This window comes from Harpia harpyja, chromosome 6, assembly GCF_026419915.1.
Source record: "Harpia harpyja isolate bHarHar1 chromosome 6, bHarHar1 primary haplotype, whole genome shotgun sequence".
NCBI lineage: Eukaryota > Metazoa > Chordata > Aves > Accipitriformes > Accipitridae > Harpia > Harpia harpyja.
The window spans coordinates 23,740,249-23,845,007 of NC_068945.1; the positions used below are offsets into that span (position 1 = coordinate 23,740,249).

The 104,759-nt window shown below is 42.3% G+C and overlaps 2 protein-coding genes and 1 long non-coding RNA gene across 8 annotated transcripts; 2 read left to right on the top strand and 1 right to left on the bottom strand.

The window, feature by feature from the left end:
- Positions 1-1,555: 1,555 nt before the first annotated feature.
- NFYB (nuclear transcription factor Y subunit beta) lies at positions 1,556-21,270 on the bottom strand. 4 transcript variants are annotated; one of them, XM_052790932.1, is made up of 7 exons: positions 21,118-21,270; positions 11,445-11,538; positions 10,812-10,942; positions 8,769-8,966; positions 6,618-6,699; positions 3,456-3,535; positions 1,556-3,246 (listed from the first exon to the last, which is right to left on the bottom strand). In XM_052790932.1, exons 2-7 carry the CDS (start codon positions 11,536-11,538, stop codon positions 3,214-3,216), a joined length of 618 nt encoding a protein of 205 aa, XP_052646892.1. In that variant the 5' UTR covers positions 21,118-21,270; the 3' UTR covers positions 1,556-3,213. The 4 variants fall into 4 exon arrangements, with proteins under 4 accessions (XP_052646892.1, XP_052646889.1, XP_052646891.1 ...); XM_052790929.1 differs by having other exon boundaries at positions 21,090-21,244; XM_052790931.1 differs by lacking the exon at positions 21,118-21,270 and adding an exon at positions 19,707-19,730.
- A 1-nt stretch (position 21,271) lies between these two features.
- LOC128143573 (uncharacterized) lies at positions 21,272-24,329 on the top strand. The gene is made up of 3 exons (XR_008235800.1): positions 21,272-21,422; positions 21,756-22,275; positions 24,213-24,329. It is a non-coding gene; the product is annotated as an uncharacterized LOC128143573 (long non-coding RNA).
- Positions 24,330-31,450: 7,121 nt separating this feature from the next.
- On the top strand, positions 31,451-74,214 carry TXNRD1 (thioredoxin reductase 1). Of its 3 annotated transcripts, XM_052790925.1 has the most exons (15): positions 31,451-31,543; positions 44,251-44,360; positions 46,558-46,680; positions 50,045-50,117; positions 50,227-50,346; positions 51,140-51,282; positions 52,555-52,670; positions 55,205-55,430; positions 58,204-58,296; positions 60,038-60,114; positions 61,772-61,928; positions 64,865-64,972; positions 66,830-66,925; positions 69,142-69,276; positions 72,540-74,214. In XM_052790925.1, the coding sequence occupies exons 1-15, from the start codon at positions 31,471-31,473 to the stop codon at positions 72,600-72,602; spliced, it is 1,713 nt and encodes a 570-aa protein (XP_052646885.1). In that variant the 5' UTR covers positions 31,451-31,470; the 3' UTR covers positions 72,603-74,214. The 3 variants fall into 3 exon arrangements, with proteins under 3 accessions (XP_052646885.1, XP_052646886.1, XP_052646887.1); XM_052790926.1 differs by lacking the exons at positions 31,451-31,543; positions 44,251-44,360 and adding an exon at positions 49,449-49,586 and having other exon boundaries at positions 46,597-46,680; positions 50,044-50,117; XM_052790927.1 differs by lacking the exons at positions 31,451-31,543; positions 44,251-44,360 and adding an exon at positions 49,496-49,586 and having other exon boundaries at positions 46,624-46,680; positions 50,044-50,117.
- The last annotated feature ends 30,545 nt before the right edge of the window (positions 74,215-104,759 follow it).

The window sequence follows — 104,759 nt, forward strand, 5'->3', positions numbered from 1 at the left end:
GTGACTTAGCTAGAACATTAATCACATTCAAAGCTCTGCAAAATGAAGAATTGTGTAGCTATAAGCAAGGCTGCTGTCAGCTCTTACCGTGACAGCAATGTGCTGGGAAAAATACTAGCCCTTGGCTTTCCCCTTTGCTCTCCATGTTGCTTTGCATTGAGGAATCTCCTGTATGCATGCAGTTGCCCATATGCTTCCTCTCCTGCCAAAGGCAAGAGAGAAATCACCTATCTATCATTACAACACATTAATGAGCATCATCTTGAAACTCTGTGATAGGGACCATCTACTAATCTGACATGATGCACAGTGTATCCAGGGAGCAGTTCAAGGAAGACTGCTATTTAAGTATAGCCCACATAATTCAGACTGATTTTCAGCTACAGGCAGATAAGCATGGGTCAGTAGATATTTAGGATGTACCGCCTCATGCCAAGACTCCGTCTGTGTTCTGGCTACACCATCCAGCCATGTATTTTAGTGTTCAGTAGAGATCAGAACAGAGGAATAAATAAAATAGTAAAGATGCATACATACATCAACAAGACTGGTAAAGGCAGACCCTCAGCTCCCATTAAGCCTGTAATGAAAATGAGATGTAAAAGAATGCCATCTACATTAGCTTTTCTCAGAACTGCATTTTGACTAGAGATAACAGTGTTTCTGTGCTTTTAAAGACACCATGAGCACTCTATAAAGAAAGATCAGAAGGATCAAGTCACATAGAAATTCATTAAAAAAATTAATGCAATAAAATTTGCTTGTGTCATGGAAAGACACCTAAAAAAAGTCACCGTTCTTGGAAAAAGATCTTTGAACATCACCGCTATTTCCAAGTTTTTGCACAGGCTGCCACAGCTGTCTCAAGCTCAATCTGGGGCTTTGTTAGTTCAAACAAAACATTCAGAGAACCAAAGACGGCAGTTTTGTAGAAGCAGATGGGTTACAGCAGGAATGGTCACTCTTGGTTTGGGTCTAAGCTACTTTTAAACTTTGAGTACTTACAAACAGAAACGTGAAAACACATATCAGTTGTTAAACAAAAATGAAGACTCCACAGTGGTTGTGCTACTGCTAATATAAATTAGGCAAGTATTTTCTCAGACCACATTTGCTTCACCAGCACTAGATTACCCTGCAAACTTTATTAGGTGAATGGTTTCAGAGATCAAACAAAGTGTTGTACTATTACTTCTACATGTGTATTTTCAGGAAGTGAATGAGCAAGTTGGTTGCAGTTCTATTCCTGGAGTGAGGGCAAGGAGAAGGAAAAAGAAAAACAAAGCAGTATCAGCTCCTTTGCTCACATGACAGCGTGTAAACCACAAACTCCAAACACTTGAACCTAAACTCACAGAAGAGATGGCAGCCTGAAAAACGTAGCTAGTTTCAAGCAAATGTGACGGATGACCTCAGCCCCCTTTCTGCACATCCAACTGCCAAATCTCTCTTAGCTTCTCCTTAGCTGAGGCTACAGCTTTTTCCATTGCGAATCTGGGAACATCAAGAACAGGGTATGATGGTCTGAAATAAATGGAATACAAACAGAAGGGGCTCGTGTAGGGATTGTGTTATTCATTTTTACATTTAATGAAAAACTCCATTTGTTCAGTCATAACTGCTGAAGAATGACAGACTGCCACAAAACCCAGAACATCCATCCAGATACACTGGATCACCTCCAGAGGCTCTGCCAGCATGATGTTGATTTGTAAGAAACACTGTTCAAATCTGCACATACATAAAATTTTTGTTTAGCAAAGAACTGGCTATTTCAGGTTTCCGGGATATCTTAGTTTAAGGTATTTTCCCACTATTAAATTGTTACTTTTTTTTTTTTTTTAAAGACAAAACTAGCAAGAAATTATATGGCAACAGATTCAAGGTGTGGTTTGCTTAAATTAATGACAGGTATGTGGAAAGATAATTATTATATTACATTTCAGTCCACTGCAAACAGTAAAAATATCAAAGGTCCCAAAATTCAGTCTGAATAAGATATATTACTAAAACCACCACCCCCATCCTAACAGGCTAAGACATTGCATCTAACAAAATTACCCACCCGATTATTAAAGAAACAGCAATGTTACTAAGAACAGCTCACTAAATATACAGAACTACATTACCTAGGTAGAATTTATTGCAAAACCAGGAAAGAGACAGCAAACTAGAAGTCTGTCTTCCATTTCAGATTTGTATCACTTGTTCAAGTTTCACTCGCTCGCGCACACACACATACACACACACACAGAGCCTGTACACAGAAAGTTGCTAACACATTTGAGTTCCCACAGTCTCACAAGAAACCTCAAAACATTTCAGTAAAAAGTTAAAATGAGATCTTTTACCACAAGGACTATAAAATCCCCCCCACCCTCACTACCCTTGAATTTCTAAGTTTTGGATTCTAAAAACCATACATAAAAAGGAAGAGTTATTTCAGTAGCACAAAGACTACCTTAAATATATATCAAAGGAAGTCTAAGGAGAGTTAATGCAACCAAAAAAAAAAATTAAGACCTGCATCGCACACAGTCAGTGTTTTCAACACTGTTGATAAGCTGTAAATCTCTAAATGTAGTAGAGCACTGGTTGTTTTTGATTAAGTTTTAATTCTGAAGTTACATAAAAAAAAAACAGTTGTAGCAGTTCTTTTGAGCTGCTAGTTTCATGAGGAAAAAGTCCCTTTCAAAACTTCAATAAATATGCTGACATGTAAAGTTAGTTGAGGTTGTCATGCAAGACAAGTTACATAACCAAGACCAACTCAATCTTTATAATAAAGGCAACTTGCATTCAAAAATGAACTTTACCCTTACAATTTTATTCAAAGGGTAAACATGAATTAACCCAGCTGTTTACCTGAATTACAAAAGTAACATGATTCAATATGAAAATAAGAAACTGTCTACAAATCTCTGACAGTAATAAATTGCAATATACAATGCATACAGGAGTTATACAGAGCAACAAACTCTTGTACAAAACAAAAATACTTTAATACCTTTAAAATCCAATTTTTTTTTTAAATCATCATGAAAAAGATTTGAGTCAGAACTCACACCTCAATTAGTCAAGCGTCTGGTAGCTACATTACAGCTATTTAATATACAAAGAGATAAATCTCTTCACCAGTCATTAAAACTGCCTCTTCATTAGAGTTGCACAGCTTTTCCGTCTTGTGTTCCCAGATACAAAGTTTTCTTCAAATCATGAGAACTGGATTTGTTGAACACCAGAGATCTAGAGAAAGAAAATGCAAGGTTACATTCAAATGCACCTTTTCTGAAACTGCACTGCAGCTAGCAGCCTTGAATTGTCAGTGTTGGAATGTCACGACAGCCACCGCCAAAGGACTACATAAAATTCATTCTCATCTTTCACAACAGGGCAGCTGAATTAGCGTTTGAATTTTAGCAGCAGAAGGGAGAGTAAGGGACGGGATACAGTACCTGTTGATACGATGTTGTGTAGACCATAACATTCTGCTGTTGGCCATCTGTAGTTATTAAGCCTGCTGGCAACTGGTTAGCTGAAAGAAAGAGCATTTTAAGAAAGTTAGACAGGAACTGCAGGATACAAAGAGCCTCGTTTGACAGGTCTGTCACCATTAAATAACCTTTAATTGTGGTCCACTCCAGGACTCCAGAGCCATTCCTCTCCTGACAGCTACCATCCTACACTGCGTACAGACACACTTGTTACTGAGTGTTACAAGTAAGCAATTTTATTCCCATTAAGAAGAAACACTTAAGAAACAAAATTCAACTTAATTTTGCATCAGATAATCTAAAAGAAAGGGCACCTTGTTCTTCCCCTGTACATATCTGAAGCAGAACATACACAGCTGTACGTGGCAAATGGAGCAGAGTTTGCCAACCTGACCATTGAAAAAGCCATCTCCAGCATTCAATATCCCAAGAAACCTGGAGAATTCTGGTTGTTTAGACATAAGGTTAGCACTTGAGCGTACACATGTGTGAGGAACTCAATGAAATCGTTGTGCTGCTTTATAAAACAGGATCCATCAGGGACTCCATAATGTGGAAGCCTCGTGGAAGGCAGCAGAGATGAACAGAGACAGTCAATGACAAAAAAAAGGCACTGCCAGAGCCTGACATTACACTGATTGACTTCAGCACGCCGTTCAGGGTACGCACAAGAGCTCTGAATTTCATGGAGGACAGAGGAGGCCAATGAGTGGAGTAAAAAGTACTTCTGAGATTTAGAGAGAAAACAGAGGGAGTGATGCTCTAAGATAAACCTTTACAATAATGTACGTTGAGCTCTGTGACATTCAGAGTAGCTATGTTACAACTGCTACTTGGAAGCAAAGCAGCCAAACTCTTAAGTTGTAAGTTAAGTCACTGTAGCATAACAGTCTCTGCTAGGAGACAAACAATGGGGCTTTTTTGTTTCTGAAGTATGGCTGTTACTATGTATAAATAAAATGTATAACCCATTAAAAAAAATTCTGAAAACACAGTATAATCCTAACAGCTGTCATTTGAAAGCTGACACGTGGGGGTTTTTAAATTGGGTTTTTGGTTGGGTTGGTTTCCCCCCCCCCTACCTTCATGTTACTAATTTTCAAATACTTAAGTTGCAAGTTAAGAGATGCATTAAGATCATAGTGAGAAGTGGCTCTGGCAGGTCCAAAATTTTATTGCCCTTTCATCGCATGTTCCACATCCAACACATTTTAATGCCAAGCCTCTGACCCAGCCCTGGCATTAGGCTAAGACAAAGAGCTAAGGGTTATGCCACAGCAGCACAGCTATTAACTGCTACTCCTGCAGAAAGACCATCATTCTGATTAGATCTATAGCTGCCCCTATGGAAAGAAATACCTGCAGCACTTGACACAATCAGTTATTTTACAGAAAAAATCTTTTCGTCCTTCTTCTACTACTGCAACATCTCCTTTGCATCCTGCCAAGACTTAATATTCACTTCCAAAGTTGCTCTTTTCAAATCGCAGCAAATTAAGGCTTATTTCATCGAGCAGCCTGAGGCTCCCAAGCCTGAGATACTTGAACAAGTGACTAGGAGCAGATATTCAGCCTTCTGCTGTTTAACAGAGACAGTATCAAATTTGGGAAGGGGACAGAGAATCCACAGAGATAAAGGGATTTGTTTTTTCTGGTTTCCATTTTCTGGCAGGCATTGTACTCAGGCTAAGCAGAGCATGAGCATCCAGAGGAGAAACCCTTTGTGAATTTGACTCTTTGCCCATACAAAACAAGGTGTTGGATGCAGACACAATCAGGAGTTTCCAACTATATATTCTCCCTCAACTCCTGAGCTACAGTTTACAGGCTTGAAATGCAAATCAGAATATACACAAAATAAAGCTTTTGGAACAATTTCTATATATTGATTTGACAAGCTTCCAAGCTGGACAGACTCCCAACAGCTGCAATCTAGAAACCATCAGCAACATACCCCAGGTAAGTAAGTTGGGCCTATAGTTGTGCTAGTGTCTTGCTACTTCTGAACCAACAGAGCTATTACATTTGAGTGAGTATGGATAAAAGTTTACTATTTGCATTGCCTGATCTTTAACTATAAAATTAAAATAGTCATATAAAAAAAAAGCTTTCTATAAGTCCCCTGCAATATTGAGGTTTAGATGCTTAATTTCCAGCCAGTTTTATGAGCTTATCTTCCAAGCTAGGAGAGACCCAAAGAGTCTCTGTACTGTTCTATATAGCCAAAGTCATCATACTGGGAGCAAAGCGTGTTTCAGACCCTGAATAGGTCATTTCAGTCCTCAGGCTTTGAATTTTTGCTAGTTCAGTAGTTTACCAGTGATTTTAAACAGAAGACTCGGATACTTGAAAAACTAAATCTCGTCAGTAGATATGACTAGAGCTGCGCCTCCTAATTCTTTTTTTATCAGCTTCAAGATTACCAGCCCATAATATTTAAAAGCTGAGGTGAAGACTACATGCAAGAATCCAGCATTAACAAAACCAACACGAAGGCCCAACAACTGTCAGCCTTTAATTCACAGTATAAGGAAGAAAAACTACAGTGAATGCATACACTGCTGCTTGCCCTACACCTTTTAGTTGCCAATCTGTGCATTTTTTTGAATGTAAGAAATATTAAGCGCTTCAGAATTATATGAAGATGATGTTCTTCTCTGGCTCATTTCTCAAAGACGAGCTCCTCAAGTCATCAAGTCGAGTTTATTTTACTTTTTCCCCAACAGTCTTGCAAGTAGAACGAATGTGGCCTAATACATAGCTACTGGGGGGGTAAGGAAAAAAGTTTGCACCTTTCATTACAATCTATGTTTAAGTGTAGAGAAAAATACTAGCACTAATGTATGCATTTAAAAATCTTCCACAGTTGACATTAGCTATTACTAGAGTGTTATCATTTACCATTATATTACTTCATTCTGACCATAAATTCTGACTGGGAGGAGTTTATCTGAGCAGAGGTTATCCTCCAGACATTTCAAATGAGAATCTCTAAGGATCACAGGTATAACACATGGCCAGTCCAAGATGTATTCCTCAAGTTAAGAATTCTGATGTCTAAAGGAAGTGCTATTTTTAGAAAAGCCATAGTAATAATATAATAAATTAAAAAGTATTACTTACTAAATGCTTCCTCTGTGAGCTCCTCACTTAGACCATCTCCAGTTGTAACTGTTCCCCCAATTCCCTTTTCTCCTTTCATTGCCTGGAGAGGAAAAGAAAAAAAAAAAGAAAAGGAAGAATTTCTGTTAGAGTACAGTTGGTATGAGATTGTTTCAAGACCCATGAGCTCTAGCCAAGGTTTAGAACTTGCAGAAGAGTCACCGTGCAGCATCTGAAGTTTGAAATCCAAGACCTGTAAAACTCTATGGGATTTAAGAACATGCAAAGTACAAGAATATGTGAAGGATGGTTTTCATCTTAGCTGTACTCCTTAGAAACAGAAAGTCTGCAAACTAGGATTGTGTAATTCTAAGAAAGGCTTTCACCTTCTGCAAAAAGTCAAAGATCTGCAGTAATCCAGAAGCAGCAGTTAAGAGTATTTACAAGAAATCACAGAATCTCAGAACTACCGAGAATGTGCAACATTTGCTTACCAACTACACACAAGTGCCATCATCATACAGCTAAGAGTTGACATTTAAAACCAAGATATTGGATTTCTTTTCCCGCATCAAGGACTACAGCCAGAAAGGATATCAGCACAGAAAGCCAAGGCTCTCAGTCATCTGCATGCAGTTTTACAAATATGAAGTTTGATGCTCTACACTATTACATAAGAACATGTAAGAAAATAAAATAGGTGTAAAAAGTATTCTCTGCAACTGTTTGATGTAGACTAAATACTAAGCTACAAAACAGAAATATTTCACTATATACAGTACCCTGAGGACAGAACTAGCTGGAATGGAGGTTTAAAACTGATGAGCAAAACCATCCAATCCCTCCAGTTAAAACCCAATCCCACTACTCTGCTACCACAGCATATGTATCTGCAAAAATGGTCACTTCAGAATGAAAGTAGCATAGACACACTTCAGACTTCTCCGGAAGTACTAAAACTAGTTAGGCACTACTTGCATTTTTAATTAAAGCACATACAGCAGTTTGATGGCATGTGCAACTGCTACACAGAACTCGAAAACAATAGCATACAGCAGTACTTCAACTTTTAGATTACACCTTCTGTTACTCATCACAGCAAATGACTTTCTGGGAAGGCAAAGCTTCAACTGCTATCAGCAAATTAACTATCATTAGCGAGTCTGACCCCATTAATTAAAATCTTAGGTTTACAGAACAAAAAGTCTGAAGAGCATCTCTATCTACAGCACTGCCAATTTAGACATACCCACTTCACTCATGCCAGTAAAACCCAGTAGCCATACCAACAGAGGGAAAACAAACAAACAAAACAACAACAACAAAAAAAATTGTTTTGAGTTTTTTTCCCAGGATTGCTTTAATCCTGAACAACTTCTTCATTCAGGACTATGAGGAAGAGAAGTCACTGGATAAAAATACCTTTGATTTGTTTGGTTAAATCTGGTATTCTGAGGTAAAAGAACACCAAACTAAAGAAGCAAGCAAGCATAAGTCTCTTTGGTCTTCAGACAGAGAGGTGGGGGGCAGACCAGAACAAAAAACCCAAGCAGAAGCAACTTGTTTTTCAAAAAGTTTAAACTACTGAACAGAAAAAAAAGTTACTTTCTGCTACAGAAGGGATAAATTAAAATGCTTGGATCACATACCTAGCATGTACTGTGCATCAAAAGCAAATTGAGAGACAGGGTAAAAAAACAGATTAAAAAAAAAAAAACATTGAAGCAGATAGGCTTCCATGTGAATCATTATTCTGACATGATAAAAACAACTTTTTCTTTTGCAGTTCTGAAGCCCAGACAAACAACAAGCATTAGGCTAGTTCCTCAGAGGATGCAGTCTAGTACAGTTTTATTGATTGAACCCAAAGATTGAATTAAGTATTCTTAATAGGCACCTTTAAAGAACAGAGTTATTTACTACCAGCAATATATTGGAGAATTTATTCAGTTGAAAGCTTTAACTACTTTGAATCAGCAAGTCTAATCAAAATGCTTACTTACTCTTTTTTCCTCTTTATATCCTCTGGAATGCTTTTAAACATTACATTAGTCCCTGACAATAGCTGTGAGATACTGTGCAAGTTATCCATTATACAATTACAATGACGGGGAGCTAAGGATAAACACAACCAGGTTAAATAAATGAGGAAATACTGAAGTAGATACCAACCTCTCTGAATTTTTGGAGGTATAACTTCAAAGGTTCAACATAGCTATCAAACCCTAAGGTAGACATGGCAAAGAGAATATCTTCTCCATTGATGGTCTTTCTTTTCTCTTGGTGACACCTCTCACTTGCTTCTGACGTTATAAAGCTGATGAATTCACTTACACACTCTTGCACACATTCCTTTGCATCCTTAGCAATCTAGTAAGGAAAAAGTATCATAAAATGATTAATCAAGACACAGGATGAAAAAAAAAACAAACCACCAAAGAATACACTAGATAATAAAGGAAACATCCCAAAACCTGATGATAATAGCCATTTAGGCAACACCCATATGTGAAGGAACCACTGGATGTCATCACTGCTCTATGTAAGCACAGCTGCAACACGATTTTAATCTAAGTTTTACTATTTCAAGCAGCACAGCAAACTGCCAGGATCTTCTGCAGTCATAACTATGTTCTGTACAAGCTTTTACATACAGATGCATCTCAATATTGCTTACTTTGCTTACCTACACCTTCTCTTTAAACCTGTTCATTACAATGTCACAGCCCACTTCCATCTTCCTTTTAATAGACCCAGCAGTTCCAACCCCACTGTAGTACATTCCCACAAATTTGGCAACAAGTATTTTTATCCTGACCAGTTCACAGACTAAAATATACACCTAGCAGCAAGCCTCTCTCATTCTGGTGTAAATTTTCCAAATGAGAATTCAAACAAAGAAACCTATGCCCCTGGCAAGAATGAAATAGGTAAATTTCATTATGGTTTTCAGCTGGACAAAAGTAAGTTACCTGACTTAAAATAACAGCAAGCATTACTCATTATTATTTGGGAAGCTGACAGGAGCCAACTGAAAGATTATAATAATTAAGATTCTTATTCTTCACATGAGAAGAACCTGTTTGTATTTAAAAAAAAAAAAGAAGCAGTAACCCTATGTAGAATCTTCACTAGTTCCTCTGGTATTTTCAGATACATAGGGTGAGATTTTCAGAAGTACTCATCAGCCAGCAGCTTCCCTTGCAGTTTTTCACAAACATGTCCCTGATATTTCAAGATAGCTCAACATCCCATATGCTAAATTCTTGAGAAAAATCTCATCTTGATCACTAAAAATTTATGACAATATGGACTAGTGAAGAAATTTTCACAGCAAAGATATAAATGTAACACCCAGATCTTCAGAAAGCCCTGAACACTATGAAAGTACAAGCAGATGCAAGTAAATTATGTCTTGGTTCTATTTAGAGTGATCTCAAAAAAAGAAAAAAAAAAGAAAAAAAGAAATCAGCTTTAGCTAGAGGAAATGTTACTGGGGCAGGAATTGTATTGGAATACAATAGAGGAACAACAAGTAATAGGAGCCCTGCAAAGGTTTTAGATAAACAGGTAGAACAGTCAGACACTTATACAATCACCAGCTCAGCAGAATGGATTAAAAAGTCTATTCTTAGAAGTAAGAAATAAAATAAATCTTTCAATATCGGGCCTTATCTGCTACATGGTATAAGGCAGACTTCTTGGGTCATTTTGGCATTTGGATATGTAAAGATTCCGGTGATGGAAGACTAACCATTCTCTTTCCTTCAGGATAAGGACTGGATTTTTATTTCATCCAAAATGGTTCACTTATTCCAAATTTTATGCACCTCAGTAAAAGCAGATTAAATTTTGTAAGAGAATTGCATAGAAAATAATTCTTACTGATATGGGACTGTCACCAAGTCTGACCCATTACAACAATTTCGGAGAACACATCTTGGAAGAAGAAAGCCCTGAAAGCCCTATGAAGAGCACTGTTCTGGATACTCTAATTACAGCAGTTGCTAAAAGCTTTCAGAAACCTAAGAAAAATGGACTTGGTCTCAATCGCCTCCTGCTCAGATTTTTTTTTTTTCCTTTTTTATTTTCTTTTCTAAGGCTTTTCTCCAATAAACCAGGATCATTTGGAAAAACATATTGTTCTACCAGCTCAAGTTCACTCAGAGGAAGGAATAAAACTCATTAACACACTTTACCAGACAAGGGTATTACCTTTCCTGTTTGGGGTATGGCATTTTTCATTATCCTTGCCACATTTGCAATTGGAAGATATATATCTTGTTCTCTAAAACTCTCTTTTGAGCCATTTGTATCTTCGTGATCGTTCATGCTGTCCTCTGTGTCTAATGAAATAAAGAAAAATTAACAGAAATTGTATTTGATAGACAGCAGGCAATAATTAAGTCAGTTTAAAATCTTACACTGAAGGATGAAGACCTTTGAAAGCACAGTGTACTAACACTGTAGAAATAATTAAAAAAATAGATGCGACACCAGGGTACTTTTATGGTTGTTCGATACCATCTTTATCACATTATGCGCAGAAATGTACGTGGCTGCTGAACACCAAGCATTCTTAATGTCATGTCAAAATACAAATTGTTTCCTAGAACATCAATTTTTTTTTATCATCACCTCAAAGGTCTCTGTGTCAACATTGAAAAAGCCAAGCCCCACCTTCAGACTGCAGAAAAAATGCTTTATACAGATGAGGCATTATGAATACAAATAATTGCAAATTCTTAGCTTGAGAGAAGATAGCAGAGAACTATACAAGAACTGGAAGGAAATATATATATATACACACACACACACAGAAGTAGTATTTACTGTAACGTTTCTTACCATCGTGAGGCTGTATCACATAGTGACTGCCACCAATGTAATCTCCAGCAATTCCTAACTGAGAAGCATCCGTTGTGGAGCTATCACCATCCATCTACAACCAGAAGAAGGAAACCTTTCAGGTATGTTTGTTACACCATTAAGTGCAGCTATGGCTGACAAACAGCACTTTAATCAACTTAGAACTATGAGACCAATTTATACAAAGCATAAATATTTTGTCATTTGAGAACAGTATTCCTTCTCTCGTTACTGAGCTTTACTGACAGTGGAAACAGTGAAACTGTTTTGTGAAGCTTCCCCAAAAATTCAGCTGGAGGCACAGGCCGTGCACAGCAACATTTGGTTCATGCAGCACATATAAAGCAACCTTGTGCTGTTCCCATGAAAGTCTGACCAGAACAGGTCAAGGCATCTATTTCTCTGAACAACCCTCGAAACCTACGCTCACTGAAGACTTTACCTACAGTTGTTACACAGAGTGCATCCTTCACTCATCATTAGCCCCCGCCCAAACAGCTTTTGTCAAGCGCACCAACAAACTTCTCTCAGCCAGACCTCAGGACCAGCTCTGTATCCGCATCCTCATCCTCCCTGAGGCACCAGTCACTCCCAGCTGCCTTCCGAGTCCCGTTTTCCTTCGCTTTCCCTGGTCCTGCCCTGCCTCGCTCCTCTGGGCATCCTCCAGTGCTCCCTTCACAGTGTTCTGACGTGGTGGCCAACAAGAAGTCTTCTCCTTGAGGCTTTAGAGACGAGGTCACAGTTTAATAGGCAATTTGAATGCCAGGAGAAAGAAGGAAGCCAGAAGAGCCAGCATTTCCCTCCCCGGCTGGGGACCCTTGTCCCGGGAAGCAACAACCACGTTTCAGCTGGAAGAGTCTGGGAGATGCCTGCCTTCCCCCTTCCAAACGGGGCAAAACTACTGAGATCATCAGCAGCCATTTGCTGCTAATTCTCAACGTTTGCTAGGAAATCAACTTTGTGAACAAGCCAAGGGGTCTCGCAGTGCTGCTCCGAACAGAGGCTGTGCCCCAGAGGCTCCTCAGCAGCCTGCCGTCTCACCGCTCGGAGACATCGCACATATCATGCTTCCTCGTTCTGCGGAGGTGAAAGAGGCGAAGATGCCTCCTACATCCCTTGGAGGTTCACATCTCTTTAGTGAGGACTTGCCACAACAGCAACAGAACACATCGCTGCCTTCTGCACCCACGTTTTGCCACCATACACAACACACAGACATATGTGCATTCTTGCAACAGCAAATGCTTTGGCCCATGTAACCTGTTACCATATTACATTTTGCCTTTTTACAGGAATAACTAATTTCCTTAAACAGTCAGCAGGTGCTCAGTAGAAAGCGTAGACCTACAAAAAAAAAAAATCATAGCAGACAACAGTTCCACTTTCAAAGGGGCTATTTTAGCAGTGCCAAATATAAGTCTGAATTCAAGTTTCCAGCTTTTAAAAACTTTTGGACAATCTTGACTTTTTTCCAGCTGCAGGTGTCTTGAAAATTGCATTTAAAAAGTGTATTAAAAATAAGCTTTTTGCAGAACATTGAGCTGCCATGCTTTTTCTCGTGTAGGGTGGTATTTTTGCAGTCATGTGCTTTAATAATGCTTCTTTTGGAGAGAGGAAACAATGCAAAAATTAGGGAGGGAGCAGGGGTTCCCAGCACATGCAAACTCTTTCAACATAGGCACACAAATCCAAAGATATTTTTTAACACATTTAGATGCACAGCACCAGATTCACCTTTGCCCTGAATTTTCTTGGCTGTGTTTAACATCAAACAACTCTGTTAACATTTGCTTATCTACCCGTTTGCTAGAAAATCAGCTCTTCCATTCCCATTCTACACTTCAAACTGTTCCTTCTCTGGATCAGCACTTCCCATCCTACCCTCTCCCCAGCCCAGCTGTTTCTGATGAGAGCAGCCAGCCTTACTGACAAGCTACACAGACAGCCCCATGGGAGGCAGAACCTGGCTCCATTCAGTCACCGACCTACACCAGCTGTGCAGGTACCCTGGTGTCCTTGGAAAACAAGTCCTGTCCCAAAGGGTTGCGTGGTCATTGCCGGTGAGACCATGCAGCTCGCTTCTTTACAGACCATTAGCCTGAAGAGGGAGGGAGAAGCAGTCTTGTGCTATTTTTATACCTACCCAGAAATATGAGCAACTTAACCTCTCTCTAATCTGCACTTTGCCTGTGGCCACAGGGCTGGGGTTTGCTTTCAAACCTTTAGGCAACGTCCGGTGCTACGCTTGGCCACAGATGCGCAAGTAACCCGAGCGTTGCTCACATTCAAGGCAATACTACAACAGCTGGATGTAGCCTTAGGAGCTGCTTAAGAGAAAAAAAAACACTCTTCCGCCTCTTCCTCATTGTACAGAATACTACACACACACACTGCTTTTTTTAAAGCACTTCTGGTCCCTTTTGATGGGCTTTTGTAAAACAGTTTCACTTCTTACACAGCAGCTCTGCCCAAAGGAAGGGTAGCATTTTAGGCATTAGCTTTCCATGTGCCAACTTTCATGTAAATTCACTTTGTCTGCATTTTGCAGACTCTTTGTTGGGAGATTTAACTTTGCTTTTCAACTTTCCAAAGGGTCTCCAGTTTGCTTACTCAGCTCACTGTAATGACAATGCAAGGATATCACAATCCTGCACATCAAGACCACCAAAATCGACATCACCCATCGTTAAGAGAGTTGTCTCTCTTTTCCTTCTGCAATTTGAAGCAATTGACATTCTGCAGTCTGGTAAATCCCAAAAGCTACCTCCAAAATTAAGTTAGGATTTCCTGGCAGTCTTGTCCTCAGTTTAGGCGCTCTGATCCCTACTAGAATTTAACTCAGAATTAGGGTCTCCACGAACTTTAAACATTAAGTTTATTCAGCCCCAGTACTATTTTAAATGCCTTGATGTTTCTTCCCCTCTCCTTTTTCAGTCTTCTCTGAAACATATCTTCTAAAACTTTCCTTTTTCCAGGATTGCAATATTCTTCACATTTCTGCAGTGATGTGATAATTCACTGGTTTCTGCTCACCTGTCCTGCAGCCTACCCCATCTGAATCTTTATTGCCAAGACCCAGCAATATTATTTAAGAAATCATCTTGCTTTCATTAGGTCAGCTCACCTTCAAAAGACAACTCCTGCTTGAATCTCTTTTAAACCTCTGCTGCATCTGTAGACAGTTTTGGCCATATTAGACTAATGCATCCACAAGGTACTATCTTTGCTTTTATTCTTTTCTGTGTGCATATTTCCATATCTACTTACAGTATGTATTACTTCACCATTAGTGAGAATTTGAGTGGAAGCTTATCAACATGATGAATCTAAAATAGCAATTAGCAAAATTGACAGGAAAAGGCTTGCAAAAGAAAAAGGCAGATCAGTCTCAGATAAAGAAAACAGGCACTGACAGCTTAGCATCAACTGAAATTACTTCTGTGGGTATTACTTTAAGAAAGATTTTTAGCTGCCAGGACAACCTCGGGACAGGGGATTACAGACAGCGTAACAACCTTCTGCATAACACTTAGCATAACCAGGTCCTAATCCAGGATCACAGGGTAATTCAGGTTGGAAGGGGCCTCAGGAGGTCTCTAGTCCAACCCCTGCTCAAAGCAGGGTCAGCTCCAAGCTCAGAGCAGGTCGCCCGGGGGCTTTATCCAGCCACAACTTGAAGACCTTCATGGACAGAGCCTGCCCAGCCACCCTGCGAGCCTCTCCCACAGCTTGGCTGGCCTCACCGTGAGAAAAGGAGCAGCATCTCTACACACTACTTCAATCCAAGTAAGTCTGATGAAGAATTTCAGTCAGATTTGTCATTTAACTCAAATCTAGATCTAGGCATCTGAATATAGCAACTGTAATTAATATACCATCTAGTCACCCTACTAGTATTTCTTTGAGCCTGATGGATGACACAAACATGACCCTGCTGAAAAACGTGGCCACTGCTATTCTAGTCATCTCATAATGAACACGGTTAGACATTGAAGTATTATGGTTTTAATTTCAGATGTTCAAAACTTAAGTCAATCACCACATATCTGATTGTGAGCTCAGCACAAGCTCTGTAATACATACAACACAATGCTCAGAAAACGAGAAAGGACTGCTCTCAATACACTGTTGATAATTAATCCCCCCCTTTAAACAAAAAAAACCCCAACAAAACAACAAATACACAAAACAAACTAAACTTTCAGTGTCCCCAAAGTTACTCTAAAAAGGCAGCAGTCCAATGCAGCATAGAAACAACACCCTGCCTACAGTAAATACAGTAACTGGAGTCACTGGGAGACTAAAAGGACAAGAGTTCTTACGCCGGTACGTTTCATAGGAAGAGCTACTTCTTTGGATGGAAGTAGATGCCAAATTTCATGAACAGGCAGAATCCTGGGAGAACTAATCCTAAAACGTTCAGATGGGTGAGAACCCTCCTCTCATATTTTGCTCTAGCCCCTGGAACTGTTACAACTTTCTTTAAAGTACCTATTTGGAGATTACGTATCCCATCTGCATGGCAGTTTCAGCATGCAGACACTACAATGTCTTTTAATACATTACAGTGTCCTCTATACCTGTGTGGCTAGGGAGGAGGGCTTCCAACACACTGGTCTAGTAGCACATACTGCACACATCTTCAAGAAGCACTTACTGCATGTTGTACATTATCCTTAGCCATTAGTGCTAGGAAAACACTGAAGCTCCTCCATGCATGCATACACATATTGACTGAATCAAGACTTGAGAGCTAAGCATATCAGAAGTGACATGTCAGCCTCTGAAGTGACCGTGCCACCATCTGATTTTTAACAACAACGAGGGAGAGAAACCCAAGTCAGTACAGGACACTCAACCCAAACATTCAGTGATACACTGCAAAAAGCATCTAAATACAGAGCAGCAGCACGAAGTTTTCTGGTGGTGGTTTTCTGTTTGTTTTTTTTTCTTTAATGAAAAAGAATATTACTAGGAATATACAAATCAACAGATCCAGGGAAATTAACCCGAGAAATACATTAAAAGAGAACCATTTCAGATCAAGGGCATCAAAGAAAATTCAGTAATAAGATGGAAGTGAATGAACATACAGGTTTACACTGACATCTGGCAGAAAGTTTTCTGGAGGATGCTTAAAAATATATGCTCCTGTCAGCTGCCCACAACTCAGGCTGTTCCTAGAATACATCTATACTGAATTAATAAAACCTCAGTGTCTCAAAGTAAATCTTGCATCCTGTTTAATCTTAAGAGCTCTCTTAAGAGAGCAGTATCAGTGGCTCAGCTAAACGATAACTAAAGAAGAATGCAAGCCCTGACCTGTTAGCACCTAGGAGAGGGTCTAAAACTTAGATCAGTATAAAAGGCAAAAATAGAATCAAAGAAACAAGATTTTGTCTTCAGAATGGGGAATTTATCTGGCAATGATTTGCAAAACTGGTCTCTTGAGGGGAAACCAAAGGCCTCTTGCGATTTAAGTACTACACATGGTATTTATCCACTCTGTCTCCCAAAACTGCTACCCTACAAGAGGGACAGCAGAAAATGATACGCAATGAACTGAAGCACTTGGTACACTTTCCACACAGAGTTGTCCCTGCCATAGAAGCAGGATAGAAATGACAACTAAAACTGTAGGTAGGAACCACATCAGTCATTGTAGATTGATTTTGCCACCACACCTTATCACAAGAGATGTAAAGCTGTAAAGCAGTAACAGCAGCTGCTGCTCCTAAACAGAAATACAGAAAGAATTTTTAATTGAAAATACATTTTTAATTTCCTTTTATTTTTCAATGACTTCTGGAGAACCTAATTTCCCACTGAATTTTCACGTGGCAGCAAAGCAGTGTCTCCTGCATCAAGAAACACCGACTGGTAAATGCACTCACGGGCCATCATTCCAGCAGATCCACAAAAATGTAAAGCTAAAACCCCTTAGCATGTGCCTAGAACACAAACAGATGCTGCACTGTGTCTCTCCATCTTGGGCTCCTCTGATCTCTCACATTTAGTGTTTTCCCCCACAACAGAATAACATTAGGAAAAGCAGACTGATGCTGAGAGGACCTGACAGCGTCACTAAGGCTCGTTAGCATCTAGGCTGTACCAGGCTCCTTCCCTTGGACCACCGGGAAGAAACCTTTCCCTTATGAAATCCAAATAGGGCCTTTTCACCTTCCCCCTCCACATACCATATTATCAACGTTATGGCTCATCTTAGGAGCCCTGATGTCACTGGCCACAAGTCCCCTCCACAGGGATCCAGCTGTGCTAGAGTATGCAGTGGCTCCTTACTAGGCTGCCTAACTGTTCACAAGCATGGTTAGCTGCAATATATATGGGTGGACTAACAATGCATATATTTTTACATCAAGCAGGAGTGGATCAGTGATATGGAGCAAGCAGGAGAAATTCAGTTTCCATGCCTTCTCTTTTTTGGCAGTAAAAGAGAGAAGCTGGAGGAGAAAAAAACCGAGATGAACGGAGGCAGTTTTGTTGCTTTTGCAGATGCTGGAAGAGGGCAGCGGTGCTGAACAGACTGCACCCGCACCTCCTTCCTCCTGCAACACGGACTGAAAGCCCCATATTGCCTTTCCACATTAAGTTTTTTATGCTTTTCTAGCATTTTTTGTTGTGAAAAACTAAGCTTATCTGTTTATTAAAGCTGCAGTCCACAAATCCTGCCTTTTTCAAGTTTGATAACATCTGTAAGTTGGTTATGCTTTTCCTTCATTGCAGTAGTACCTCAAGTGTGCCAAGAAGCTTATTCCTCTCAAGCAATAAGGCAAATAAGTTTTACAAAGCTAGTTCAGACCAGGCCAGTATTTTCAGTCAAAATTATCAAATTTGCTGACACTTCGTTTTAGTCTACCGATATTGTTTACACATTGTTTAGTATGCATATATATAGAGTCATGTTTTGCACTTTTTACAAGCATCCTGCCAGTAAAACATCAATTTCCAAACACCGTGTTTCTCTAAAGTACTATTGCAAAACTCAGTACTGAAAAGTCAAGTTTCTTCCTAAGCAAAATTTTAAAGGTGAAGCGACATTAGAGATTTGCATTTGAAAGCACTAAAGGAAGAGCCTTGCAAGCCCTTTTTAAATGTTGACAAACAAGATATCTGACTTGAAAAGTTTCATAGTATTTGTTTCGTATCTTCACAGTATCTTGAACAATCTTTTTCATTCTATTTCTGTACACTGCCTCCCTCCATGTAATTATTACCACAAACAAGAGGCTATCTATTAACCTTTGAACTGCTGTAATTGTCAAATATTAAAGTCTAAAGAGTAACATCCAGTATTCTTGACTTCTTTCAAATATAATTTCATAGCTGTAAATGCTAGCAGCGAAGACCATATATAATCACCCGCTCAATGCAGAGTACAAGCAACTCATGCAGACCTCATAAATAATGATTCAGATTAAACCATCTTGGGTCTCCCAGAGAATTACAGATGGATCCTCCTTTAACATTATAACTATCACGCCATAGGCCACGCCACACAAGTAAATTAAAAAAAAAAATGTAATCACCAAGCGTATTGTTTAGGAACACTATGCTAATGATTATGCATACGCACCGTTTCTCCATTTCTGCAAGCCAATTAAAGCCAAGACTGTGAATAATGCCCAAAGCGGCTCCTTCCATTTTGCTTTTCACTACTTCGCCTGAGCTTCTTTTGAGAAAGCTGCAATTTTATTTTTTTTAAATTGACAATAACTTCCATCTGTCAGTGAGACAGGCAAAGCTTACTACATGTAAGAGAGCCCATTCAAGGGCTGAAATCCAGATTTCTACATGCTTCACTGCCTAGAAATGTTTGGGTCATCAATTATTTTGCCCTCCCAAAAGCAATCCAAGAACACCAGGTAGCTTTTACATGACAACTCTTTGCAGAACAAAATATTTTTGGTTAAGCCTTGAAGAAATTGGTAAAAGCTAGAAGTTGACTGTTTTTCTATTGCTGCAGGATTGCAGCAGGACCTAGGAATGTTTCTTTAACTGGTGTTCTTAAAGAGCTGCAGAAACATTACTAGAACACATGGATTTTTTTTATTTTCCAGCATGATTGCCTGCGACTAACCTCCACGATATTCTTCAGGATTGCCAACTACATAATTTCTGGATGGAGCAGTGGCTGGCACACACAGGTATGCCCAAGAACACTCGCCGAACACACAACAGCGTGTGCAGACACTGAGGACGGCAGTCCCGTCTCTCTCCTACCTGCCATGTGTGTTAGGGACAAGCCACCGATGCTGCTCGGCTGTGCCAGCCGATCGATCTCACTTCCTCACTTCGTGCCCTTCAATGATGCAACAGCAGCCAGCGCAGGGGCACGAGGGGGAGAACCTTCCTATTGACACAAACAGCCTCAAAGTCTTCCCTGCACCCGGCTTGCACCTGTCCCATAGACACCTTGTCTATCGCGTCCCCTCGTTTTCACACTGAGCAACACAGCGCACCCCCAGTTATTCAGCAACTTTATTGTTAACCACCTCGGCTGTGACTTCTGGCAGAAGGCAGCAGCCTCCCGTGCCCGTGGAGGGGGGGAAGGCCCTCCTGCAGACCACTGCCCGTTATTCTCTCCCCGAAATGCCGTACCCGCACCAGGCTGCCCGCGCCGTCACCCGGCTCCTCTCACCGCATCCCGGGGCCTCGCCCTACACTCCTTATCCCTGCAAAAGGCGGGCCGAGAGACCTTCAAGGAAATTTCGGTCTCGACAACAACGGCGGCGGCAGCGGGGAGGCCGGGCCGCTCTCGCCCCGCTGCCCGGCTCCCGGCCCGGTGAGGGGCCGTGGGCGTGGTGGGGGCCCGCCAGAAGCGCGGCGGGGCCCCGGCCCCTCGCTCCCGCGGCGAGGGAAGGGGGCTCGGCGGGCTGAGGCGCTGGCCGGGCAAAAACAAAAGGGAGCGAAGCCCCCTCCGCCCACGAACGACGACGCGCGGCCGCCACAAAGCCGCCCCCCCCCCCCCCACCTCCCCGCCCGCCATGCCGCCGCCGGGAAGAGGGGGCCCTGGGGCAGACCGAGCGCGCCCGCCGGGCCGGGAGGGAAGTCGCCGCCGAGGGGTCGCGGCAGCCGCCAGGCCGGCCCGGGTCAGGGGAGGTCGTACGCCCCGCCGCGACCTCAGCGGGCGGCGAGGGGAGCCGGCGGCCCCGCCTGCCCGCGCACCGGCGGCCGCGGCCCGGCCCGCGGCGGACACGGCTGCGGGGCAACGGCGCTCCCGTCCCCGCCTCCTACCCCCCCCACACCCCCCGCCGCCGCCGCCGCCTAGGCCACAAAATGGAGCCGGAGCCCGGGGCGGGGGGGGGGAAAGCACCTCCTTGCGCCTGGCCCCGCAAAGAGAGGGGGACACCGGCGGGGGCAGCCGCCCCAGCACCCCTGCCAAGACCCCCCGCCGCCGCCTCCCCGCCCGCTCTCTCGCTCCGCTCCCCCCCGGCCGCGCGGCCCCCGCGTCTCCGGTCGCACAAAGAGACGAGCGGCCGGTAAGCGGGGCCCGGGGGCTGCCGCCCCCCACTTCCTGGTCCCCGCGGCGGCGGCGCGGCGGCAGCGCCGGGGCCCGGGGAGGGAGACGGACATTTCATTCGAGCCTGCAGTGGAACCGGTTACCAATCATTGGCCGGAGCCAGGCACAAACCTCCAGTGCGGCCCTGGTTGGCTCCCTCCGCAAATCGGCTGTTTGGTTGGACAGAAAATGGCTGCGAAGGAACCAGTCCCAGCGCGGAGCCCCGCTTCCCGCAGCCGGGCTGCCCTCCCTCCGCGCCGCCTCCCCGCCACGCGCGCCGGCTCTTCCCCTCAGCGCACTCCCTCCCGCCGCCGCCGCCGCCCCGGCCCTGCCCGCCTCCTTTATACGGACGGAGGCGCCCGAGGTTGGGGGGCTGCCGGGCCCGCCTTTCCCTCCCCTGCGCCGTGGGGCGAAGGGGGTCCCGCGGCTGGGCTGAGGTAAAACCGCCTAGTTGGGGCGCGCCTGCAGGTTCTTTTGGCTGTGCCCGGCAAAAGGGCTCTCTCCCGTGGGGTGCAGGGCTGGTGGCGGTCTTGTGGTGGGGTCGCTGACCAGGCGCGGCTCTCCCCCGGGGCTGTGGAAAAGGAAGCCCTGGGCGGTGGGGAACGGGGGAGAGGGTGGCCTTCCCGGCTGTGTCCCGCTGGCCTTGTCCCCGGCCTCCCCCCCGATCGCTTCGGCGGCAGGGGTCTACTGTCAGGAGGGCAGGCAGCGTTTTTATAGAGGGTCGAGGGGTTCCTCAGCTCTCTTCAACGCTGCCCTTCGCCTGCGTCTAGGCTCATCGGTTGAGGAGAAGGCGTTGCATCTCCCAGTGACTTCCTAGGTCTCACATAGACTGAGAAAGAAGAGGCTGATGAAGAAGAGAACATCAACGAAGGAGGAGAATGGCCCACGGGACCTAGGTCCCAACCAGCCTTTTAGTGGAACAAAACCTTGGGCGAGAGGATCTGCAGTTCTGTGTTGCCCCTTCTCTCTAGAGAAATAAAATCTGGCTGCAAACCTGAAAGGATCGTTTCCCCCTGGTGATACAGGGCCTGAAGAGCACATTTTCCTTCCACTTTCAGGCTTTGTTCTGAAGAAATACGAGCTGCTAGGTGAAGATGATAGTTGGACTGACTTCTCCACTGAGATTTATAAACCTCTCTTATGAAGCATTTATATGAAACACTTCATAATCCACCAATCCTGCCATTCACTAGAATCGGAGAGAGGGATTTTTCCTCTAGGTGAAGGCAGCCAAAGACATTCCACGCATCTGCCATCGACACGTGTGTATGTGCAATCTCCACAATGGAGGTAACAAGAATAATTTTTTTTCGTGCAGTTCTTAATAACCTATAGTCATTCTTCATTACTTGAGGGTCTTAAGTATTTTACCTCAACTGGTATGAAACTCATGTTTCACAATGGCCTCTGCTAGCATTCCTCTTCTGGTTAATACCTGATAAACACAGCACATTCCTCTCCTAGCTTTCTGCTGGCATTTGGATTTAAACAAAGCAAAACTCAATAAACCTTACACATTTCCACTCGCTTTCACACAACATTAGTTTCATATGTTTCAATACATGATAAAGATTCAGATTCACTCAAAATGTCCATGTATTTGGATTGGTTTGAGTTTAAACTGAAACATCAAATGAGACAAATTTTGCATGGCCTCAGGTTTTTACTGCAAATGCTATAGGCAGCTTGATTCTGCCTGCTGGTTACCGTGAGCAGTAATTAGTTATTTTTTTTTAAATGCCTGGAAGATGTAATGCAAGAACATTCACTAACTTTGGGACCTTAGGGAATGCATTTTCCCTTTTATCAATTTCATAGCTTGTGTTCACTAACTATAATACCATGACAATACACTATTCATCTTGCTGTGCAGTTTTAAGATCTTTGGGTGGATTATGTCATCTCAGCCCAGAATTTCACAAGTGAGTAGAAGGATGAATGCTGACCAGTGTGCAGGTTCTTCAGGACACAGAGCAGACAATGCCTTTTTTTTTGAGTAGCTAGTTGATATTTTGAATCTTTCCTTGAAACTGTGGCCCTCAAACCTTTATACTCCATATTTTTCAAACTTGGAACAAAAATGTGAATTGTTTCTCCTGGGGTGCTTTTGCTGAGATTTATCAGTGTTGTATTGATGGAAAAATTACTTATCCACTTACTTTGCTCAACGCTTTTGTTTCGAATAGCATAGTGGGAACAGTGTTCACTGTTACTGATGGCAGAACAGCACTCTCATTAAACTTGTCAGCCAACTGAAACCAGGGAATCCAAGCCAGCATCCCCTTTACATACATTTTATCTTGTGTTCCTCCATTAGTAACAATTTCTGTCACATGTTTATCATGCAGTCTTTAATTGGTTTATTATTTTATCCACATGCTAAGTACATTCTCAAGCTCCATGTATTTGCAGCACTGTGTTTTGTTCATACCGTAGATCCTGAAAATATTGTGTATTTCAACATGTCTGATCTGCATCTCCCCTCTGTACAGTATCAGGGGTGTCTTGGTGAACCTTGATAAATCATCTAGTATAATGCTTGTTGCTTTGTTATGTAGCTGCTTATCAGTTACAGTCTCAAATTCCCCGTCATGTCATTTGGATTTTATATTCTCCAGGTTCGCATATAATTTCTCCAGTCTGCAATGTGTTCCTCATAATCTGCACCCAATCTCTGTACTCTCTTTTTATATCAGCTCAAACTCCGTCTATACAAAAAGAGGGGAAGAATGTTCAAGAGCAGGTGGAGTTAACTGTAGTAAGATGTAAGAGAGAGTTTTGTGAGGTTGTGATCTATTTGGTGAGGTTGTCATTTTGTGTCTGAAATTTTCAGTAAGGAAATCAAAATCTTCAGTTATCTTCTGTTCTACTTAGTAGAACTTTACTTAGTTAGCTAAGAAAGCTGTCAAAGGTGAGCAAGTATGCTTCTTCAATCCAGAACAGATATATCAGCCTGCTCCAAAATGTGCCTTACTTGTGGTCTAGAGTCTGTCATTTGGAAAAGTATGTGTTTGAAATAAGAAATTACAATTTTTGTAGAAATAGCACTGGATGGATGTTGTGGAGGATTCATCTGACATTCTCCAGAGTTCTCATTACTGTGAAATTCTGAGTATAACAGACTGGAAATAGGTCTGTTGTCAAACTATGAACTCCGTGGTGTTTCAGGAATTTATTTTCATTCTTAACAGTGATCTTTCTAATGTTCGTTATCTCTTTTTTTGTAGATTAGAGCATTCTTACTTGTATTAGACAATCCTAATTAAAAGATACTTGGAAGGTGCTACAGAGCCAGGCAATGCTATGTGAAAAAAGATTGAATGTGGAAATCCAGAAGAAATTATCTACAGGTAATTAACCAAGTCACAGTAGGATGAGATCAGATGGAATTAATTGAAGTTCAGGACATTTTTATTTTTCCAAGGATCAGCAGCTCTCGGTTGTTTTGAAAAATTCTTTAGCTACCCAGGTGTACCTTGCTTTTAGATAGTATTGCCCCTTCAACAGTAGAATTTCTGCTACACTTGGAAGGATCTAGGTGCTCAGGTGGCCTTCATGCTGTGTGGTCCCACAGCTCTGAAAAGGAGTCATGTATAGGGTCTGTACTGTGACAGCATGCCTGAGAGGCAGAGCTATAATAGTAGCCAGCTTTGACATCCACACCATGAGTACCAAAGGATGTGTTTATTCACAGCAGACTGGTATCCAGCCAAAGAGGGGGCTGGGCAGAGTGCGATTCTGAAATTACTACATCTCTTTGGGGAAGTATGGTCCAAAGAGCCAGGTGCAAGCTTGGATTCAATTCCCAGGTCTACTGCCCGCTTCTTGTATGACCTTGGGCAATTTACTGTAAATGCAGGCCATCAGATTTCAATTGAGAGGTGCATTAATACCTTTGAAAGTCTGAATTTTAATCATATTGTGCCTCAATTCCCCATCAGCTGAATCGGTAGCAATATTACTTTCCTACTTTGAGCTGAACTGTGAATGGCTTAGATACTAGAACTGGAGAGGTAAGAGTACCACAGGTAACAAATGACAAGAGAAGCCATTTCCTGAAGGCTTCTTGAGACTGAGTTCCTGTGTGCAATCTCTAATAAGAGTTGAACTCATTTTTGAGCCTTTTCCTCGCCACTGCTCAATTGCCTTTCTTTCACAAGACGTACAGAAATGTAGTATGTTGAGACATATTACACTAAGTAAATTTGATTAAACTTGGCCAACATTTCAAAGGTTATTGGGGGACCTAAGACAGATAGGCAGTGCATGAATGCCTAAGTCTTGTTCCCTTAGACAAAAGAAAAATCAACTTACTGTTTTCACCAGTGGAACAGGTAGTCAAGCAAGTAGATCCAAAGATACCATTTGAAGTTTAGATGTGCTAGTTCATCTCAGCCAGGTGGGGTTAAATGTGGCTAGCAGCAATCCCTTTGAAATGTACCTGGAGCAGAACTGACTTGTAATCAGGTAATGCATATGTTAAAACATGTCTAAAACATCAAGTATAAACATTCCACAAGAGCAACAAAGAACTTCAAAGTACACGTGCAAGATGATGGTCCAGACAGAACCATTTGAAGGATTAGAAGAGATCTTGGCAGAAGCCTCTAACTTGTCCGTGAATAATACAGCAACAGTTGGAGGTGAAACTATAACAATATCTTTTCTGCTTTGTTTTCAACAAAGCAATGCCACAGTTTTGAGATGCAATCTGACAGGAGCCTTGCTTTGCAATTGTGCCATTACAGCCTCCTGGATAAAAACATTTGCATTGGTTTTGGCTCTTTTCAAAACACGGGAAAAAAATCAATGCTCATTTTAAATAGAAAAGGATTAAATAATTTAGCTTTTTCAAACCTTATGACAAGTAATACAAAGCATAAAATGAAAAACCTAAGTAGCATCATTTAGCTTTTTCAAACCTTATGACAAGTAATACAAAGTATAAAATGAAAAACCTAAGTAGCTCTAGTAAAATTTTAACTTAATTTTTTGTAGCTGAATTTATGACACATTTGCAAGTGTCGTTCACACGGGTTTATTTGTTATCATCTGCATTCAGCTGCATTCTGTGGTTATGTGTTTTGGGTTTTCTCCTATTATCAGCTACATGTGGGATTGAAATTTCTCAGCAGCATAAGTATGGTGAAAGATGTTGTCGTGGTTTAACCCCAGCCGGCAACTAAGCACCACGCAGTCGCTCACTCACCCCCCCCCCCTCCCCCCAGTGGGATGGGGGAGGGAATCGGGGAAAAAAAGTAAAACTCGTGGGTTGAGATAAGAACAGTTTAGTAGAACAGAAAAGAAGAAACTAATAAGGATAATAATAACAATATTTAAATGACAATAATAATAATAAAAGGATTGGAATGTACAAGTGATGCACAATGCAATTGCTCACCACCCACCGACCGATGCCCAGTTAGTCGCCCAGTTAGTCCCAGTGCAGCAATCCCCCCAGGCCAACTCTTCCCAGTTTATATACTGGGCATGACATCACATGGTGTGGAATACCCCTTTGGCCAGTTTGGGTCAGCTGCCCTGGCTGTGTCCCCTCTTAACTCCTTGTGCCCCTCCAGCCTTCTTGCTGGCTGGGCATGAGAAGCTGAAAAATCCGTGACTTTAGACTAAACAGTACTTGGCAACAACTGAAAACATCAGTGTGTTATCGACATTCTTCTCCTACTGAACCCAAAACATAGCACTATACCAGCTACTAGGAAGACAACTCTATCCCAGCCGATACCAGGACAGATGTCTTATTTAATTCTAGTGTGCAAGAGGACAAGCAGCTGCTTAATGGCGATGCAGTGAAACCCTACATCTCCCATGGGTGGGGAAGCTGGGTTCCATTACAGCTCTGGTTTGGGTACTGCAGAGGGAGCACACAAAGCAGGTCAGATGAAGATGGGAAGCAAGGAAATGTGGACTATTGCCCAGTTCAATTCTGATTACAGTTACAGTTACGAAAGGCTTGAGACTGTCAGTGCTGATAGGCTGGAGTTGCAGTGTAGGGGCTCTGGAGGACTACAGAACTAAGTTTTGCTCTGCATCATGAAAATTTCTTTTCATAAGGCCTGTGTTCTCACATTTTGCCCATATGGTTGAATTGCACAATGGTGATAGATTTGATCACTTAGTTTTGCTTGGTGTGACTGGAGGAATTCAGGACTTTCTTGGAAGTATCAGAGGCTGTGGCACTTGCCAGTATTTGTAGTTTCCTTCCTGTAGAGGTGATTATATGGGATTCCAAACTGCACTGATTCAAAGGCCTGCATACATTACCACTGTGTCAGTGGCATCACCAAAACAAAATTGTTCTCTTAGAATCTGGAGCACTGGCTGGATCTTCATTGTGCCCCCTGACTGTCACTAAGATACTGAGAGATGCTGTCACATTTGCAGTGTAGGCAGAGACATAGATTTCTTCTGTCAACTTAAACGTGAAAGCTGGAATTCTTCTCAGTTGAATTTGTTCAAACGAAGGGCTAGGGATAGGCTTGCTCTTTAGAAGTGCCTGTCTTTGGAAGGATGAGTTACCATCTGGACATGCTTGTCTTTCTCTTGGCTACAGAAGGAGCTTAGATCAAGGGCTTATACGAGAGGCCAAACTTTTAGGTGGCTGATGAAAGGTAAGGTGAATCTAAGCTTGCAAAAATGACTGGTGGTATTTCAATGACATCGATATTCTGAAAATGCAAGGACTGTGTCAGCTTTAATAATGCTAATATTTAGGTGATTTTGCATTCAGCACCAAGAGTTCTGTACTTTATAAGAAGGTGGCACTGTGGGCTCTTCATTTACTGAGACAGCCTTCCTCCCAGTTTATATATAGAAGGAATATATAGAAATCTTTGTGGGAACAGAAATTCTGATACTATTTTAATGATCACTCTTATAATAGCCACAGGGAGCTGGGAATCAATTATCTCAGAAACAGCTGAGGGACTGGTCCCATTGATGTACCATTTAGATTATCGCAGCTCTGTTACAGGATCCTGCAGCAGCAATCATGCACCAAATACGTTTGCTATAAAATATCTTTATTGAGATTTCAAGACAGAGTAAAATACCTTACATTTCATCTTTATAAAGAACATTATAAGTTAATATCTTAATGTAATTACTATTTTTATTAGTCGTTCAAGTATTTTACAGACTTTTTACACATTAATTGATCACAGCTGATCTCGTAATCCCAACACTGGTAGCTTACGCATTCTATGCCTTATAATAGTCCAATATTGGAAACAGGACGCAATGTGACAGATTTTCAAGACTTTCCTTTGTTCTACAGATTATTTCTAATGAGGCAGTCTTTGTTGTTCTGCTTAACACAGTTCTGAAGATGTGCACTAAATTTTCCTGTAGATGAAACTAACAGACAATCCCAAAGCATATTTAAATCAGTGCTTTGGTATCGGACTGAAATAGGCATTCAGTCTCCCTGTGACTTCAGTACGCAGACTTATCTCTGACTCCAACAGGGCTTTAAGTTGGTGTCTGTATCAAGGAGGTATTACAGGATCCAGGATGTCCTTCAACTGTATGATCCTGAAGACTGCTCTCCTGTGTGTGTCCTTGCTACTGGAAAAGGACAGCATGAAGATTATCAGGAGGACAGCAGTAGAAATTGAAATGTCAAGTGTTTTCTAAACACGGAGGAAGATAAAGTCCATCTCCCAAAGAGTGTAAACAGAGAGAGAAAGGCAAAGACTGACAAAAAAGTATGTAACATACAGACAAGGCATTAGGAGATCACATTATTAATAACTAACTGGAATATACTGCATTTTTCTTCTTCCCTCTTCCTTCCGCTTTCTATTCTTCTGGTCATTGTATTCTGCTTACATTTCAGTGGTCCAACACTAGACTTCATGTATGCGTGCAGTTCAGTCAACTAAGAATAAATTATAAGATAAATTGATGTACTTGGCTATTCATAAGCCTCATAAAAAGTGTAATTTCCAGGCAAAACTTAAATAAAAAGAGGGCAGATGATACTTTTTGGATCTACCCAGAAAAAGGATAGAACATGGGGAACGCTGTAAGAGCAAACTCAAGACCTCTATGGAGAAGCACACAAAGTAAAGAAGTAGGTAGAACTGAAGAGAGGATGATCTGGCAAGATAATAAATCAGCCAAAAGGAAAGAGTTTTATAGGACCTTGGAGTTGATCACAACCTGTGGTTCAGGAGAAGGCATGAAGCCTGTGGAAAAATGGGAAAGGAGTTGAGGCCCAGATCAGGAGTGGTCTGATTAAAATAAGAGTTGAGGAACCTAAGTTCTGGGGCTGTACGTTGAATGGCCTCAAGGTAGTGTTTGTGAGGAGGTTGTAATAACTAACGTAAGAGGTGATGTGGGCCAGTAAAACTGTAGGAAGAAGCAACAGATTTGGAGGAGTGGGGTAAAGAAGGTGAAAATGAATGCCAGTCTCCGGGTGCAGCATCAAGATTCTGTTCTGCAGTGACCGACTCTTTGCTTGTAAGTGATCTTGGATAATTCTGATGTTTGGATGCACTGGTTTTCAAACTTACAAAATGTCTCAAAGGTAGAACTTCATTTTTTCCATTGCTTCAGTGGATCTTTACCGCAGCAGCATAAGATCTTTTCTTAATGAAAGGAAATGTGATGAGAACATAATTGCAAAACAATAAGCAAAATGGAACATTGTGAACAATTTAAAGGACAGTAACAGCACTCCAGGGTGTTTTTTTTAAACTTGATTTTTCTCAAATTGACTGGATTGCCAGCTGGTAGTCCCCTTTTAATGAAAATATTGAGATGGGGTTTGGTGGAATAGAGTTCCTTCCCTAAGCTTGTTCAGCAAATTATTTTAATAACTCTTTCTGAAGCTATAATAATCCCTGAATGCCCGTAACAATTATTATCCTCATTATCGTAATAATTTTTGCTATTATAGAGATCTATATTGAAGACATAATTTCTAAAATCACAGTGATCATTCCCCCAGTGGGTTCAGAGACTTTTTTCCACTTACAGTCTTAAGTTTAGTTGGGGGCGGGGGTGTGGTATTAGAAACTCTAGCTGACACTGGAGATACCACTGCGGAGTGGAAGAGTAATACAGCAACAGAAATAGGAATTGCTGATGTCCTCTGTGCAAAAAAGCTGAGGACGGGGAGGCAATGCCTCTTAAACCTCAAGACTCAAAGTTATTATCCCATTCTCTTTCTTCACTTTCTTTTGGTCCTTTGCTGTCGCTCAGTATTACTTTTGTGGCAGAGTACTGAGAGCCGACGTGGTTGGTGTCCTGTACTAAAAGCGTAAGGAAGATAATCACAACTCTGAAGGGGTTATAGGGTAAACAGGTGTCGCATTTACATTTTACACTGGGGGACACTTGGCATGAGTGACTTACTTAGGCAGGACCACAGAGCAACCTGAAGGTCGTGTTAGGGATAGGACTAGGAGCTCCTGAGTCCATAGTGTGCATTTCATTGCCATGCGTTCGCATTACAGCAGCCTTCACGCTCGCTCAGCGAACAGCCCAGCAGTTGATCTGTGCAGCTGAAAGGAAGATCCATGCCCCAAAAACATTAACGGTTGGTTTAGCATTGTGTCTTTTTAAAACCTTTCAAACAAATGTCAGTCTTTGCCATAAGCGAGAATACGGGTCAGATAAATTACCGTCTTTGGTATAAGAAGTCACACGTTTCCACGTGAAAAGTGAAGAAAGCTCAAATTGGAGCCGACTAGTAGTAACAGCAGACATTTGTGTGCAGGTTTGCTGGTGGTTTACATCTTGCCTCGTCTGTCTTCTCAGTTTGTTGCAGAAATCCTTCTTGGCAGGCACTCCTCTTGCCACGTACTGGTGTGAAAGCCACCACGATGGGGCCACGACCTGGGCAGCGCCCTAAGATAACGAGGCCAGATCACGTCCAGAGCCCGGCAGGGAGGGAGCAGGGTGAGAAGCCTCATCCGACTTTCTGCCTCACGCAGTTCCTCTTGCAGTTAGAGCGTCTTCTTCCCGTATACGGATTTCTTAGTACGAACCATTAGTTGTGAGAACACGTATTTCGAAAACACCTCCCGAGGGCTTCTCCAACGCCAGCATCCCCGAGACGGCAGCCGGCAGCCCCGCTCGGCGCTGGGAGCCGGCAGCCACCTTTCCCCCGGCCTCTCTCGCGGCGGCTCAGCCCCTTCGCCGCCGCCGCCGCCGCCGCCTCCGCCCGCCGGGCCTGGCGCCAGCGGCCGCCCCGCCGCGCCTGAGCCCGTCGGGAGCCGTGAGGGGTCGCGCCAGCCCCGAGGCTGGGTCCGCGCCCGCGTCCGTCGCCCTGGCGACGGAGAGGAAGGGGCGGCCGCGGCCGCCAGGGGGCGCCGCCGGGGAGGGGGCGGCTGCGCGCTGCGCGGGGGCTGCGCGCTGCGCGGGGGCTGCGCGCTGCGCGGGGGCTGCGCGCTGCGCGGGGGCTGCGCGCTGCGCGGGGGCTGCGCGCTGCGCGGGGGCTGCGCGCTGCGCCGCGCTATGGGCAGCGCCCTGCGCAAGAGCAAAGCCGTGCGGCAGGCGCCCGGCGGCGGCCCGGAGCGGCGGGCAGCAGGTAGGCACCGGGGCGGGAGGCTTTGGTTTCCCGCTGAAACAGCCGGGAGGTGGGAGGTGGGAGCGGGGCGCGGCCGGGCCGGCCCCCCCCCCCCCCGCCCTGCTGCCGGCCGGGCGTCTTCGGGTGCGGGAGTACCGCGCTGCAGAACAACTTTAACGTGCCTTCAGCCGGCGTGAGCGTAGGCTGGCTGCTTTGTACCTCTTTGGAGTCAGAACTCCGGTCTCTGATCCTCCTTGGACATGGTATTAACCGTGCTCTCGCTGTGTCTGTAAAATCCGGCGAAAAAAAAAAAAGAGAAATAATGAGCTCGAAGTAACGAATGCCTGAAAATTAACCTAGGCTTATATCTGGCACTGTACAGCAGTTCTGCGTAAGTGAAACAGCACTCTTAAGATGTAGTGTTTCATTGAGCATCTGCTGTTGAAGGAGTGTTTTTGGGCCTGCCTAATTCTTGGGAAAGGGGTCTGGTTTTAAAGATGTTTCTATATATGCAGTAATTTGAGAACACTGAAGCTAAAGCACCTTGGTAGCTTTAAGGTATTGCATAATATTTTAGGTCTTACTATGCAGAATGGAAATTGTCAGAGACTTGGCAAACAAAGAAGAAAGATGCCTGTGCAGTAAGAATTTGCGTAAGGCGGGAGCACAGCAGGAGTTGGCAAATACAAAGATGAGGTTTATAACATGAGTTAAAACTCATGAAATAGGCTTATCATTATGGCTCTATATTGCTTAGTATCTTTCAATTATACCAACGTAAAATCCTCCAGTCTGAGTAAAAACTTGGCATTGGAAGCACTGGATGTTCCTTGACCCTAACAGGAAGGACTGGAAAAAAAGAAAACTCAAACCACTGTCAAGAGAGTCCAGTTGTCCTTGTATTTTCAGGGCACCCTGAGGCCAGTGAGGGTTAACCCACAGCAGTTCCTTTACCTAATGCTGCCACCACCATGTTATGATTTAGAAATATGCGGTTTAGCTTTAAATCAGATACTAAAAGCTAGGCAGGTGTGGTAGCACAGAGTCTGGGGCAGACTAAACTGCTATGGAGTTATACCCAAACCTAGTTCCTCTGGACGACAATGTATCTGCTGACACAAACTCAGAAGTTAAGCCTGCATCGAGCTTTTTCAGCCTTATGAAGCTGACTCATTTAGGCTAAATGACTTAAAAGAACATATTGTTTGGGCTTTGGTTTATATGCTCTGCTGTATCTTTGGTTTTTCAATTTTAAGACATTACTACTCCCTGCTGCCTGTTCTACAACTCTGGCAACATCTTAAAGTAATTCTTCAGGCAAGTTGGTTTAAACTGTGACGTCAAGGTCTATATTTCAGCAACTACGCAGCTTTGCTTCTGGGATGGCCACGTACCAGTGGATAATTATCTGAAACCCAACATCCATTTCCTGAAGGAACAAGTCAAAGTTTTTAGTATCAAGGACAAGAGATGAAGGGAGTTGCAAGTGCTGTTGAAGAGGTGAAATAGAAGATTAAAACCAAATAGTTAAAGCAATGCAAATAGAGATACGTAATTTACTTTAAAACTGAGACATAATTCAAATAAGCTAATTACTCATTGTTTAACTGACTCTTAAAACATGAACAATCTTAAATTAACCCCTTTCTATAGTTAGTCATACCAGGCAGTAGTTTGGGTTTTTTTATATCTACATACATTTTTTGGACAAGGCGAACTTAAACTTATGTATGTAGTAAGAGGAAGAAATTGGGCTGTTCTTAGCTGTAAGAGTTTCTTAATTACTGTCTGGATCTGTTCCCACCCTTCCATCATTCTGTCAATGGGAGTAATACATTCAGAGTTATTAATTCACTGTAATATCTAAGGATGTTTAAAAAAAGCAAACAGTAGCAAGCTGGCAATGAGCAAAACTGGCAAGGAAAATGGTGGCTAGCACAGGAAAAAGCAAAAATGTTAAGATAAAGTGCTTATATATATATATTGCATAACATAGCTATTAAATACATTCTCTTGTCCTTAGCTTGTGCTTTCAAAAAGGTTATCCTACAATCTTCAAATAGCATTCAGTTTACTTCAACATTGCGTTTTGCGTATGTAGTATTTATGACATTTTGCAGGCATAAAGGTATGAAAATTGGAAATAACTCAGAAGATAATGCTTTTCCTGATTTTTTTCTTTTTGTTAATTTCTCCCTGTACTACTTTTCTGTATTATAAGCATGCATTTTACTGCAGAAAGGATTAATGAGAAAAAGCTATACAATAAGGGGTAAACATACATATCGCAGAATTAAGACAGCCTGGGTTGCAGCTTTTCCTTTATAAAACATATTGTTTGTTTCTGTGGGACTCTACCTTGGTATCACCTCAAGTGCTGCTTTTTTTCCCCCAGATCCTCATGCTAGTTGAATTTTATGAGCGGCTGTGTTTTCAGTTCAGTTTGACTTTTCATGTAAGTTGAAGTTGCTCGGCTCCTTTCAGGACTGGGCACTCAGGACACAGCACATGCTCACTGGTGGGCCTGGAAAGTTATTGTAGACTTGGAATGAAATTTGGGTTGGATTCTACAAAGTGAATTAACAAAGTATTTTTAAAATCATTGCTCCTCATTTTTAGTGCTAATATGAGAGCCTCTGAATACAGCATAACTGTGAGACAGAATAACAGGGGCTCCACTTTGATGGTCCTAGTTCTGTGCTGGAGTACAAACACCGATGATGATTAAGCTGCATTGACATTTGTGTGTGGTTAGTGTGTGAGTAATGAGGCCCCAAATATTTTTATTTTTGCAGTATTTCCTGCAAATGTTTTGACTGTATAATTTACATGTGAACTGCTCAGGTGTAACAATAACAGATGTGTCACAGCAGTCTTTGTGGAGAGGAGTAGAGTGTGGGCTTTACTCCTGGAGGTGGTGTCGTGGTTGCCCATGTTCTTCCTCTACCCTTGTTAACAGTTATGCCATCCTCTTGATTTCTGCTGTGAATGGGAACAGTGCTTGGCCCTCACAGTGTATGGTACTGGTCCCCTTTTTTCCAGTCCATTGTTACGGTTTCTCTATTTTCAAGACTTCCTTGGAGATAAAACTTCACCGCTTGTTACCGTCTGAATGTTGTTCCTCCATTAAGCCCATCTTGGACATCCTTTGGTAGGGTGTCTTCCTATCGTTTTGATTGTGCTTGTAGAAAACAAACCAAATAACAGATAAAATTGTGCACTGTGGCTTATTCAGTATGCTGAATTGGTAACTTGCTCTCCTTTTCCCACTGATTTAAAGTGGGAGCACTTTACCACTGCTGCCTCCTGAGAAAGTTTTCTCTTTGATGCTTCCCCTGTTTTTGATACCTGCCTGTTGTAATGCAGCTACCTTCCAGTCTGCAGCATCTTGACTCGTGTATTTCCTGTAAAATTCTTTTCCAGTGCTTGTTCATGTTTTCCTCATTCATACTTTTCAGTAACTTCCTGTTTTGAATGTGGTGTCACATTGTAGGTCTTCCTCCCAGAGCCATCCTCTAACTTGCCAAGCTATATCTGATGCCATCTCTTTTTTCCTCATCTTCAGTTTGGTTTTACTTTCTATTTTTCTTCCAAAAAGCTCACAGCTGTTGCTTTCCTTAGCATATTGCCTTTCCTATATGTACTGTTTGTGCCTTGTACAGCTGATTATGTGGTTGGACTCATTTATGGTAAACCCTGTGGAACTGTGAGACCTCCTGTAATTTTTGGCTGTTACAACATTCTCTGACCCAGCACTGGTATTTGCATAAAAGAGATACAAATGCAAAGGGAGGAGGTAAGTAAAGCATGCAAATACTTCTATTTCCATAGAAAATAATAGTAGCTTAGTCTAGTGTAGCCTTAGCTTTTCTTAAGAATCTGCTAATGAACTGGTTTTACATAGTGAACTGAGATGTCATCTCATTTCATCTTCTATTCTAGCAAACTTGCCTGTTTCACTTGTTGAGTCAGCTGCTTGGAGAAGAAAGTGTTGTTTGGCACGGTCACCTCACCTGTGTCCTGGTGTGGCATCCCCAGTATGGTGGGAAGGAAGCTCTTAACTTCCTTAACTCCTCCGCTGTTTGCACAGCCTGACATAAAGCAAGCACATCGCTGTAATTCTAGCTCACAAGAGTGTAACTTACTGTTTTCCACCCATCTTTCAGAACTGTTTCCAGCTAGACCTTTGTCAGAAGCTGCGTGCATCAGATTGGTTTGTTGTATCGCTTAGGTAGCAAGACAGTTTGGAGGGCAATGACCTGTGTAGGTTATCTTGCTTCGCTCATCTCGTAAAAATGCTATGTCATTGTTTGCTGGGCTGCTACAAGCAGGATTAAATAATTCCACCCAAGTCCTTTTGTTTTTCAAAGACAAGAAACTTTGATCACTCTGGGCTAAAATAAGTGTTGTGTCCCCCACTGCCACCACCACCCCTTAAAAAAGCCCTGCTTGGGGGCGGTGGGAAAATCACAGGCTTCTGAGCTAAGTACTTTTTTCGGTGCAGTGCCTGCCTTAAACTTCATGCCCATTCTGGGAGATCGCCTGCAAAAAGCTTGTTTTCCTTTAACCATGTTCACTTTTAATATTGGCTTGTGTCCTGGTTTCAGCTGGGATAGAGTTAACTGTCTTCCTAGTAGCTGGTACAGTGCTATGTTTTGAGTTCAGTATGCGAAGAATGTTGATAACACTGATGTTTTCAGTTGTTGCTCAGTAGTGTTTAGACTAATGTCAAGGATTTTTCAGCTTCTCATGCCCAGCCAGTGAGAAAGCTGGAGGGGCACAAGAAGTTGGCACAGGACACAGCCAGGGCACCTGACCCAAACTGGCCAACGGTGTATTCCATACCATGTGACGTCCCATCTAGTATAGGAACGGGGAAGTGGGGGGCAGGGATTCGCCGCTCGGGGACTGGCGGGGTGTCGGTTGGCAGGTGGTGAGCAATTGCACTGCGCATCATTTGTACATTCCAATCCTTTCATTATTGCTGTTGTCATTTTATTAGTGTTATCATTATTAGTTTCTTCTTTTTTCTGTTCTATTAAACCGTTCTTATCTCAACCCATGGGTTTTGCTTCTTTTCCTGATTTTCTCCCCCATCCCACTGGGTGGGGGGGAGTGAGTGAGTGGCTGCGTGGTGTTTAGTTGCTGGCTGGGGTTAAACCACGACAGCTTGTTTGACAGAAAAACTGATTGTGTGTGAGCTGTTTTGCACCGTTTTTTTATGTTCTCTGTGACTCAGATGCGACCCTGATTACAAAGAGATGTGTGGGAATGAATAAATGGCTTTAGTTGTGGTAGAGACAATAAAGGCATGTCTGATGGCGGCAGGGACTAATGAATGGCACCAGCACCTGGAGATCCTGTTCCAGCCCTGCTGAGTACTGTTTCACCTCTCTGTGCCTCAGGTGCCACACTTGTTCAGGTGTGCCACACTTGTTCAAGTGTGACTGGTGATACTTCCTCCTCTTGTCAAAGAGCTGTTTATTTACTGACCAGGAAAAAAAAAAAAAGGTAGCATGAGAGTATTAATCACAGTTTGTGGGAGCCACAGGTTTGTGTTGGCTGCAGGAATGTCAAGAAAAAAATCAGGAAGCTCAGCTTTTTCAGGTCATCCCAAATGAAGGGTGAGCCAGTATGGATGGCACTGTGAGCATGATACACCTACAGGTAGTCATACCAGAAATCAGCTTCCTTTGTTTTGATTTGGATTAGACAAAGCATTACACTAATATGGGTAAATCCAAAAGCAGTGGTGACTTTGGAAGGGAATAGGCAAAAATCCACGTTAAAATTACTGGTATTGTAAGATGATGTTTTCCATAACGATTGCATATAAATCTTTATATGAGATGTTACAGCTTTTACTACAGTTCCAGAGGCAGAGAAGCTTTACATTAAGTTTTTCATAACCTAGTTAATTTAGTTCACAGTGAAATAACATGGAAGATGGAAGTGGTCAAAGACACCTAATTAATTTAGCATTACCTGCCTCTTTACTGAGGAGGAGATAATCTGAAGTTTACCTTTGTTTAATTTATACAGTTTGTTCTGTTTAAGCCAATAGAGTTTGTATTGTAGATGTTCTAGAAATATTTGAGGTCAGCCTGTGATGTTATGCTCACAGAAAACATCCCTGTTAGTGCTAATTAGGGCAACCTGGCTAATTCCTATATGGTTTACTGTAAACAAGTAAATAAGAAAAGAGTAAAGGCCGAAGACTTTCTAGGGCAAGTACCAATTGTCTGATACTGCTAAGTGCTTTGGTGAGAGCACTACTAGGAAAGTCTACGAGAAAGCCCAGTTCTTGCTGGAGTGGGGTTTCAAGTTCCCTAATTATTATGGCAGAAACATATCTTGTAGGACTTTTCATAACAAGCCAAGGAGTACAATGATGTCCCTGTTGAAATCAGTAAAGTAAAATACTTTTTTGTATTACGGTTGAACTTCTGTGGTAGCTGCATGGATATTTAGAAAAGCAAAAGGAAAATAAATGTCTGGAAGTAGGAATTACTTTTTTTGCTAGGAACTGATGCCAATTTCAGAACCCCTGTTGTAGGCTACCAAGATGTGACAGGTTATGAGCTTGAGTGCCTGGTTGTGTAGAAACTGAGAAGGAGGTATTTTGGTGTTGAGCTTGCCCTATGTTGGCAAGTCTTCTCATTCTTCTTGGATGCAAAGGTGGTGGATTGCAGCCCTCAAAACACAGTGCTGACCCATCTTGAGTGAAAAGCAGATTGGAGGATGTTGCTGAGTCAGTCCCCAGATGTTCATTAGAAAATGGAGCTGAAAGGAGTGAATTCTTGTCACTTAGGGCCTTCATTTGGGTGGGAGCTTTTCCATTGAGTTTAGAGAGCTTTGAATCAGGTCCTCAGATAGATGTCACTTGAAAGTTTGTCTTTCATTTGATCTGGCATTCATCATTCCTCCATCAGTATTTCTTCTTTGGCTTGTCTTTGTTTTGTAATCCTGCCCTGCTATGTAGAGCTTAGATTGAAAGTTCTCAGTAGATTTTTATTGGCCTTTGAGAAAACAGCACTGTGAAGCTTTCAGTCACTTTCTGCCTTTTTCATATGTTAACTGTATTTGGTTTGCTGAGAATGATGAGGTTTTCCTCCTCTGGCTTAGAGAACTTAACACTCAGGTTGAAAAGTTCCTAGAAGAAAATTTGTACCTATGTGTTTTGCCACTTATGAAAAGGCTTTTAAATGCCTTTTATACTGAAATAGCTGTGGTAAAAAAGAATTTATGTTTTCATGAAGGAGATGGGTGTTTTGGAGTAACACTACAGACTGTAGTCCAGGACTGTTAACAGAAACCTGTGCCAAAGTAGAGCTCTCCAGTTTCTGTTTGTTCCCTGTTTCAACTAAGTGCAAAGTGAAGTTATCCCACATTATGTCTTGATGTTGATCCCATTCAAGCTACATTTTATTTAAATGGAAGAAATCTTAAGCTCTTGGATATGAAAAGCGGATTAACAAGAATACAATGAAAACTAAAGCACTTTGCAGCAACGCACTGAATAAGCAATAACATAGTTCGGAAAACTTCTGATTTCTTACGAAAATGCACGTTACTTGTCAGTTTTGAAGCTTGGTGGTTTTTGAATTTGAGAGCGAGTCAGAATCAAACGTATGAAACACCCTGTTCACATTTGTTCATTAATTCAGTAGGCTTAGGGAAATGAGCGTAGAAAAGGGTATCAGTGAGCCAGATTACACAACCAGTCTCTTAGTGAAGTTAGGGCTGGTTTGGATCTGCTCTCATTTATATCATTAGTCAGGGATTGCTAAGAAAAATGCAGTAACTTAATGAATTAACTCTCACCAATGGTTTTAAGGGCTTCTTGGTCAGACATGGAGAGAGCATAAAGCCAAGAAGACCTGTGCATTTACTTTCTGACGGGATGCTTCTTATCATAATAATTTCAAACACTTAAACACCTTTTGGACATTTCAGCAATATGTCAGGCAAGTCACTGGCAGAACCAGAGGAGCATCAAGGCTATTTTCTGGGTTTAGGCATATGATGCTTTCTTTATGCTACATGAAGACTGCATGTGTGGGAAGCCAGCAGGTAACAAAACAGACCTGTGGTCCAGGGAGAAAAGGATGAAAGTGATTTCACTGTTCACGCTCATCTGTTAATGTTTGTGCACTCTGCAGGTGAAGGAGCTATTCAAATGCTCAGAAATTCTTGGTTTTTCACTTGAACTGCACCAGACAAGTAAGCAAGCAGTCTTAAGGACTGAGTGCATAGCTCAGTCTTTCTCAACTTCTCCTTCCTCAATGCTTGCCTATGCAGACAGTGAGATTCTTTAGGAAAAAACAGCCTTTAGCCCTGGGAAAGACACATGTTTTTGTGGTATTGGTAAAGTGTTTTTGTTTGTTTCACTCACCATGGAACTTCTTCCTTGCAGGCTAAAATTATGAACCATACGGAGTATATACAACTGTTGCAAGCTTCTGCTTATATAAGTAGGTGCAAACGGTGCTCTGAGGTAGGGTTTTTCACCTTCTGTTTTTTGTTTTATTAATATTGGACACACAGGAGGGAAAGTAAAATTTTTACTCTAGCTGTGTAATTTCTGTGCAGTGATAGCATGTGGTGCTTTACACATAGTTAAGGACAAGTAGCTAATTTTAGAGAGAAGGCTAGAGAGGTACTTGTAATTGGGTGTAACATATATCTTGGTCCTGTGTGTAGACGGCAGGATTCAAGGCTCACATATACCAGCCTTCAGAAGTAGCATTCATGCGACACCAGTGGTTCACTCTTGATTAACAGCGCTTGTCAGTGAGCATTGAATTCTGTGGGTGTAAATTATCTTGAGTTGGCCTGTCTTAACATTACTGACTTTTTGTGGGTTCAGACTTTGGCTGAGTTCAGGTGAGGAGGCAAATGTACCTCCAAGCTATCTTTATACTTCCTCTGACAGGGCAGCCAAGCACTGAATCAGCACTTGGAAAGAAAGAGAATAGCCACAGGGCTGTGCTAGTTTATCCTGTCAAAGGTACCAGTGGTTCTTGCCTAGAATTGCTAGAGCACAGCACATGCAGCCCTTATCTAAGCAAGCCCTGACACATCTTCTACAATAGCCAACTCCGTTGCTTCTCTTGATTAGCTGTAAGGCTGCACTGTGTCTCTTGTCACAGTAAAAAATAAAGCGTAGGCTGAAGGTCTAACTTACACCAAAGTTTCTAAGTATTATTTTTAAATTTCGACCCACTGATCCTGGCCCTCAGGGGAGTGTGGGTGTGTTGCGATTCCTGGAGGGGCAAAGGCAGTTTAGGAGGTTCTCGTCCTTCCTTGCATCCTGGCCCAGGTTTCCGTTCCTTCTCAGTTTTGTCAGTTCAGCTGATTGTAAAGCAGCGTCTCAGCACGGATCTGTGATATGATCTGGGCTGGAGGCGTGTATTTTAAAGGCTTGGGTTTTTCCCTTGTCGTAATCTGGATGACGGCTCTGTTACCATCATTTCCAAATGTTTGAGTTTACGCAACAGAGGAGGTAGTGACTTGTGCTGAAAGGGCAGAAACGAGCAAATCTAGGAGAAGGAAAAACTGAAAGCTTCTCCACCTAAAAAGCTCACCTGTGTGAGGTAAACATTCATCATCATATGAAATAGCCTGTACTTCTCAGATGCGTGAAGATAAGGCTGTAAAGCAAGTTACGTTCTTGTTCATAAGCATTACAAAATTAGAGGCATCTTCTGAACTACTGGAGTAGACAGCTATTTAACTGCATTGTTTGTCAAAAAAGTGAAGTTCGTTCTTGTTTATAATGTCCTTCTACATGATACAGAAAATCTAGGTAAATCAGCGAAGACCTTTGCCTTGAAGCGCCACTTACAGACCTTCATGGCAAGTAGTTGAAGGGCAGGTGCTTTCCATGGATCCCCACGTCCTGCCTCGGCAGCACGTTGGATCCCTGGGTGGACGCTTTTGCAGAGTAAGGTGATTCTTATCCTGGAGCAGTTCTGCTCACGAAGCTGCTCCGGGCTGTTGTGTTGGGCTGGTCACATTCCCACCTGGTAAAGGCCTTCTGAAAACCAATTGTGCCTTTTTTTCACCCCCACCAGAAGTTACACAACCGACAGTCAAAAGTCCAGAGGCTTTGGTACCAGGGAGGACTTTAGTTTGTGAGGAAGCTCACTCCAATAAGGAAGCCTATAGATTAAAAATACCATAGTTGTTTCACTGTTTTTTTGTTTTTTTTTTTTCTCTCTGCTCAAGAAGTGGCAGTGAGGCTTAGTGTAGTTTGCTTCAGAAATGGTTTCAGGTAACTTCTAAAAAGATGGGGTTTTTTGCTGGTTTAACAGGCTGCTGAGCAAAACTGGCAGTTTTGCTGCTACCAGCGAGAGAAATGCTGCTGCCTCCCCTTCCTCCCTGCTGGTCGGTATGGCTATGTCTTCTGCTCGGCACCAGCTGTGGTTGCTCACGGGATCCTTCCCTGAGCTGGCTTATCTTGTTAGGTTGGTGGGAAACTGTCCACATCTTTTCTTCTGGGTTAGTTTTCTCCTAGGTTAGTGAGTTGACTTAACTCATGTAAAGGTCTGTTGGCTGTCAGAGCTGGTGCCAAGTATGCAGACAGCAAGAAGAAAAAAACCCAGTGTGGTGGAAAAGAGTAGGCTTGTCCCTTTTTGATAGTAGTGATTTGTTAGATCGGTTCACCCCATGTCAAGGAGCACTTGGCAGGTTGTAGGGGAGGTAGCACTCAACAGCCACCATCTTCTAGATTGGGACTAACAAAAAAACCAAAGATGGTGGTAGCGCCAGGTAAGAGCCTGACTGGATCTTCGTGCAATGGCTGTGAGTTGCTACAGACTTGCTGAAGTAACACTGATGCTGCCAGGCAAAGAGAGTCATCCTCACCGCTACGTCACGGAGGGTTATCCGGGGCAGCTCCGTGGTCCGGGTTCTCCTTGGCAGTCTCACTCTGCAAAAAGGTATCTGCTGATTGATTTCTGGAAAGTATCGATTCACCAGGACTGCGGGTTATTGTAATTGCCGTTAATGGATGGAATTTTATGGAGACGAAGCACGTGACGCGCAGAGCATTTTCTGCTTTGTCATCCTGCCTGTGGCAGGTTGCCCGAACCAACAAGGGAGAGGCCCCGAGCAGCAGCAGCCTGCATACAAACTCTTTCAAGTCTCTGCCAGAGGTTATGGTTGCCTTTGGGTTTTGGGGCTATTGCTAAAGCTAGGCACCTCTAGCACAGATCTACCTGAAAATAATTAGAGATGTCTATATAAATGCCTGTGTTGTCTAACTAGATTTTTATCTCATTGAAGATACAGTTTTAGGTGAACATTCCTGAGGTTGTTCAAACTTGTTACAGGCATAAAATATAAGGCTTCAGTTGCTTCAGGTACATGCAGGACTGTAGCTTTGATAATACAATGAAGAAAAAAATTCTCCTTTGTGAAGATTGTGACCAGTGTTCAAAACGTGTTCTTGCTTTTCTTTCTTTACATGCATGTGTATATACACAGATTAATTCCTGCATTCCTTCCCCAAGCTAGAATAGGCCAAGTATTATCCATCACTAATACTACTATTAACTATTGTGTAACGATTCTGATCTTTAAATCCCTTTACCAACATCAGCAAAGTACTCTTCCAAATACGTTTGTGAGATAAAGGAATTTTATCACCAACTTTCAGAGAAGAAACTGGAGACGACAAGGTTACAGACCAATTTTCAATGACTGCCTTTTTGCATTTGTGTGTGTGTGTGTGAATGCTCTTCAGGTTTGTGGGCTCAGTGCCCAAGGAATGTATACACATTCGGTATGGCTGTTTGTCTAAGTATGTGCACGTGTCAGAGTTTGCTAATTAATGCTGGTTGTGCAGTGCAAAGTATGTATGTGATTAAGTACAAACAAGTGTGTACTGACCCATTTATTGGAAATTAAGCTTAATGTAACTCAGTTATATGGAGGAAGGCAGAGCTGGTAATGGATTCCAATCAAGTATTAGATTTTCTTCTTTTTTCTTTTTTGATGCCATATCAAATAAATTATCACCGTGTGTAAAGATGTTAATTTTTTCCTTTCTGCTAATATGTTTAACCTTCTCTGTTAGAGATACATATATCTCCAATATAGATACAAAATCAGTTATGACCAGTGGGCAAACAGATCTTTTCCAGACTTTTGAATACAGTTATTTAGAGGATTTCATAGTATGAGCAATACCATATGGCAGAAATTATTGGGGGGGAGAGTTGCATGGAAAAAAACAATTACATCAATAAATTGAACTGAAAGAAGTTTCCAGGGAGCTAATTGCAGGAGAAAAATAAGAACTTTTAATTCAGTTTCAAAAGTACGAGAAAAAATTGACAGCACATCAGCATAAGTAAATCGCTTTCTGGGCAAGAAAGGTGAAAATGATAATTTTCCTTTAAGACTGAAGTTTCAGGCTTAGCCACAGCAAGTGTTATTTCCTTGCTTTGTTCCAAGCATATCGTTAGATTGGCAAAAAAGTACTGAAATCCCCGCCAACTCCTGTATGGGATTTTATTAAAGAGAAAAATATGGCAAGTCATCCTAACGTTGCAAATGAGTCATGAGTCGCCTTAGGAAACGCTCCCCTGAGACAGGCATGCCGCTGATGAGGAAGCGATGAAGCTGCCAGGCCACTCCCCCAGACAATTTTGCTTGAGGAGCTCAGCATTCATAAAGGACGTCTCTCCAGACACTACGTTATTTTATTCTTTATTTCACAGAGGGAGCACAGAACCTGCAAGAAGGGCAGTGCGAAGTGACAGCAGAAACTTCACAGCCAGTTGTTTTTGTACAGGAGAAGCAAATAGGAGATCATGAGAAAACTTTAAAGGTAGGGGGAGATACATTTTAAAGTCTATAATTAGTTTTGACATTGAAAAATAATAAGAATGTAGGCTTTCTTTTAAAAATTGTAGTTCTCGGGAGAAGAATGGAGGAGATCTGTTCTCAGGATGGGATCGTGTTCGTGAGTAAGTTTCACCGGTAAATGGAACACAGCTTGTCAAGATCCCAGACGCTTTGGAGTGGGATTCTAGGAGGTGGTTTCAGAGAAGAAGGTTGTAAGCTACTTCGTGTGATCTAAACTTTTAATATGTTTTCATGAAGAATGATTATGAGGAACTAATGAAAAAAGAACCAAACTGTAGGGAATAAAAGCTGAAGTTTCTTAATCCGTGTGAAAACATAAAGCATTTTTCTTTTAAAAAAAAAAAAAAAGTAGCATGATATAAGTAGTGATCTAAGCAAATTTCATGAGTAGGTATTGTGGTTTCTTTATATGCATCAAAAAGATAGTGTTCTTGGTAGTTGGGTCTGATGACTGTGGGAGTTAGTCTGCCCTTAAGCTTCACACCATCCTGTTGCCACTGAGCAAACAAGAAGGTGTGCTTTGGAAAAGAATGGCACTTTCTCTAATTTTATGTCCCTAAATACAAATAAAGTGAAACTGTGTATCATAACACAATATATGCTCCTTTTTCACTCTTACTGTGATTGCAGTAGGAAGTTTGAGCCTGGCCAATGGCCGTGTTAGAAAAATAGAAAAAAGGGCAACCAAGCGCAAAGTAGATGCAGTGGTAAGGTTATATATTGGTGTGGTGCAGCAGGAGAAGAGGAAGGAAGACGAGGTATTTTTGGATGTCTTCACAACAGCCACAGGTGTTTTCTAGGTTTTGTTTTTACTATTAACATGCCGCCCAGGGTTATGAAATACTATTGAAATGGGACTTTCTACAGGCAGATGCACAGTCTGAATTTCTGCTGACATTGCTGTGGAATTTGCTGGAGGGATAGGGGATTTTTGTCAGTGATATGGCTGCACTGGCAGCAGTCTCTAGGGTAGACACAGTTATACGTACAGAGGGAATAACCTAACCTCAGAGGAAGGTGACAGTAGAATGGATTGAGCACAAAGGGCTGCTTAATGCAAAACAAAATTAAGATGAAAAGAGAAGGGGACCTTCTTTTTTTTTTTCTTTCCTTTTATTTGCCATGGCTATTCCAGTAGCACTGAATCAAGTTCTACCTAGTTGGGCAGATTAGAAACACTTGAATAAAAGCAAGCAGATTTGTAAAGTGACTGAGTTTTTTATTTACTTTTTTGGTCTTAAAAGTTTTGTTATGACTTTAGCTGATACTCTCTGGTTTACATCAGCCAAGGAATCTGATTTTTACTCACTCCGGATCTTGTCCTGCAGTTTCAGAGGCGTTGAGAATTTTGCCAGCAACTCCAAAGGCTTGAAGGTCCGAAGCCCTGATAAATTGGAGCTTTGCAAATGAAGTACAAAGACTCATTTTAGAAAGAGTATATGAAGACAATGCAATGTTCTTTGTGGCATACAGCTGTCAAAATGCATCTTAAGACTTATGAGTTGTTTTTCTGTGGTAGTAGTAATCTGGTTTAAAAAAAAAAATCTCTTTTGTGAAACTGTAGTGATCATGCTTGATCGGTTTGACGCCAAAGTTAGTTGCACTGCTTAACCAAAGCAATAATAAACACAGGCATGTTAAAAGATGTAGTTTTCGTAAATTTTTTTCTTCTTTCAGTTCTGTTCATTCAGTTGGTAAGGCTGCTAAGTGCAGATTATTACAATGTTGTATATGATTGTTGTATTTTCCTACTAATATATGCAGGAGAAGGGGAAAAACACTAATTAGGAAAGTCCAGGGCAGATGAAAAGGATAAAATAAATTAATGGAATGCCTGTGTCAGCAGGTATGTATCTCATCCTGCAGTACACAGTATGAGGAGGCACTGGAGTTGTGTTGATGTGGAAAACTAAGCTCTGCAAGGAAACCCAGGGCTCAAATGAACAAGAAAACTCATAGTTCAGTATCTAATAGATACTGAGCTATTCAAGGATGGATTAAGAAGAGGAAATTTTAAAAAGCTAATTAAAAGCAGAGCTCAGAAAATTCAGATGCACTTATATTTCCTTATCACAATATTTGCTACTGAAAATACTAATTTTTGAGCACTGTGGGTAATGTTTCAATGTTCCCTAATCTTTTTTGTTTTTTCTGTTCAGGCACATAAGGAAGGCAAGCCTCAGAAACTGCTGGAAATGAACGGGCATACGCCGGTGCCGCATGCCTACGACTATGATCTCATTGTCATTGGTGGGGGCTCAGGTGGTCTGGCAGCTGCCAAGGTACGAGAGAGAAAATACAGATTTATACTTTCCTTGTACGTAGGCAGGTGACATCCTTAATGTCTTGGAGCTGGGTATCTTTAACAGTGTAGGGGCATAATATTTCTGCCTAATCAGTGGGATTTCTTTTGATGTTAGCCCCAGTTATACAATATTCTTTTCCTTATGTTCCGAAGAAGAAAAACATAAAAATGTCATGGTATACTTCTTAATAGAATGAAACTTGGTCCCCACTAATGGGAGATGATGCTGTTGGAAAAGAGCAGGTAGATATATCTCAATGGTATTTATTAGTAGTTGAATTAAAATTCATCTTGTAATTGAAAAAGTTCTTTATTCAAAATTAACATCAGGAGGTTTCTAGTTTTATCTGAAAGTGATATCTGTTCAGAAATAGTTACGTATGTTGTTCTAATTCTTGACAATGCATAAATGGAGATGTTGCCTATACTTAAGCAGAGTTAGGATCTCACCCTTCATTTCTAGGGTCTGGTACTTCTTGCCCGTAGCCAAATAATTTATGATTTTTGGTTAGGATATTGCTTTTAGAAGCATATCTAGAATTAATTAAAAGAATCCACAGTGATGCAGAATATACCAGCTCTTAGAGTTGTCATTATCCCAAATATTTGAAACTTGCTGAAATTTAATGTAAGTCAGTAACTCTCCTTTACATCAGTAGTTAGGCACATCTTGCCTCTTCTTGCTGTGGTAGAATTAACTATTTGAAAGTGAATTGAGCATTCCTAGAAATAAAACTATTTCGTTGCTCAAGACCTGGAGCTGGATTATTCTTCCAGACAGGAGGCATTTCTTTTATTCTCAAAGTGAATGAGGTCATTGAGGAGTGAAAGAAAATGAGGAGAAAATATTTCTAGCATAGCACTGGATTCACACTAAACCTTGGTCCCTTAGAAGAACTTCTGTTATAATGGAAGAGTGCAGTGCTGAGTGGTGGATTGTAATGTGCCATATGTCCATAACCTACTATTTTGGTAGTTTGCTGCTTTCCCATCAATAGGGGCACTATTGTCATGGCATAGGATGGAAGATAAGATCTATAAAAATTCTGAGAACCTGTAAAGAGAAGCAGACACTGGTTTTCAGAGGATAGGGATGTTTTAGAACAGAAGAGTAACAAGAGTAAAAGGGAGCTTGCAGTAATGCAAAAACAGTTTGCAGTAATAAAAAGCCATCTGTTGAAATTTCCATAAGAAGACTGCTCTGCTTTGTTGTATACATATGCTACATTGTGAAGCTATAGCAGTGATGTTTATTGCATCATTTTTCAGCTGTGGAACAGAAAAGGTGTGTAGCTAGGAAGACAAATTGTCTTATTCCTTCAACTGAGTGTATAAAGTATATTGCTTTTTAGTGCTCTCAAGTGATTGTAGAGTAGGGCAGAAGATAGTAGATCAATAAAGTCAACATCACTGTCAGTAGTAATGTGTGTATTTCAAATCAGTTTCATGAAGTTGAAGTGAAACTGTTTAACATGCATAAACTTCTGACTTAGATTATTCAATTTTTTTTTTAGTGAATTAACAAACAGTGCTTTAAAAAGGAAAACAGAACAAAAGGGAAAAACCCCCAACTACACAGCTCTTATACCAAGTTCCAGGTATTTACGCTCAGGTTTGCAGCAGTTTAACTAGGTTGATTAAATGTGTGCTTTTCAGTATGACACATGCAGTTTTGTGCGCACGTCTTCCTTTTCCTCTCTATATTGTGCTCAGAGCTTGTTATTTTGGAGGCCTGTCTCCACAGTGAGTGCAAACGCTGCCAGGCTGACTCTGTGCAACCCAACCGCAGACCCAGACCAAAGCGTCAGGCCACTACTATCAGTTCACACAGAACAGCTCCAGCCTTAAGCAGCCTTGTTGTGTTCATGCCGCACTGCACTGAACCCAGTAAGGTTTGAAAGCCTACAGGGCAGGTTTTGTTACTGTGGGCATATTGCTCTGCAGAAGTGGTTATATCTGTTTGTGATCTCTACTGAGGTGATGATGCAATGCTGTGCTGTATTATGTGAGCATATAGCTGACTGTGAGCTTGGGAATCCATGTGTTCTAGTTAGCTAACACTAAAGCTCTTTTGAGCTGTGTATAAGAGTTGTCATTATAAAGGAGCATTAATAATGCATCTGAGTCCCTAAGCACCTTTCTGAGGAACTTTCTCAGAGGTGCTACTAATGGATAGAAATTAGCTTCTTGGCCAACCTTGACCTTTGTCGGAAGCAGAAATCCAGTACATTAATATTTTTCCAAAGGTGTCTACAGCCTGCATTGTTTGAAATATGATTTGTTTTGCATGAAGTAAGATACATTTAAAATTGAAATTCTGATTGTCAACTATTTGGATTAGCAAGTATTACTGGTAGCATAATGCTGAAAGCTGTCCAGCTCCTCCCAAACCAAACCCAAGGCCTTAGGGTAATACCCTGTGCCTATAGTTGTTATTGCTTACATATCTAAGAGCTCATCGTGTGATGCAGCACAGTTGTGGTTACTCCAAGTATCAAAGTTATTTTGCTGCGTCTCATGGGGGAATCTTTCAGTTTTGTTTCTCAGCTATGTAGTCCTTGCTTAAGTGGTTTTTTTGTGGTACCAGTTACTGCTGTCAATTTTTGCCTTTTTCTTAAAAAACACAAAGGGAACAATGGAATCAGTATAGAAATTCCAGTTCTCTGTATCATTTACACACATTGATTGTAGATTTGCTAATGAAACTTCTCAGAGGAAATATGAAATAAACCATCATTTTTCTAGCCTGGATGACATCTGCATGCCCTGACAGTAAAGTCAACTTGTCACAGGTTGACTAGCTTGAAGAGCAAGAGGTGATCCTGACAACTACAGATTGTACTCAAAATCAAGTGTTCCGTTCTACTACAAGAAAAAAGATTGGATAAGCACTGTTGTAATGCTTGGCTGCGTGACTGCTTATGTCATTGTGTGATGTGGTTTCAAACAAATGTTTGAGAAACCATCTTTGAAAGAAAAACTGGATTAATGAAGAATTTGTTAAAGATGTTAAAAGTAAATGGCACGTTGGGTAATAGTGTGAACAAACTGACAGGATGAAGGAGAGAAGAGGAGGTTTGACTCCCAGAGTCTCCTGTGTATCAGCTGGTGCTGTGCTGTTGTGTAGCAAGATGAATGCCTATTTTTTTCCTTTCATCTTTTTTTTCCTACTGCATGCACAGATTAATTCAGAAGATTAATGACTGTCTGGCTGTTCCCCTGCAAATCATTCATTATTACTTAATTAAAAGTCACAAAGCTTTTCAGCAATGCATGATGTTATCTACTCCAAATTTAACCTCTAATATTTAGATACGTGTCTTATTTAATTTGTTTTGCAGGAGGCTGCCAAATATGAAAAGAAAGTGATGGTGCTGGACTTTGTCACGCCTACACCTCTGGGAAACTCATGGGGTAAATTTCTCTTCATTGCAAACCTGTTATAAAGGAGCTTTACACGGAGACTCTGATTCTCCTTTGAGATCAGCTGATGTGAAAAACACATTCTGTTCCTTTCTCTCAGGTCTTGGAGGAACATGCGTAAATGTGGGCTGCATACCTAAAAAATTAATGCACCAGGCAGCTTTACTGGGACAAGCGTTGCAAGATTCGCGCAAATTTGGATGGCAGTTTACGGAAGAAGGTAAAGGAGGAGAACTTTTTTGCAGTTTTGTTATTTGTGCTGAAAATCCAGAGGTTCTTTTCAATCAGGTGCTTGTTGCACTTAAGCATGTGCTGGTTTTAACAATGTGAGGCAGCTTCAGAGAGATTACACCTAAACTTAAGGGCTTTTCAAGTCTAAAGCCACAGGGCTTACTGCCTTGCAGCATTTGATCTGTTTATTAATAGCTTCTGGTCATGTTAGTATATGATAACATTGCTGTGTGAATAAAAGCAATAAGGTACTACTCCATTCCTGAATGTAACACAACACCTAAAGGAATACCCCAGAATGTCCCCTGTTAAAAACTTCCTCATAGTTGCAGGCAAGGATTTCCTTTCCCTCAGTCTCTGTCACTACTACATAAGAAGATGAATTTTACTTCATATTAGCTCTAATGTGTGTGGTTATAACACTGGAATTTATTTAGAGTGTAATCCTGTAGTGGGGAACATGCAGAGGCACCTCTCAGAGATGCATAGTCTTCGTTTGTTGAGCAATGTCACCTGCTCACAGCATGTGTCAATAGAAGACTATTGATAATGCAGTAAGTCTAAATTTTCCATGTTTTAACTCACCTGTTCCATTGTGACCTCTCATGTTGTCTATGCTGATACAATTCTTTGCATTTCAGTAGAGTTACCCTGGAACAGAAAAGGAATAAGACAAAGGTGACTGGGTCATGACAAAAATCTGTCTGAGAATACAAGGTTCACTATAGAAAAAGAACAACTCACAGACTGAAAGATCAACCTTTCTCTCTTGTTTCTAACAGTCGAACACAACTGGATGACTATGACAGAATCTGTTCAGAATTACATTGGTTCACTGAACTGGGGCTATCGGGTTGCACTGAGAGAGAAGAAAGTCACGTATGAGAATGCATACGGAGAATTTGTTGGGCCACACACAGTTAAGGTACTCCCTAACCATGTTTGCTGTGTCTTCCTATAGTACTTTCTGAATAGAGATGTGTCGTAGTTTAACCCCAGCCAGCAACTATGCACCACGCAGCCACTCTATCACTCCCCCTCCTCAGCTGGACAGGAGAGAGAAAATATAACAAAAGGCTCGTGGGTTGAGATAAGGACAGGGAGAGATCACTCACCAATTACCATCACGGGCAAAACAGACTCAACTTGGGGAAAATTAAATTAATTTATTGTTAATCAAACCAGAGTAGGGTAATGAGAAAATAAAAACCAGTTCTTAAAACACCTTCCCCCCACCCCTCCCTTCTTTCCGGGCTTAACTTTACTCCTGATTTTTTCTCCCTCCTCCCCTCCAGCAGCACAGGGGGATGGGGAATGGGGGTTGGGGTCAGTTCATCACACGTTGTCTCTGCTGCTCCTTCCTCCTCAGGGGCAGGACTCCTCACTCTTCCCCTGCTCCAGTGTGAGGTCCCTCCCACGGGAGACAGTTCTCCATGAACTTCTCCAACGTGGGTCCTTCCCATGGGCTGCAGTTCTTCATGAACTGCTGCAGCATGGGTCCCTTCCATGGCGTGCAGTCCTTCAGGAGCATGCTGCTCCAGCGTGGGTCCCCCGCGGGGTCACAAGTCCTGGCAGAAAACCTGCTCCAGCATGGGCTCCTCTCTCCACGGGGCTACAGGTCCTGCCAGGAGCCTGCTCCAGCGCAGGCTTCCCATGGGGTCACAGCCTCCTTTGGGCACCCACCTGCTCCAGCGTGGTGTCCTCCCCAGGCTGCAGGTGGATATCTGTTCCACCGTGGACCTCCCTGGGCTGCAGGGGGACAGCCTGCCTCACCATGGTCTTCCCCACGAGCTGCTGGGGAATCTCTGCTCTGGCACCTGTCCTCCCCCTCCTTCTTCACTGACCTGGGGGTCTGCAGGGCTGTTTCTCCCACATGTTCTCACTCCTGTCTCTGGCTGCAGTTTCTGTGCCCCAGCAACTTTTTTCCCCTTCTTAAATATGTTATCACAGAGGTGCTACCACCGTCGCTGATGGGCTTGGCCTTGGCCAGTGGCAGGTCCATCTTGGAGCTGGCTGGCATTGGTTCCATGGGACATAGAGGAAGCTTCTAGCAGCTTCTCACAGAAGCTACCCCTGTAGCCCCCCCGCTACCAAAACTTTGCCATGCAAGCCCAACACAAGATACTTTTCAAATAGAATAATTTTCCCCTTGGTAGGACTGCAAAATACTCACTTTGGACTAATACTTTGTCCACAGGCAACAAATAAAAGAGGAGTTGAGAAGCTGTACACAGCTGAGAGTTTTCTCATTGCCACTGGTGAACGACCACGCTACCTGGGTATACCTGGAGACAAGGAATACTGCATTAGCAGGTAAAACCAGGGAGGAATATGATCATTCACCATGTGTAAATGCTTTACTTGTAAGAGAAAGTGCTTGGTTGCTGGTTTTCTTTCCTATGTAACTTTTTGTTAGGGGAAAGTAAATGCAGGAGAATAGCTATAGACAGATTTTAAGGTGCCAAAAACATTGGTGTCTAGTAGACCCCACAGGACTGTGGGTGGCTGGCTAGGATGGTTCTGCTTCTGACTGATAACAGCAGTAACTGAGAATACGGTAAATCATGTTTGCGTCCATCATAAAATTAATTCATCAGCTCTGCCCCAGTTACCAGTACACCCACTTCCTCTCTATTCCTTACGGTCTTTCAGTTCACATACTGAAGCTTTTGGTAATGAAGAGCACAGTCTGCTTGGAAGAAACCTCCCTGCTCAAATACCAAGGAAAGAGGGAGTTGCAAAGCAGTTGGTGTTGTGAAGCCAGTAGAAATGTATCTGTATTCATTGGGACAGTCTTGAAACTCAACCCAATTTTTTTTCCAGCTACTCAGTGAAGTTAATTCAACTTTGGGGAATACAGTTTCAAATGTTTAGTTAATTGATAAGACCAAGCAATTCTAGCACAATTTTGACCAAAAAAAATGTGATATGCAGATGAAATGTGTTTTCATATCAGAGTAACTTTTAAGTTACTTAATGTAGAAACAAGGGTTGGAATTACAGGCTTGCAAGCCTATAGCAGTGAAATAAATAACTGGCATAATCCTTATGAAACCAAAACACCATGTTGTATGTTTCCCTTCTAATAAGTAGTAGTGAAATTAAAGGTAACAGATAGCATAGCCTGTAAAGTGGTGCTTTAAAATAACATTAAGGCGGAAGAGTCAGGAATGCCAGAGTTAAAGACTATCAGATTGAGGCTGTCTGTGTAATCTTCACTGGGTTCCCCGGGGGATAGGAACTATGATGTAGCCTCTAATTACACAATCATATTTTATTCCACCACAACATTTGCAGAGAGCATCTTTGTTTAGCCTTTGCAGTTGGTGGCTGAGAAAGAGACACTTACTTTAGATTTAAATCTTTGGAGGCTTCCATTGCTAAACTCTGCCTAAGTCTCTGCTGAGCAAGTGTGATGCCTCCGTGAGTGCCTGCTTCCTTGAGAAGCTCTGGTTTTATACTCTAGGTCCAAAGTGTGGTAGAACTGATGTAGCTTTATGAAGCAGTTGAAAGAAATGGAAAGCAGGCAAATAAATGTGTTTTCCATAATTTTGTACTTCTATCTCTGCCTGTTACTGTGGCTTGCATTAACTTGTTTTATTGTCTGTGTGTATTTGGCACTGTGTATCATGCTTTAGCAGAAGTGTAAGTATGAAGTTTAACAAGGCCAAGTGCCGGGTCCTGCACTTCGGTCACGGCAACCCCATGCAGCACTACAGGCTTGGGGAAGAGTGGCTGGAAAGCTGCCTGGCAGAGAAAGACCTGGGGGTGCTGGTTGACAGCCGGCTGAATATGAGCCAGCAGTGTGCCCAGGTGGCCAAGAAGGCCAACGGCATCCTGGCCTGTATCAGGAACAGTGTGGCCAGCAGGAGCAGGGAGGTGGTTGTTCCCCTGTACTCGGCACTGGTGAGGCCGCACCTCGAGTACTGTGTTCAGTTTTGGGCCCCTCACTACAGGAAAGACATTGAGCTGCTTGAGCGTGTCCAGAGAAGGGCAACCGAGTTGGTGAGGGACCTTGAGCACAAGTCTTGTGAGGAGCGGCTGAGGGATCTGGGGTTGTTCAGTCTAGAAAAGAGGAGGCTGAGGGGAGACCTTATCGCTCTCTACAACTACCTGAAAGGGGGTTGTAGTGAGGTGGGTGCTGGTCTCTTCTGTCAGGTGTCTGGAGATAGGACAAGAGGAAATGGCCTCAAGTTGAGGCAAGGGAGATTTAGGTTAGATATTAGGAAAAATTTTTTTACTGAGAGGGTTGTCAAACATTGGAATGGGCTGCCCAGGGAAGTGGTTGAGTCACCATCCCTGGAGGTATTCAGAAAGCGAGTGGACAGGGTACTCCAGGGCATGGTTTAGGAGGCATGGTTAATGGTTGGACTTGATGATCTTGAAGGTCTTTTCCAACCGAAATGATTCTATGATTCTATTCTATGATTCAAAGAAGTGAAGATGGTATTTTTATCTTAAAGCTGAACACCTTCCTCTTCCTTTTAGCTCTCAGGAGCTAAAATTTGCGGCAAAATATTTGAAGCAAGATTCAGAGAGAAAAGACAACCTATCTTTTTTAACAATTTTTCTGAAGTTTATGTAAAAAAACCCCAAAACCTCAACATTTTTGTGGTGATTCAGAATTTTCATCCTCTTTTTTTGTGTGTACTCCTAATTAGAACTTCTTAAGCTGTCATGTACTGATCTTGTATTCCAGCTGACTTGCCAAACAATTAAGTTGTTGGGTTTTTTAGTGAGCGGAATGAAGTCCTATTCTTACAGAAGAAATTAAATAAATATAAAGCACAATACATTCTTCTGGTTGGCTCTAACTTTTTTTCTTTTTTCCCCTCTTTTTTTACCAGTGATGATCTTTTCTCTCTGCCTTACTGTCCAGGGAAAACCCTGGTGGTTGGAGCTTCCTATGTTGCCTTGGAATGTGCAGGATTTCTTGCAGGTCTTGGATTAGATGTCACCGTAATGGTGAGATCAATCCTCTTAAGAGGATTTGACCAGGATATTGCAAACAAAATTGGCGAATATATGGAAGAACATGGAATCGACTTTATTAGGGAGTTTGTGCCAATCAAGGTAGGCTCAAAGTGATATGTGACTACAATTGATTGCAATATACCTGTAATAAGGTTTTAAGATGGAAATTATTTTAGTGAATATGAAAGTTGAATTTGCAATACAGGTTCTGCTACGATATAATATGGGTTAATTTTTGTTTTAAACTGAGTAAGTCCATAAATTTTACGTAATTGAAAGGTACAATTTAGTCTTAGTATTAAAATTTTGTGAGTTTCGAGAATTCATTTTTTTTTTTGTTATAATCAGGTGGGTTAGTATACGTTGCATTAAAAATGTTGTTACTGCTGCTCATTCTGGTCCTGCAAATGTTGAATATGCTTAAATTCAGCAGTTGTCCTGAAATCTGTGAAACTTCTTGTGGGCTGGTAATTAATCAGATATATAGTTTCCTGTAAGAGCAGGGCCAGTGCATCACAAATAGTCATATTTTTCATTGACAGTTCTCAAATTCTCAGCCAGCAAATACTGCCTTATGTGCCCAGGACCAGTTGACTATCCAGAAAAGTAAATGGGCTTTAGAAGTATCCATCTATATCCTTGGCAGAGTCCTTTAATTACTTGCTCAATTTTTGTTGAATTCAGTAGGAGTACTTGTGCAGCTATTTATGTACATGTATAGGCAAATTCAGGATGAAAAGCATATTAGATAAGCTCTGGAGCTTTTTCTAATGTAAGATTGCCTTATCGAAGACTTCAGAGGGTGCTAACAGTATTTTTCTTAATGTTGTTTTCACAATAATTAGTGCTTGATTATTATGAAATGGGAAGTAATGTTTTAAGCAGCTTTCAATTTGGTGTTAAGCCAGCGTGTTACCGAGTTTAACACTTTGGGGATTAAAGCATTAAATCGAATGAAGACTGTTCATTTTCGCCCTTAGCAGTATCAAGAGTAGCTTAAAAAATGCTCTTGCAGTTACCACGCTGTGGATCTGACCCTCTCTCACAGAGTGCAAGAGATTTGCTGTGAGAAGTCAAAGTGGATTTTCCAAGCAACTTTGTTTTTATGCATGTTTGCGTTGCAGAAATCCCATGTTGTATAAAAAGCAGGGGTGATTATCTACCTTTTGTTTCAGATGTAGCTTTTTGTAGGCTCTACTGGGGGATGAGAAAGAAGGAAGCTGTTTTTACAAGCAGATCATTTCAAGTAGATGTCAAGCGGGCACCTGCAGATGCACCCTGCAAAGAGCAGTCCATCACCCTAGTCACAAAATGCAATTTTGTGTATATTACCCTGTCCCTTCACTACCTGTCTTTGATTTCAATGGGAATAAAATGTTTGGCCCTGTTTCTAGTTGAAAATATCCTTAAACTTAAGTCGCTGGGTATGTTTTTAGCAGGTGTTCTCATCTCTTTCAAAGATTGTTTTTGAAGTTATGCATGTTGTGCTTATTAAAACCCTTTGTTGGGAAGTTTGAAGACAGAAGATGAATTATTATAAATAATGCTGCCTTTGAACAGGAGCAGTTTAATACAGTGATCCTTTAAAGTTGGTAGGATGGCACAGGAGGTTTGGGTGTTTTTTAAATTAAAAAAAAAAAAGGACAGAGGAAGACAGAACTTTGTCAGAAACTTTGCTTTTTCTGTCTCTAAGCACGAAGTAGGAACTAGGGCAGTTGTTGAAAAGTACTTTTTCATCAGTAGAATGAACACTAAAATTTCCCAGAATTAAGTTAAGTGTTGCACACTTACATGTCTCTTGTATGTACAGCCAGCCGTAGGAAGCAGCTGGGTACCTTGCTGTTTCCTGGGAGGGTGAGGGAAGGACTGTGGCTGAGGATATCGAGTCCTTTCCTCACAGTCCAGTGAATATTAGTGAGGACAAAAGATAACCCACCTATGTAGCTTCAAATTCCATTCACTTTTTTAGCTGATTTATTTATCTGAGGAAAAAGGAGTGTTTGAGGAAAAAAAGCCAGTGGCACTGCTCTTTCTGCTTTACTGTTTGCTGGTATATGGGGGGGTGTATTTTGGGTTTGGTTTTGTTTTAAATAAAACTTCATTTTTTTTATTACTCTGAACAAAGAGCACAGCTGCAAAAAGATTCACCTTTGCTTCTTCCTTTTTTTTTTTTTTTTTTTTTTTTCCTTTGCTAGATTAGACAGTAAGCTACTGCATTACTTGAGAGAGAGTGTGCAGCTGGATCCACAGCTAAAATTAGGAATATTTATTTCAGCTGACTGGGGAACTCTGAAGAGGTTTTTTTCTTAAGCTGATGGTGGTTTTTCAGCCATTTAGAGCCAGCTGCTGCCCTCTTCTGCAAGGCCATGGCAGTTTTATATGTCGGACAAATGTCATTGAAACAGGGCAAAGGTCTGTACTGCTAAGGGCTGGGCTGTGACGGTGGCTTCCACGGGTGGAAGGCACGATGGTCTTCTAGGTGTGGTTGGAGAAAATGTCTGATGGTGTTTCCAGGTCTTGCAAGAGTTCCCTTCCTCCTCACCTCCTCTGTCCTTAGTTGATACCAGCAGCTCACATAGTGGGCTTGGACAAGAACTTAGCTATCAATCAACTTTTATAAACAGAAATGAGGTCTTATTGTGTTGGTCATAAGAATGAATGCATAGAGATAAAACAAAATGTTTAAATATGCAAGTAGTAGTCATAAATCTAGAGAAAGGTGAAAATACCTGTAGAATAAATGCTTAATTTTAGGTCATGCTTAAACACTCTCAATTATAAGAAGTGGTGGAACAAAGATACATTTGCATATCTTTATTTGAAACTAAACCCTTTTTTTTTTTCCTCTTTTTCTCCCCACACCATGTTGTAGGTTGAACAGATTGAGGAAGGAACTCCTGGAAGATTGAAAGTTATAGCCAAGTCCACAAAGGGGAACCAAATAATTGAAGGGGAATACAATACTGTGAGTCCTGTCTATATACAGGAAGAACATGAAAGAGCCTTCCATTTATTGTTGAGTTTGTCGGGTGTTTTTATCCATAGTTTAGATTTTTAAAATTTATTTTAATCATTACAATATGCTAATTGCACACAATCAACAGGCAATTAATGTGACAATGTGACAATGCCCAGAATCCATGGGCATGAGTCCAATGTGCCTTGCCAAATCACTTCCGTGCTTTTGAAACCTGTTTCTTATCTTAGGGATGTACATGAGCTCGGTCATGTGGAATCATTTGCAGGATTTTTCCACAGTGGGATATTTGTCATAAATGAGAAGTAATGATTTATAATAGCTTTCATAGTAACTAAAACATGTTCTGGAGGTAGCACAAAACAATGGTCTGTTCAAGAGCTAAACGAATAGGTGTCATGTCTTCTCAAGACCTATTGTTGACGCAGCATCTTCACAAAAACAACTAATGCCCTGTAGCAAGTCAGGGAACTTCATTACACACTTAAAACAGTAAAATTGCAGTATGCAGGTATGCCATTATATGTTTGATTGACTGTTTCCTTCACCCCTCACCCCGCTCATTTTCTTAGGCCTTGATGCTGAAAGGAAAAAAAAAAGTTGTGAATAAAGTATTTGGAATTACACCGAATGCATATAGACAAGCATTTGCCAGCCTGGGATTTTAGACTGCAAATACTGTGTGCCAGTGACCTCGTTTACCTGTATAGTTTATCAGTCATCCCATAACAAGGGTGTGCCTCAGTGCATCTGAGGGCTAATATTATGAGAAAGTTTAACAATAACCACAGTGCTGTTGCACAGTGTTGCAATACTATTTTTCCTGGTCCATAGTAGTGAAAGCTTTTAGCTAGCAAATGTGCTGTCTTTTCATGAAGGAAACTTCTGATTTCTTACTGCTACTACATCTTTCACTGAAATGCTGTCACTCCTCATAGAAGCTATGAGCTGTGTGTGATGTGTTTTAAGACCTTCAGCTCTGAAGATCTGGCATGCTTGGTCATCAGAAAGACTTGAAGCAGATCTCAGATTTCTTCAGCGCAGTTCTTAGTTGTCGTATGAGAAGCATTGTGTAGTTACCTGGAGAGTTGTCCAAGACTGCAAAGCACATAGCACTTTTCTTTGGGATTAGTAAAGGCTGGAACTTGTTTTGCTTGTTAAGGTAGCCAAGTTGATAGGATGGGTAAGAATTGGGTGTGCTCTGTCCATCATTCTGAACAAATGTTCAAACAAATAATATTCTTTGGCAGTGACTTGGCTGAGAGCCTATATAAGTAAGTGATATTTTCTGATCTAAACAAAGATTATTGTATGGTCTTTTTACTTGCCTAAGCATCTGAATTTCCTTCCTAAAGAGCCCTTTCCTTATGGAGCATTTTGGGGTCACCTGCTCTGGTAGGGTTATGGTATAACACTTTGGTATAAAAATGTGAGGAAATAAAGAATCTGACCCTAAACGATTTGTTTAGAATACTCTTGGGGTATTTTTCCAGGGAAAGCTATTTGGCTGTATTTAATCCTATCATTAAAACCTCATATTGTTAGGTCATGGTGGTAGCGTGGCTTGTCTTGAACTCTATGAATGTACAATGGGTAACAAAAATACTTATCTTAACGTGACCAAGCCTTAGATACTAATCCTTGGTATATAATGAAAATAATAGATGGCCACATTCAAATGCACTTTTGAGGTTGTAAAAAATCAGTAACATGCATTGCTGTTTTGCAGGTGTTGCTAGCAATCGGAAGAGATGCATGTACAAGAAAAATTGGTTTGGACAAAGTTGGAGTGAAGATCAATGAAAAGTAAGGACAGATGTCTGTATACCACTCGCTACTGAGCTTGTGTTATCTACTGTTGCAATGGTAGTAGTGCATAGACATTCAAATGCTTTGAGGAAAAATTTGTTTCCTGTTTACATACACTTGGACAGGAGACTATGTAGCAGACAGCTGCATTTTCTCCATTGTACTGCCACATGTGCTTTTTTGATCCTGAAATGTCTACTCCTAAATGCTGGGAGTCAAAAGTGTCTGTTCCATTCTGTCTTGGCTCACAGGTCAGTCTCAGCTTTTTCCAGTGATGGAGCTTTCTAGGCTCTGTCAGTTGTTCCTTGTACTCTCTTATTCCCATCTCCTTGTTTTTATCTCTACTACCTCTTGGGGCAGAGATCTGTTCATGCAGGCTTTTAGTGTGGTGGGTTTTATTTACGTTTTTAATGTAAATGTTACTATATGTTTATTTTGAAATACAAGGTCAAAGTAGCATTCCTTAAACTCACAGTTGGAGTTGGTGATGTGTTTTCGGTATTGAAGGAGTTTATTTCTTGCCTTAGAGCAACCTTTGAGAACAATTTGTCCTGTAGAGGAGCATTTCATGTTTAATGTAGTGAGGCCGTTGCACCAGGGAGTGGAGCTATTGGTAACATTTTCAATAGTGGTAAGGAAAACATCTTCTACGCATGTGGGGCCTAGACGATCTTCCCTTTGAAGAAAAGCCACAGGACCATGAACTTGACTTGGTAGTCTATGGGAAAAACAGTGCAAAGGGCAGCTTATAGGAACGCAGTGACTGATGTTACTGAATGGAACTGTTGCGATGTTCTAAATAAGTGGAAATTTTAGTCCACTTAAAATTGGCAGACTCATGTTGTCTTGTAGAACAGTACACATCTTTCTGACATCAGGACACCTATTACTAGCTTAATAGAATGAACTATAAAATTATTAGCATAAACTGTGTATTTGTTAACAAGAACAAAATTGAGAAAGTTGGATTTTAACACGGGAGTCACTGCTGGGCCCTCAAGTAACTATGTGACTGTTTCTGTGCCTGTCTGATTAGGTTTCCCTGTTACATGTGTTTCCTGCAGTGATTACTGCACTATCTCATTTGTTAATGAAGTAGGAAATATTAATAATTAAAAACTTCTATTAGCTCGGTACACTTATAGACAAAAAGCTTGCTGGCTGTCCCTTAGGTAGGGTATCTAACAGCTTGACCTGTCTTTGTGTAGAAGCCTGAAGGGTAAGTTTCTGGAAACTGCTTCAGTCACTGGTCTGGAATTTCAGTAGTGGAGAAACTCTTTTGTCTTACAGCTTGAGTGGGAGAATGTCCCTTCCTGCCATTTCTCAAGGTTGCCAGTACACAGCTCAGCTGGTAGTAGAGGGTGTTTGAGGAAAGGATTTATGCCTCACCAAAGAATTGATTCAGGAGATTAATCACAACTTCACGGGCTACCTCCTTATCCAGTGTGTAAATTCCTGTAGTCTTGGTCAAATTTGCACTACTTTACATTCTTGCCCAAGATTGTAAGATTGTGAGTATGACTTCTTTCCCTCATACTTCAAATACTTGTCTTTCTCTTAAAGCTAAAGGGCCTAACTCCTGCAAGATTATTTATACCTCCAGTCTTCACAGCGGAACACTTAGATCTTTTTTTCTTGTTAATTCAAATCACAGAACAGGAAAAATTCCTGTCAACGATGAGGAGCAAACAAATGTGCCGTATATCTATGCTGTTGGAGATATACTGCAGGACAAGCTGGAACTCACACCAGTGGCAATCCAGGCAGGAAGATTATTAGTTCAAAGGCTTTATGCTGGGGCAACCAGTAAGGTAAGGAACCAGTTGCAACAAAACACTGTCATTGCTCTACTTCTAAGTGCAGAGTGCAAGTTTGCTTGCTTATGGAAAACTCAGTAGGCTTTTAAGGATTAGCTTTGATGATTGCTTTAATTTTCCCCTTGGAAAGATATTACTGCAGATATGTTCTGCTAATTGTGTAGGATGAAATTAATACCTTATGGATTAAGCAGTAGTCTCTTTTTTTTCCTGTTAAGGGGTTTTATTTTTCTCTAAGTATAACGATAATAAAATTAACTGAGATCATTTAACTTGTTATTAACTCTACCGCCTTCCCTAAAAGTCAGCAATCATTCCCATCCCATTAAATGCTTTAACTCTAATTCATAGGCAGTTTACTAAACCTACCTAGGGTCCCTAAATAGTGTAATAGGGATTTGTGATGCTCTTCATTTTCAATGTTATTTCCACTAATTTTTTCACTTCTCAGCCTTATGTTTTCAATGTAATACATAGTTCCGCTTATAATTGAATATGGACACAAAGGAAGATCAAATATGCTGAGAAGTCAGCACATATTTATATCTGAGAAGTTGAATTCATCAATTCAGTGTTTACATTTCATGCTAGTGCAATTGTAGGTTTCAGTCAAGTTATGCTAGTCCAAATAGGAGTAGCACAGGTAGTAACACAGGTGTACTCATTTATACCTTATCTTTAAACCAGGAGGAAAGGAGAGTGCCTTTAAAGAACTGTTCCCCAAGCACCGTTGACGTGGGTGCTTGTCTCACCTTCATAACCATAGGGCATGAGCATAAAGGCTTTTCTCTTTTAGAGCCTGCTGTATTCATATCAAGTTCAGTTGTTGGCCAGATTTAGAGCTTGAGTGAGTTGTTTATTTTAGGTTGGCAGGTATTGCGGTAACAGAATCCTGAATCAGTGTGCATAATGTCATTACATCAGCCAGGCAAAGTTTAAGAAAACCATAGCTGGAGCCAGAATTTTTTTCTTGCCCCAATACTATGGGAACGTCTTAATTTACATTTTATGCCAGATAACTGTGTCTCAAGGTATGAAAATCCTTATGCTGCCAAAGAAAGCATCATCTCTTTCAGTGAATCCAAGAAATGAGTAACTACTTAGATGGGCTCCTGGCTTACATTGCTGTTGTAACAAATCTGGAAAGGGTGATTATATGAAACATAATGAAGTGTTGTGGATAGGTGGGGAAAGAATAGTAAGCAGCATCTTAGTTGATCCCCGGTCACAAAGGAAGTTAATTGGAGTTGAAATCCATATAAATTAAAATTACTAGAAATTAAATAGAGCTGACCAGCCTGCTAATCTGCTGTGGCAGAATGACTAATTGGGTGGCTATGGGGAGAGCAGTGGATGTTGTTTACTTTGATTCTACTGAAGGCTTTTGACACCGTCTCCCATAACATTCTCATAGACAAACCAATGAAGTACAGGCTAGGTAAGTGGACAGCGAGGTGGATTGAAAACTGTCTGAACTGCCAGGCTTAAAGGACTGTGACAGGCATGACAAAGACCAGCTGAAGGCCAGTCACTAGTGGTATGCCACAGGGTTGGATACTTGGTCCAGTACTGTTTAACATCTTCATTAATGATCTGGATGATGAGACAGAGTGGACATACAGCAAGTTTGCAGATGATACAAAACTGGGGGGAAGTGACTGATGCACTGGTGTTTGTGCTGTCACTCAGAGGGACCTCGTCAGGCTGCAGAAATGAGCTGACCAGAATCTCACAGAGTTCAGCAAGGAGAGGTGCGAAGTCCTGCACCTGGGGAGGTGTAACCCCACGCACCAGCACAGGCTGGGGACCCACCAGCTGGAAAGCAGCTGTGCAGAGAAAGCCCCAGGGGGTCTGGGGGACAACTTGACTGTGAGCCAGCAATGTACCCTCGTGACAAAGAAGGCCAGTGACATCCTGGGCTGCATCCCGCACATGCATCCTGGCAGAGCATTGCCAGCAGGTGGAGGGAAGCGACCTTTTCCCTTCCACTTGGCTCTGGTGAGACAGGTTTGGATTTTGTGTCCAGTTTGGGGCTCCCCAGTACTAGGGCAAGTCCAGCACAGGGCCATGACTGGAGCATCTGGCACATGAGGAGAGGCTGAGACAGCTGGGAATTTTTTATACCCTGCAGAAGAGATGGCTTGGGCGGCTCTTATATCAATGTGTATTTATATCTGATGGTAGAGAGTAAAGAAGATGGAGCCAGACTCTTTTCAGTGGTATAAAGGATAAGAGGCAATGGATTCAAACTGAAACACAGGAAAATTCCATTTAAGCATAAGAAAAAACTTCTTTACAGTGAGAGGGGTCAGGCCCAGAGGTTGCCCAGAGAGGGAACCTCTAGAACACTGTAAAGCTCCAGTGAAGTCAGGGGTCAGTGTTTGCCTCTCATGGTATGTGATTAGGCACACAGTATCAGCTCTAGTTCTTGCTGTCCCCCCAAATGGCTGTAGTTCATGTCTTTGGTTCTTTGGCATCACCTAGGCCACAGTTGATAAAAAAGATGATGGGTTTTGATGGTGGTGGTGTCTTTGCAGCATTCCCAGCTAAAAATAGAATGCTTTGTAGAGGCAGTTGAACAGTCTACTTTTTATCTGTTTTAAAATGTACCAGACCTTTGATCTGGTACATTTTTAAAATGGGGCACTGAATTTCCTCTTCCTTTTAATCTATGCATGTTAATGTCAGTGTGGCTTTAAACTGTCTTTCTGTTCTTGCTCTAGTTAACGCCTCTGAGAGGGACACCACCAAAACTGTAGTTTAATATAAAACAATTTTTTTTATTTGAAAAAAAAAAAAGTAGCTTTCAGAATTCTGAATAATCCAACTTTTCTTCCTGTCTGAATTTCAGACTGCTAAATTTTTACCCATTGTGCTGATCTTATTACTGATGTTATGTGGTTTTGATGTTTGTTTTGAATGCCACACAGTGTGACTATGTGAATGTTCCAACCACTGTATTCACTCCTTTGGAGTATGGAGCCTGTGGGTATTCTGAAGAGGCTGCGGTGGAGAAGTTTGGGGAGGAAAACATTGAGGTAAACGCCTTAGTTTCATCTGCGTTTTAAGTTCCCAATTTGTAATTTAAAATAATGTTAAGAGTTGATTAAAACAGCATTCTGTGTTCTGATGTAAGGGCAGGAGGTGACTAGGTACATTTTTGTCTTCCTTGGCAGTTCCTAGGCATGTTATAAAAATAGTCCCTAATTCCAATAGCTCTAGTTGCAAATATGTTCTATTTTTGGCAAACAGGGCTTGAAGGTGGAATATTTGGTTAAAAAAAAAAAAAGGTTTCTTTGTGTGTGCGAATACTTCAGGATAAATTAAAGCTGGTTATGTGTTGGAAGCAATACGTTGGTTTTAATGTCAAAGTGGAGCTTTTTGTAGCTACAGTGTGGTAAATTCTTTGCCACGGTGTTTTTTACTTTATAAAGCCAAATGTTGTTATGCTTGTTTTTCCTGTTTATTTTGACTATGCAAAGAGGTATGTGCTTAATTTTACTCACGTGAGTGATCCCTTTTCATTCACTGGGATTGCTCCTCAAGAGTGAAATTAGACATACGTAAGCACTTAGTGCCTAAGGCCGTTCTTACAAAATACTATACAGACCACATTACAGAAAGCGTGAGGGGCGGGAGTCAGACAATAAACTGAACTTTTATGTCCCGTGAAGATCACCTGAGGAGCATTAGTTGGGGAAATAAGCAGATAAGTGGTGGTTCATGAAGTTGAGAACTTGTGTCCTTCTTAGCTTTGTCAATTACATTTTTTTGAATTGGACTGTGGAGAAAAGAAGTAAATGTGACTCAAAATGGCAGTGTGTCAAGTACTGTTAACCTTACTACAGGGCAAAGGCTTATATTCTTTTCTGCCCACAAAGTTTGTATATACCCAGTCAAATTTTTGTCATTGAGTCAAATTCTTGCCGTTACGTGTGAAACACTGGACCCTTCTTTGTGGAAAATGCACTTTCAGTTTTCAAAGCCATTTTTTTAAAATGTGCATCCAGAAGCATTTGCGTTCTGGCTAAGTCCTCATTTGGTTTATTCTGACCTCTTTATCATGTTGCTATATTGGCTTTTGCTTTTGCAAGCTTCAGTAAGATTATTGAGTGGCATCTGTCATTCAGACCCCTTAAATTTCAGTTTCAGATAGTGATGCTTATGAATGCTTTGTAACCCCATTAATGTGAAAAAACATTGAGCTGTCTCTCCTAGTTTGTGAAAGAACATTTTTACTGGAGTTGTGATCAATTAAAATTTTATTTCAAATAGTAATCAACTGGAGATTAATTTATAATAGGAGCTGTTGGGAGGTCTGGGTAGAACTGTGCCTCAAAACACGCCATCGTTTTCTGAGATATGTGCTATATAGGTGGGTGAGCAGCCTTATCTGCTCTGGGAATCTGTCCAGTGATGCTGGTGGGGGCAGATAGGAAAATGTGTTGGTTTTTTAATGTACTTTCCATTTTGCAGTGATACATAGTCTCATCTCTCCTAAACCCAGGCTCTGAGGCCGTTTCTTCCCTTTTTCTGCTCTGAGAAATATTCTTGCCTTCATTCAAGGTAGACCCAGACACAATACAGCCTTCCGTGAGGGAAGCCTGTAATTGTCTAGTTTAATGAGAGCATGGTGAACTGCATCCTGGAAGTGTAATATACTTATAGCTGCTTCTGCTTTTTTTTTTTTAATTATTGGATAACACTAGTGCTTGTTCTCTAGAGGCTTCTTTCTTCGGCATTCATCAAGGGGAAAGAGTCTCACCCTGATTTCAAATACTCTAAATGCTACATGCATGGCTCATTATTTAAGATAATCTGTCTGTTTTTGGAAGATCATGCACTCTGCTGTGAAATTACACAACTATTTTTTTTAACCTGTGTTGTATTTCCAGGTGTACCATAGTCATTTCTGGCCACTAGAATGGACTGTGCCATCCAGAGACAACAACAAATGCTACGCGAAGATAATTTGCAATATTCAGGATAATGTAAGTGCATCTTTCCTTCCAGGGGAAACAGCAGCTATAGGTTCATCATAGGGATTGTTGATACCACAGCTATAAATAAGTTATTTTGAACAAATTAAAATTAATTTAAATTTTTCTACCTTTTGAAATGTAATAAATATTTATAGTGATACACTACATTTGTTTATACAAAAATGACCCTTAGTAAAATAGAAAATTCTTCCATATATGTAAAATAAGTAGTAGAGAGCTCTAAGACTGTTTGACTAACTTTGAAAAGTGAGCGAATCAATGCATGTAAAAACGGTTAGAAGTTTTATCGGTTTATCTTAATTTTCCCCTCCCCAAACTGGGACATTCTTTTCTGGGAGATTCTTCTCTCTGAAATTGAGGTCACTCAGAAACCATCACAACTTGTAACCTCTGCAAATCCACATCTGTCTATAAAACTCTTGAGCTCGTTCTAACAGGATTAATGTATCTTGCCTGCACAAATCTCATTTAGGGTGGTAATGCCAGGATTATCTTTGGACTAGGATAAAATTTCCTGGCAAAGGAAATACACAGTACCTGCTGAAGCACAAGCAAAATTACTAATGGGTTAAAAGAATTGGTATGCCCTTCTCTGAATGATCATCATCTGTTTAGTAAAAATTTAGTTCATTTTAATAATATGAATTATTATGAAGAATAATATGCTGTTAAAATGTATCCTGTTAAGATAGTGGCATAGAGTTATCAATCCTAAAAAAATTTTTTGATCTATTTTACCTATTTTCTTTTATCATTAGATACAGATTTATCTTCCTGCAGTCTTTCCAAGCATCACGTCACAATTTTGTAAAATTTGCAAACCTGTCTGGTTTTGCCCATCTCCTCTTTCTGAAGGACTTTGCACTGGTGTGGAAGCTGTTTTAGAATGCATGGTTATGTTCCTAATCTAAAGTTACTTAAGAAAATGAAAAGGCTTAATGGTGATTTAAAGTGTTTCACTAATTTGTTTCCATTTCTTGTCCTGAAAATTTGGAACATGTTTAAAAATCTAGGGGTAGAGTTAAAGTTACCATGGATGAAAAATAGTTCAGTAAGTAACTGTAGTTACCTTGGTTTTATTACTATGGTTTGATTTTTACACATCTCCATATTTTAAAAGGAAAAGAAGGATCATTCCATTTTAGTTATTACCTAATTATAGCTTTTTTTATTTAAATAAACACTGTGGTAAATCTCAGTCCTCAGGCTTACTGAAAGAAAAATAACCTTTCAGTATACTGAGTATCCACACTCCCTTATATGTGATATTTAGCGGGAGGAGCAGATAACTTTTGATACCCAACTGGGCTACATCTATGCTCAGCAAAATCTGATTAATGCCCCAAAAGCCCACAGCAGTTGGCATTTGCTAAAGGAGACTTGCTTTTCTTAGAGAAGCAAGCTTTTCTTTGAGAAAAGCAGGTCAAGTCAGTACAGCTTGTTCTGTTGAGTGTTTGCTGAGGTTATATATGCAGTTTGACGTATTTTGCAATTGAACAGTAGTATAGGTGTGAGAAGTGTGAAGTAATAGTATCTTCCTTGTAACTGGATGTCTTTCAGTTTGTTTTGCCAGTCTCTAGGTATATTGTCTCCCAATGACAGCGAACACTGCAACAGGAGTAGTTGTCAGTTTGGTTATAATACACTTCTTGCCACATCTGGTTGGCCAGAACTTTAGCTTGTGGCCCTTTCCTGTAAGTAACTATCAAACTGAAAGTTCTTCAGTAGACACGCTCCACGTAGCCACCTGGCATAGGCCCTGATGTTGCAAACCTTTGCGCAAGGTGCTCATGTTTACTTAGGTGAGCAGTCTGCTGGAATGAGTAGAAGAGCTTGCCTGAATAAAATTTAAATGCATGTTTGCAATTAGGACACACACAATAATCAAGCATAGATCACGGTGTATGTTAAATTTGTATGCTGTTGATGTAAACGGAGGATCCCTGCACAAACAAAACTTTGTAAGGAAGCTGATTCTTGAGTTCTTAGTTGAATCTTTTCCTTTTCAGAGAGTGAACAAAATTATACCAACTATCTCCCATCTGTTGGTGCTAATGATAGTTCATGTTTGTGTGGTTACATTAATTTTTAGTGTGCTTTGTGAGCTGATTAAATTTTATACTCTAAGTAAGAAAACCTTACATGTTGTCTAAAGAGAACTGAATGCATGACTGTGCTTGCATTTGATTATCTTTGGTATTTAGGAGAGAGTCATTGGTTTCCATGTCCTTGGTCCAAATGCTGGAGAAGTCACCCAAGGGTTTGCAGCTGCTGTTAAATGTGGGATGACAAAAGAACAGCTGGACAACACCATAGGAATTCATCCTGTCTGTGCAGAGGTTTGTATATGAAGTCACCTCATAGCCCAGCTTTCATAGCATTCTGGGGTAAGGTGTTGGAAATCTGAATAGCAGAGGTCTATTAAAGAGGTCCAAATCTGGGGGAGAGTAGGGGGGAGGGAAGGACAGGAAATGATCTGGTTTTAAAATTTAGAAATCTAACATTTAGGTTTACTCTGGGATAATGTTTGGGTTTTTTTAGTGTGTTCATTTGTGAAATGTTTATGGTCTCCCCTTGTCCAGTGCTCTCTCTACTGGGAAGTATTGAATTTTCCTCCCGCTCCAAGATCCATTTATGAAGACTTCAAATACTATTTCTGCTAAAATGGTTGTCAAAGCTAACTTTTTTTAGATATGTGTACTCAAAATAGGCTTATAAACTGGTGCGGTGGAAAGGGCCCAGCTACATGACAATTTTTCTATTAAATTCTGCCCTTTTAACGATCTCTACTTTACTCTATAGGCCTTCACTTTTGAAGTGAAGTACATGAGGCCACACAAACATTTCTTCTTGTGTATGTCTTGCTGTTCCTCTTTAATGAAGAGCTTAATTTTCTCTAGCAGGTGGGGGACAGCTCCTCCCAGGTGTAAATCAGAGATGCTCCACTGATTTTTTTAGTAGCATTAGGACCAGTTTATATTAGCTGACGATCCCTGCAAACTGTTTATGACCTTTGTAGGTCTTTGTACAGAATATCTGTTTTTACCTGCTTGTGTTAGCTACAAAGTGTTGTAAGAGTGCACCAGGATGCTGGTTGGCAGAAGTGAAGTCAGCTTCTCTGGTTTTCTGTTTCCAGAGTGATATAGTATAAGCAATATAATATGAACTCCATTAATGGAATGGACTGCTAGCAATCTGAATCATCTTCAAAGCATCCGCAATACAGATTCTGTTTTTTTCTCTAGTATCATCTAATGGCGTTCTTGGAAGCCCTTGAAGAGGGGTAGCAGGTCCTTATCTTACCAGGCGCCCTGTGGAGGGGGAACTCTGAGGGAGTCATTCAAGCCTGTGAACTCAAGTGGGATATTAGCATATGCAGTGTGAAGAGAAGATGATAGTCATAATTTATTCTGGACATCTGAGCTGCTAAAATTGAAACTGAATAGAATGATGATTAGACATAATTTAGGGAGGTAATTTCAGATAATCATATTTGTTTGAGTGGGGGAGGAAGAAACTGGCTCAGGAGAAATACACTATTTAAAAGCTCCAGGGAACAGCGATCATTTTTAGTGCCAGTCTTCAAAAGGTTTTTTTTATGCCTGTTACTTAATGTAATCTCTTAAGCAGTAAACAAAAATCGAAGTGCAAGATGGTGCTCTTTGATTTAAAAAAAAAATGCTCAAATATTGTTTGGAATTTGTGAGGACCGCACATACCTGGATGAATAGAATGATGGATAACGTTGGCATTATTTTTATCTTACATCCATGTAATAGCTAAAGAAAAGTCTGATTTGAGCAGGAAAGGGACAGTGTTGCAGGGTGAGATGCTGACATCTTCATTGGCATTAGTACTAATTCATTGCTCAAAGAGTCTCCTGTGAAACATGGTATTATTCAACTTGAAGAAGACTGTAAGACTGAGGGTCCCATTTCTCACTGCGTACAAATTAGAGTCAGATTTCACTTCTCTTATTTAAGCAGCATTTTGTTCTGTGGAAAACATGAGTTCTGAATGGAATTTCTTGCAAGGCAAAGTACAAATAACTGTGAGCACAGAGTTGGTAGGACTTCAGCCTTACACAGAATTGCCTCTCAGCCCAGACTGTACTGCACTGCTTGAAATACAGGCGTGTATAATCGAGCATCTGTGATGAAGAGCAAGTGTCTTCTGAAAGCTGGGATGATTCTTCGTGTTAGCTAATGATGGCTTTCCAGCTATTGGATCTAAGGTTTTGTCTTCACTTGAATAACTAACAAGTTCTGTCAAAAAACCTCATGTTTCCAATAATTATCAAATGACTCCCAGCTAGCTTACTAGAGTTAGGGAGCTGTGTGGTCCCTGCAGCCCTTGGAACTGGCTAGCACACCCAGAGCTTTCAGTCAGGCCAAGAAGAAAGCAGATAAATTTTGCGCTTTTGAATCTTTGTCTGTTGAAGTGAAATAGTAATAAATGAAGGTTCCCATATGTTGTCAGTCTGTGGATCAGAACTGAAGAGTTGGAAACCCTGTCTCAAGCCATGCACTATGGTTTAAATATATTGCTGTTCTTCCGCCATATATTAGACATGCATTTGTCTTCCTGATTTGTGCGCAATGCTTTTACATGCTTATAGAAAGTGGAAGAGCTGTATCATTTATTGATGTTGTTGTCTGAAGAGCTGCTAGCAGCCTTAATGCAGCAAAGCTTCTACTTGGAGAACTGTAGGGCTTTCAGATGCCCATTATCTTTAGATACTTCAGTGTTATTTGCATAACTGAAATGTGTATGTACTTTATTCTGTGCTAAGTTTATTCTTCCTGAGAGATGGCTTTGATGATAGCTAATTATTGCAACTTTGAACCATTTAGATAGAAGTGGTTTTGATTTCCTTTTTTCCTTTCTATATTATATCTATGCAAAACTATGCAATTATTTGCATAGTAAAGTTCTAATATTAAACAAGTTTTTGTAGAGTTTTTCTTCTTGAATTTTGATACCTTTTAATTTTACCATAATTACTCTTGAATATGTTGTTTTCTTTAACGTGACTTGAAAGCAGTAAAGATTGGACTTTTTCAACCTAGATTCACTAAGTGTTTCTTAGCTATTGCACAGAGGATACAGATCCCAGGCATAATACCTACATCAGCAATCAGTTCCACATTTCTATAATAATCTAGAAGGTACAGAGGTAAAATTTATGTTCTCTCCAAATGCTGTAGCCTTGGGTTAACTTCACTTTCCCAACAAAGAAGTTATCTTTGAGCCATAAAGGTACTTACTCATTAGGTGTACAGACCAGAGTTTATTATTGCTGTGCTCGTTCCCACTGCAAAAACAGGAGCATTAAGACAAAAGGTGGTATAAAGCCATGTTAGTTCCTTAATTCTTTCTTTTCCACTGTAAAAGGAAGACCATAAGGTAAATGAAGAGAACAAAGGGTATTTGTATGCGTGTGTGCTATTTAGTGGCAAGGTTTTTAAATGTGTGGCTTTCATGATTGTTTTATTACTTCAAGAAATGGCTGTGGTTTTGAGCATTATGCCCAAGTTGATCTTCCAGAAAAGAAGATTAATTTTAACTGTACTAAAAGTCGTCTTTTTTTCTTTCTCCTAAGATATTCACCACCCTGTCTGTGACTAAGCGTTCTGGTGAAAATATCCTTCAGGCTGGATGCTGAGGTTAAAGACCCCCATTCTTGTTATTGCCAGAGACTGACTTTCATCGCAGTGTCTGACTTGCACAATTCAGAAGAAAAGTTTTGGGAGAAGTCATCCTCGGACATCTGCAGAAATGTGTAGATCTTAACCAGGCCATTCCATCATCCTAAGGAGAAGAGCACTGTGGGAGTTGGTCACTTGCGGTGATTGGCTGGCAATTAGCAACGCAACGGGAATATTGACTTTTGAGCTGTTGCTTAGCAGGGCATTTAACAAATGCTTTCATGAAGTCATAGCCTGAAGCCTGCATTGTCTGGTGGGCAGTGATGGAAGAACTGCTAGCACAGCTGGACAACAACTGTTTCATTTTGACTTTATTTCTCTCTAGTTTCTTACTCGAACAAAGAACTTCCAACATCAAGAAAATTACCACAAGTTCAGATAATTGTATAGTGCCCCTGTGTACTAGGTTATAACACAGCAATTGCAAGGTCTCCTCATGAGCATGCATTTTACCAGCTCACGTGCCTATGGAGGGGAAATTGTATCTACATGTTTGATCATGAGGAAGAAGATATCCTTGGAAAAAAGTTTGGTACCATCTAGAATAACGTATTTCTTGGCTTCCAAAGTGACTCTGTTGTGACTTTTTATTTTAGAGAAACTTATTTGTGAAAACGTTCTCCTTAGTGAGAAAAGAAAATACTTTTTATTAAGGCCTTGTTATACAGAAAGTTACTTTTTTTTTCCCTGAAAGTAACCACCATGCATATAACACAGATGTGATGATCTTAGCTTTATCTTGCAGGTTACGTGATTATAATTAATCCAATTTGGAACTGACAGAATTCCAATGTGCAATGAATTACACTTCCAAAAGCTCTGTGCACCTTTACTAAATTTGAATAAATTCTTCTTTTCGAGGTGAGCTATTGTACACTGCACCGTTTCAGGTCTAAATTGGCCACTTTGAACACAGCAGTATTGAGACTTTCCTGCAGATTTGTGGGCCTGTAAAATTAAAAAACCCAACCAAACAACACCCCCCAAAACAAACAAGCAAACAAAACCCTCACCCAACCTCCAAAAACCAATAGTAAAAAGTCTTCTATGTAGATGTGGCCTAAAAGCTGTATTTAGTTCCATGTGTGCTTTGTTTTATATTTAATTAAGAAAACAATACTTTTAAAACAGAGGTTTCCATGGAAAATAACAAATTCTTGAATATTCCTCCTGTGTTGGGTAAACTGCATACATATTTATCAAGAAATGGTAAAAATGCCTCTTTGTAATGGAAATGAATGTGGTTTTTGGTCTGGTTTTTCATTTCCCTCTGTTTTAGCAGAAAGGTTCGGATTACTTTTATTAAATGGTTCTCGGGAGTTTAGTAGTGCGGTGTGAGTAGGGGGTAAATTCTCCAGCCCTCTGGGCAGAATGCCTTATGCCTAAATTTCTACCTGGTAACAAATTAATGTATTTCTATTGAGTTTTCTAGAATAGTGTTGTAAGTTGTTTTTATAAACTCATACATAACTGAAGGATTTTTAAATGTGTTTTGTATGGTATCAGGAGTGGTCCGTGGTGGTATTTTTCTGGCCAGTTTATTAAATAAATTGAATATTTGCACAAACAGATGCTCATTTTGATGCCTCTTCCAAGCAAAGAAACCAGGTGACAGCAAGATTTTTTTTTTTTTTTTTTTGGAAAGGCCAGAAGATGGCACCTTGATAAACCCTACTGTGATTTGTTTCAGTCTTGAATTTTGAAGGTAGATATTTCTCTGAGAAACAGGGTTTGGGGCTATTTTATGTGCATTTTTTTTGCATGTTAAACATATGAGGACAGACTTAAAAATAAGAAATTAATTAGGAAACCAACCTTCTACTATTTGCACTAGCTGCCATCTATATAACTTCTGAAAACATAACTTTCCCTTCTGAAAACAATAACTTCCATTTAAGCACATGGATAGCAGCATTTTCAAGGAAGTCTGTAGGAAAGTCAGATCCTGGAATGTAGAGAATAAAGACATATCTGAGCTTGGCTTTGCAAGGTTGGACCCACAGACATCTGTTCCTATGGGTCATGTCATCATTAATAATGTGTGTTTTAACACTAGTGGCTTACAGTTCAGTAGCTAGTGTTTTTAATTACTTTAATTTTTACTTTAAATTTCAAATTGTGAGGCTTTTTTTTGTAGGGCTTTTCCTTTTATTTCTCCAGGAGGAAAACATTTTCAGGTCTGTATTTGTTTCATCTGTGCATGATGATAGAAATATATTAAGAGATATATTATAACATCACATAAGGATGTATTAAATGCCAAAGCAAAGTATTTAATGTTTTTATCAAATTAAACATACATTGGGTAATGCTTTGGAAGCATATACTAGAAAATTTAGTAAGTTAAATGGTATTTATATTCAGCTCATATTCATTAGTTAGTAATAATTTTTTGGAACTCTTACCAGAGTGTGAGAATCATCCTAATATATTACAGATACAAATGCAGACAGCAAATTTCACACACTTTAGCAGGGAATTAGTACAGTTTCACCAACAGCTCCAAGAATTACCTTTTTTGTTTGTTTGTTTTGGGGTTTTTTTGTTCTTAAAGCTCCTCCACCCCAGCTGATCATTCCCCTCTTAGCGCTCTCCCCATGGTGTGAGTTGTTGGAGCAATCCTAACTTTCCTGTAAGTCTTATATTCCAACTTGCATCTTGCCTTCCCTCCTTCAAGACCTGCTGCCTACCCAGAGTCCCAGCACAGGCGACTCTCTAGTCGTAGAGCCGTACAATGGGGCAGGACCAGTTTCAGACGAGGTGGATCTCCAGAAGATGTCATGGGTGCTGGAGGTGTCACGGAAGGGTAGGGGTCTTGCTGTGTCTTGTGGGAAGACGCTGCACTCGTAAAGCCTGTAAATGATTGTGTCTCTGGCCGTGCCACCCACGGCATGTCCCTTGCTCTACAGTGCCACGTGGCAGCTGGTGGGTGACTGTAGGAGAAAAGCCATGGCTGCGTGCTGGTGGTGCACGCTGTGCCAATGGAACAGTGCGAAGAAGGTGCCACGTGGCTGAATCTTTTAATTAAGACCTGGTAGACTCCTTTCAGGTCAAAACATGGTATAAATGTTGGTGGTAAAATCGCAGCTCTGCCGAGAGTGAAGTTTCAGAAGCCCTTTCTCTTTGACGACTGGCTTTTCTGATTGCTTGGTTGCTCTCTGCGTGGGATGGTGGGAGACCGCTTTCTTGCCAAGGCCTGTTTGGCCTCCAGAGATAACTTAAACGTGAAAAAAACCCACAAGAGGTCTACCACACCGCCAGCCTCCCTTCTGCATGTGCAAAACGGCAAAAGGTTCCTGAAAGATTTCTGTCCCGGAGGCACCGTTTGTGTCAGCAGGGCGTTTTGGTTTGGGGGCTGCCGGCGGGGAGGTGGGAGCGGAGCAGGGGCTCGGGCATTTATTGGAGAGGGTGGGAAGGCGTTGCGTGGGGCCGCGGTGCGAGGAGGGAAGGGTCGCAGGCGGGGAAAGGCGAAGGCCCGGTGCGGGGCAGCAGCTGCGATGTTGAGGGGTAGCAGAGGGCTTGGAGGTGGGGGGGAGGCGGCTGCGAGTGCTCCCCACAGACCACCGAGCTTGGGAAACGCGGGAGGGCCTCTGCAGTGACGGGCTGCGGCTCTGAACCAGGCTGGGGTGTTGTGACCGAACCCGAAGGCAGCTCCTTGTTGCCGAAGGTCGGGGGGACGCTGCTGGCTGCGCTCGCCCCGACGCTTCTTTCCCTCCCCGCGCTGGGTGAAAGCTGCCCTTTTGGGCGTGAGCGGATGGCTTTATTCTGAGGGACTGCGAGGCCCCGGTGCCAGGCGTGTCTCGGAGGCGGCACGGGCAGATGGCTGACCCTGAGGATTTACTGCCCGCGGCCAGAGGAACGGCCACATCCGTCGAGGCGAGATGTCGGTGACCTGCTGATCCACTGTGTGAAAGGCACGGCCCGTGGGCTCCCAGGCCTCGCTCGGCCCCACCTGGCGAGGGTCCGGCTTGCCCGTAAGGGTCACCTTGCCGCAGAAACCGCGTGCCGGAGGATGCCAGACGCTGCCGATGGGTGAGTCGCATCTCGGGGGGCGAGCAGTTGCGCCGGCTGCAGGGGCCTGGGGAGTCACCGGGTCGTGGGGACTTGCTGCCTCCCTGGCATGGTCCCTGTTTCCATCCCTCTTGCTCTGCTCCTGTGCTCCAGCCAGAGCTCTGCTGGGTTGTTGGGGTTTTTCTTTTTATGTTGGGGAAATATTATATGTTTGTTTGCCTTTTATTCGCCAAATGCTCCTGACCAGTATTCTGTTGGGCGGAATTTGACTTTACACGTACGATTGCTTTTTCATTCAATTGCCCTTTTTATCTCTCACTTCCTGTGAAATCTTCCTAGTTACAGACTTGTCTGAGGGAGTCCTCCCACAGCGTTTTTACCTCTTGAAATTACAAACTAAGCTGACACACACAGGGGGATATATATGAGGACAGGGAGGGAAAGCTTTCCTTCCCCTAGCAAAGCTGTGTGACAGGCCTCGCTCAGGACCACCGGTGACTCCTGACCTGCCCCACCACCTTGGCTGACCATCAGGTGCCTCATCAAGTGATCGCCTTCTGCCAGGCAGGCCATGCTGTGGCCAGGCCCCTCCATGGAGCATCCTTTGCTGCTGAGCCCATCCCCTGCTGCAGCCAGCCACCACGGGCCTGGACAAATGTCCGTCCTCATCTTTAGACTTTACTGGGAGCTGACCCGGGCACATAGTGACAAATCTGCTGCTAAAACCCAGCTGCTTCTCTCTTCTGTATGTACTTGTCTCAGTGAGCACTTCTTTTCTTGAAAATAGGTTTTACTGTAAGTTAGGTACAGAGTAAATCGAGCTCTGCCTATTGCTTTCAAAAACAAATGGTAACACATTTAGCCTAAAGATCTGATTTCCCTTTTAATGTCAGTGTAAATTGACAGGCAATACCACCCATGATGAGATGTGCACACGTGCCACGTGGTGTGGTGTGAGGCAAACAAAAGCAGTGATTTGCGTTTGGGTTTCACCCAGAGTTGGTCTTCCCACTCTGGGGATTCTGCTCCATTTCTTATTTATGTATATATATACACACACTCATGCATATATATATGTATATATATACACACTCAAGGTCTCTCCAGGCAAATTTTCCCTTAGGTGACACTTTGGGGTTGCTACATCACAGAAGGAAGATGCCAGAGAGAAACCGCATGATGTAAGTGAACACTGTTTAGCATTGTAGTGTAACTGCTTCTTGTGAGGAGCCTGGTCGTCCCAACACCACCAGCATATCTGAAAATAAAAGCTCGTGACTTCTAGTAACTTCCCCTGGGGCGCAGGGGGGCCATGATAGAGCTGTGTGCGGTAGAGGGCACGGCAGGTCAGCACTCCGCTGGCAGTGGCAAGGGGGGATGCAGAGAGACTCGCACCATCCTTGTTTGTGTTTTTCCTGGCTCCGCAAGCATAATTTCTCCCTTAGCTCTACAGCTGCTAAAAATAACCACCTCAAATTAATGGCTTATGTTTGCAATAAACTGTTAGACTGGCATTGGTCACTCCAACACTGTACACCAGAACTGTTGCTTATTGCATATTTATAGCTTAAGTGAGATTTCTCAAGGTTTCTTTTCAGTAGCTGAAGTCACACGGGTAATACTGATTGGATGAATGTTTGCTTTTTCTCAGGGCAGTGTTTTCTCTATTTAGAAAGAACCTCAACTTAGCCAAGCTGGATTTTACAGCCTGCAAATCGCAAGCACTGTGTGTCTCCCAGAGCTCTGGCAGGAGTCATGGATCTGGATGCCCTAAAGTCAGGCTGATGCCTACCCCTCGGGGCTCAATCTGCTCCCTGGCCTGAGGCTGCTGGTGGGCACAGGGGGTTCAATGCTTTGCAAGGAGCAAGAGATGGCTGTTGATCACATGGGCTGAAAGTTCCTATTTCTACACCTTGTTCCTGTGCTGCTGAGTGGTGCCCTGTTAAGCACATGTCAAACTGAGGGGGGAAATGGAGTGTTGTGTTCAAAACATTTCCTTCCAGCAGCAGCAGGCTTTAATTCCCTCCTGCTGTGGAGCTGTCATTCCTCCCACTTCGTCATTAGCTTCTCATTTAGACAGGCTGAGTAATGGCTGTTGTAGTTCTATCCCAGGTACGTGCCATGTCCTGTCTGCTTGACCCAACACGGTGGAGTGTTTGTGGAGGCTGGGCCAGGAATCTGTGGTGCCCTTGGCAACGCGCTGGTCTCTCTTGGCTCTACATCTCTGTCCCCTGGTCCGCAGGCTGTGTCATGTCTCCTGTTCATGGTGGGAAGCTCCCCTTGAAGGGACGTGTTGGAGCCGGGTCAGCTACAACACAGAAAGGGTAGAAAGGTGCCGGTGTCCAAGATGAGCAGTGCTCCCTGAGGGCTTCAACGCTGGACTTGTGGGTTATTTCTGGAGGAGGCTTGGTGGGCAGAGCCTGTCCCAGGGCTGGCACAGGTGAAGGCAGCCTGTTGAGGCTATCTCTGCAGATAACCTCACCTCAGGACCACTCTGAGCAGCTCTTACTGCAGGGCCAGAGGAGGAAATGAAGCAGAGATGCTACTTATCCCGTTAAATGTGTTATTTTAATGGGTCTGACAGATGGGCATCAGCCTATGTTTATTTCTCTATCTGAGGTACGATGTTAAAAGAAAACAATGGAAAATGTATGTGAGCCACGGCTCTGTGCTCAGACAGGTATTGGGCTCAGTTTAATGCCTTGGGCCAATTAAAGCACAGTTGTTAGGCTGGGACACTAGATGGGAAATATCTCGGGGTGTGTGCATGCATGCCTTTCAATTTAGGAAGATAAAAATGCCTGTCAAAGCAAGAGCTAGACTCTTGACTAGGCTGGGGACGTGTACACAAACCATCAGCTGGGTATGCTCTGAAGTATCTTTGAAGGTAAAGTCATGGTGGAAATCAAAGCAACCTGAAAATAAAACTGGTGGGGAAGTTGCCATAAAGCATCTTAAAGTGATGTCTCTGTTTTAGACATGCTGCCTCCTACAAATTAGACAGAAGAAAAGCAATGCACTCAGGAAATGAGATGCTACTGATTTTCTTAGAACAAGGGGAATGGTACCAACTCCTATTTAAATCTTGCAGAGCTTTAAAACTCTGTGTTGATACATATTTACTTCTGCTTTAACCTGCTTCTCTCTCTTCTATCTTTATTTCTTTACCAAGTTTTTGCTAGTTTAGACTTGTCTTGGGGAGTTCTCCTAGCACATGTTTTTAGCAGTCCTAAAATCATAAAACTTGTGGGAAAGGCAAACAAGGAGCAATGATTCACCATTTCTCACCATATAAGAGCTATGGATAAAGCAGTTAAGAAAGGCTGGGGTTTTTTCTGCATCACATGTAACTAAATGGAAATCACTGCCACAGGATGTTATAGTCTAAAAATACACATATGTTGAAAAAAAGATTAATTGCACGCACACAGGGTGGGAGGTTAGTAAAATAATGATCTGGCTGTAGCTTATGGTGCAGGATGCCCTTAAACCACTCAGTGCTGGAAGCTTGGGAGGAAAACCTAAAGGAAGCATCACTCTGTATTAAATGTGAGGTTTTTATATAACCTTTAACTAATCATCTTGTCCTGGGAGACAGGATATCACATTAAAGGGACCTATGGCATAGGCTCTTCATGCTTAATATTCCCTTCCTTGGTGTCTGGTTTGTTCAAGACTCACAAAACTGATTTGTAATTCCTTGGTCTTTTCGAGGCTCAGAATTTTTATGTCTCAAAGCTTTCCGCTCCCAAGTTCTGCCGAGCTGTCTGACCTGGGGATGAGTTGGAGGGAGGGTGATGTGACCCAAGTGCAAGGTCCTGCACATAGATCAGGGCAATCCCAAGCACAAATACAGGCTGGGCCATCAGTGGATTGAGAGCAGCCCTCGGCCTCAGCCCCCAAGGACTTAGGGGTGTTGGCTGACGAGAAGCTCAACATGACCCAGCAACGTGGGTTTGCAGCCCAGAAAGCCAACCGTATCCTGGGCTGCATCAAAAGAAGCGTGACAAGCAGGACGAGGGAGAGGATTCTCCCCCTCTACTCTGCTCTCATGGACCAACCTGGAGTACTGCATTCAGCTCTGGGGCCCCCAACATAAGAAGGACATGGACCCATTGGATCGAGTCCAGAGGAGGGCCACCAAGATGATCAGAGGGCTGGAGCACCTCTCCTGTGAGGACGGGAGAAGGCAAGGTTCCAGGGAGACCTTACAGCAGCCTTCCAGTACCTAAAAGGGAGCCTACAAGAAAGCCAGAGAGGGACTTTTTACAAGGTCATATAGTGACAGGGCAAGGGGTCATGGCTTTAAACTGAAAGAGGGCAGATTTAGATTAGATGTAAGAAAGATGATCTTCACTGTGAGGGTGGTGAGGCACTGGAACAGGTTGCCCAGAGAAGTTGTGGCTGCCCCATCCCTGGCAGTGTGCAAGGCCAGGCTGGACGGGGCTTTGAGCAACCTGGTCTAGTGGAAGGTGTCCCTGCCCATGGCAGGGGCATTGGAGCTAGATGATCTGTAAGGTTCCTTCCAACCCAAACATTCTATGATGTGATGCCTGAACCACAAAGGTTTCTGCTTGGGCCTGTTCCCCAGGGAGACCTCCAGTCCGCTCAGACCTTCCTGTCCCTCAGATGGCATCTTCACTTGCCACTTCCCAGAGTCAGCCCTGAACTTCCCGAGCTGGGGCGATGTCACGGGAGAGCCCACCTTTCAGCCTCTCTCAACCAAGCCAAGGACATGTCTTTCAGATTCTCAGCGAGCAGCCTGAAATAATAAGGGATAAACTTAAACTAAACCTGTGCAGATCATATTGAAATTTAATTAAGTATATTCCCAGGATTTTTTGAGTAGTTGAAGTAAATTGGTTTAAATGGCATCTTTCATTAAATCTCTGCAACATGCAACACTGACAGGGCTTTTTCTTTTAAGTATAAAATGAAGCATTTTTAGTGAAGTGTTGGAGTTTACAAAAGATTTGCTTCCTATCAGTTACTGTCAGCCCTGCAGTTTATGTGCAACATGTTTTGTTTCCATTTTGGAGTCATTCTAGTAGGACGCAGGTGTTGCAGGGTGCATTTATACTGTTGCTAAAGAGTATTCGTTTCTCCTCCAGCGGCACTGTGAGCTGAATCAACAGCTCCGACATGCAAAAATGACATTATCCAGCCTAAGATCTTTCAGCCAAGAGAGTTATAACGCTGCCCCTACATGCAGATGCTCTTGTACGTGCCTGCCATGTAGTCCCCCATGTATCTGCCCCGGTTGCCAACATCAACCACTGTGGACACAGAAGGATTATAATAATTGTCTCTGGAGGGTGATTTGTACTGGAAACCACAAGCTCAGTTACCTACTGAGCTCACTGCCAACATGCTTTCGTGGAGAAAGGGGCTCTCCCCAGCTGGCCCTGCATTCATCTGTTATTCAGACTGGTGGGTTTTCTTTTCGTCCTTCTCCCCTTCTTTCCTGAAAGAGGAAAAACCCCACCAAAACAAAAAAGTGAAACAGGTTAAGAATCAAAACCATGAAAAATACAGTTTGTTAACAGGGACCTGTGTTCTGCCCTCTTTTGCCCTCCCCCAGGGTAATTGTCTGAGGACTGAAATGGCTCATCAAGCAGCCAGATGAGCAGTGGAGGAAGTGATGGAGTGGGAGAGAATAGGGTCAACCCTTTTGGTGACAGAACTAATCTAACAGATCAGCTCAGCCCATTTCACCTCCAGAGAGGGCAAAATTCTGTGCCAAATAACTGTGGAGGGGGAACTTTCTTCTTTATATTGGCTGATGGAATTCCAGTACATCCCCAAGTAATTTTAGCTTTAAGGAAGATTTACTCTGTCTTTCAGTTCATAGTGGTTTGGAAGTAAACTATTTAACTTGAACACTACTACTCTTTGCAGCTCTAGGCTAGTGTGGGTGGGCTGTCTAGAGCCAGAATGACTGTGTCTCCACGGCCTGGTGGCACGGTAGCTGGTTTGTTTGAAAGCTCTTCCACGCAAGCTTCTTGACTCCATAAGGCACGAGTCTCTAAATCTGCACTGCTCTAAAATAAAAACAAAATAGGAAGTCTCTACTGCTTGTGATTAAGGCCCCATCTGTAATCAGCACGTCTACCATAGAGCAGAGGTTCTCATTCTTCAGCGTTGGTTTCCTAGCCCTCAACCAAGGGACAGGGGGTAGTTTTCTTGCTGACTGGGAGTTAAGGAGATGGTGGCCTTGCCCCACAGCTTCAAAGAGATGCTGGTGGTGTTCACAGGTTGGGCTGGCCATCTCTCTTCTGGGATACCAGGCTGCAGGGCAGGCAACCACAACAGCAACTCGGTCACTGCAGAAATTCTGTGGACATTACAGATTTGCGGGGAGTTGTTGGAAATTTCAACAGCTTGTTTCCTTGTGATTTCTTCTCGTGCTCACTGTTGAGCCTAAAATCCCACAGATACAGTCTTTCGGTAGCATTTGGCGCTTTCTTTGTGGTGGGTGGAAGTGTAGAGTTTTGTGGATTAGTGCTCAAGGGGATAAAGACAGAGAGAGGCATATCTTGCCCTTGAAGATCTTTGTTGTTATATTTTAAATAAAATTTTATCTGAATTTTACATGACGTGGGAGTTTGGCACAGAGAAACAGCTTTACCTGCCTGATCCATGCCCATTCCTAATCACCAAACTTGACAGCAAATACTCAGAGAACGATGTCATTTAGTAGAATGTCATACTGAGAGTCTCAAGTTTTCTACTGCAAAACTGCCTTTTGCCTTCAATGGCACCAGTGGTGTAAAACTTATACAGCCGGGAGAGGCCTTCTCTCACACTGAGATGAGTTGGAAGTGGAAGCTATTTAAACGCAATGCAGATTTTTGTATTATTTTTGTTATGATCCCAATGTCAGCCAAGACCCAGGTTGGCTTGGGTCTGGTACTGACAGTACCAGTAGCAGTTCAAATTTCTAGGTCATCCTGTGCTCTCTGCACAATTTGGGAGCTGCAGATGCAAGTGTCTAAGACAGGTGAGATGTCTTGCTGTCTGGAGATACTGCTATCTTTCCACAGGTTATAGCAGAAGCCACCACTACCGCTTAAGTTGAACACCTATCTTTTAAATGGCTAAAGACAAGACAAATCCCTCTCCAGGGGATGTGAAGCCTCAGCAGCACTGACTGCTCTGAACTGTGATATAACGATACATATTTCAGTGGAGGTGGGTTTCTCTGCTCTGAGTGGAGATGAGCTGTCTCCATGGATCAGTTACTTAATCCTGTTAATATAAATAGAGAATTTTTGTTGTGATGGCACCAATCTCATTCCAGCTGGCATTAAAAGCTGTCACTCTGGTGGGCAGACAAGCCAAGTTAGGAACGGCTACAGGAGTTGATCTACCTCTCATATAAGGCAAAACTATATGTCACAACAGAGCATCACGCAGAAACACCCAGCTCCCTCGAAATTACACCTGCTTCTCAGCCTGGGCAGCATGTTCAGCCAGCATGGCTATACCACTGCTACCACCCAAGTCTGAGGCTCTCAAAGCTAACTTCAGTATCTCTGCTTGGTGCTTTGCTGTGCTGTGTTGTTTCAGAGCACAGGTGGAGCTGGGAAAGAGGAAGGCTGCGGTGTGCTGCAAATAGGAAAACCATGTCCTCCATCAGGCAAATCGTCATACCGATTTCACTCTCAGCTACATCAGATAAGGGATCTGACTCCTGCCCAGTTCTGCCCTACAGCCAGTACCCAAGGCTGACCCTACATTGATTTCTTCCAGCCTTTCTTTCAAAACTGGTCTTTGTAGGATTGTTAGTTTGTTGTTGCTAGTAAGAGACAATCTTTTCTTTTAATGGACTCTAAAGACCAAACGGTCTAAGCTCGTATGACTTGTTAATTTAAGTCATAGTCAACAAGCGTAAAATTGCACACAGCCGCCCGAAAAGGGGGAGTCTGTACTTGCCAGTCTGTGCAATTCAACGTGCATTTTAAATCACATCTATTAATAACTAACTTGTTTACAGAAAACAGACCAGTAGAGCAGTTTATAACTTTAATAAAACTTTTACAGAAACTTTTTTTGCTTTTTCTTACCCTTCTCTTACCAAGCTACTCTAGGAGCACAGCAGAGCTGTCATTATTAACCTGCCTGAAAAATTGCTGAAAATCACCCACAGTACCTGTCTCTCTGATATATTTTTATATTGGTGTGTTTCCTACAAGAAATCACCAGTTTAGTACAAGTCCGGAGCGTTCCTGGTTATGCAGCTTGGCATAAAAAGAGTTCTGGGAGTACACAGGCAATGGCTAACAAAGGCAGCATTCCACAGGCAGCATCCTCCTCTCCTTCCAGGAGCTGTGTGGAGTTAGAGCTTTGTTTGCTTCCGCGTGTGGAATTAGAGCTTTGGTTACAAACTCTATGAAATAATTCTGTTTGAGTGTTAACTTAGCAGAATGAAATCTTGTTTTACGGAGGATATATTTGTATCTGGTTTAAACAATGCTGCTTTTTCAAAAGACAAAAAATAGCATTACTATTCAAAAGTGGAAAATGACATTATTATTCACGGTGGAAAATGTCATTGCTGTGCTGATAGCTGTTGACAGGTACTCATCGTGGTTGTGTGCTGTGATGTGCTAATTATTCTGAAGTTCAATCAGATGGCATTTTGTGTTTTCATTTCAACTGTAAAAACACATTATTTGTGACACGTTGACAAGCGCGTGTTTAATTGCTCTGTGGATATCTTCCAAGCTCATGTGTTTTCCACTTACTTTGTGAAGAAATGTGCGTAATTAGCTCCAAGGCTACAGGGTATGTTGCTCATTATTGTATTTTCATTTCCTCTGCAGTGTAAATACAAAACCCCCATCTTTGATGCTGAATGCTACCTCAACTGGATTGCAAAGGTGGAGAGTTGTAGCTGATTTGCAAATCAAGCTCATGAAGCACCCTTCACAGGTCTAGAGTTAAAAGAAAAGGATCCAAATTAATTAGACATTAAAAAGGTCACCTAGTATTTATCTGGGGACAGACTTTATCATTTGTACTGCTCCAGATTATGTCTGTTGTATTCCTTGCTTATTTCTTTGCTACCGACTCATCAGTGTCAGGGTTATGGTGTTCAGTGATGAAAAAAGCCAAATGTTACAACTGCTCCAGTCCAGCTGAAAGCAAATGAATTGGGCAGGTGTAACTAGAAATAGAGTTGAGCTGTCTCGAAGTCGAACATTGCTTTTCCCTGAACTCAAGTGGGTCTGGATCTAAATACCACAGCTATTGACTCTGCGGGTACAAAATGCACATCCATGGTTAGATACTGAATCTTGTCCCTAGTAGGAGATCAGGATAGATTTCTCACTGGTATATGAGCTCTTAGTCTGCAGCTGTACAGGCCTGGGTTCAGTCACTCTGGAACTGCCTTCTGGTCCTGCCTCTTATGGACCTGCCCAGTATTGTAAAGCATGGTAATGAGGCAATTGACAGAAGCCTGACTCAATGTGAAAGTTATTTACAGTAATTCCAGTTTTCACTGGTGCTGAAAGCTGCCATGTTGAATCCTAGCAAGGAGAGCTTTGAATAAACCTACTAACCAGGATCAGATTTAGGAGAAAAAAAGCATCAAAGTTACTTATGCTTCTTCCCTTGCAAGGATATTCTTCAGTTGCTCCTCAAATCAGGAAGAAGATAAAAAAGGTGGCCTTTGGGTGCAAATATGCATTAGGTTGGCATCAGTCAGGATTCATTACATGCAATTGTACAGTAATGATAATTGTGACACTTGAGTGTGTTTTCTGGGTTTTTTTTTTCCAAATACATTATACGGATTGTTTTAAAGAAAGACACATAAATCTCTTTCCTCAGTTAGAAAAAAGTTTAAGTGTAAATTAGGTTAATTTTTTGTTTGCTGCTTGGTTAGCAGAGCCCCTAAGCCAGCCCTCCAAACCCAGGAGTATTCAGACTCATAGACACATGTGATCAGCCCCAAAGCTACCGCTCTGTAGCCTGGCTTGGTTTTGTCCTTTCAGAAACTGTCTAGATCGGAAGCATCGATGTCCCTCACGAAGTTATTCTTACTTGTTGAGAAGCTACGTGACAGAGAGAAATGATGAGCTGGTGGTAAAAATCATTGTTGTGGCCTTTCCTACCTGATCTGGAAGAACCAGGTATGTGGTTATAACTCAAAGAACTTTCTTCTGCTCTCCTTCCCTGTACTGCCATCCCCTGTTGGCTTGGTTATCTGCTTTCTGGGATCAACCTGCCTGTCCCTCGTGGTGGTACGTCAACATGCTCCATCACAAGTAAGTTTAAACATACCTGTTTGAAAGGGAGACTTGGTTAGGTATGGCTATGTGAAGGTGGGTGCAGAGGCTTGCCTTGTGTTTCTTCTGTGGTGTTCGGTGATAGAGCATTAACAATTTTAGGGCAATTTTAATGTTGAAGGACAGTGCTGCCTCATTAATTCTCGCTATATTTGGAATTCAGAACAGCCAAAGTGTTTGAAGGATCAGTCAATCAAGCTGTTCTCTTCTCCCTCTTCCCCTTTAACCTTATAGTTCCCTGCCTTTCCTTAGCTAAACCTCTTATGCTCCAAGCAAGCAGAGAAGCAAAGCAGGGGCTCATCTGAAAGGGGCAAATTTTGGGCCTAAATTTCAGTATGCCTTCCCTGTAACCTGAGCTGGGAGAGGAAAGGATCTGCTATTCAAGTTAAAAGCTTATGCAACATCACAATGAGCTTGCCAGGATCCTCCAGCGAAGAGTATGCAGCCAAGATTTAATATTTATAGCCTAAATAAAAGTACAGGGGAAATAATTTAATTAAAAACACAACAAAGAAGAAATCGGGCATATTTCTCCTGTTCCTTTCTTTGCTGGTGCAAGGACCAGCCGCTGTGGTATGAAAGATATCCTCATGTGAGCCTTCTGCTTTTCTTTTGAAATGACCATAAAGTTATTCTGTTCTGCTTTTCTGCTTCCTAATGCTATTTCTTTAAAAATAGCTTTTCTCCTCATAAGACTAAGTCAAATGGTTTTAATATGTAGGCTCTTACTCCAATACTTGAGGGAAAATGCATTCATTTGTTTTCATACACTGATATATTGGCAGTGATCACATTATGGATGTACAAGCTATTCCCTGCTTCCCCCTGCACTGTGACAATTTTTGAGTATAATAGCTAGTGAAATAGTATCTTCTGGTAGAATTAGGAAACATGAAAATAATTACCAGTGCAATTGCCATGGCTCTCATGTGGCACATGCAGTTTAATGCCTTTAGCTTGTTCAAAACTGTTTTACAGTCTTAGTTCCCTGTATTGTGCATTTACCTGTATTTATCAGACACAAGAAAGTAACTCTTGTCATCTGTACACAAGAATGACATTTTCCCTTCCCTCCCGGTTGATGGAAGGGAGCCATGATGAAGGAGTTGTGAACTTTTGCATATCTCTATTTTACATTAGGTTTGTTTTTTCCTGTAAGCTTGTGGATGTCCAATGTTCTTCTGAGCAGCACCGTGCACGAAAACAGACAGGCAAAGGTGCTGAAGTTTCTATACACACATACACACACACACACAGAGCCAGACCAAACAAACAAGCCTGGAATTAATCAAATTTTATCTCCAATGTGCTGCAAGAGAAGAAAATATTACTGCTGTGTCAGAGCACTTGGGGGGAACTGCCATACTCTGGAGATGGTGGGACCGCAGAAATAGATAAATTGAAGTTTGCATTGCTACAGCTTGTACTATACCTGTTCTGCATATGAATGGAAAGCTTGAGTCCCTGCACTTATCGTTTTGGCACCCTTCCTGCATTTAAATATTATTTTGTCAAGCCTTTCAGCTTTTTAAAATATAGTGATTACTGTTCTCCAAATGGCTAAGGAACACAGGGGGAGAGATGCCTCTTTCATCCAGTTCTTCTGTCAGTATTTTGAGGCTGTACTGGCATAAGCACTGACAAATATTTGCTCTTTCAGAAGTGGTCTGGCTGGTTATGGACTTGCCCTCCTCCTTGCTGGGGTGTTTAAGAAAGAGTGAGTGAATCACCCTGCTCCTTCATGGTGGTCTCTGGCCTTTGTGGTTACGACCTGGCCTGGCCACCTTCGTGTTATGAGGATTCAGCAGTCCAGTGATGCGGTGGATGCTCGCCAGCCCTGAAAACCATCACGTCTCCTATGAATGACTCATACCAACCACCCAATATGCAAGCTGGCTCTTTCAAAAAACTGAAGGTACAGACATTACCAATATTGTTACCCACAGTAAATTGATAATATTTGGTCTGTGGGTTTTATTGAAAGGGAAATAACCTATACAGTTGGTCCTTGCCCTATATACAATTTACTGGAAATACTTCTGATGTGCCAAATCTGGCATATTTGAGTGATATTCTGCCCCATAAATAATCGTTCTGTAGCAACTCGGGGTAGTTACGTATGTATACTCATAAGATTTACCATATTTCCCTACAGAAGGTTAGGAGACCTAGCATATTTGCAGTAAAAGCTCAAATATTTCCTTCCTCATAAATATTTGAATTGTTTGCTTAATGGATGCAGTACTAGTAGATGCATCAGCTTGCTTTTTTCTATATTCTGTTAACTCAGGCTTAACAGAAAAGGTACTCATTGACTTCAGTCTGGAAAACAACATTTTCTATGCAAAATAATTCAAGGTCCATTCTTGCTTTATCAAGAAACACGCTGAAATTTCTTTAGGGGACTGGAAGATAATCCAGCTGTATCTCACCATGCAGATATTGAAGCAGAAAGGTAAACTCAATAGTGGTGGTTGTGGTTTGTAGCAAAAGGCAGCTATACGTTTAAGGGGTTCACATCTGGACCCTCCCAAGTCCTTGCAACAGAGCAATCCCAGAAATGCTTTCTTCAACACAACTGCAAATGGCAAAACCCAACCATAGCTGCAGTTGTGACTGTGGAATAATGGGAGATGCCTAGAAAATGTTAATGTTGTTGAGGCCCAGAGTTTTCAGCTGTGAACTCCAAGCATGGGTAGGAGTTGGGTGAAAGAAATGCAGTTAAGCATGAACCTAAGCATGGGCTTTCTCAGAGGGTCATTCAGCTGTTGTCAGTGAACCAACACCAGGACAGTTTTTAAAGTAAAGTAGCTGGATTGCATTTGATTAGGACCCTATTTAGTGTTGCAATGTTCACAATGAACTTTTTCTAGTCCCCTTTTTTAATAAAGATCTCAGCTGCACTTACGGTAATGGCAATATGACATGTTGTTGGTTAGTGATACAAGGCCTGATTTTTATTTACTTTTTTCAACTTGCCTCATTTCATTAATCAAAAACAAAACAAAGGTGTGGTTATTGGGATACAAGGTTCTTTGCATAGATGTAACTTACTTCTCTACGTACAGTCAGAATAAGGTGTGTGAGGACAAGGCAGCCTAGAGCTGAATCAAAGGACATAGTTACAATGATATTGTGGTCTTTTGGCTTAGTCTTCTGAAAAGGTTCAGACTGAATAGTAATGGTTTTACCAATCAGATTAAAATGTGGATCCTTGTTAATGAAGGCAGGTGGGATCCTTTCAGGCCCACCAGTTGTACCCAGAGTTACTGGGTCAAAGACTTGTACTCCAGTTGAGGATTCATCTCCCCTTGCTTCAGACATCTAAAAATGTGCTTCTAACCTAGGTTAGGCATCAGACTCCCTTCTACAGTTGATGTAGAGAGAGAAAGGATGAGAGAGAGAGGCACCTACAAAGGACAATTCTTCCCACTCTTCTTAGACAGGTGTCTTAAAATGGACCAGTGGATGAGGTGACTCCCCTTGTTCTGCTGATGCAGCTATAGGCAGCCTCGTGGAATCTGCCCCAAATATAGGCTAAGTATGATAAAAAGCTCAACTACAGCACTAAGTAATCTCCGGACTGTCTTTATCAGGCACAGTGTCCCAGGCTCTTGAGGCAGGATGACACTGGTGCTGATCTTGTACAAAGTCACTGATGCCCGCTATTGGGCATTGAATGTATACAGCATCACTTTAGAGGGATCTGGGCCCATCAGCGAGGGTCAGTAGCACATCCACATGTCTGCATATTTGACCTTATTCAGGATGCTCAGAAGTGACAGTGAGGAAAGTCACATACTTGTTCCCTGGTGCGGGATCTGGGGAACTAGCTTGTGTCTTTTGCTTTCTTTCTTTTTTTTAAATTTTATTCTTATCTTCCCACCCTACACACCTGACTGATGCTGAATACAGCCCATCCCTTGGGGAATGTAACATTCATTTTTAGTAGGGAAATGGTCTTGCAATCATAAAAAATTGATGGCTGTCTGAAGCAGCAGTTAATCTTGCTTGAGAACTGCATCATTAACCTACAACACAACGTACACATTATGGACACATTTATAAATGGGAGAGAGTGTAGACTTCAGTTTCTAATTTCCTTCTTGCAGAGACTCATAAAAATCACAGGAAAAACACTGCCTTTGACATACTGCCATGCCAGACCTCTCCGCTTTCTGTAGTTCCTTTCAGAGGAAGGATCGTTCGCTGTGGCCATGTCAGTGGACGAGGACAGAAGACAATCTTTTTGCTCTTCCTTAGTCAGATGGGTGACTTCGGAATCTCTGTAGTGATGCCAGACATTGTGTGGACATCTGACTATCACCATGCACAGCAGCCCAGAGCTGGGTGCCAGCAATCTGTCAAGCTCAGTGGTGTGAATAGCTGGGATCCCAGATAAAAGCCACACAGCCTGTCAAGCTTTGGTCACCAGATGTCTCAGCTGGGCCTGGACACCCTGGAAAATATTGTTTCTCATCCTCACAAGTTTCTGAGATGCTATTTTGTCCCAGATTTTCAACTGGGACATGGCATTTCCTCTCTCACCCTCTCAGCCCTCACAGAAGCCATTTGCCAACTCAACCATCTCAGTCAAATAACTTGTGAGTCATACCCATGAGGTGACCTGAAACAGTAGGTGTGTCCTGAGCCTCACGTGAGGTCACATCACTCAGCATGGAACAGAAGGTGGGGGACATCCAACATAACATTGGGAACGTTCTCCCTGCATCGCATTTACTGTAAACAGTGGTTTAATATCGTCACCCATGGCAGTAAGCCCACACGTGTTTGTCCAGAAGCACCAAGCGCTCTGTTCAGGTCAGGAAGAGCTGGTCCATGTGGATTTCCTAGCTCAGGGCAGACCTGTTTCCCCATGAACTCACTGCCATCACTGTCTTGGAGCTCTATTTCTCTACCTGTGAAGAGAGAGCACAGTAGTTGTTCCTTTGTTCATAGTTTTGTTTAGGTTGAACAAATGCTATAAAGATTTGTTACATTATGTAAACTATACATTAAGCTGATAATAAATGAGGGAATGTAGACCAATTTGCCATAGCCAATGATCAAGACCTGCTGTTTTTCAAGCGGAAAACATCAGTTAAAAAAAAGAAAAATCACTATTTCACAGCATCCCACTTCTCAGATGTGTTCAACCCATTTAGGCAGCACAGTTGCAGAAACACACCTAAATTTGTCCATCTATGAATTCTGTCCCAGATGACTCTATATTTCCTTCCCTTTCATATAAATGCCAACTGCAGATATCTTTGAAAGGGACTAGAAGGTCACAGCTAGCAACCTGATTCTTGGTTGTTCCTAAATACAATGGAGTTAGGGTTGCTAAAGAGGAATTTGCAAGTTAGAGGAAGAAGTGGAAAAGATTCTGATCTGTGGCAAAAGAGAGAAGGACTCACAGTTTTACTGAAGCTAGATACCTTAAGCAATACACTTTGTCTTCTTCTGCCTGTTTTTCATAGTGACATTAGCTGGAACCATAAAGAGTAAAAAGCGGTAGCTGAAAGCTTACTGTCAACAAACATCTTGTCAAGCTGTATGCATGTGTCAGTTACATATAACCTCAGAGGTGGATCCCGATAAGACACAATCTGCTTGCCGTTCTCAAAGTTTAAAAATGATGGCAACAGTACTCTGGTTGTGCTGCGGCCTTATATACTTTTAAAACACATAAGTGAGTGGATCAAAAAAAATGCTCCAGGAACTGTTGAGAGCCTGTAATTGAAAGTCTTCTTTCTCAAGCATACTCCTAAAATTTCCGTTCCCCCTTGTACATTCACTATGGAAATTAATTTTGTACAGAAAAGTTATTCTTGGCAAAACAGAGATCTGTCTTTGGGAAGTTTCATAGTGCTACCAGTCACTAAAGCCAGACTTTGCTGTCCCAGCAGCATACCTGTAAACAACTGGCAGTGAATAGAGAGCTTAGAAATATCCCTCTTCCTAGTTTTTATTTTTTGTTTAGGAAACAAACAAACTGGAGAGACTTCTTTGCTCAGGGAAGGAGAGGACTGAAAGTGCTAGTGAGAGCTGAGCTTAGTGCTGGTAGGAAATGCGTGAATTACATTCAGTTCTACTGATGCCCTGTGTACCTGATGTACAGAAGCCTGCTATTTAGCTGGACCACTCCCAAGCTGTAGGATAAAAGTATTTTCCTTACACCCCCAGCTTGCCTTCTTTAACTACCAACATATGCATCTTAAGAGACTTAAATATTAAAGAAAGGGTCCTACGATGCTGTGCCTGTCAGTAAACAGAAAGGAGGAAATTTTGGGCCACAGATCCACCCAAGAGTCCTCACAAACTCCAAGTGGTGTATTCAGAGTTTTGCTGGGACCCGCATATCAGCACTGGTGCTGTTTGGGGCTTGCCTCTTTGGGGGAGTCAGCGTGCAGGAAAGCTAAGCTGTGAACAGCATCCACTTTGCTCTGCATTCGTTTGCTGTGCAGGCACTGTGTGTGCTCTGGGGGGGGGGGGAGACACGTTACTCCGCTTCTCATGCAGTTCAAGCACAACTGTATCGGGAGTTAATATGCTGTGCACCGTAACTCACCGTCTTGCTTGCTGCACACAAACTTCTTCTTTGGAGGTGCTCTAAAGGTGATATGGACATCCTCTGCGAGGGCAGAAATGCCTGTTCCCAGCGTGTACTTGTCAAGAATACTCTGGAGTCCTGCTGCGTGGCTGAAGGTTGTGGGTACTGCAATAATACAGACAGTAGTGGGTGACGGAGGCTTTTCTCTCAGCCTGGACACTGACCTGCTAGGGGACTGTGAAGAGTCATACCTTGCCCCCATACCTTGTCATGTCTTGGTCTGTCTTGTCTATTTAGCTTTTAAGTACTGCAAGGAATAATAAATATTTTTGATCAAGTAATGATGAAAAAAGAAAAATAATTTTCCAATTGTTAGTAATGGAGGTCATGGGGGATTTCCCCTTAACTTCTGTGTTTAACAGGCTTTGCACTCTACATCTGTGTAAGTTGTTATCAGAATTTGGCACCCCAAGGAAATTTAGAGGTACTAATCATGTGAGCATGTTCTGTGGACCAGAGGCTTACTATATCACCAGCACAGCTTGTAATCTCCACAGAGATGGGTCAAGTGCTTTTGGGCTTGCTGTTCCCCATTGCACCCATTCTCCAGATCCTAAATATCACAAGAGGATTAATTCCTCTTTCATGTGAGACAGATCCTGCCATCTTTCAGCAGGAATACAAGCTCCATGTTCAGATCTCAGTACCAGTCCTACCTTCATCAGATCTATGATAAATGGCAAGCTAGTGGGTCCTGACTGTCCAGCCTGGTGGTTCTCTCCAGAGAGTGAATAAATTTGCTGTTGGCAAGGGGGGCTTCTGTATTGCAGGCAAATATCTGCTAGAAACCAAACTGGGACCAAGCCAAAAAGAATTACTGGAGGTTTAAGAAAGTATGTCAGGATTTTGCCCTATGGACCTTAACAAGAAAGAGAAAACTCCTTTACCTTGCTCTAGATGGAAGCTTATTTTTCTTGTTACATATTAAATAAAAATGACAGAAGAAAGTATAGTGAGTTATTAGAGCTGGTAGCTCAGTCTGACCTTTTCCACTCCAAAATCTAATCCCAAAGGAGCAGGATTCCTGGAAATCTAATTTTGCCTTTGAGGCTGATTAATTATTTGATCATGCAAGTGTTGGCCAGCCAAACAGTTTGCCTTTCCTGCATGGCTGCTGTTCCAGTTAGCAATGTAGCCTCAGACAATAGTCAGTTTAGAGTTTAAACTGGGAAGCTCTAGAGAATTTCACACATTATAACTGGATTCACTCCCACACCTGTTTCTTAAGCAAAAATAGGTGTTTTTATAAACACAAAGAAACATATAGCTTTTGGAGGGGTGGGGTATTATAAACAGCTGCTGTGATTGCTGGTGGTACAATAGAAATTTTGATGTGGCAGATATTTTACATAGCATCCCTTGTTTTTAAATGGTGTATGTTCAGGACCTACAACCACTGGAAATGTCTTGGTGACAGGATGGCAAAGCCAAGTAGCTCCAAGCGCTGACGGGAGAAGGCACTTTAGGCACAGGTCACTGGCAGGAGACCACCGCTACGGCTCTAATAACACAGGGTGAAATAGCGCAGAGTAGAAAGCTGGGGGCCAGGGTAGCCCAGTGATGCTGGCAGCAGGAGCTGCTACTTGCTCGCTTCCTCCCACTGCTAAGGCTCCAGACCAGACAGCAGTCCTTGCACCAGCCTTGAGGAGTTCTCTGCATGGGAGCTGTGCTGTGCAGGTAAGACGTGCTACTATGCTTGCAGTCCACAGGCACTCAGCCTATACTGCAAATGCACAGTTTTCTGAAAATTGTATCGTCTCTTCCTTTAAGTGGATAATACTGGGTAAAATGGCAAATTTTTTTTGACTTGGCATTATGGTTTTCTGTACTGCCGATGGAAAAGTGCAGGGACAGGTATGGCACACATTTGACATCCTTACAGGTTTTGTGCCTGGAAATTTTGCCAAGTGGAATTTGAAAATTTTGAATATTTGTTTGGAGTTTTGAGATGGCCAGCAGCCTTGCTGGATGCAAGACCATGCACCACTACTGGCCACACCATGTATGTGCACTTATTTCTGTCCCAGGAATTGTGCTTAGGCATTTGGAAATACCTGTCCCTGAAAGGATAGTGAGGCACTGGGATAAATTATCCAGGAAGACTGTATTATCTTCAGTGCTGGAAAAAGTCACTACAAAACAGCTAAGAAACTGTCTGTCAAGCATCGCATATACCTAGTTCATCCCTGCAAGGATCAGGTCCTTTCCATCTCTGCATTCATGTACTCCATACAAAAAATTCCCAGAGTAATGTGGGGATGCCTACTGTAGCACAGACATTTGCCTTGCAGCCTCCCTGCAAATAAAATCTTCTCTGACAAGAAATGGCAATCCTGGAAAAACCTCCCACTCTTCAGAATAACCCTCTTTGTAACTTGTCACACATCCCTCTCAATGACATTTCTCTGTTTCTGCTGAAAAAAGGGCTCAACTGTAATTCTCAGTAGAAGTCTACATTATAAATACTACCTTCCCCCCTGCCAAAAGGTAGAGGTGGGAACAGCAAACTGGTTAAGAAAGGCATTTTGTTAAAAGTGTGTTTCTCTGTATGACAAAGTGGTTTGGAGAATATTCTGTTTATGAAAAGCACTTTCTCTCAAAGGTGACTATCTGCCAGGGAGACTAAAATACTCTGGTGTGGGCTTCTCCCTCACCCTGTTCCGTATCCTGAAGCCATTACATATCGGTTCTTAGCGTTGTCCATTTCCCCATGCAACTCTCCTCTGGTTGTGGCTTACAGGCACAGCTTTCTCATCTGCTCTGAGCTCAAGTTGACTGTGGCAGTGTACAGCCCCAGTACAGGCTGGAGACATTCCTTAACTTGTGCTTATCTCTTCCTGATCTCTGCAGTGATCCCCTGAGAAAAATGCAAAAAAGAAAACATTTTCAAAGGATTTGTAATGTCTGGGGCAAGAAAGAAAGTATTTCCAACCAACCCCCTCATCCCGCCCCCTGTCAAAACTCCCAGACAAAGGTCACATGCGTGATAACATTTAAATTAGCAACATAAGAGAACGTTTACTCTGAAATGACAGGGAATACCTACTAATTCCTTTTTCAAGCTGTACAGGTGGTAGGAAGCCCCTTACTTCTAAAGCAATGTTACAGTACCTGTTGAGGAGTTTGGTAAGTACCTCTGTGCCTTTGGTGTGGAGCAGCTGAAATGTGGTGGTGGCGGTGGTAGACCACTTGGGTCAAGGCCTGGATTTAAGATTCAGGTGAGCATAAGATCATTGGTGCTATGCCAACTCTGAGGTGCTCTGATATGACAGCAAGGACCATCCGAGTGTATTTATCAATGTAAAATGACAAAAAGAAGAAACAGGCTAAAGGAAGCTTTTACTGTAAGGCTTTGTTTATACAGACATGGTCACCTTCAGCGCAGTGTTGTTATACCACTGCTTTAGCAGCTTCAGCCTCTGTCCAAGTGGAAAAAAGCCCTCAGATCTTCCCCACTGTAAAATACTACTCAGGTAAAACAAGAAAACAAAGCTCCTGTATCCCTGAAATAAGCTTGAGGTTGTGGATAATTATTTTGGGAAATAGGGAGGTGAAAGCAGATGATTTCCCCCCCCCCCCCCCCCTCTCTTTTTCATTCTTTTTGCCTGGCAGCTCAGGTTTTGGGAGAAACCTTCAAGTGAATGACACTGAATTGCTTTCCTCTCCACTTCTTGGTGGGAGCGACATGAGTTTATTGCAGAACAAGGTGGTGGTCGCACTCGACCGCCAGCCTCCCCTCGCAGGCGGCTATCCCACGCTGATGAACATCCAGGAGCGGAGAGTGCCCAGCTCTTCCTTGCCGCAGGCCTTTCTCCCGCAGCGGTGTGGTGTCCCTACCCGGAGCCACCCTTGTCACGTAAGTAACCCCATTCCTGCCAAGAGGCCAGTGGGAGGGGAGACCTGTCATGGTTGCCTCCACCTGGACCTCAGAGACCTGAACCTCATAAACCTGATGATGCCTGGCACCTCCTGCCACAGCGCACGGCCAGGGCTAGCAGTGGAACTCAAACCCCGGCTGGCATTTTTGAGGTGGCTTCCAAGATCCAGGTGGGGACCGGAGTGGTCTGTTTCAGTGGCAGGCTCCGATGCAGGTGACAGTTTGTGGCAGCAGTTGGCCCTGAGGTGGCCTGTACCCTCACCCCGGGGGGAACCTCACGGCAGCATTACCCACGCAGCATTACCGCCGCCATTAAATCGCCGGACAAGGTGACACGCCACCGGAGCTCCGCAGCCTGCCGCGGGTCGCTCACACACCTTCCCGCCGGGCCGGAGCGGTGCCCGGGCGCGGCGGGGGCAGCGCCGTGAAGCGGTACCGCCACGGTGCGCCGCCAGGTGGCGCCATAACAGCGCGGCCCCGGCCCCGCGGCCGTGGCGGGGTTTCCCCGGTGGCCTCTCCGCAGCGCCGCGGCCCTGAGGGCTTCCCGCCCCGCCGAGGGGCCCGCACCCGGCCGGCCTCCCTGTGAAAGGTAAACCCGAGGTTGTGTTTTTCCCTCACCCCAGAGGCGTTCGGGTTATTTCACCGCTCGCCTTCAGGAAGATCGCCGCCATCCGGTGCGGCCGGCCCGCCGTTTATAACTCGAGATGATAACGAAGCTGCTGTGAATCTAGAGGGGAACGGTGTATCTTGAATAACTCCTCCCGAAAGCTCCTTTATCACCGGGGAAGGAAAAGCCTGGAGGGCTCCTTTGCTCGGTGTGAGGGGGGAACATGGCGAGGAAAAACCAAAGTGAAGCTGCACCGAAGGGAGAACAGCGACGGGAGGCAAATGGTTAAAAGCACCCCCACCACAGGGCTCACCGCAGCTCTTTTTCCTCTGACTGTGCTTCATATAAATGAAAAAACATAAATAAATAAAGCAGGACATTTGGGAGCTTCTGCTCCCGCTACCAAAAACACCCAGCTGAGGTATCTGTTAGCTTATTCCTGTGGGAAGTCTGGCTCTGCTAGTTATTTGTGCTTGCCTGTTCGGGCAACTCCTGACCAAAAGCAGGCCAAAAGCTGGGAAATGGAGCAAAAAAAGGCAGGTTCCTTAACAAATTGTCATTAACTGCGATGTCAGCAGCTGCCAAGGGTAGCCAGCCCAGCCACTGGAGGAAGCAAAGCGGCCGTACTTCGGGTTCCCCCCTCGTGTGCCTGCGTACCGGGGAGCCGCTGCAGCAGTGAGGGGGTGGGCGACACCGGGGACGGGGGTCTCCCCCTCCCTGCAAGGCCATGTGCCACCTCCTCCGTGCCCCACAGCACCCCCGAGGACAGGAAACCCCGCTGTCCCCTCTGCCTCCCGCTCCTCTTCTCAAGGCTGCAAAATTCAGTTTTGTCCATGCTGCTGAGGAGCCGTGATCCGACCCTGCTGCGCTCTAGTTGCAAAGGAGGAAATTGCACTGTAGCAAAAGGCCACCCAGTTAGCTGTGATCCTGAGCCTCCCTTCTGGGAGCAGCTCAGCGTAGGGGAATTCCTGTCCCTGTCCCAGCAGATCTGGCTCTGTGTAGGCAAGAGGGCAAAAACAAGTTCATTTTCAGGCCTGAGTCCTTATTTTGTATTCTTTCACTCTAAGGGTCTCTGTTTTTCATTATGGTTTTCCTTATATGTAGGACTGGCCCTGGGAGCCTAGAAAAATCCCAAGTGCCTTAAGGGTACAGAAACACCAGGCTCTCCTTCCTTTGTGGCGATCTCTTTAGTAAGCCAGATTTTCCAGCTGAAGTTCAGCACTGATGTCTCCCTAAGACCCAGAAGCAGCACTCAGAGCCCCCCCACCCCCCCAATTTGTAAATCTGTATCTGCTTGGGGGTAGAAGATAGAAGCTGCTGCTCATTTGGTCATCAAGAGTTAAATGAAGGGGCAGCACAGCTCTTCTTACCTTATCTAGATCTAATATAGCATCCCCTCAGGCTGCATGGGTATTGCTGCCCTGCAGCTCTCCTCTGTGGTGGGGAGAGAAGGGCAGTCCCTTCTGTCCTAGTCTGCTTTAATCCTAGGTGATGTGATGGCTCCAGCAGCTGCTGGTCCTGGAGCTGCTGTGGCCTGTCCGCCCTGAGCTAAGCAGGCTGTGTCGGTGTCAGGAACGCGCTGAGATGGTCCCCAATGAGGAAGCCAGGACTAAAACTGCCTGGTGTGTTGTATGCATCAATCTGAGGCTGATATTCAGGAGGAGAAAGGGGTTTCACAATTCACACATGAGGGAGGAGAGAGCCAGTTACCTAATCATCATCTTTCATTCTTACCTGGAACTCTGTGCATCCACATATTGACCCATGGTCACCCGCAGGTTGTAAACCCCCTGGGAGAGGGGCTGTCTTTTCATTCAAGGTATATCCAGTCTAAGATTCTATGGTGGCCTTTTTCACTGATTAGAGATCTGTAATGATGCCATGGGTAATTAGCAATGATGAACATTGGTTGCAAAAGCAAAAGTGCAGAAAACAGCCAGGAAACTTGTTTGGTTCAGTATTACTTGGAGAGTAGATGAGACAGACCATAAGGAGCTTTTAAGCTGTTACTGATAGCGGGTGATACTGAAATAGTGCAAGGAGGCAGGTGGCTGCTGCTGTAGGAGAAATAGCTAAGGTTAACATGAACAAGTTAATTGGGATGGAAACATTTAAATGCTGTATTCTGCCTTGCTCTCCCACTTCTGCTTTCCTGAAGCATCAGTGGCCACATATGACAGTACCCATGTTATCCGTACTTTGGAGGTAAAGGAGCAGAAGCACACAAGGTGAAGCACTGGCCTTACATAGCATCTTAGTAGTAGAGGCAGAAGCAGAATAAAAGTCTGCCAATGACCGTACTAGCAATATCAGCCTACTAATGATACTTCTGTAGGGAAGAAAAGACAGTACTTGAAGGGCATGATGGTAACATCTCACTCTGTGTGAAGGATAGTGCTAGTCCAGAATTGGAGATCCTCTTAGTGCATACAGAACATAAATAATTTGCTTGCAAATCTGGTGCAGAAACAAAGAATTGCACCAACTTGTCTTTGAAAAATAGCCTTTATTAGACCAGTCTTGCTAAAATTGCTGGGAGTAACAGATTCTAAAATTGAGCCACTGAATTAGTCTCAAATGGGAACTGTGACAGCCAGCCTTAGAGTGGAGAAAATTGGATTTAAGAATTGGACCTTGGGCATAGCAGGATGTCTAGGAAGTTGCTGTGCTATAGCTGATGAACTCGTATGGAGCATGGATTTCATGCTGGTGAATAGCAATGTAATAAATGTTCTACAGAAACATTACAAACCCAGGCTGGAGAAATTCCCTTTAAAGAGGTGACCCAGGTGAGAAAATGCTTTGTAGACAAGTAATCTGCTGTGAGCAAACTGCAGCCCTGGAGGGCTACGGTCACACTCACAACCATGTGTGGTATCTTCCCAGAAGATGAAGGAGGAGAAAGGAAATGTTCTTTGAAACAGAGTAGTGAGAGCAGAACAGGCAAATGCTTTTGAGCAATTTCGTGTGTGCAAAAGCATTCCCAGGGTCCGGCCTCAGTTACAAAGACTGTTGAAGGACAGCACCTCTGGTAGATCAGGAAACCCTGTAGCAATGATGACAACTATGCACTTAGAGCATGGTAGGTTCTGGTTCCTTGGGGATGGATAAGGAAAAGGTGAAGGTAGGTGTAGAAAGTTTTGAAAGGGGCTGAACACTTAGGTAAGTTAGGCCTGAAAGGCTTTCTGGAGAAGACAGCAGGGTTTATTAATGTCCTCCTAATATCAGCTTGCTTCATTCACACAAGGGAAAAAAAATCCTTTACTATTACCCAACTCACAAATGATAGTTTCTAGTCTTGAAGAATCCAATTCTGTAAGTATTTTACATTGAAGAAGAATCTCTTTGAGAAGTACTTGTGAGCACCTTTGCTTGTTGGGGTGTAAAGGGGTATAAGGGTTCATAAGACTAACACCTAAAAGGCATTAAGGCTAAACAACAACAACAACAACAAACCCTTAACAACTCTACAAAACCATTTTTCCAATGAACTTTCCTACTGATATGCTGCATAAAGAAACACAGCAGCTTTGTGGTATTAAACTAAAGGTTGTTGCTGGTTTCTTAGAGACCCATATTGCAGTTCTCCGCCTGCCTGCTGGTTTCCATATTTATATCTGGTATTAGGATTCTCTCTAGAATGCAGTAGTCATTCTTGGGGCTAGCTATCAGTATATTCCTTAAAATAATCCAATGAGGTCAATGTGTTGTTTTTTTTAATTCCGGAATATAAAATCATAGTTTCAGCATTTTGTAGTTTCTTTGTGTAAAGGAGTCCACATCCGTTGGCAAGTGCTGAGCAGAATCCTGGGTTAGGTGTCAGTTTTAGTGCAGACTTCCTACACCTCTTGGGTGACTTTTAACTTAATCCATCTCCCTGTCTCAACTCCTTATTGGCAAGATGGAGGTGATAACACTACCCCATAGGGCTGACATGGGGATATATGTAGTCAAGAGATTGTGCAGGTGTTATTGTACTAACAACCACAAAATACCTAAGACTTCGTATCTAAATATGAAGGTTAAGGAAGGGCTAATACAATTGCACTCTCGACAGGTAGCTGGTTTGCATTCTTTTCGCTGAAAAAAGGGAGCGTGCTTTGTCTACTTTCAGACCACTCGTCAAGAATGCAGTCGTGTATTATTGGACTTCTTTTTAGCTGCAAAACAAATTGCAACGGGCATAGCATGTGGGTATGTAATGCTATCCGAAATGCTAAGGATCCCATTTCCAACAGAGCTGCACACTCTAAATGGAGATTTGGCATTTTCTAAAGGGTTCATCTCCCATTGAGAACAAGAAGAGACTCTGGGAGCTTAAGTGCTTTTGAAAAAAATCTGGCCTCTTTACAGGAGCTGAACTTTCTTAAGACTGAAAAAATCTTTTTTCAGGAGGAGGGGTGTGTGAAATCAAACCGTAAATGAGCTTGGAGCCGCAGCACCCTGTGACCTGGCTGGCAAATGGAATAGCATGAGTGTAATGTGCACGCTGATGGTAAGAGAATTATCACAGAACTGATGAGACACCTGGATCAGAGCTTTAAAAGGTTAATACGCTTGTTACAAGACAGAAGTTGGTCTCTACTGGCAGCAGTAGCTCTTCAAAGCTCTTCTATTTGTTTTACCAGTGTTGTATGTATCTCTATTGTGCTTTTTAGCTGCACATGTGGCCTTGAAGTCCTAATCCTGTTCTGACTAGGATCAAATTCAAAGGCTTTTCCCTGCCACATCCCCTTAAGCTTCAGATATGACTTTTATTGTGAGGCAGTCAGGCATTATACTGATTCCTGGGTATAAAAATGGACACCTACATTTTCTTATTATGAGAGGCATCCTGCTCCGTTCACACACACCAACCACTCTGTCAAAAGCTTTTTACTTTTGGTTGGATTGAAACGCTTTGAAACTATCCAAATGATAATATTTTTTTCTGTTTCTCAGTTACTGCTTTTTTGCTCCTGTTCTGAAACTGCGTGTCACAGATGTGCTGGAATACCAGCACACTTGGAAGCGTACCTGTCGTTGTCTTGTTGCACCCTTGCCTTGGAGCTCTGCATGCCAGAATAAGACATGCTCATCCTCTTCTTCTACATGGTCTTCTACAGAGGGAGCCAGCTTGGATCAGTTGGAATTAGTGTGGTATATTATGCCTTCTATCAGATAATGGGTACCTGTATCTGTTTCCGTAGGAATACAGGTTTTCAGTGGACTTTGCTTTGAGTTCCTCTCAGGTCTGTATGGATCCTTCTCCAGACACTGCTGGGTTATGAGTCTATATACTTTTCAGGGGAATGTTTGCCATTCTCTATGCTGCCGTGTTTCCTTCCAGCTCTGTGTCTTGCCTTGAAATTCTGACCTTCTAGGCTGTATAGTGAAAGGCTGTATAGTACTGGTCACTGAGGAGTTTCAATCGTTGATATGTTCCTAGGTGAACTATCTGTCGTAAATGGAGAAGGCCTCCCAAACACCTTCCTTGATGGGGAAGAATTCTGGTAGAGATTAAACAGTGGTAATGGCTGACTTTTTTACGTAGATGAAAACCTTAGCAAGTGCCTAACAAGGTGATTTGCAGCAACAGCCACACAGTCCCTTTCCTCCATCCATGTTATACCTGTGTGCAACCCCACCTTATACTGTGCTCCTCAATGTCCACAGGGGATACCATGGATGAGAAATCAAGCTCTGAAGAGCTGCTGTGTTCCCTCTGTGATGCAGGCAAGCCAGTTTCATCGGAGGACACTGGCAGTGTGGTTTCATTTCTTGACCTCTGTGCAGATCGGGTAGCAGACCCAGGTACACCCCTTGCTTGTGGCCTGGAGAAGATCCAGCCTCGCATGCATACGGGAATTTGGAACTCAATTCCTTCTCTTTGTAACTGAAAGGTTTTAAACTGAAATGCCAGACACCATTAAACTGACAGTTATTTGCCTTCTGTCTAGGGTAACTGGTAGATCAATATTTTGGCTGAGAATATATTTTATGCTAAATACAATATTTTACAAGGTAACTGACTTGAAAATATAGAAGAGTTTAAATGCTTTGCTTTTCAGGTTTTATGTGCAATAAAATGATGACTGGTATCAAATAGGTGTAATTTAATTTTTATGTGACTGTTTCTCCCTCTCCAATTCTCAAATAAAATGCTCAGCACCTTTTAAAAATCCCACCTGCACTAAGAGACTGCTTTTTGTTGGCCTCTAGAGCACTAGTTTTAATTTGCTAACAGGAAAAGATCTATTGAAGGAGGATTATACAAGCTAAGAGACATTTTTAGAACGGGAGAGAGAAAGTGAAATAGCAGGCGGTGAACTCCAGGAAACAGACTCAAGCATAGGACAAATGGGTGCAGCCTTAACTGTGCATCCTCTTCTGCAATGTGTGTTCAAACTGTTCAAATTCTGCCCCTTTTGCTTGCCGCGCAGGTGAGGTCCTCCAGCCGGATCATCCTGCTGTCCCTTGTGTTGCAGCTAGCAGGAAAAGCAGAATTGCTACTGCTCTTTAAAAAGATGATTCAGCTTCTTTAAACCATTTGGTCCTGCTTAAAGGAATCTCTCTGGCAGACCTTGCTCTTCATTCAGTCCAGGGTGACCTTCCTCCCCCATTTTGTTTGTCAGCATGTCCAGGATGCTGTGCAGGGAGGAGTCTATATGTATCTGGAAGTGCAGATGTGGGAGATGTTATCTGAGCCCAGCAAAGGGGACTCACTCTGCT

Excerpts from the sequence above, each read along its gene's own strand:
- TXNRD1 (XM_052790925.1), top strand. The coding sequence starts at position 31,471 with ATGGGCAGCGCCCTGCGCAAGAGCAAAGCCGTGCGGCAGGCGCCCGGC. Across the intron at positions 50,118-50,226 it reads ACCTCTGGGAAACTCATGGG|GTCTTGGAGGAACATGCGTA; the intron begins GTAAATTTCTCT and ends CCTTTCTCTCAG. Across the intron at positions 58,297-60,037 it reads TTGAAGGGGAATACAATACT|GTGTTGCTAGCAATCGGAAG; the intron begins GTGAGTCCTGTC and ends GCTGTTTTGCAG.
- NFYB (XM_052790932.1), bottom strand. The coding sequence starts at position 11,538 with ATGGATGGTGATAGCTCCACAACGGATGCTTCTCAGTTAGGAATTGCT. Across the intron at positions 8,967-10,811 it reads CCATACCCCAAACAGGAAAG|ATTGCTAAGGATGCAAAGGA; the intron begins GTAATACCCTTG and ends TTTCCTTACTAG. Across the intron at positions 6,700-8,768 it reads ACCTCCAAAAATTCAGAGAG|GCAATGAAAGGAGAAAAGGG; the intron begins GTTGGTATCTAC and ends TTTCCTCTCCAG.